The sequence below is a fragment of the Choristoneura fumiferana genome, chromosome Z (genome assembly GCF_025370935.1).
Source record: "Choristoneura fumiferana chromosome Z, NRCan_CFum_1, whole genome shotgun sequence".
Taxonomy (NCBI): Eukaryota; Metazoa; Arthropoda; class Insecta; order Lepidoptera; family Tortricidae; genus Choristoneura; species Choristoneura fumiferana.
The window spans coordinates 32928542-33072720 of NC_133472.1; the positions used below are offsets into that span (position 1 = coordinate 32928542).

The 144179-nt window shown below is 36.7% G+C and overlaps 10 protein-coding genes and 1 long non-coding RNA gene across 17 annotated transcripts in view; 6 read left to right on the forward strand and 5 right to left on the reverse strand.

The window, feature by feature from the left end:
• LOC141434870 (uncharacterized) overlaps positions 1-1801 on the forward strand; it is a 22656-nt gene extending 20855 nt beyond the window's left edge. For all 4 annotated transcript variants that reach the window (XM_074097366.1, XM_074097358.1, XM_074097352.1 and 1 more), the window contains exon 4: positions 268-1801. In XM_074097366.1, coding sequence (XP_073953467.1) covers positions 268-565 — 298 coding nt within the window. In that variant the 3' untranslated portion in view covers positions 566-1801. The remainder of the gene's footprint in view (positions 1-267) is intronic.
• A 7784-nt stretch (positions 1802-9585) lies between these two features.
• Positions 9586-19992, forward strand: LOC141427031 (uncharacterized). The gene is made up of 4 exons (XM_074086291.1): positions 9586-9629; positions 11550-11668; positions 17623-17827; positions 18608-19992. Exons 1-4 carry the CDS (start codon positions 9586-9588, stop codon positions 18903-18905), a joined length of 666 nt encoding a protein of 221 aa, XP_073942392.1. The 3' UTR covers positions 18906-19992.
• A 1244-nt stretch (positions 19993-21236) lies between these two features.
• Plod (procollagen lysyl hydroxylase) lies at positions 21237-42149 on the reverse strand. Of its 2 annotated transcripts, none has more exons than XM_074097385.1 (13): positions 41964-42149; positions 38228-38459; positions 37976-38151; positions 37051-37218; positions 36575-36771; positions 35379-35632; positions 34945-35169; positions 29439-29580; positions 28937-29119; positions 26135-26239; positions 24549-24695; positions 24225-24339; positions 21237-22997 (listed from the first exon to the last, which is right to left on the reverse strand). In XM_074097385.1, exons 1-13 carry the CDS (start codon positions 42115-42117, stop codon positions 22828-22830), a joined length of 2268 nt encoding a protein of 755 aa, XP_073953486.1. In that variant the 5' UTR covers positions 42118-42149; the 3' UTR covers positions 21237-22827. The 2 variants fall into 2 exon arrangements, with proteins under 2 accessions (XP_073953486.1, XP_073953493.1); XM_074097392.1 differs by lacking the exon at positions 41964-42149 and adding an exon at positions 39230-39800.
• Positions 31039-34050, forward strand: LOC141434910 (immunoglobulin domain-containing protein oig-4-like). The gene is made up of 4 exons (XM_074097401.1): positions 31039-31287; positions 31389-31460; positions 31588-31737; positions 33052-34050. The coding sequence occupies exons 1-4, from the start codon at positions 31177-31179 to the stop codon at positions 33208-33210; spliced, it is 492 nt and encodes a 163-aa protein (XP_073953502.1). The 5' UTR covers positions 31039-31176; the 3' UTR covers positions 33211-34050.
• Positions 42150-46918: 4769 nt separating the features above from the next.
• On the forward strand, positions 46919-57260 carry Gbeta76C (guanine nucleotide-binding protein subunit beta-2). The gene is made up of 9 exons (XM_074097411.1): positions 46919-47055; positions 47252-47397; positions 48706-48839; positions 49476-49641; positions 50910-50995; positions 51999-52114; positions 53420-53546; positions 54541-54627; positions 55376-57260. The coding sequence occupies exons 1-9, from the start codon at positions 46987-46989 to the stop codon at positions 55480-55482; spliced, it is 1038 nt and encodes a 345-aa protein (XP_073953512.1). The 5' UTR covers positions 46919-46986; the 3' UTR covers positions 55483-57260.
• Positions 57261-59235: 1975 nt separating this feature from the next.
• On the reverse strand, positions 59236-77533 carry LOC141434931 (juvenile hormone esterase-like). The gene is made up of 10 exons (XM_074097420.1): positions 77103-77533; positions 67098-67250; positions 66291-66438; positions 65028-65222; positions 63089-63285; positions 61626-61782; positions 60916-61088; positions 60645-60795; positions 60138-60264; positions 59236-59666 (listed from the first exon to the last, which is right to left on the reverse strand). The coding sequence occupies exons 1-10, from the start codon at positions 77340-77342 to the stop codon at positions 59480-59482; spliced, it is 1728 nt and encodes a 575-aa protein (XP_073953521.1). The 5' UTR covers positions 77343-77533; the 3' UTR covers positions 59236-59479.
• Positions 77534-80517: 2984 nt separating this feature from the next.
• On the reverse strand, positions 80518-98695 carry LOC141434948 (uncharacterized). 3 transcript variants are annotated; one of them, XM_074097451.1, is made up of 3 exons: positions 81775-81963; positions 81400-81646; positions 80518-81205 (listed from the first exon to the last, which is right to left on the reverse strand). In XM_074097451.1, exon 3 carries the CDS (start codon positions 81202-81204, stop codon positions 80542-80544), a length of 663 nt encoding a protein of 220 aa, XP_073953552.1. In that variant the 5' UTR covers position 81205; positions 81400-81646; positions 81775-81963; the 3' UTR covers positions 80518-80541. The 3 variants fall into 3 exon arrangements, with proteins under 3 accessions (XP_073953552.1, XP_073953560.1, XP_073953544.1); XM_074097459.1 differs by lacking the exons at positions 81400-81646; positions 81775-81963 and adding an exon at positions 98572-98695; XM_074097443.1 differs by lacking the exon at positions 81400-81646.
• Positions 85055-87942, reverse strand: Cat (Catalase). The gene is made up of 2 exons (XM_074097431.1): positions 87544-87942; positions 85055-86848 (listed from the first exon to the last, which is right to left on the reverse strand). The coding sequence occupies exons 1-2, from the start codon at positions 87598-87600 to the stop codon at positions 85382-85384; spliced, it is 1524 nt and encodes a 507-aa protein (XP_073953532.1). The 5' UTR covers positions 87601-87942; the 3' UTR covers positions 85055-85381.
• Positions 98696-120493: 21798 nt separating the features above from the next.
• LOC141434970 (uncharacterized) lies at positions 120494-129850 on the forward strand. Its single transcript, XM_074097470.1, has 2 exons — positions 120494-120757; positions 124327-129850. Exons 1-2 carry the CDS (start codon positions 120675-120677, stop codon positions 127097-127099), a joined length of 2856 nt encoding a protein of 951 aa, XP_073953571.1. The 5' UTR covers positions 120494-120674; the 3' UTR covers positions 127100-129850.
• Positions 129851-130250: 400 nt separating this feature from the next.
• LOC141434978 (uncharacterized) lies at positions 130251-131723 on the reverse strand. The gene is made up of 3 exons (XR_012452105.1): positions 131515-131723; positions 131315-131409; positions 130251-130763 (listed from the first exon to the last, which is right to left on the reverse strand). It is a non-coding gene; the product is annotated as an uncharacterized lncRNA (long non-coding RNA).
• A 3035-nt stretch (positions 131724-134758) lies between these two features.
• Positions 134759-137375, forward strand: LOC141434984 (uncharacterized). The gene is made up of 5 exons (XM_074097482.1): positions 134759-134962; positions 135596-135659; positions 135917-136132; positions 136258-136401; positions 136480-137375. The coding sequence occupies exons 1-5, from the start codon at positions 134854-134856 to the stop codon at positions 136763-136765; spliced, it is 819 nt and encodes a 272-aa protein (XP_073953583.1). The 5' UTR covers positions 134759-134853; the 3' UTR covers positions 136766-137375.
• Positions 137376-144179: the final 6804 nt, after the last annotated feature.

The window sequence follows — 144179 nt, forward strand, 5'->3', positions numbered from 1 at the left end:
CTGAAATAAATCCTGAAATATTTACAGTTTTAGAGTTGCGAAATGAAAAGTTGCAAATAGGCAGTACCGGGGACTCAAAAGGTTCGACTAAATATCGAAATCTACGCAGACAAACTCGCGGGCAAAAGCTAGTTCATAATAAACCAGAATAGCATTACACGGTCAAATTACGTACGTAGCACGTGGCTCAACAATCCCAGTTCGCGACTGTACTTTTACGTGTATCCTGGTGAAAAAGTTATAGAAGTAAAAAATATTTTTTTACAGAATTCCTACCTGGTCGGCAGGCACCCATGGCCACTTTTGCGAGACACTCAAAGTTTGGCGTCGGCGGTGGCAGTACATGGACGAGAGGGTACCCGACTGGTTTAGGGCCCTTACGCCCGTTTCAAAAGAGGCTTGGGCGGCCGAAGATTTAGAAAGGAAACGATTTAAAGCATATGCTGAGTCTGCTTTTATGAAACATTACAGATATCCGTCCAAAACCTTTAATAACTTCGATTCTTTCTGGTCCGAAGAGACTTCAGCTTTTAAACCTCCGTCTTCGTCATTATCGCAGCCTTAAATGACATGACACAATTTTTTAAACATGGAAAAGGAAAGGCCGTGCCAGCCGTCTACTATTGGGGAAAATTTCATTCCATTTTTTAGCTGGGTTCCTTGAGTAAATTTTAGGTGTCAAAGTCGTCTGCATTTCGATATGGTTTATTTTGACATTGGAAATATGTCTTTTCGTTCGCTCCAATGTAGGCTCCGATTTCACGAAAACGTGCGATCCCCTTATATCTCGGAGAGTTGTGAAGATATGATATTCTAAAAAGGCTCAAAAGACGCGTATTCACGAGAGCTGTAAGGTGCAAAAAGAATTATTCGAGAATTTAACAAAAAAGTAATGGCCGAAATAGTGAAAACAAAAACACTTTTTTCCGAAGAATGATATCAAAAATTTGAGAAAAGCTCTTCAAGACAATTGAGTCAGCTACAATTTGAGCTTAATTTAAAAAAATGAAATATATATGTATACTTATGCGCCACGGCGACAAATATTCAAACTTCGATATACGCGTGTGGAAATTTTGCAATTTGTTAGTTCACAGGCGTTATGTCTAGGATACTTATGTTAAACTTAGAACAATAGTAGATTGTACATCAAGAGCATAAAACGAGCCATTTTACCCAAGACGTTCACCCACCACTATATAGCCACCCGAGTCGGTACGGCGAAGGTGGATAGACAAGTCGAGGGTAAAATGGGTTTAATGCTCGAGTTTTACACTCTTGTTTTCACTTCGATGGCGACGACATGAAATGGCATCAGTGGAAACAATTGTTCACTTACTACATTTATTGTTCACGCATAAATATTATCATTTTAAGTTTTTTTTATTTTATTGGTCTATTTTGATTGATTTGATTGATTTTTAGTTTTATATAAATTAAAAATTAATAAAAAATATGTAGAAACTTTGTTTGTGGCTGTTTACAACCTGATTGCCTTGGTGATAGACGAAGATTTTACTTTATACACTACAGCATAAAAAGTCATTTTATGTCGCATAGATCCAGCATAAACACGAACTTTACGAGCATGAGAAGTGAAAAAGTAATTTTATGTCGAGAACTTTTTGAGCTGTCATGTGGGGCGATGGGAGACGAGTAATACTACCGAATGATGAGTAAATACTGCCTTTATTCTACAAGTTCACTCGTTCGTGAGTATTTACTCGAAACTCCTAGTGTTTACTCGTCTCCATCGCCCCACATTACAGAGCATGAGAAGTGAAAAATAATTATCATTCAACGTTGTAGTTTTATTTTGTAACCTTTTCCTTATCCCGACTTTCTCGTCGCTCAGGGACAATATTTTTTTGAATGCCGTAGATTAATTTCCAACGTGCTCCATAGTCGTGTGAGGCACGAAATCTATGATTTTTTTTTACCCGACGGTAGTTGCTACTGGGTAATAAATATCATAGGAACGAGAACCTATAGAAGCCCGAAGAACAGGGTTTTAATGAGTTGATATTCGTAATCCCATGTACCGCTTATTTTCTATCACATGGATCGATTGGAGGATAATACAAAAATGTTTTGTTTAAAAACGTACAACACAAAGCTTCAATACAGCCAGCGCCTACCGCCAATAGCTTAAAAAAATAATATGTAGGTTAAAAATCATCAAAATCTATAGTTTAATGTAAATATTTTTTTGGAGTTTTCAATAATTACATTTTATAACAGAATCCGGAATACGGAAATACGCGGAATAACTAAAGTCACCGACACCTCGAAGAATTCTGCAAGTTAAAGTGGCAATGGGCCGGCCACATTGGTGTGAGAACAGATAACAGTTTGGAGAAAAAGTTAACTTATTTACCTACAAACAAAGTTACACCTTGTTTTACTTCATTATACCGTGTGTGGCCTTATAACAGGGGTAAATAACTAAAACGTAGGTCGTACTCGTCAAGCTCAACAACATTACTTCAGTGACTTTTAAAAATAATTCGTTTTTTAATTTTTATTACGCTTGAAAGTTTATTCGAAGAAGCAATGTAAAGCAAAATGTTTGATATTTGTAGCGTGACAGGCGACGTCAGTTGGGTTCTAGGATGACGTACATTGAATTTACGATTAAGTTTGTTAGGAAAAAATAAAAGTTATGTTTTGATTTTAATTAAGTGGGACCATGATGATCCAATTACCAGTGATCTATAGAGCCTCTGTTTTTAATATTATCCCCGGTTCTGGGCCACACATTGTAGTTGTATCTACACATTCTAAAAAACGGAGAGTGGAAAGAATTAAAGATCTTAGTACTATGTCCTCTCGAATCCATTCTCTGTCTGATTACCGTAAATAACGTATTTCAGTGTATGCTCGTTTATTTCAACAGCGATGTTATGAAGCACTGTTTACACTACAATGATTGTTTTGGCAGTGCTTAGCTAGAGTACATTCCACTCAAAAGGCACCCGTAGGATTTTTAAACGATGAAGTACAGGAATACAGTACTCTAAGAGTCTATCATGGGATTCCGCTTTCACATTCGAAGGATTATGAAGAGATAAATATGGCGTACACGCACAGCCACTTTGTCTTCCAGAAGTTGACCATGGAGCCGTGTTCACTTCAAAACTTTCCTTTAGCAAACGTTCGCTGAAAATTCTCGAGTGGCGAACAGTTCGTCTCTCATGTACCTTTACGAATCCGGTTTTAAGGGGTTCCGTAGTCAACTAGGAACTCTTATAGTTTCGCCATGTCTGTCCGGCTGTCTGTATGTCTGCGGCTAAGCTCAGAGACCGATAGTACGAGAAAGCTGTAATTTGGCATGAATATACATATCATTCACGCCGCCAGTGGTAAAATTAAAAAAAATATATGGTACCTCCTACCTCTCATAGACGTAAAGTGGTGATGTTTTTTTTTCTCGCCTAACCTTATAGTGTGGGGTATCGTTAGACGGGTCTTATAAACCATTGGGGGGTTGGCAGGACGATTTTTCAATTCAATTATCTGTTTGCAAAATATTCAACTTTAAACTGCAAATTTTCATTAAAATCGAGCGTCCCCCCTCTAAAATCTAAACTTTTGGGTGAAAAAATTTACAAGGAAAATTATAACGGCAAAGATTGCTTGGGAATTATTAGTAGTTTAAGAGTAAATAGCAGCCTTAGGTATAAAATATACCTAAACTTGGAAGATTCCGTGCACAATACGAAATCCTTAGAAAAATATTACTTGAATTTTTCGTAATGGCTACGGAATCCTATCTTGGGCGTGTCCGACCGCTCTTGCCCGGTTTTTTAACTTTTAGGCACAGACAAAGAAGACAACTCAATTCAACAAAGTAAATAAGTAGATACAACGAATAAAACGAAACGAGCATTAGGCATTGGAATGAATGCAAGACAAGCTTAAAATAAATTCTAAGTCTCGATCGCGAGTTTTTAAAAGCTGTTCTGTATCTGGCTGGAAAGAAACAGAGTCGATTCGTTAGGTACAAAAATAACAAGCTACTTTCAACGCTGACTGTATCTATACGTCTGTTGAATCGATCTCGCTGAAGTTTGGCTGGTTTCGTAAGAGATAATGACAACATCCGATTGTCTACCAAAACAGTAGTTTTTCCTAATACCGACATACATTTACTTACCACTCTGTCTGAGCTCGTTGGCGACAGATTCATTTTTCAAAACGAATCTTAAATTTTTTTAATAATGGCTAGAAACGAACGTTTTTTAGGAGTTATTCTGTTGTCCATTTTACCTAAAGCAATGGTGAGTGTTGAAATTCATGTATCTATTTTATTTATTTATTGCCAAGGTACAGTCAAGTGCACATATATCGACATGGCCAGAGTTACAAAAGAAACAAAAATAAGTGTACCCGACCTTAATGTTAATTGCATAGTCGTGTATACATATTTTTGTAAGTTTGGCCGTGTCGTTATCTTTGCACTTGACTGTGCCTACTACGTCTGAACTGACTATCCACGGAATGGAGATGGTGTTCTCGTGACCACGGTCACTGTAATGTAATCGAAACGTCTAGATAAATATTACCTACTCGTGATTGATAAGTCCTGTTTGTGGTATTTTGACTATGAGTGAAAATCACGAAAGTTTAAAGCATTTGAAATAAAATTGTTAAAATTTTAAGAATTTAAGGTCTGACTATAATTAGCAGTAAATGTTTATAATTGTTCACTTTTTGAATTTGCGAAAAAACATTGACTTCGCGTTCCGTTTAGCAACGATCTGCACAGCGTTCATGTTATCCTTTGTCACCGCCATCGTGGGACGTCTGATATGATATGACCACAATTTCATTTAAATTTCTTAAAACATTTAGGTACGCAGCGACAGTAATTGTCATTCGCGTATTTTTGATTTATGTAACAACGAAAAACGCATAACTTGGCGTTGAGCTATTTTTTGTGCAAACATAGTATTTTTCAATGTCAATGGTCATTTAAAACAAATAATATAATCGCTGAACTTCAAAAGAAGATATTTGATTTATTTATAACTATATACGTATAAATTTAACAAATTTTAATCGAAATGGCTGGAGCTGTTTCCGAAATCGTCAAAATAAATAAATATAAAATCACTGCTTATTTACCTATTTGATTAACTAGGACAAACTTTCTAAAAATATATATTAAGGATAGATCCCATAAATCGTTGCATTCATTATTTACAATTTTTTTAACTTTATACAGTTTAATAGTTGAATTGGTAATTGTCAATTGTTTGTCGCTTCATAACTATTGGCATAAAACATGAACAGCAAGTAAGTTATAATGTGGATGGATGTTTTACGCAGCTCTGAAATCGTTAAACGACATCGAATTCGGAGGTACTTCAACACCCGTGAAAAAGGGCGGGAAACTTCGTGTGAAGCGGACGCGGTTTTTTTTGTGAAATTTGAAATTATAATTATAATCAGCTAAGGATTGTTGTTAAGTAGATTAAAGTGTATATATTTATCTCAATTAATTTGTATAACATGTATAGTTGTAAATAGTTACGGTGATACTTTGGTAAGTATTTTTTTATTAATTTGTAAATATGGGCGATCCGCCCGACCCTGGAGGAGGGACAGAATTTCCTCTTCAATCATCTATTGATGTCTTAATTGAATTGAAGCATTGGAGACAATTGGAGTCGTCTATGGACGCAGACTGCTCCACATCTGAACAAAATGCACTTAAACGGAAACGATTTACAGTGAAATGCAGTCTGTATCATAAAAGAAAAAGGAAAGGGGGTATTAAAGATGCGCGAAATGACTGTCAATGTTTAATAACTGAAAAAGATGTGAAAGTAAATTATCAAACACCCCAACATAGTACCTACACAAAATGAGAACAACCATGATCAAAACACCAGTAATAATACTAATGATACTACTGCTCGTATGCCGGTTGGTCGTTCTCTATACGTAAAGACTGATTTATCACCCTACATAATCCATGTACAAAAAGAAACATCAAATGCAAATGATGCCACTATTCTCCACCCAGTTGCATTTGGTCGTTTTATGAAACGATACAATATAAATGGTATTGTTAATGGTACCTTGAAACGCATAGGTAGAAACAGAATTAGTATGGAATTTGCAAATTTCAACGATGCTTATATGTTCTTGTCCAACAAAATTTTAACAAATGAAGAGTAAAAAGCCTTTATACCATTATACCCACATTTAACGTTACACGTTTAGGCGTTATAAGGGGTGCCCCATCTGATTGATCAGATGAGGAGATCATTGCAAATATTAATGTACCAATTGGGTTTGGCCCAATAATAAAGCTGAGAAGATTGAAAAGGAAGGTTACAACTGGAATTGATGGTACTATTCAATATGTTAACACAGGTATTATTGCTGCAACTTTTGATGGTCGGACCCTCCCCACCCGGGTTTAGGCAGTTGTCTCACCGCCAGCGAGGAAACGATTGGCTATCGACTATTTTTTCGCTTAAGAAACGAACAAAATATATAAGATCCTGTGTGAGTAAAAGATACACATATATTAATAGTTGATCGCTGGCTGTTCACACTGTCGGCGACAACTCGCTTTTACATCTTTTGTCGCAGCGACAAGAGCTATAAAACTCGCTGAGCTATAGATACTCGCTCAGCGATGTCAGCTTGGCGGCCGCCCCGCACGAGCGAGTCAAGTGGAGCGAGTAATCGCCAGTCGCACTCGAACACTCGCTTACAGCCAGCGACAAAACTACACTCGCTTCTCGCTGCTCACCCACTCGTTTCTAGTTACTCGCTCTACTCGCTTCTCGCTCATCGTCGGCGGTGGGACAAGTGCCTTACATGTGTTACACCGTGTATGTAGGTAGGTAGGAATGTCAAAAAGTTGGGTATGTAATAAACCAATGTCGGTTTACTCCAAGATGCTACAAGTGCGGCCAAGGCCATTCCGGTAGCAACTGCAATGTGGAAGAGGAAAGGAATTGGTGTATTCTATGCAAGAGATGCCACCAAGCCATTGACAAAAAATGTCTGGAATATGCCAGATAAAAGGCAATTAAAGAATCAATGAGTAAAAGTTGCATCTCTTACATAGAAGCACTTAAAATACACCCACTCGTTTCAAGGGTATCATATGCAGACGCCCTACTCACCTCTCCACCACCGTCAAATACATCTAGAGATACACAAAACTCCTCAAGCACACAAAACATACCAAATTCACAAAATGTGTCATATAAGAAAACAGTTTTTCTGAAACCGAAGCCGCCACCAAAGCTCTCAAAGGGGTATGACTATCATGCCCATGCTTATATTGTTAGAAATCCATCATATCAGAACATAAACCCATTCACAATGCAAACAATAATAAATTTTAAATCCATCTCTGTGCATTATTAGTTCTATGTTCGTCCTCATTCACACAAAATAATGATTCAGTCACTTTCCTCATCCAAAAGTTAACAAAGTAGTTGTGAAACTTATTAATACGCTCAGAGTCCATTGCAAGTTCTAATATTTCCATATAAGCTGGCGGTAGGTACATCTTCTTTCGGTAGCAGTGGTAATTTCGTACACATTTTGGTGTAAATTCTTCCTTCTTCCGTTTGTATTGCACCAAAATCTTTCGCCTTTTTCCAAAGTGATTTTTTGAAATGAAAATAACATCCAATTATTGTGGCTTCTGAAAACTCCGCTTTTAATGCCTGAATGGCGGCGATTTTAAAATCCCTTTTTAACTTGTTTACTTTGAGACCAAAATCATTCTTTAGTATTGAAAACAGTCGCTGACTGCATTTGTATGTTATGCAATATTTATTCGATGAAGTATTTGTGATATTTACCAATGGAAAATATTATTTTGTGTATCTTTCTTGCATTCTATTTATTGTATAACTACTGTAAATATGTGTATGCCTTGGAAATAAAAAATAACGATCCCTAGGATTTATTTCATTTGTTATATTTTATATAATGATTAATGCCGAAAACGGAATGTGTCCAAACAGGAATGTGCTGAAACAAGAATATGTCCACCAATAAGGAATTCGACGAAAAAGAAATCAATCGAATTGCCGCAGCTTAATACCTAAAAAACAAGACTTACTTCATATTATTAACAAACTTGATCCCTTTGTTATCTGTCTTCAAGAGACATGGCTGAAACGGGATTCTGTTCTCAAAATCCCAGGTTTCTCCTGTGTTCGTGAGGATAGACCTGATGGGTATAGTGGAGTTGCCATACTTACTTATCAACAATTTATTTTCTTTTACTCATGTAAGTACACAGTAATGCCCTTTCAGTTTGTTCTGTGACTGTAAATAATATCTGTTATATATCTATATATTATACCAAAAGCGATTCCTGACTAAGAAACCTAATAAATTTACCTGAGCAATTATTCACACGGAAAATCTATTGGATATATTATTAAAGCTATTTATTTAAGTAAATAAAAGCATATTAAAAAATAAAAATCAGCAGAGAAATTTTTCAGTAGAAGTTATAGTGCAAAATGTTAAAAGTTAAATTTGCGGTATCTCTGAGGTCGAAAAACAATTGGATTCTTTTACATACATATTCTATCTAGTACATAGGTACGTATACAGAAAGAATTTTAGACTGAGGAATTTTTCACAGAGAGCTATAAACGATTTTCATATTTAGGTAAAAATACCTAACTTCTCGTAAGAAAAGTTGTTGGATTATTGTGAAAAGCTATGTATTTGAACGTATAAAAGTATATAAAAAAATAAAAATCAGCAGAGCAATTTTTCAGTAAAAGTAATAGTGCAAAATGTTAAAACTTAAATTTGCGGTATCTCTGAAATCGAAAAAAAAATGGATTCTTTTACATACATACTCTAAGTAGTAGATAAGTACGTATACAGAAAGAATTTCAGACTGAGAAATTTTTCACAGAGCTATAAACGATTTTCATATTTAGGTAAAAATACCTAACTTCTCGTAAAAAAAGTTGTTGGATAATTATAATGTGTATTACCTATTTTCATCATGTGCCAAGTTTCATAGGCAGGAGAATTAATCGGGTTACAAAACCTTCGTTGGTCGGAGTAAAACATAAAACGTATTTAAAAACGAACCTTCAGAATGCAAGTCTCTTTTGATACTTGAATACTTTCGTCAGCTTTTGTTTTCAGTATGTTACACAAAATATAATCAATTGATTTTTCGTATGCCAGTAGCTAATACTATGCAATTTATATGATTAATTCGTAAATGCACTTTCAAAAAAACTTGTTGAAAAGAGCTGTCAAAAAATAAATTGTCATTTATTTCTTTTATTTTACACGCATAAAATATTAATAAAATCATAGGGTATGCTCCCACTCAAACTACGTAGCTGTGATTTCGTTTCGATGCTTTAGCTGCTATGGATTATAGGAGACACTTACACGAATTTGAAAAAATGTTAATACATTTTTACTTAGTTTTGAGGCGACAAACAACTGACATCCAATTCAACTATTCCTCATATAAAAGGATCAAATAAAGCCGAATATGGGCAATCAGGAGAAAAAACTCGTGTATTTTTGAAAATTGGTACAGTTAAACCTTGCAGTATCCAGATGAATATACTAAAAGTCCTCATGGTGGGGGGTGTGCTGACGGTGTAAGGTGGGGTTGAAGGTACATTTATTTAGGTTTTTGCTCATATCTCGAATATTTGTACAAATAACATTATGATTATTTCGGACAGAAGTTTCTACATAAAATTTCCTACAAAATTGGTCATATTTATTTTTTCGCTACGATTTACTCGTATATTTTAGGAGCTACGGGTTGTGTAAGTTTTAACAGATTTAAAAAGTAGACGATTACAACGAAGTGAGTTTTAAATTTTTGTTAATTTTCTCACCCTAATAAGGCCACGTCCTTCCTTAGTCTGCTAAACCCTTTACTAACATTACCCAGGCCAGCACACAAGTCATATAACTGGCCAACAATTTAACCTTATGCAGGGTTAAGCTTATTATATATGTATAGAAGCTGTGTGTATTGCCAAGTTCTTATTAAAGTTGTTTTTTGTTATGATAATGCTATTAGCTGAGTTAGTTCTGTAATTTGCCGATTTATTTCTTAAAGCTGAATAGTCATCATAAATAGACCTGTTACTCAAGAGTTTGTGTAACCTTTTGTATAACACTGGTATAAGATTCTATTATCCAGCAGAGTACTGAATAATTAAAATCTGTTCTGTTTTTTTACATTACACACCACATCTTGACAGTTACACAGCTGCTGTATAAAGTAGGGTGTGGTCTGTTATGAAGCATATAGTTAGTTAACAGAATTTAGGTAACGATTATAACGGTACTTTTATACTTTAATGGCGAAAGCTAAATGTCAAAACTCAGGGGTGCAGCAATGTAAACACGAACAGCATTTTTTAGCTATTCAGAACTAATTTCGACATTTTATCTAGTCTATTTTGCAATATTTGTCAGCATTTTTATTGCGGGCGTAGTTTGACTTAATTTCGAAGCGCGTTTTTGACTTAAATGCCGTTCTAAATCCAAAAAAAATGCTAAAAATATACTGTGGGTTTTCATTTATTTTATGACTGAATCCTAATTTTTGATTTATATTACGAGTGTGTATGATTATAGAACAGTTATCGAAAATATTTGTGGGCAGACCACTTTTAACCTGAGAACATCTGAATAAGTGGACACATAAGGTCTGTTATGCAGACATTAGACGAGGAGCCGCTGTGCAAGCAGACTTTATTCAGAATGAGCGTCGCCATAATGAATAACATAACCTATTAAATGATGAGAAATTTTATACTCGAAAACTCAATTATGATAACGAAATCGGTATAATATTCTTGTAAAAAGTATTACAAGGTTACTTTTGAACCCTCAAATGGTATAAGAATATAAAAAATATTCGTAAACATAAAACGTAAAAACGAACCGAAATGTTGTTTTTTTCTCAAAAACCTGGCTTATCAGGTAGCGCAAAAATTAAAACGATTTTGTATATAGTTGAATACTACAATTTAATGTTAAATTGCGCACCTAAAACTTTTAAAAAAACTGCACAAATAAGCGTATTTCTTTTATTTACCGCATAGGACATTTAAAATTATGGCCACTCAAAACTACGTATTTTCGTTTATGCTTTACTGCTTGGATTACAACACTTGCACGAATTTAAAAAATGTTAATACATTTTACTTGTTTTGAGGCGACAAACTTGACATCCAATTCAATATTCTCATATAAAAGGATCAAATAAGCGAATATGTGCATCAGAAAATCTGATTTTTGAAGGACTAAGCTTGCAGTTCATGAATATACAAAATTCATTTATGCAGACTGTGTAGGTGGTGAAGGTACATTTATTTAATGCTTATTCATGTTAGAAATACAGCTATTTCGGACAATTCACATAAAATTATTGGTATATTTATTTTTTCGCCGATTTACTCGTATATTTTGAGTACGTTGAGTAAGTAACAGTAATTAAAGTAGGATTACAACAAGTAGTTTTTAAATTTGTTATTATAATAAAACTTACTCCTTAGTCTGTGCTGGCTGGGTTATGTATTCGTATTTAAAATAAAGGAAATATTTCAGGGCACAATTCCAGGAACATACTTTTGGAGGCCTCGACTGGCCATTGATCTTGGTTCTCCTACCACAGGTGTGCAACTTTTAAAGTATATCAAACTCACTGCGAAAGAAAATATATTTAAATACATTTATATTGCCATACAACGAGGAAACGCAGCCAGTCTTATGGGCACGCTATGGCCAATAGCAGCGACTTGGGTATTATTTGTAAATATAGATTTTTAGGATTAGAGTAAGTTAGTTTTAGTTCTATCTTTCTTTTTTTTGTTATTATACTATAGTCTACACATATTGCCTGTTATTTATTAAATAAAACATTCAGGTACAGTCAATCTACCATATTGAACAAAATATTGGACGACGAATATACTAAAAAAGTGGGGCATTTTGGCTCGACCGCCTTTTGCCTACTTGGTTTGCTGTCAGCTGTTGCATACACGTATATAATTTTGTGGACATATTTATTTGTTTTACCATGTCACCTTGCAAGTGGAAGATATTTTTTAGCTCGTCAAATATAAGTAGATAAAAACAACGAACATCTCAAAAAATAATATATTCCGGAAAAAAGTTCTAACAGGTGAGCAATAATTTGATACTAGGTACTCGATTTAATTTTCTGCTGCATTTTTTGCTGCAGTATTTGTTATAGGTATGTGATGAACCATTGGTTGCTGAGGACGCATTAAGTAAGTATATCATAGAACACTGTTTGTTGACTTGGAACTTGGCTATGCACCTCACCTAGCGCCTTCTGCGTAATTAGTTTTTCAATTTTCATTCAGCGAATTACGAACAAATAAATAATGAATTATTAAAGATAAATTGGCATACTTATTTTAGTGATCTTGACTTCAGTTAACAAACTCTATAAATTATTAAATTATATTATTGACAAGTATGTTCCCCGACGTACCTAAGCTCCGCACATCGTTTAAACTTCCAGCTTGGTATAATACATCTCTGAATGAAAACGTAAATATCACAAACTTTGGAAGTTTTACGGAAACCCTTATGATAGCTTTCGATCATTCCGGGACTGAGTCGTCAACGTGACAAAATGTCCAATGGACGTATTGTTTAATGGTCATAAAGTGCGTGTGTCGAAATGAATAGCGGTCAAAATGTACAGACGTTTAAATACGTAAGTGTAAATATAACCAAGTGCCAAAATGCAAAAGCGACGGCACGTGTAAGTGTTACAACGTACAAGTTTCAATAAACATAGGTGTCAAAATGTACATACGTTTAAATAGGTACGTAAGTGTAAAAATAACCCAAGTGCCAAAATGAAAAACAGGCAGCATGTGTGAATGTTAAAACACACCTGTTTCAAAATAAATAGTTAGTTAGGTGTCAAAATTTAATAAATTAATCTGATAAAAAATAATTATAGGGCCTTGTTACTCTAAACTATTAGCCCATGAATGAATATTTTTTACAAGTTTACTAGTGTAAGTACGTTTTTTCGAAGCTATTGTAAAAAAAAAATAGTTACTAGCTGTTGCCCGCGACTCAGTATTCGTTTAGCGGTTGCATTGAGATTCGGGGATTTAAAAAAAAATCCCGTGGAAATTCCCGAAAATTACATAGTGGTTTTCATTGACTTTGCATTAAAAACAAGCATCCCAAATTTAATTACTCGAAGCTCAGCGGTTATTTCGAGATTTTATCCCTATGACTGAAGTGCGAATGCGAGTCCGCAATTGCGATCCGCTGGGATAAATACGTACCAGCTCTTGTGTCCCCAGAGGTGTCGATCAACCGGGAAGAAAGGGCCTTTATGAAACAATTTATATCGGCTGACCAGGGCCCTAAAGTCTCAACAGCAAGCGCCGCAAACTCGTAATCTTTTAATAAAGAGGAGTACTTGCGGCGCTTGAGGAGTTGGGCCTGATCAGCCGCAGCGCCAGCTTGTGCGCTAGTTGCCTGGATGTGGGACAGAGCGAAAGTATCAACGCATGTAGCGTCCCACACCAGGGCCCTACCGAGCTTTCACGGCACCAGGGTGATGCCGTCTGGACGCTTTCCATCGTCCCTTGCCATGCCAGCCGGCTCTAAAGCGTAATTGTCCGGACAGTTTTCGAGGAGGGAAGCGTGAGTCGCATTAAGGCGAGGGATGTCCCAGGCCCGATGGACTATTATACAGAATATCATATACATTATACAGAATATTATACATATACATGGACATATTTTGTTCTGAAAACGTCATTACGTCTGTAAGTGGCCAGTACATACGTAATTAAAAAGGTTTTATTCTAACTTACTCTAAAGTATCCGACGGTACCACGTTTTCTTCAAGAACTTTCCTTATGCATCGATCAGCAGTCAGACTCCCTGTATCGAACACCACCAAGTCCGAGCGAGCTCCCAAATATATCCCCCCCCCAAACCATTATGGACCCTCCGCCGTATGCCAGCGTAGTTTCAAAATTTAACTGACTGTATCGTTCCACTTCACGTCTTCATAATCTTTGACGTCCATCAATTTGATTTAAAAGAATTCTACACTAGTTTATCACTGAACAAAACTTTACTCCATTGGTCCGTGTTCCAAAGACAACTCCCGAGCAAAATTGAGTCTGTTTCTGCGATGCTGTACCTCGAGTTTTGGAGCTTTGGCGGGCACGCGTGCACGCAAATGCACTTTTTCGTACCGTCTTCGTGTCATGCGTTCACTTACTGCTACTCCTCGAACTTCTTGAAGAAAAATTCTGGCTTGCACAGTTTCAAACGCGGATTCCTTCGAACGCGCAACTGAATAAAACGGTCATCTCTCCTCGATGTACGCCTATTCCTACCGTGCCCGCGTCGTCTAACTATAAGGCTTCCGTTTTTGCCATTTTGGTTCCGGAACCCTAAAAAGGAATACATACTTTTGTTTCTGAGTGTTGGAGTCTGTAATTTCTTCGACAATTCATCAATATAGCTTTAAAACACACTCTCCGTAAACGTGTTTACGTTTTTCTGGGTCTTCCAAACCATAAACTTTCGTATTTAGGGGAGATAGGGGAGCATTGGGCACTTTTTTACTTAAGTCGTAATAAAAATGCTATTGTTTAACAAAATCAACTTTTTACTTCTTATATTAGTAGTACATATATTTGGCTTCAATTATCACGAAGAACGTATACAATTATGTAATCAGTTTCAAAATTGCAAGAGTTTTTCTAAACACTGTCCAAAGTGCCCAAACCTCCCAATGGTCGGGTGGTTTGGGCACCTCAATGGGAGGTTTGGGCACTGTATTAAATACGCCACTTAATGGTAAATTACTTGAATATTAAACAATGTAACTATAAAAACTTGCAATAAAATCGACAAACAATCAACTGTTTTAAACTATAAGTACTCAAATACTAAAGATTTAGTACTCAATACTCAGTATATCTTACTTCAGTAATAAAATTTATCTAATATTCGGTATAACCCAGATGGGCTTATCAAAAGTATACTTAGAGCTGCCACGCTTGACCCATATTGTTGGGTTTGGAAATTTGGTTTTGATGTCTTTCAATGGGACACTTACACTTGATATATATTCGATCTCTGGATACATAAATGTATTACGTATCTTACTCATACGCATTTTTTTTTCTTTATTGCACATGAATAGTCATAAGCCAACTGACGCGTTTGCACTTTTGACAGTCCATAATTCAATTTAGAAGATGTTGTGATTGTGAGATATTTACTCTGACAGTTTTACTTCTTCATCTTTGGTGGATATTTGGCTAGATATGATTTTAGAAGAAACATCTTTAACAGTGCCTTGTTTTAAATATCTTTGGAGATTTGATCTAGGTATGTCGTATTTATTTAAAGTCGCTTTAATTTTTGCTCCCTTTGAAATTTCTTCTATGGCACGTAAGATTATATCTTTACGTATTTTGCGTCGCTTATTCTTTTTTTTTTAATTCAAATGGCACTTTTTAGAAAAAATAATATAATAAAAAGTAGCAAACAAACATCAAAAGTAGGTATTTAGTATTCAAATTAAATATTTATACGCAATTAAAACCCGTCCAAATAATTTTATTTTAAAAGAACCTACATTTTATACCGATTGCCGAAACAAACAATAGTGGCGGAGCATTGGGCATGCTCAAACCTCCTCTAAAATTAGTGCTCAATGCTCCCCACCCCACCATTTCACAAATAAATTCAAATATGTTTTTTGTAGTTTAATGTTTTACCTTAATTTATACGTTAATATTAGCTTTCGCAAACACATAACTAGATGGCAATACAGAAACTTACGTCTTTTCGCAGATCACATTGTTATTTCTTTCGAAATCACGTCAAAATATTTACTTTTTCACGCACGAAACGGTCGACGACATGTGACACTGACAACTAATCAAAATGGCAGATGACATTAGCCTGAGCGGTGTTGCCAGTTACTAAGCTAGCCTACAACAGTATACGAAATTAAGTAGCTTCCATACGACCCGACTTACAAGGTGGTGCCCGAACCTCCCGACTGCCCAATGCTCCCCTACCTCCCTACTGAGATATTTTTTCTTCGATTTAGGCGGTAATTATTTATTGCACATAAAAATAAAAATATAAATACACAGAGAGGAGAACAAAGGCGAGCTTAAGAGAAGACAATTTATTATATAGAGGATAAGCAGACAGGTAAAATTGAGTGCGGTAAAGAGAAAAACAGAAATACTCAAAAAGAAAGAAAATAAATACAAAATTATTTACATTAAAACAGACATAAAACATTTAAAACATATTACAAAACCTCAGGTGTCAGTGTCAAGCCATAATTTCTTTAACCTCTCCCTGAACGAGGCCACAGACGGAGATACTCTTAGGGACAAGGTAAATCGTTCCACAGCTTGACGGAATGGATAGTGAAAGATTAAGCATAAGAGCGCGCACTGTTAGGCGGGAAGGCAATTATATGTCTCGCACATTTCTTTTCATGAAAGTTTCAGGTGAAGTCATTCTTTGGTCGTCACTACTCGTAGACATTTCGATTAATTTGCCAAATTTCAACCGCACCACAACAAAGTCAATTAGTTTGACAAATAATTTAGTTTCCCGTTGGTTTCCCGCCACATGTATTTTTTTTTAATTTTCAAGACTAACTTTAACTTTTCGACTATGGTCAGAGATCCTTACTTAAGGCCAAGTTTTAATTATTTACTTTTTAAGTAAATTTACGCCTAAATTAATATTAAATTTGTATTTACTCGCAGATAATCAAATTTAATGTTGTAATTAAATTAGGATATAACTTACCTAATCTCATAAAAACGCGTCTTTTACATAAAGGTGAATTGTGTATGTGACTGTAAATACCAATGGCCACAGCCTTAAAAGAAGTAATTATTTTATGCACAAGAGCATAAAAACCATTTTATGCAGCATTCTCTCGACATAAAGAACCACTTTACGAGCATGACAAGTGAAAAAAGATATTTGTAACCTTGTCTTTGTATGTTTTTTATTTATGTATTGTGAAACAAACAATAAATAAATAAAAAACAAAAAAAACATGAGGCAACTCTGGTATAAAAACACTTCATTTAAGCTCTGCAAACCAGATTACCTAAATTGTAATTAACCAGAAAACTTGCTTTTCAGTTGTTTTTAATAAATGGTTAGTCGATTGAGTTTGCAAATAAGTGGTGTATAGCAAACCTATTATCGTCTCAAAAGCTCATAAAAAGCACGTCAACTACCCCATTCACCTAGAGTTGTGGATAACGCTCATTTCGAGGCTTAAAGACTTTAACTCTTAAGACTCCAGAGTCTTAAAGACTCAACTATATTTGAGAATTAAATTTGCTTATTTTGTGCGTATGGATGCAAAAAACCGTCTTTGCGGCCTTTGAGTCGTTAAGCCTCGAGAGTCTTTAGGGTTCGAGTCTTTAAGCCTCAAAATGAGCGTTTTTCACAATACTTTCACCGCATACAATCAGATCATAGACTCTCCTCACTGGCAGCATTCGCTTTGCAAAATTTTTTTTCGACGTGCTTACTTAGTAACATACTATTTTGCAGAGGAACCGATGTTAAAGGAATTCCATCCCGCGAAGCATGACGTTTTAGACGGCGTAGTGGTGCTAATAGACCCCTATACCGTGGGCATGTCGATGATAGCGTTGGCATCTGGCATAGCCAGAGCGCCGATAGATGAAGACATCAATCCATTTGAAGCCGACTTGTACATTAACATATACCAATGGACCTTAAGATTTTTAAGCTTGTAAGTTAACAACACAAATTTGGGCGTAGAAACACATACTGTGCTTATATCAGATCAGGCAGCAGACAGAATTTCACGCTTGACTCGGAGCTTGACTCAGAATAAGTACGAGTATACATGTATGGAGATGTAAGTACGCAACGGTTTTGCAGATACAATTTAAAGAATTTGGCCCTCTTTTGTCTTATAGTATAACACGTGCAACCTGAACAATATACTATGTAGTAGATAAGTATGCATATAATAAGTAGATAAAATTTAAAATTCTGTCCAAAAGTAAACTTATCAGCAATTTACAACTTTTAATGTAACCGATGTTTGTATGCAGTAGTGGCGAAGCGTCCCTACAACCCTATTCCCATCGGCTTGCCCAATATTTACAAAATAGGACTACAGGACATATATACATGATTTATGAAAGATATATGCGATCTTAGCTTCAGCTTTACCACGAAAATTTTGACGCTACGCCACTGGTATGCAGGTCTTTCAGTTCGAAATTTTCAGTCCAATTTTCAAAACACTTCTGACTCGCTGTTTTACTTCCCACATAAATAGTGCACTGTCATACATATGTATTGTCGAACAGTGATACGTCGTTCACTAAGTATAATTAATTACACAAAAGTTGCACTATCTTTCAATAGGCGTATCGAACAACCGTACGAGTAAGTACATAGCACACTTGGGGTCGCACTTGTGTAATACCGTCTAACTCTGGGATGAACACAATAGGAAAATACTTCATGACAATCAAAATTCACGTATATTTTTCTGCAGAATCCCTAACTGGTCGGCGGGCACTGACGGCCACTTTTGCCGAACACTCAAAACATGGCGCCGACGGTGGCAATACATGGACTCAAGGGTACCCGACTGGATGAGGTCTATTACACCAATCTCAAAACAGGGTTGGGCTGCCGAAGACTTAGAAAGGAAACGATTTAAAGCATATGCAGAGTCTGCTTTTATCAAACATTACAGATATCCATCGAAAGTTTTTAATAATTTCGACTCCTTCGTGTCTGCACAAACATCAGCATTTAAACCTCCGTCGTCGTCATTATCACAACCCTAATAAAAGTACCTATATTACTTGTGGTCCAGTCGAGTTCAAAGATATAAATTACAATTGAGAGTTTCAAAAATATCATTAGGTACATTTAAATAAGTTTTCAGCAAGTATTTGTCACTTGCTTACAAATCATGTGATAGTTTGATATTTTTACTTAATGTACCAAAGTTATCTATTATGTTTGAATTAATCTTTCATCCATAAAAAAATATCACAGATTGTGACAAATACCTACCTAGCCTACCTATTTTGTATACTTAGGTACACATATTCCACTAATACTATAAATGCGAAAGTTTTCAAGTCAGTTTGTTACCTCTTACCACTGAACCGATATGAAATTCGGTATACAGACATGAGTCCCGGGCAAAGACAGGATCGTTTTTATCCCGGAAAATTGCATAATCATATTCATATTGATAAACGAATTCTACGCAGACGGAATCGCGGGCAACAGGCTAGTTGCTGCATAATTTAGTTACAGGTTTATTTGTCATGTCATTATGATATGGTTCTTTCTTCAATTTCATCTTGAGATTTTTTTAAGTGTGTGCGTGTGTGTGTGTGTGTGTGTGTGTGCGCGTAGGTACCTACCAACCAATGTCTGTAGCATAATAGCTCTCAAGTGAATTGACCGTATTGATATTTTTCTTCAACCGACTTAAAAAAAGTAGGATTTTCTCAATAATAGGTAAGTAATTCGTCTAATGAAATAAAAATAAATTTTATTTAATTTTAATTCGCCTGTATGTTTATTTTTATGTTACGCGATAACTCCGCCAATTGTGAACCGATTTTTAATTAAACTGCTTTGTAAGCCCAGTACCTATTCGCCATACTGTGTGCAAACTTATATGAATATTATTATATTTTTGGAACCCCTCATTGTATATATATCTTTCACCTCGACTGTACAATCCCATTCAAACTAGATTTACTACATTTTGTTGAAGTTCCTAGTACAATTGAAATTATGTTTGAAACTGAGTAGTATACATTTTTATTTACAGAACACAGCTAAAATATAAGGCTAGTTCTAAAAAAGACAAAGGAATAGAATTGAAGCATTTTGAGTCCACTGTTTTTGTCTATGTAGATAATTTTAAAGTTAACTGCTATAATCTGAGGTTATAATATACTATATAAATTATATACTTAATATTATATTAAACGGAATGTTATGGCAACATAAATATTTTGAAGATAAAGAATAATCAATTTTTCCCTTAGCTTTATGATATTAAACTTATTAGTTTTCCTAAAATCTACAGAAGTTTTTTTTGCAGCACATTTTTTATTTACTTTTTATGGCATTTACTGGATCTCTCTTTTCTCAACTCGATATTTCAGTGATAGTCTTTCTTATACCCGTAACTCTCTGTTTTAAATATGTTTCTTTGTTCTCTTTTTGTAAGCAGCCAATTTATCCGGGTTTTACTTTTAGCATAATATAGCGGCACAAAATTTGGCCCACTACATACAAATTTACCTATTACTGCATAAATTTGAGGGCCAGATTTTTACCGCTGAGTATATATTCTCTCATTTTCTAACATTCGCTGTAAAGAACTTAAGATATTATTTATTTCGACTCTTAAATTATTGTTAAAACTGGTAGATGTTTGCCTACAAGAGATGTACGGCTATTGATATTTGACACTCACGCACTAAAACTATCAAGCCTTGCGGACCCTCCGCATGGAAGAGACTCGGAATTAGGTGTGTTTTTAATGAAATTATGTTAACCATAAAACGGGGTAACTAGGGACAAAACTGAAGTTCAAACCTCGATAAAAATATATTCATATGTGGCAAGTAGATTTTTATTTAAAAAAAATGTACCGGTGGTATGAATTTTAGTTTAATAATGAATTACTATCTGTCGATTAGTTTCATATTTTAAACATTAAAATATAGGCAAATCCCAGCTCACCCCGTAGTGGGTCAGAGCAAAAGGGAGAGGAACGATAAAAAAGGACGATAACAAATTATCAGCAAAGCAATTTTTTAACATAAAAGTAAAACCAACTCCAAAAAAATAAGTAACAAAAAATTGAACCGACTACGAAAACATTGAAAATATTTTTCTAGATACCTAGTAGCTCGAAGTCGGTGACTCAGCACGGCCCGTATAGTATGCAGTATATAGTATGTAGATGAGGTAGACGACTATTGTTCCACTCGTGGTTCCACTCCTGCTGGCTCGCGCTGAGGCACCGACTTCGAACTAGTAGGTACCTAGAAAAATACTTTCACGGGTTTTGTAGTCGGTTTTCTGCATACATTTGAGGGCCAGATTTTTTGCCGCGCAGTATATTTAAATAAAACTAAAGCTTGACTTCAAGTTATTTTATTCATCATATAATTACTTCGTTGAAACATAATTAAGCCTGATCGAAAAGATACTCTAAATATATGTAAAAAGATAAATAGGTTCTAAAAAAACCTTATTTAGTTTTCAATATAACACTTGAAGTAGATCTGCTTTTAAGTTACAATCGAAGACCACGTGGAAAACATCGCATCATTCATATATATAATATATATTTTATATTATTATTATATATATATTATATGTATATGTATATACTATATATATATAAATAATATCTTTTGTATTTAAGTTATATTTGTCGTTTGTGCCCAAATAAACATATCATAATATTAAATCATCACAATATCATCATAATAACAATACTTCTTTGGATAAGTTCATAACCAACAATAGGTGCTATCTGACACTACCAAACAATTGACACACATTTTATGAGCTGACAAAACATAGATTCCCGTAGAATTGATAAGGTAATGCTGAACTGTGTAACTTATTAGCTAACTCACGTAGGTATTCCCAAGTTACTAAAAATCAAATTTTACAGGTAATTGAGATTCGATATGATTTTCTGGGTTAATTTTTTTTTTTGGAGCTGTCTCGGTATTATTGGTCTAATTTGTTTGTATTAAATACCCTCTTGGAATTGTTTAGCTATTGTAACAAATTATGTGGGACAAAGTCGATACAGAGTAATTAATTTCTAATTACAGCTTAGTTCCGTGAAAGTTCCATAACCTTGAACCACGCCAAAGGGCGTATGCTTTCCACATTAATTTGTTCAGTTACTACTTAGTTAAGTGATAAATTATAGCTTAAGGAACGTCTAACACTCAATTGTTTGAAGAAAAGAAACCTTTGTTGCGTACCTAGCCAATTCAACTTTGCAAATCTTCACAATCAAATTAAACGTTACTCCTAATCCTAATGATTACTCACCTGCCGTCATGGTTTAAGGACAAGATCATAAATGAACAGCTACATACATCTACGAACATAAGGTGTACGTACACACAATAACACTTTTTCATTTTACTTTTTTTTGTATGAAAGTAAAAAAATGTATATGTACTTATTACCATAGATTTAGAATATTAAACTAACTAAACTATAAAATCCTAAATCTATGCTTATTTCTTATCTTGACTGAATGTGATTTTTTAAATAACGTTTGTTCGATTCCTATTTAAAAAACAACTTGTATTTTATGAGTAAAACATTAAAGTTTCCCTCCATGTGGCCTTCAAATCGTTCTTTTTGTGTATTATCCATATAAATAAGAGGAATCATTATAAACAATGCAACAACACTAGCGTACTTATATTACAATACATATTTCACTGTACCAACGTTTAAAATTAGTAGTAGTAATTGAATGTTTAGCTTATGCGATTAAGCGTGTTGTGACTTAAGTTAATGATTTAGGAACGACTATACCCTCAGTATCTCTGATGAGAATAAACTGGTTATTACAACATTATGTCGGGCATAAACTTATTTTCGTGTCCTTGAGCGACGAGGGCAAATTTATTTGGGCAGACGAGGTGGCAGCTATCGTCATGTGAATGTTGATTGTGTGGCGACCGGCGGCGTCTACGGGTCGACGAAGGAGATCATGATGTAGCGAGTGCCCCGCGTGACTAGAAGGCCCTCGTGGTAGTGCGTGAGTCGGCCTGGGTGCATGAGCAGCCAGCCTGGCTTGGTGTCCTTCACGGAGCAGTTGTATCGGATGAAGCGGCAGCCTCCACCCTCGTAGTCCAAATCTGACAACGTTAAATAGCAAGTCAAAGCAAATTTCGTTAACATTGGAACAAGATAATAATTTTAACAAAAGAAAAACACAGTTCGAAGAACTTCCTTGAGGATGATATAGGTAACAGACATTGAAAAACACAACGGAGTAGGGAACCCTCTCCTTTTTAAAATCGATTAAAAATAGAAGAACAGCCAACAAGGGTATAAAGTGCCTCATTTTACTCTAGGCGTTTATATTTAAATAGAACCGCAGGCGAGAGTTAGTAGTAACAATGCTTTCATTCTAAAATTTCGATGTCATTTTTTGTTGTATGGTGGGTCGCAGGAGGATAAGAGTGAGGAATGTAAGGTACGAGGCACTGTTGCTGTGAAAGGTGTTGAAGAAGGAGGAATTTATATCATTAAAACTGCTTCTCAGGGTGCTGCACTGGCAACAGCAGAAGATGACCAGTTGATGCTGTGGCAATGGCGCAGAGGTCACTTCAAGTACAACCTTAATCTCCTGAGAGATAAATATATCGGTAAAACTAACCAAACAACCATAATATTATGAAAAGGGTAAAATAACAAAATTGGGCAAAGCAAAGGTTGGTTTAAAACATTCCGTCTTATGCGGGCCTATGAATGTAGCTTTAGTAGGCGTTAAGATTTATTTTTTGACGTTTATTGTCAATTTTTTGCAGCACATACAACTTTTATTTCCATTTAGATTTTAAAATGACGTTAACGAAAAAAATCGAGTTTAAGCTTTAGCTGAAAATCTAACTGGCAAGAAAGTTAAGATTTTTCGTACTAACAATGGCGCGGAGTTCGTTATAAACAAAGTGATGGTTGCCTGAAGCAACAAGAATATTACATCAACTTACGGTTGAGTCGAGCGAGCGAGCGTACAATTTGCGAGAATGCAAGGACTACGTTTTACGAAGCTGGCCTTAGTAAAAAGATTCTGGGTTGAATCTATAAATTGTATGGCATTTTTGAAGAGCAGATCTCATACAACCGCTGTCAAGGACATGAATCCTGAAGAGACATGGCCAGGAAAACAAAACTTGAGCGCGGTAAAGACTTTTGGGTGCAATCTTTATTGTTAGCCCCGCTACTGGAGCCAAGTAGTACTGGAGTTCAAGACAAGAGATGTGATATTCTTCGAAAACCAGATTTACCGAAAAGGCGATAAACACTCTGCACAAAAAGTGCACCTTGTCAAATATTAAATCTAAGATGGTAGTACTGACTAGCAGTGTTGAGAGCGAGGTTGATAGTGTAAGTAGAGGAGTCGTGGTGTGGCCGCAACGATGGCTGCTCGTCCGGCCGGTACCGCACCACGAAGTTCATCACCGACACCGGCGGCTGCAATAACACAAAAAAAACTAAATAAGTAAACTATATATTGTACAACAAGTGCATAAAACACACAGTTTTATCCGAGAATTTATATCCACCGCAGTCATAGGCGAGTGTTGATAGTTAAGTCGAGGGTAAATGAATAAAATAAAAATACTATTAAGTAGTGTATAATTTAATTTATTGTTTGGAAGAATGTATGTCTGTGTGCTTACATTGTGATAATATCCAGTGAAGGTCATCTCCTGTAGAGGGCGCACGTACTCCTTCAGGATGTAGAGCCAATGCTTGTCGAGGCCGACCTGTGTCATGTGGATGTCACGCGTCGGCACGGCCTCGTAACCGCTCTCCAGACGCTTGTCCTGCAAACCACAAACATCGTCACTACTAGCCAATGCCTGCATTTCGCTGAGGCTTTCTATAACAGGCTATACTTCGTTTTTTTAGCATTAGAAAGAAGATAAGCGATCTTGACGTGTCTTTTTATTGAAAAACACTTTCGAAAAATAACTCACAGCAAATATTTAACAATTAGCAAAGATTTATGATAAGAATAGTTTTTGTTTTTATTAAAACGTTCTTCAATAAAAATACTCGTCAAGATTGTTTACCCTTTTTCTAATTCTAAAAAAACGAAGTATAGTTGGCGCTAGTATCGTGAGCTCCATGTAGGTATCACGTTTTTGATTGGTTAAATAACTAAATGAGCCAATCGCAAGCAAGACTGTAACGTCAAACGGACCTCTGAATACTGACGCTATCTAGCGATATTTCGCCTTCCAAAAATCGTCCCTGGTGTTGATGCTGTTAGGTTGGACAACTTGGAAAATATGCAACGCTAGGAATGATTTACCATTACCACCAAGGGCAATAAGTACGTTTCAAACAAGTGAATTTAGTTTTAATTAAAAATATGTCCATTTTAGAGGATTTCGAACTTTTTGATTTTTCTTAAAAATACGGTATTTGACAACTCCTGAATTTGCCATATTTTAACATTATTAGGTTGAAAATTGAATTTATAGTGATTTTTTTAAAAATCTATACACCTGTCTCTTTCTCAAACGCTTTTCTCTATGCAGCAAGTATTTATCTGTCTAATCTTGAATTTCAAAGCTTTATAACTTTGTTATTCGTAAAGGTAGTTTAAAATTGTATCTCTATTCGACAACAGGCATTGTTTAATTTTAATTTACAAAACACTAGCTTTTACCCGCGGCTTCGCACGCGTAAACTATTCGGTCTGGTAGTTGCAATTGAAATTTTCGGGATTTTACGAAATTCCCCTGGAAACTTCCAAAATTTATATCGTGGTCTTCATTGCGGTTGTGTTGTGAATAACTGTACAAAATTGAAGACTCTAAACCCAGTGCTGAAATTTCAAAATTGTTCCCTATCCAAATTCAAATTCAAATCATTTATTCAGTAAATAGGCCGCAATGAGCACCTTTACACGTCATTTTTTAAACTACCAGCGCTTTAGGAAAGACCATCATTGCCAAGAAGAATGCGCTGCAAAAAACATGGCAAAAAGTCATTTTTTCAAACTAAAATAATTACAAATATGTGTGGGGTCCCTTAGTTACAAAACTATCCCGTGGGAATATTGGGATAAAAAGTCGCTTATGTGTTATTTCAGACGTCCAGCTACCTACATACCAAATTTCATGACTAAGCACAGAGGTTATTATTTCAAGATTTTATCCCTATCCCGTGGGAAATTGGAATTTTCGATCACAGATAATGACGTTTGACCACAGCAGTCAAAACGTTCATCAAATAGTTAAAAATGGTAGCTTACATTGTTACTTCCATCACTCCATTGGCCGAAAGCTTCCATGACTGCAATCCACTCAGTGCAGAATCTCATTGACATCAGAGGGAACCAGTAAACATCGGGACACGGCTGTAACAAGAAAATAAAAAGAAGACTTATTTTACTTTAAGATAACAACGCGCGATTCGAACACCAAATAAAATTGTAACATTATCATATATATTCATCGTCCTTAAAAAAAAAAACAATCAGTGTTTACACCTTGACAATCAAACCGTCACTAAATGTAATAGGTCAGCTCGCAAAATTAAACTATGCGTTAAAATGTTACAGTATAATTTTTGAGAGGTGACAAATTTGTTGCGACTGGTGTTTAAGCCTACATTGTTTCTCGTAAAATTTATACGTTACCACTTTGATAAGTCAATTGGGGTTTCCTGGGTAGGCAAAGAAAGAGACCCATTAATGTTTAGACCACAAATATGATTATGGTGCCTGGCTTATGGAAATTTAGCACCTATTTACGGTAGTAAAAAAAAAACATTATTTCATGACAACTAATAAAATGACATAAATGTTAGCTGATAATGTTATGCCTCAAATGCGTCCTGCACGTCTCAAGAACCCGGTTGGTTGTGAAAATGGTCCAAACCTGCTCTTCCTCTCTCACGTGAAGTCGCGAGGCCCTTCTCGGTTAATCGTCACCGGCGGGTTGTTTTTCGTAGACGGATAATCGCATTGACAATCACACGGGCGTTTTTGAGTTGCCTTCGTGCGGGAAACCTCTCCGCGTACAGACGAAGAGCGGCATTCCCGTTACTCCTACACTCTACGTAAACAAGGACCACATCCACAAGTTCCTCCGCAGAAAAGTTTAAAGGCATTATCAGTATTTTTAATAAACTTCTGTAGATTTTATCTGACACACGAACGTCAAACCTCGACTTGAAGTTTCAATTTAAAGTTTCTCTATGGTACTATAGTACTTTTCGGATAGGATGGGTACGGTGGCACTTGCATTTTTTTGCATTCCACGCCATGAACGTTTCAGGCAAATAACATATAAAAAAATATACTTGAATACCGAAAGAACAAAAAAAAAATCTCTATAGCTTAAAAGATTTCGTAATAATAAACAAAACTCACTTAAAACTATATGATTGTTTTAAAACTAGAAAGATAAATTTTAATCTCGTTAACTTTTATCGCGTAAAACGGAACTCTATTTCAATAGAGCTAGACTTTGCTTATGGACCGAATCGATTCCACAATCTTGTCAATCGTTTGACTCGCAACATCTATCAATTAGTACGAGAGCAAAGGTCCTTAAATGCGTCTTTGTATCGAATGTTTCGTATTGTTTGATATTTTGAACTGTTTCTTATTCAATTTTGTAATTACGATTTTTGTTAATTTTTTTAACGTTATTTAGTTTCGAAAATACAAACTGGGACATGGATGCACAGAAAAACCAGAAAAAGAGACCAGCTCTGGGAATCGAACCCAGGTCCTCAGCAATCCCAGTAAAAGGCCAGCGATACCCGTAAAAGTAACAAATTTGGAGTGGAAATAAAAAATACAAAAAAGACTCCAAAAACCAATCATAGTTATTTAGTTTTGATATAGTGCCAAAGAAGACCGCATGGTTTGTGAGATCCCAATAGACAAGCAAAAACACTTGCTACGCGGGTGAAGCCGCAGGCAAAAACTAGTTAAAAATATAAACTATCACTAATAAACTCGATTACACACCCTTAGCATATTTAATCGAGAATCGCAATAAATCGATTCGAATTTACATTGTCACAACCCTTTAATTGCTTAATGACATGTGTCACCGTACCCATCCTATCCGAAAAGTACTATAACAATGCTTTAACAAGGTGACAAATGTAAAATGTCAGAGTTAGGTACTTAATGAATAATAATGTAATAAACAGATACCTAACGATTATTACGGAAAGTGGTTAGTGTTTCGTACTGTAGGCAGTAGTGTTAGTGTGGTAGTGTGGTCATAGTTGAAATTGCAGTAATCTGATATGTGGATTGGTTTTGATTAGTTTGTTTACGTTAATAAATAGCGCCATACTGTTTCTACAGGATGTTACATGAATCTTTAACCGACTGCAAATAACAGGACCTAAAGTCATGTTGAAACTGAGCAAATTAAAAAAGCAACTAAAAGTTAGTAAAAAGTATGTTATTACAACATACTCCTCTTTACCATCAACCAGGTATCAGCTTTGCCTTTAGTTCTGTTACAGTATCCTCCTAACGCCCAATTTTTTATTTTATTTTATGAACATGAAACTTTATGTCACTTCTGAGAGAGTTCAATGTCAAACTACAGATATGTTCTTTATAAAGGACTTTGGGCGTTAGGAGGGTATAGTCCGTCAGTTAGATTATCAGAAAATATTGGAAACGTTTTTTTACAAGTCAATCAAACAAACAAAGATGAAGTCTTATAATAAAGACAACATCTCAAGGTTTTGGTGTAGATGGCGACACGGGCACGTACAAATGAAAACGTATTGGCTGTTAAAAGAGTAACCTTGGCTAAGGGGCTGTTTCACCACCCATTGATTAATTTTATTTGACGGATAAATGTGATGCCGTCTCCGTGTATTCGAACAAAACAAACAGAGACGGCATCACATGTAAACGTCAGATAAAATTAATCAATGGATGGTGAAACAGGGGTATCTTCATAACTTTTTGATTAATTCACAAAAGAAAAAAAAATACCAATATTTTCTGGTAATCTAACTGATTTCTATTTTGTCATGAAACTAGCGCATTACCTGTAGTTATTTATTTACTGACCATCAAAGGTTTCTTTCCCTCTTCGAAGCTGGACGCGTAGTCGGGGTGAAGGTAGCGCTTCTCCCAATCAAGCTTGTTGTCAAACACCTGGTACACGTCTGGATGAGTGCGACTGATGTCATAGCTCTCGGGATTCACCAGGTGACCGAAGTCCAACTCGTTACTGACATGCATGAAGATGCCCTGTGAACAGACACTCGAAAGCTATAGGTCGCGAGTTTGATAACCGTTAAGGACAAAACATTGCATAATAGATGGTTTACAGGAATGAAGAGGAGAATTTCTGAATTTTAGATGCCATATTTTTAGTTTTTGTTTTTCCATTTCTATCCAATATCTAGTAGGTACTAATAAATAGGCTTTGAAAAGTCAGATATTTTTTTAACATTTATTTCATAGCCCGCTTAGCCAGTATCAAAGACGGTCCTAATAAACTAGGAGGAGGGGATTATTTAGATACTGTATTAGATCTTTTGTAAAAAAACTGGATCGAAGTACCTACATGATCTCGCATGCTAGCACAAAAGGCCATGTCAGGGTCGATGTCTTCTTTGAAGAAGCTGATATCCTTGGCCGACTCGGTCCGGAATGGAGCGATGTTCAGAAGGTAGCAGTTGGTGATGAAGGGCACGTTCCAAACACCTCTGCGGACAAACAAGAAATTTGGTAACAAAACGAATTGATGAAAAATACTATGAGTCTTGGCCTAAAAAGGCAGTAAAAATTACCATGTTAATAATTCGCAGCTTTGGTCTGAGTCGCAAAAGCAGTAAACAACAGTGGGTATACAGCAGTGGCGTGGTACTGTAACAATTCGGTTCCCACCGGGTTGCCTAAATTTTTTACGTGATGTCAGGAATTACAAGTATCTAAAGCAAAAAGCTAAAGTCATACCAAACTCACTATTCCCTCAATCTCTGGGTTACCTAAAGGAAAAGCTCATTCCACGATATATAGACACAAATAGGATACAGAGTTTAATTGTAGGAGATGACAAGCTGACAAGATGTTGCTATATATGTATGTAAGATAGATACGATAAATCTATAACATATACATCTTATGTGTGCAAGTCTATTTTCTTTTTTTACGTGTAGGGGGTAATCTCAGGAACTACGGAACTGTTTATGTCATTTGTTCATGATAGGAACACATTATCCGTGCTGATTAACATAACATAATTATGCCACTTTTTACCCCAGGAAAGTGTACTAGTTCTCGCAGCCGCAGACTAAGTTACGGAAATAGCCAGTACTTTGTAAAATAAGCAAAATAACTAGATACCTACCAGGACATTATGACTGTTGCCCACTTTACGTTAACGATATTTATGAACAGCTATCAATACTGGCAAAACTAAAGTAATAATTTGATAATAAATAACCTTAATTTTTTACGAATCTTGACATAGTTATGTTATGTATGTCTCGAGATACCTACAACCTCATCTTTACCCACAACAGAACGGAGAAGGTATACGCGTTTAGGGTGAGAGGTTTAGGTTGTTTGTTTTTGCTCAAACGAATGTTTTAAAGAATTCCTTTTCATTAAGACGCAAAAAATCAATCCACCCGTTCATGTCATCATAATTATGTTACAGATGAGCAGTGTATTTTAGTTAATGATGTCAAGGAGTATAATACCTACATATATTGACTTCTTTGTTTATCAAATAGCTGGCAAACGAGCATGCGGATCACCTGATGGTAAGCGATCAGATCACCGCCACCCATGGACACTTACAGCATTAGCATTATTAGGACTGCGGGTGCATTGCCAGCGGGTTCTTGGGATTGGCAAAGAGTAAGAATATATAATGCAGATGCCTCTTTATTAATAGTTCAGTATCTTTGATTATTTACTAAACCGTTAATACACTGTCCACAGTATGCCATGTAATAAGGCAGTATTTCTATCTATACCAAAACTTTTAAACCTTGGCCTGCACCTTCATCGTTGCAAGCAGACCTTAATCCTTAGAGGTGTCCCATAAATATTCAATTTATTTAGAGTATCAATGTACGAAATGCAAAAGGATATGACGATTGCCATATATCAAATAGGGGAGAGACAAGGGCCCTCCTGCGGGCACCTCAGTCATTAGTCAATTGAGAGATTGGCGCGGCGGGATCGCGGTCTAGAGCCGCACCAGTTGCGCAGAAACCTCGCCACACCATACTGGACCCCGGCCCAATTCTCTCCTGGCTCCTCTTGAAAGAAGTGACCGGTTAAAAGTAAAAATGTTCCTACTCAGAGCCAAAATTCTCCTTGGACTGTTCTTAATATATTGGTTTTTAATCGATCCGACGAACGCCCGCCGTGGACGCTCCAGAGGCAGAACAAAATCCAAGGTAAAAATTTATTTACGTTTTCAATTTTGAGCTTTTGATATTATAGATGATTCTGCCCGATTCTGATCGGATGCTTAAATGCTTTTACGTATTAATTGCAGGTGCAAATTGGTTTGCCTATCACTGGAAAATACAGGGACCCGGAATCGGATCAGTACTACAACAACAACGATGTAAGTCAGCGTAAAATTAAATAAAGATAAAAGTCTTAGGGCAGATACAGCCGAACTCTAACAAAATAATAATAATAACCAATGCGACTAGTGATAAATATTTGCATGAATATATTATATCTTTCAGGGCGCGAAGATATTGCTAGCCTCGCACTTCGATCTTGAGTACGTGCTAGGACACAAGATCGCTTTTCTCTGCATCGCGAAGGGCTCTCCAAGACCCCACATCACTTGGTTCAAAGATGGTGTAGAAATATTCGCTCACCACTATCTACACGTGAGTTACATTTCCATTTAAATATTTATATCTTAATCCTACAACCCATTCGTCGACAATAGTGTAATTGACACCATTACCAAATAATTTCCAGACAAAGTTCTAATAAAAAACATTTCATTTCAATCGGGAAAACTAGTTTAATTTTTGGAATTTATTGCTACATTTTATTTTAGTAGCTTTAAAACAAATATCTAGTCAGTCTATTGAGTTGGCTAACAAGTACCATAAAAAATCTAAGGGACTCGCATTTTGATAGCACACAAAATGATGTCAATTAATCGGCGGTGTCAAATAGCCTATTGTTAGCGCATTCTTCATCATCATCTCAGCCTATATACCTACGTCCCACTGCTGAGCATAGGCTTCCTCTCAGAATGAGAGGGCTAAGGCCGTAGTTTCATGTTAGCGCATTGCAATTGTTTTATTGTACTTAATTACTAAAAAAAGTTCAGGTCAACCAGTTGGTCTAGGTTAAAAAGCTATAGGCATTGTTGAAAATTGATGTCGAGCTGTACCTCTAGCCGCAAGCTAGTTGACCCGGCTAGTTGATTTGAAATATAAAATGCTGAACTCTCAACGGCCGCTCGGCACGAAATATGTTGTGACGATTACCGTAACTATTGTAATGCCAGGAAACTAGTCAGAAAAAATTGCTTTTTTCGTAAACTTTCATGGCAACACCCAAACTAAATTTAACCCTTAGCTGCATGATTTAATATTTTCCGTCGAAAATATGAAAAATTGTTAGAAAATATCTGGGCAATAGTTTAATTTTCATTTTATTTTTTAACGCTATGTTATCATTTTTGGTACTCCATGCAAATTGTAGTTAAAATTTTATTTTGCTTACAAACAGAATAAGGTAGATACAGTCTTTAATTAAAATCAATTAAAGCAATTAGATTTTTCTTTTGAGAAAATGAAAAAAACTTATGGTAAGTATCATTTTTAATACCATATTTTATGCATCTAAGGGTTAAACAAGCGCATTTTAAAATGTAAATAATAAATATCACGGGACAATTCACACCAATTGATCTAGTTCCAAAGTAAGCTTAGGAAAGCTTGTGTTATAAAGCATCAAGCATATTTTGAGAAACTTATCTATAAACTGATATCATAGTAACCAACGCAAGTAATGAAATCGCTTCGCGGCTAAAGTAGTTCACATTCGCGTTGCTATAAGTAAACAAGCGGTACCAAAATACTGTTTGTGAATAATAAAAAAGACAGATTGGTGTTTTATCGTCGGTGCCGGCGGCTGAGGTTAATAAACTGGGCGTCCGTTACATTAAAATAATTGTTGGACAGATTCACGAGTGGCCGATCGGCGACGACCGCGTCAAGTCCAAGATCGAGATCGATCCCGCCACGCAGATGGATGCCGGCGTCTACGAGTGCACCGCCGACAACATGTACTCCATCGACCGACGCTCCTTCAAAACAGATTTCTCGATAGCATTCGACTAAATCGATCAAGCTGCGATTTCTTCAACACCATACCTGTACCACCTTTTTATTGAAATAAGACTAGTACCGGACTCTAAACATTTACATTCTTTACAAAACCGTTGCAGTCTGTGCTGGAAGTGGAAACTTTACCAAGAAAAAGCGACGCTAGTATTTCAATAGTATCACCCGACTCGGGAGAGCTTATCAATTTGTTGCTGACCTATTTCGTTCGCGCTTGCTCTGTGAGAATCATTGCATACTGTTTCATCATTCTACGAACTGTAACACGCGCACAAGTTTTAATGAGAATGCCGGCTGCTGATACTAAGTACTAGCATGTGTGCGCGCATTTCATTTATTTACAAAGAAACACCAGTAATTTTTTATAGATTTTGTACGCCAATTTGTGTATAGTTTGTAACTTAAAGTATATACCATAAAGATTTATATGCCATGACATGTTACACGGGAACCGTACCGTAGGTAATTGTATCTTATGATCAACAAAGACTCCTAGGCTAGGGAAACGTTTATACGTGATATAAGCGTATTGTGATTTTTTTACAGTTTTTTTTTGTTAGATGTAGCCATAACTGATCAGTGATCATTCAACCCAACAAACAAAATTCGTTCTCGATCGAAACCGCCGTCATTGTACCCTACCAAGTTAGCTGGGAAGTGAAGTATACTATACGAAATATACTGTTAGGACTATTAAAATAATTATTAAATATAAGTTTTATAAGAAATAAACGATCTATCCTAAAATTATAATTAAGTTATGTTTGATTCGTCATATCATAAATATTATCATGTGAAAAATATATTTATTTATACATATGCCTACTTACTTCTGTACCTACCGTTTATTTTATTAGTTATACCTTCGTCCAGTTATATCTTTCAATATCGCCATTAATTCGAGAAAATAATTTGAACGAATCTTTATAGAACGGACACGGCCGGTCGTGGTTTATTTGTGCTGTCACAATTTTTAGGGTACATATTTACAAGGCAAGGTAGCCGTCATGTCGAATAAGGAGGTTAAGGAGGCAACTTTGAGTAGAGAAGTGGAGAGTACACCGACGAGGGTGTAACTATTAAATAAGAAAGAAGACAAGACAATGTAGATGCATTATAGTCATCACATACTTACATACGTTTCATTACAGGTTGACCCGTCCGTGTCCGGACATTTCAATAACCCATTTTTATATTATTAAAAAATAAAAAAAATACTGACCATTGATAAAAAAATGTCGTCTTCATACTAGTGTACCTATCGATGACATACAAAATAGAAATATGTACGTGAGTAACCTTTAGCTATCTCCTAAGATAGTAGTGTAGGTACATATTATTATGTATGAGTAAGTAGGTATAGTTGTTTGTCTACTGTTATTAAGCGTTTTATTGCCCGAGACTTCCTTTACGTCCTGAACGAATTTTGTATCTTTATGGGGTAAAAAGTAACCTATGTTAATCAAGGAAAAAGTAGCTTTCTACTAGCGAAACTGCTTTAAAATCAGCTGAGTAATTCCTGAGATTTATTACATACCAACACAATATCGCATAGTTTATCATTTTAATATTGCTTATTATAAACATTGTGGGGGGTTGTGGTGTTCAATCTCAGTACCTACCTATTTGACAATTATTCGATGATAATTGAATATTAAATTACGTACCTTACCTATATCACGATAGCGCCTGCTAAAAAATAAGGAAATTATCGCACAGCTGGAAGCTTACCTTATGATGTGATAAACAATATCCATATAGTCTGCCGATCTTGCATAGAATCCTGAGGTATTGATAGCACCCCAGAAGTTGGACCAGGCCTGTCCAGAGCGCACAAGCATTGGGGCGATGACGTCATATCCTGAAGACAGTAAGTACCGCAGCGTGTCGGGATCCACGCGAGCCACGCTGTCCATCGAGAACAGATAGTCGCACACGCTGCCAATGCAACGGTCTCTGCAAAAAAAACGTGTAGGTACTCAATTTTAATGCGTCTAGTTCGTCGCCCAATAAAACGACGGCGGGTCTGTCTATCAATAAATCAATTGAGAGTAGTTTGAGAGGCCAACTATGATTTTTAAAATGACCCTAACAACGCTCAACATAGACATAATAAATAAGTATGACAAAGTATTTGATAAGACACATGTAATGAACGAACATACTTAGCAATGTTCCTCGCTTCTGATTCTGTTATAAAATCATTTGGCTTGATGCGTTTGGCGGTGGCATATTTTTTGCTATGCTGTTGGAAAAACTCGTCCACCTCTGTCTCATGGTATTCCACGTTGTTTCTTAGAAGAAGATGCACCTTTCCCTTGGGGTAATTTATTTCGAGCAATTGTTGTAGAAATTCCTCCAAAAATGGAGTGGGTTGTTCGATAAACACAGCCATCATAACAGTAGGCAACGCCTCCTCCTAAAACAAGAGATTTAAAATCTTTAGGGATAATATATTGTGCATTTGCATCACTTAAAAGTTGTCACAGCATGTTGGAGCAATTAATGATATCGGCACTTCTTTGAAAAAATCTCGTTTTTCAAATCAATACGTCAACAAAATCGACCCTTAAATAATGCACATAAAGTTCACTTACAAAAATTATCAATTTTAAGTTACGAGCTTTTTAGGGTTCCGGAGCCAAAATGGCAAAAACAGAACCCTTATAGTTTCGCCATGTCTGTCTCTCTTTGTTTGTCCGTCCGCGGCTTTGCTCAGGGACTATCAATGCTAGAAAGCTGTAATTTTGCACGGATATATATGTAAACTATGCCGACAAAATGGTACAATAAAAAATTCAAAAAAAAAATTATTTACGGTACCTCCCATAGACGCAGTGGGGGTGTTTTTTTTTTCTCATCCAACACTATAGTGTGGGGTATCGTTAGATAGGTCTTTTAAAACCAGTCTTTTTAGGGGTTTGCTAAGACGATTTTTCGATTCAGTGATTTGTTTGCGAAATATTCAACATTAAAGTGCAAATTTTCATTAAATTCGAGCGTACCCCCTCCCCCTCTAAAATCTAAACTGGTGGGTGGAAAAATTTGAAAAAAATCAGGATGGTAGTAAGTATATCAAACTTTCAAGGAAAACTATAACGGCTATGTTTGCTTGAGAATTATTAGTAGTTTATGAGTAAATAGCAGCCTAAGGTATAAAATATACCTAAACTTGAAAGATTCCATATAAAATATGAAATCCTTAAACAAATATTACTTAATTTTTTCATAATGGGTACGGAACCCTATTTTGGGCGTGTCCAACACGCTTTTGGCCGGTTTATTAAAAAGTAGTGACGATATGTTGGTAAAACGCTAAAAATCGAAGATTACATGGAAATTCAGAATATCGTCACATTACCTTGAGTGTAATCCTTTTTTGATCACACAAAGCGCATCCTTCTGCCATGGACCAAGATTTCGCTAAATAGTTCCCTAAATGGTTAAGAGTTAATTTGGAAAGTCCATTTCCGTGCACAATCAGAGGCCGTTGCTTTGTGACAACATTCATTATGAAAGGCCAGTCCTCTGTTGAATTGGCTGTCAGCTGAACATCCGCTGTAAGAAAGAAAACCCAATGAATTTTCTCGTAAGATTCCGGCAAAAGATTTAATTTAGGTATACTTAACTGCTTTCAAGAAATTCTTTACTTTAATTTTAAGTGAATGAGCATGCAAGTCCACTTCAATATTAATTATATGCAAACATATCAATGGCCAATGACATACCGCAAGAAAGATGTAAACATAAAACAAATGCAAATGCAAATTAGCCTGGCATTTAGTAAAAGTTTATTTAAAAAAAAACATGTTTCAAGTAGAAATTATTATAACTTACATAAAGCTCCATTCAGGTTCTGGAATATGGCAGATTCATGGTCTAGAGAGATTTTAAGAGATTCTCTGGTATTTTTATCTAAGAATACTTTTGTGTAATATAACTGGTCATCATCCTTATCATTGACAGGATTATAATTTACTATTTCTGCAATTTCTGGGAGATATCCTGAAATAAAAATACAACATTTAATCTCTTTCTCATAATTGTCTTACTGTTATTGTTATTGGACACACTAGACTAATGTAGCTATGAAGTATTTATAAAACAATTTGCTTTCAGAAAACTGTGTATCAACATGCAATAATACATAACATAAGCACATGATACTCCAATTTCGTCCCAACTCCCAGAGTATTTTATACTATAGGCTAATACAAAGTGCTCATGCCATTTAAATTAACATAATGATATCACAGCTTTGTTGTGACTACAAGATCTACTTTGATGACTAGATATGGTTACAACAAATAAACAGTATTAACAGGACAATAGATTGTTATAAAAATAGCCACATTCATAGTTTATCTACTAGATGTAAACATTGTTATAGAGCCCTAAAATGTTGCATAAGACTCATCTAGTTTAGGATTAATTATTTAAATTATTTAAGAAACCAATTGGCTGATTTGGCAGTACTTGTTGCTAGCTAATTACTCCCCACCCTTTTACCCCTTTCCTATTAGAAATTACAACCTATTCATGACAGATTTTTCATGCTAAAGTTCATGTTAAATTGCAATTTCTCACATAAATCCAAAATGCTCAAAAGTTGCAAGCCTGGGTTTATTAACAATACCAAGAATATATTTTTGGTACAATTAATCACAAAATGTCTGCACCTTGTGATTATCAAACCTTTACTTTTTAGTCAAAATAACACAAATCCTACCTACCACAAGTCAATGTATTTTTTCTGACTTACCTATGAACCCTCCAGAATTAAGGTAAGGGTTAGCCACTTCTGTTTTGGGGTACTGGGATGCGAGCTTGGAGTCGGGCCAGCAAAATTGTTCAGCAGCAAACAACACTCGGGTGTCAGGGAATGACTTAAATTTCTCAATGATTTCCTCTACAGTGGCCAGGAACATTACATCATAGCTGGAGGAAAAAGTGTGTTATTAGATCAGAGTTTAAGTGGTGACTAGACAAAAAAAAACATTTTAAAATTGCTGACCTGTCTGTAAATAAAATGATTTGTTCTTTATTGCCAGATTTCATTAGTTCATTGATCTTCTCTTTCAACAAGTTTATTTTCTGCCCTCCACCAGCATAGTTCATGTTGCCTCCCACCCACTCCACTCCCTGGCCGAGTACCTCCACATCAATGTTATATACTTTAGCCGACCGCAAGAACCGCTGCAGACCATGGTTGTCATCTGTTGCTACTGTAAGGACCTTTATATTTGCTGTAACAAAAAGTACAAATTTATGACAGTGTTATTGGCCCAAGTAGTGAAATGGTTAAAGGTGTTTTCAAATTAGGAAACTCAATGATTTCAAATTAGGAAACCTAAATACAACACACACACTTAATGGAAATAAATTGAAATCATTAAAAAATCATTGCATGTGTAACAATGATGAGAACAGAGCTTGCGTAGTGATGTATCACATCATTAAGCTATACACTGAAAACCAAAATCATGATAGATAGTAAATACCTCCCTAATTTATTACAAAATTGTTTAAATTCAATAAACACATCACTTGAGTTAATGTATGAACATTATACAGTATTTTTATTAGTAATATTTCATCCGATAAGCTTCTTTAGAGGTTGGGGGTCATGATCCCAATCTAGTCATACCGAAACAAGTGTTCTTTTCTTTCTCTCTTTCTACAAATTATATTAATGAAGAAATAAAGAAACAAGTGATAGACAAAAAACTCACTATTTTAAGTGTTTCTTAAGCTATGCTAAACTTAATTTTTATGTTTTTATTTCCATCTTCTATTTCACTGATCCCTAGAACATTCAACTCAAAATACTAAATTCAGATCTTACTTAAATGAAAGTAAAAATCAATGAATAGGTCCAATTAGTTGGTCTTAATAAACATGATTCTGCTATTTTAAGATAGTTAAAATCATGTATTTGATTGAATCAATAAGTAAAATTATTATTAATACAGTAGGAACATGTATTCTATTGATCATATTGTAATACAGTACATACCCTTGCATTCAGCCTCACATATAACCAGGAGTACCAAAACAGATATGTGTACAAGAGCTCTCATGTTTCCAAAATGCCGTCGTGTGCCGGGTTCAACAGACTTCCGCTGCCGAGGGCGGTGCGGACATAAACTGAGCTGAAGCTCGTAAAACAACGCGCGCTAAAGAAATACTCAAATGCCCGTGCTATGGATGGAGAACTAAATGCTCGCGCTCCAGATACGCACTTCCGCTTCTCTCAGTAGGTACGCGATAAGCTCACAATGATTTTCAGCAATAACTATAGTATTATTTATAGCAACCGGGACAAAGATAACCGACAACGTACGAGAGGCGTCGTTCCTGAATCCTGACTGCTGTGCGATTAGTTAATCAGAGGAGATGAGATCACTGACTCGTACTGTTCATGTGTCTGAAACTTATGTTACATTACAGCGCTTATTGGTGATGATGTAACATCATAAAAAACAACAAAGCTTTTCGCGTTTCAGATCCCATTAATTGCATTGTTTATTTTATTATAATAGGTATAAGTATCGCGACTGCTGCGCTGAGTTGAGTTTTGATAGTAGGATTTAATTTTTTTGTATATCTGTCACTTTGACAGTGTTGCCAACTCCTAGAAACGAGTCGCTAAGCTCAAAATTAAAAGTCGCTAGATAGTCGCTAAAATTAATTTGCCAGAGTGAGTTGAGTGGACTCAGGACTTTGTCTGGGAGAGACACAAGAGGCCACTGGTGGTCTGAAAAGTTGGAATACGTAAAAAAAAACAAGTTAAATTAGAAGATTTTGCAGGTCCGCCCGGATTGCTACCACCATCTTGCTCGCTAATCCTGCCGTGAAACAGCAGTGCTTGCACTGTTGTGTTTCGGCGTGGAGAGTAAGACAGCCGGTGAAATTACTGGCACTTGAGGTATCCCATCTTAGGCCTCTAGGTTGGCAACGCATCTGCAATACCCCTGGTGTTGCAGATGTTTATGGGCGGTGGTGATCTCTTACCATCAGGAGACCCACTTGCTCGTTTGCCATCCAGTCAAATAAAAAAAAAAAAAGATTTCCGAATTCACTAACTTGATTTGATTTTTTTTAATAGGTAAAGCTAGAGCATAAACGAATGGAGCTTTAATTAAATAAAGTCAGAATTTGGTGCGCAAGCGCGTTTGTCGCTTTTCATATAGATCTCTTGGCACTGTACCTATAATTCTCGTCTCGTCGTCGTCGTCGAGTTGACAAAAAATGTATCCATTATTGGTCCTAGAACTGTTTAACTTTGTATTCCAAAAGTCACCAGATAAGTCGCTAAACCATTATTGTCGTCAAAACTTTTTTTTGGTCGCTAAGACATAGGCAAAAGTCGTTGGATCTAGCGACAAAGTCGCTAAATTGGCAACACTGCACTTTGACATTTTAAAATATAATCTGTCAATTCTTGGTCCATTCCATTCCATTCCAAATAGTAAGTACTTATCCGATTCGCGCTGTCATCGTTCATCCACTATTACCTCTCATATTTCGTTTTCTAGAATTTTTTTACCGTACAACGGCAAAAACTACTAGACACTGGCAAAATTGTCCTCCGATGGACAGAGCCATATTTTTTTAAAGAAACAACAACAACAAGTACTTATCCGTTAGGCGTAAGTATGGTCTAACCCGAAATATGCGGCAGATTCCTGCATTCGACCTGGCTCCACACGTATCGGCTTGCCTTTCCTGTGGAAACAGTCAGTGAGGCCGAGAGGGTAATTCAGGTCCTGGGCAACCCTGTATTTCCTTAACTCCGTCCCAGGGGGCGTATGTCTGTGGAGAGGTAACTCCATCCACGTCAGCTAAAAGATGTTGTGCACAGGCAACACGCCAAAATTCGTCTGGAACAGACGCGTAGGCCTGATGATGATGAATGTCAGAATTTGATAAAATCACGCGTCTTCGTGGATGGCACTAGGACTAGCAGGGCTACTACGAAAGTCGAAACTCGAAGTTCGTATCGTACCGCCCCTTTCGCCCTCGTATTAAGTGTCAGAGGGACCGCACGACACGAACTTCGAGTTTCGAGTTTCGTAGTAGCCCTGCATTGCAGGTCTACTGTTGTTGAATAATTGCAACATAGAGCTTTTGTTGCTGTCTTTAATCATGGCCGCAAATTAAAAAAAAACTTTACGGAACGAAGACCGTCATCATGCTAGTCTAGTTACAAATAGTGGAGCTCAATAAATATTTAAGTAAGTACCTAAGTATTTCATTTTTCCCAAAATTACATTTTTTCGGAGTTTAATAGGAACTCTTTTTAATAAATAATTAGTTGGAAATAATTCATAGGTAGGAAGATTTTATTTTCTACGGTTCTAGGTACGGCTTACAATAAATAACAGAGCCTAAATTGGCTCATGAATGACAAAGTGTAGGTAACGGTAGTTAGTACTATTGGTTATCCTGTGGTGTAGGTAAATGCTCCGTTCATGAGTCATTCCAGGAATAGCGTAGCGTAAATTTTACCACTTGTTCGTTAAGTACGTGGCGTATGGTTCGCGAAATTGCGAATGCAATGTGAAAACAAGAAACTTAGAAAATCGTACCTACCTATCTAGGCTATCTACAGTGTAATCATTTTTATTTTTTTGTTAAAAACAGACTTCAGCTCGTTATTTTAATAAATAATTGTTCATGGACATTGTTAAGTAGGTACATTCTATGTACTCCCTTCCCCATGTTTTATTTATGTTTAAAATATTTACCTTTTTGGTACAGATTGTGGGACTTGCAGGCGTCATCCTCAGTATTTTGGCTGCAAAATTCTTGCGTAGAAATGCCAGGCCGCATAGCTATCAGCATTGCCAAGACCCAGCAGCAACATTTCAGTGGGAAACACCGGTGTCCACGCAAAACCATCTTGTCGGGAAAGCTTTCGATTGGCGACTGCTACATTTACTTCAATCAAACCCAAGAAATTGACTGCATTACTTCGTTTCGAAAAAAGTTAATACACCGTGAAATGAAAGCGTCGGTCGCTGTCAAAAGAACACTTCCTTCGGGTGACAATGATTCCATCTCGTTTTGCGGAATTCTTTACTCGTTTTAATTATTTGCAATGAATACCGCTACTGTTGATTAAACTAACGGATGTCATGCCCGTTATTTTTGGCCCGCACGATGTTTTAAAATTTGATCAATTTGGTATAGATGGATTTGTCAATTAAATATGTAGCCGCACTGCATCGAATTCAATAATCAGTTAAACAACAAAAGGCTTAAGCAAACTTATAATGTAGGTATTGCTTAGCAAGAGTAGGTACTGTAGGGACTAGGCTGTATACCGCTGGCAGGTGGTGAAACTGACCACCTGGCAGGCTAGATTGGCTTTATTATGTATAATGGTAGTTTTTTTTATATTGTATGATTCTAGAATTTGACTTTAAAAGACGATTGACAGCGGTATACATGCCGGGACACAGATTGCTCCCGACAGCCTGAGCGGCTGGAATTATCTTTGTAAACTATTAATAAGCTTTATAATAATTCTAATATCCATTTTATTTGAACTGAGTTTAAAGTCACGCGCGTAGTATTACCTAAGCTCTTACCAAGTTACAGTCTCCACAAGGTAGGGACTAGGCTGTATACCGCTGGCAGGTGGTAAAACTGACCACCTGGCAGGCTAGATTGACTTTATTATGTATAATGGTAGTATTTTCATATTGTATGTTTGAAAGCAATAAAAGCAGAATACTGAAAAAATATCCATTTTATTTGAACTGAGTTTAAAGCCACGCGAGTAGATCCCCATTACCTAAGCTCTTACCAAGTTACAGTCCCCACGGTACCTACATCTATTTGGATCTGAGTAGGTACGTAATTCGTAAGTCAGGTAGGTAGGTACTTACCTAGTACTGCCCATATTAAAATAAATAAACATAGCTAGCTGATTACTTAATAGTAATCAGCTGCAGTAATCTGCAACCGCTTACCTACTTCTTGTTTTATGATCATGATTTATGATGATTAAAGCCGGTTGTTAGATATTTAAAGTTTTAATTGAATCGTGTAGGTTTCATGCAGGGCAACATGACATGTTGGCACACACCTGCTATAGAAATGCACACGATTAAGTTTCCTCAAATATACGTACCTGAGTAATATATAAATTCAAAATCTGATAAATCTTTTGTTTTGCCAGATAGAAGTGGTGATTTTTTACTATACTTAGGTCAAACTTAGGTAATTTTATAGGGTATCACGTGACATATACAGTATTCTTTAAGAATAAGAAGTTGGTCATTAAAAAAATAAAAAGTAAAACTGGGAAATTTTTCCCTGTGTCTATAGTGGTGTACAGAATGAAACAACACGTATTTAACAATGAAACTTGAAAACTAATACATTCTGTTTCATAATTTTGTTAATAAAAAAATGCATGAATATAATCAAACAGTTTTAATTACTTTAACTTTGATCAGTCTTATTAGGTGTGTCCCATGCGTAAATGTTTCATTGTTGATTACCTAAGGTATTTTAATCAACCTCGAATTTTAGCCTATCAAATTGTGCCACTTTAACACGTGATCTAGTCCACGATAATCTACGAAATATAATATAAAAAGTATCAAATATATTGAATTTACAACCATATTTAATGAAAAATCTACAAAAAATGCTTAAAATCCTTACTTTTGTGCCAATAATACTGAAAAAGCTCCGTAGACACGTGTTCCTCCACGTGACGCCAATGCAAACTAACTGGGCTACAGTGGGGGGTTCTCAAGGGTGTCCTTACGCGATATAGTGCACGATCTGGCAAGGGGGCACTTAGAAAGATCGCAATGTTTCACTGTGTACCTAAGTTTCATTGCTAAACACATGACTCTACATGGAAATACTTTCCGAATATTATTTAAAGAACGACACCCTTCTTAAAACGTAAGCAACTGGTCACTTCGGACTGTTGAAGTGAAAGTATTTGGGGCGCCCGTGATGCTCCAGTAACGATTCTGGCGACTTCTAACCGTAATCAGTTAAACCATGGCCGTTACCCGTTACGTTACGTCGACCAAGTTTCGCATTTCAAGAATCTTGTGAATACCGTCAACGATGCTCCGATTATTATAATAAAGAGATTACTAAATTGACACCATCATTTTTATGCTTCGGTGCATACTTAATTTCAAGGCTAAAATGAGGCATTTCTATCGGAAACCGGAGGCCGTGTTGTAACGTTTCTGACACTCGCGATCACAAGCAAATGACAGTTTTGTATGCGAAAACAGTCATTTGATTGTGATCTGATCGCAAGTGTCAGAAACGTTACGTAATTTATACCCTCGGATAGTTACTGCAGATTAGGGGGTAATCTGTGGCGCGTATGTAGTTACAAACGTGTAATGTAGGTAACAACAGAATCCCACATTCAAGCTTTACTTAATGTTACATTAGGTACAGCTGTGTCATCAGTGAGACCATCGATCAAACAATACAAAACCACCGGTCAAGTGCGAGTCAGATTAGCACACGTAGGAGTAGGTACATTCCGTACCAACAAACCGAAAAACACGACGTTTTTATGAAGACCATTTTTTATTTTATTTTGTAGTCTATTACCCGTGACTCCGTCTGCGTAGAACTTGTTTATTGCTCTCCCACGGGAATTATGCAATTTTCTGGGATAAAAGCTATCCCGTGACTCAAACTATCTGTGTACTTACTAAATTTCATCTAAATCGGTTCAGCGGTTTGGACGTGATGTGATGAGACTTACAAACTTTCGCATTTATAATACGGGATTTAGTGGGATATTACGTGGGGCATGCAGAAAGTTTTTGGATTGTAAGTAATAAAACCATTAATACCTAATATTTAACGTATCAATGATACATTTGTGGTGTTTCGAAGTATAGGTAATTTTTCCATATGCCTAAGTATTTACACGTTTTTGCATTCGCTGTAACCACTTTTAAAATCAGCGAGTCCAGTTATCAGTTATACTAATATGTTGAAAAAAAAATGCATGGTGAAAGGTCTGGTCTGTATGACGGAAGGTAATCAGTTCCACCTTTTTGACCACTTATCACCATTTTTTCTAAAACACTGGGCCAACTGATGATTGTAAGAATCATACCAATGGAAACATACCAATCTGCAGACAAAGTCGTTTGATTTTCAAGTATTTTCACGACAAACATGTAATAACATAAGTAGCGACGTAGGTACAATTTCCAAAACGATGTTACGAAGAAAAACAAATGACAGCGTCACAAATAGTTAATTTTGAAAATTTCGTAATTGCTTTTTACTTTTTCTTACCTACCTAAATGCCAAATTCTAGAAACTTTCAGTATGCCCTAACCATCGCGGCCACCAAAAGCACCTAAGCTAAGGTCCAAAAGTTAGACTGAGGCAAACGGATTTATACTTAGATAGCGAGGTAAACGGAATCTCAGGAACAGGGTCCCGTGGCATTCTTAGCTAAAAGAACCCTAAAAAGGAAGATTAGTAATCAGTACGACATCAGATTGATTGCTTGCATATAATTTATTATACCTACTTGTCTGAATCTAAGTTTAGTCCTTCGAACCGGATTTAAATCATCATATTTGACTAAGCATTTCCGCTTCAATGGTACTAATAATAATGGCTGTTCCAAGGAAAAGTTGTATTATTATGTCTTTGAAAATGATGTAAGTATAAGTAAGTAAGTAAACGGATCAACCAGCGCTGCAGCTCTGGTTTCAGGGCTACGGCATATGCTGAGCTGAGTCCTTTTGGTATCACACTACAGCACAATATCTCTTATTTTCCTCTCTTCTCCTATTTATGTTTTTACTGTGTTTTTGATGTGATGTAGTGTGTTTTTCTTGTCAATAAATGTTGTGAGTTTGAGTTTGAGTTTGGATCAAATTATTATTTTTTTCTTAAAAAGCGATTGTTTGCTCAGTGTAGTTTTGTGAATACAACACTCACTTGCTTCGAATTTTGACTTGAACTCTATTTATATAACAAAATTAGAGCATTGACAGGTAGCTCTAGTGACTAAAAGCAATGAGGGCTATCGCGTATGAATTTGCCACTAGAGGCGCTATTGTAGCGTGAGGTCTCCGAAATGCAAATCCCATAGTTTTTGGGTGAGCTACGCGGGTTTATTTATAATTAGAATAGTTTTGTGAATATTTTGCAATATCTGAAATTAATTATGGCAAATATGCGTTCCGGGACAATGAATGTCTGTGTTTTGAGACAGTTTTGTCTTTCTGAAACTTTTGTCCTCCCTTTTTTCCGAACAAAACGGGGACTATGCAATACTGTGGCATGCTCATTATTTTTATGGTACGGTTTTAAGGTGTATTAAATATGATTTTAATCTAAATTTTGTTTTCACGCCCGTAATAACAGACTTTGAAAGCCATACTTAAAAACCTCACGCAACAGTGCGCCATCTAGTGAGACAAAAAACGATAGCCCTCATTGAGTTGCTACGGATATCAATAAAAAAAAAAGATTTATGCTCTGCTTTATTATATAATATTGATGAGTGGAGGTACATTAAACTACATGGAGCGCAATACAACCGAGGAGTACCTACCTACCTACCTACTTAAATGAAGTAGGTCGGCACATGTGAAGCCTCCACAGAGACAGAGCAAAATCCTATTAACCTAACTGGATTAAAGGAAGGTGACTAGAGACAACCATTGCAGCTCATAACCAGTACCTCCGTGGAATTTGTCGGTCGTGACGTGAATTGGTTAAAAGGAAAAATCAGAAACAAAAATGCCGAAGGATGATCCTGAAACCACTGCCCTCAAGAAGGAATTGAATGATCTGATTGCTTCCCTCAAGGTAGGTCAATAGTGATGGGACATCTGTAAATTATTACTTCACTCATATTATGATCATCCTTTTTAATACTAAAATATCAAATGGTTTTGTAGTTTGAGACAAATTGCCAAACACATTCCCCTTAAATGTGTGACGACGTATGGACGGCCTCTTATTTAGACCTACTTATAAGACTATGAAGTTATTTTTTTTTCAGGAAGCTCAACAAAAAGTAGCGGACGCTAAACTAGCTGAAAAATGTGGTGACATGGGTGATCTGCCTAAGATAAGACTTCAAACGAAGAAAACCTTAAAAGGCCATATTAATAAAGTTAATTCTGTTCACTACAGTGGAGATTCCAGGTAAGTCTGTCTGTATATAAATAGTTTTTTGCTGAAGGAGCACATCTCTCAAGAATAGATGACGTGTCATCAATGTAAATCTATAAATTTCGTACTAGAATAATCTAATAATTTAGCTAATTAGCTGCTGCGCAGACCCCAATTGCTTAGCAAGTGTTTTAAAAGGCAATCGAATCGCAACCAGTGAAATACTTGTTACACCTTCATCAGTTCCACTTCACCAAATAGTAAGTCCCTAGAACATGCACAAGTTACTATAAAATGTAACTACCCAAAAGTATGTTTACAATAACTGAAGAATTCTCTCGATGTCCACGGGATCCACTAATCAGATCCTGACTTGGTGACAAGTTGACAACGGAACCACCTCAGGAAGAAGTATCTTGTAGATTTTTTTGGAAATCCATTCACAAACAGAAAAATCGGTAAGTACGAATAAAACGTAGAATCTCCTCCTTCTTTTGAAGTCTGTTAAATGTGAGTAAGGTATGTATTATGTTACTTGTTGGGGTTTCGGTTACTCCAGTCCTGTGTCCCCATTTTGCGATAGTCTGGCATCAATAATTTAGTATATCTAATAAACGAACGGACTTTCTTATCTGCAAGCTATCTGCAAGCGACTTGATAAAATAAGTAAGATAGGATATTTTTCGAGTAAATACCTATCCACAGTCGCACTTTCCTTTGTTTAATGTTCCTTGACCATACATCTCATTTAAAAACTCACGTGTGTAAACGTACGTATGTAAACAAACCGATCTGTAAATATAATAAGTAAATATGTAAAAGATAATTTTGCCAATTATATGCATTGTCTTAGTCGGCTTTCACTGCGTGGTTACCTCCACTAAATCGAACCCTAAGACAGAGAAACAATAGTCCTGTTCGCGACATCTGTCAGTAGCACTTATCTGATCTGTTATGTTAGGTATGTTCTCTTACTTCTAAGGCTGAGGTCTTCATTAATATTAGGCGCCTCATCTATAAAATACATTGAACTACTCTAATAGCTACGAATAATAGTATAATAGTTACCTGTAGGTACTTACCTAATTATGTAGTATAGATACCTAAATCTAAAAATATTTTTTGATACTGACAATGTATATTACTGACAATCGACGACTAAACTGTTTTACATAGTATACTCGTACGTCTATAATGTTGATGAACACATCTTATTAAGTATCTTCAGGGCCGGGCAAACACAACTTCCAAATTTTTTCGATTGGATGAAAATTAGAATGGTGGCAACAATAAGTAAAATAGTACGGCCTGGTCTTCCATAATGCAAAGTTAATTTGGCAGGCACTGCGTGACGGGGTCACTGGACGGCAAGCTGATTATATGGGACACCTGGAGTGGAAACAAGGTGCAGGTGATCCCACTCCGCTCCGCTTGGGTTATGAGCGTCGCTTTCGCACCATCAGGAAACTTTGTCGGTATGATTGTTCGGTCTTCATTACAAAGAGTGCTTCTAAATAATTTGCTATTAAATGTAGTGTTACATTTCTATCCCTTTCAGTGTGTGTTCCTTAAGATTCACTTCTTCTCAAAAATATCTGATATTACAAATATGATATGATATATGTATGTAATATAATATCATCATCATTGACCACTTCTGAAAGGGCTATCGCGTTGTTAGCATGTAGCTCTGTCTGATAAACGACGGAATCGAGATTGAAGGTACCAAATAGCTGGCGCAGTGTACTGTTAGCGGGGCTTGATTGAAGGGTCTACGCGTCAAACCAACAATTGTGATGCAAACTGTCACAGTGTTGACTCTTTTTAAATTATACGAGTAATAAAACACGTAGGTAAGTATCATGTCCACAAAAGCCACGTACTTAAGGCGTTTGTATTAAAAAGCGCACTCTGTATTAAAACTATCTATGTATTAAAACTATTACGAGCACATACAAGCTCCAAACGGGTGCAGTGTCGTCTTGGTAGAAAGGTTGATTTTAAGTTGACGGTCGTATTGGTATATCTTTATATTGAAGATAAGGCGTTCAACCAATCAGTGGCATTACCCAATCATATACATGCCATCTTTAAGCGTGTGATGTTCATAGCTTGCGGAGGTATGGACAACATGTGCACGGTTTACGACGTAAACAACCGCGACTCGACGGGCGCAGCGAAGATGGTGCGCGAGCTGGCCGGCTACGAGGGCTTCCTCAGCAGCTGCCGGTTCTTGGATGACTCACACATCCTCACCGGCTCAGGGGACATGAAAATGTAAGACGTGGAACACGATCACGGTCTTATAAAACACGACGAAACTTTAGTAATAACTCTTTATTATACATAAAACATTTATAAATAACCATTAAAAATAACAGATTACATTCAGAAACAGACGTAAAAAGGAATGGTTTTTTAATACAATTACTCTATAGCATTAAGTATTTCTTCGGGAAAAAAATAGAACCGACTACAAAAAACTTAAAAATATTTTTCTACTAGCTTGAAGCACGAGCTAGCAGGAGTGACTGAAGCCCAATATACTGGGTATGGCCTGTACCTAATACGAGCAAAAAATTAAAACATAGATCCTCCTCGTCAAACTGAACAACATTAGTTCAACGACTTTTAAATATACAAATTAAATACTACTTACCTTTTTTTCATACAAATTAAATACTGCTATCAATGTACGCCATCCTAGAACACAACTGACGTCGCCGGTCACGCTACAAACATCAAGCATTTTGCTTTACATTGCTTCTTCGAATAAACTTAAAAGTGTAATAAAGATTAAAAAATGAACTATTTTTTAAAATCGCTGAACAAATGTTGTTCAGTTTGACGAGTAGGTATGATCTACGTTTTATTATTTGCTCATATTATGGGCCACACCCGGTATGTATACTTATATAGTACGAAGGTGTGGTAGACGACTATAGTTCCACTCCTGCTGGCACCGACTTCAAGTTAGTAGAAAATTATTTTCAAGTTTTGTGTACTCGGTTCTTATTGTGTTAAAAAAAAATTTTTGGAGTCGGTTTTACTTTTTTATTAATTTTCTTTATTTCTTACTTTTTAGTGATTTTTGTCAAATTACATCTCACAACGATTACATTTATGCCCAAACACTGACGGTCAAACTGAGAACCACCTTTTTTTGAAGTCGGTTAAAATACAAAAACTTTCTCCTAAACATTGACATCTAGTACCTTACGGCATAGATGTTACATAGATGTCGATGCTCCTAAATGTAACAATTACTTTTATGAAAACCACATCACAATCGGTTCAGCCAAACATACTTACATACAATCAAACTGATTAAACTAAGAACCTCCTCCTGAGAAGTCGGTAAAAAAGGGAATCTATAGATGGTAGATGAAAATACAAATTGCTACCTGCCTCGTTTATTTAACGGATCCATTTAGAGTGGAGTGCCTGTTATATATTGAAAGCAAATTTACATTTATGCAAAGCAACAAGGGAGTAAATCATAAATTGGAAATCGATAAAAAAGCGTTTTTTTTTATTTCGTGCAGATGCATTTGGGATTTGGTTTCTGGTAAGCGGGAAACCGAGTTCGACGCTCACGCTGGTGATGTGGTCTCTATTTCGCTAGCTCCAGGTAAGCCCATATTGGATTTGGTCCATTGCCTTAGAATCGTATCGTTCGTTATATTGAGACCCTAGCGTGACCATGTCACCGAATAGAGGAACTGCTAGAACGCATATAAATTAAGTACAGTCAAGGGCAAAGATATCGACACGGCCAAAGATGCAAAAATATGTATACACGGCCTTAATGTTAAGTGCATAAATATTTTTGCAACTTTGGCCGTGTCGATATCTTTGCCCTTGACTGTACTAAAGTAACGCAGGAGACCCCATTCATATTCTATGTCGCGCTTTCGAAGCTTCGCAATTGGGATGTAGTACCTAAACATAACTTCCCACACTTTGGTCTCCAGGCACCTAACAGCTGCTTGGACGTGATCTAAGGCTCAAAAATGAAAGCAGTAGTTTCCACCAGAGATATGCTATGCGAGGCTAGGTAAATAAAGCGTTTCTATTGGTTCATGAAAAAAAAACATTCCTCGCAACACATCCTCGCACATCTTTGGTGGAAACGCTGCCTCATACCTTCACAAGTTCGTATGTAATTCTCGGTAGAACCCGCAGGAAGCACCAGTCGCACCGAGCTTCTGTTTCCCTTATGAAGACTTTTTTTATAAGTGCGGCAACTGCATCAGGGTTCTACCGCGTGCCACGCACAAACTTGTCAAGGTACATCTCCTCACATGTTTTTTTTTATTCGACTGGATGGCAAACGAGCAAGTGTGTCTCCTGATAGTAAGAAATCACCACCGCCCATGAACATATGCAACACCAGGGGTATTGCAGATGCGTTGCCAACCTAGAGGCCTAAGATGGGATACCTCAAGTGCCAGAATTTCACCGGCAGGCTTGCTCTCCAGGCCGAAACACAACAGTGCAAGCACTGCTGCTTCACGGCAGGATTCGCGAGCAAGATGGTGGTAGTAATCCGGGCGGACCTTACAAAAAATCACATGTACATTTTATTTACTTTCTCCTTATATTGTCATGGAGTATTCCTTATTACTTTTCAGACACGAAAACGTACGTGACTGGTTCAGTGGACAAAACGTGTAAGCTATGGGACGTCAGAGAGGATAAAGCTAAGCAAACTTTCTTCGGACACGAAGCTGACGTTAATAGCGTTTGTGTGAGCATAATTAATTACTTATTAAGATCTTAATTATCCTACCCAGTAGTACCAGACGCATCAGTAAACGAAAGCGCTTGGATGCTCTTCTATGCATCTACATTATTCTACATTCCTTGCTCGTCAGGTAAGTAAAGTAGATAAAAAGGAATATAATATCAATCGAGTAGTTGCTATTTGACTCCCGCTCTTTGATACAATTACCAATGCCAAATAATAAAGTATTTTTATAAAACCCTGCCTTAAAATCGATTAAGAGTAGGCACCATGTGGGAAGCAACACATGCAGTCTCACTTAAAGTTCAAGGTTTCACGTGCAACTTCACATGCCTGGAGCACACTTAGCTTTCTTTAGACTTTTTGAAAACAATCTGTCGAAACGTGTGTTTGTACTTGTAGTATCTCTAGGAAGATTTGAGCCATGATGCGGAATTGTGGGAAGCTACTTATCTTTTATCGTGGACTGAAGTCCCTTTAATTTTCTCTGGGCTAGCAGACGAGCAAAAAGGTCATCTAATGAGGGCTATCGCGTATGAATTCGCCACTAGAGGCGCTAGTGTAGCATGAGGTCTCCGAAATGTCAAATCTCATAGTTTTTGGGTAAGCTACGCGGGTTAATTTATAATTAGAATATTTTTGTGAATATTATGCAATATCTGAAATTAATTATGGCAAATATGCGTTCCGGGGCAATGAATGTCTGTGTTTTGAGACAGTTTTGTCTATCGGAAACCTTTGTCCTCCCTTTTTTCCGAACAAAACGGGGACTATGCAACACTGTGGCATGCTCGATATTTTTATGGTACGGTTTTAAGGTGTATTAAATATGATTTTAATCTAAAGTTTGTTTTCACACCCGTAAAAACAGACTTTGAAAGCCATACTTAAAAACCTCACGCAACAGTGCGCCATCTAGTGAGACAAAAAACGATAGCCCTCATTATTTAATTTAGTACCACCCACTCATGGACAACTGCAATACTAGAGAAATACACACGCGTTGCCAACCTTGAGAGCTAAATTACCTTCTGTGCTATTTATTTTAGCGGGTGTTTTGCTCTTTATGCTGGAACATAGAGCGCAATTAAAACTACTTGACGCCAGTTTTAGCGAGTTAAAAAATACTTGGTTGGCGATCCGGACGGGCCTTACGCAAAGTTTTGCTAGAGACATGCCTTTCTATACCGTTAAATGAACAAATGTACACGGGATAGATGGGTTCAGCTACGATAAAAGCTAGCGTGCCAGGGACACAAGTCTCACCGTTTTATGATAAATTGTACTTTATGCTTCTTCAATCTACAGTTCCACAACAGTGGGCAGGCATTCGCCACAGCGTCAGAGGACAAGACGGCTCGACTGTTCGACATCCGAAGCGACCAGCAGCTGGGGCACTACACTCCGCCCGGAGCCGGAGGGTTCACTAGCTGTGGTCAGTACTGCCAGGCTTTAATATTAAGGGTTATATCCCTTACGATACAACAGGTCCAAGCTGCTTTTAGGAGTCTGTACCTCAAAAAGAAAACGGAACCCTTAAATCGTATAAAGTTGACGTTTACCCCCTAAAAATAGGCCCCGTTTTTACCCTTTGGGTACGGAACGCTAAAAAGATAGGTGTAATTAGATACAACATAGAAGCAAATGTGCTGACAATAACACAAACTATATTAGCGCATTTAGTTGGTATAGGTGTTAGTCTAGTGTAAAAATATGAACCAGATTCACCAGCACTAATACCAACCCATTACCAACCTGACACAATAAAGCGTGCATAATTATCTGTTTTCTAGGGCCGGTAAAACTTGTCTGATATGTTTGCACTCTCCGTTAAAGACACTAACACTTAAAATAAGGATTGCTAGAGTAATTTTGACCACAGAGCGGTAAAATTTTGTGAATTTTCTGTCATCGGAGCTCTAAAAACATGTAACAAATTTCAAATTAATTAGACTCGTATATTTGGATTAAAATCCAAGGCTGATTGCATTAATTTAACTTCGTTAGTACCTAGTTTCAGGTGCAGCTAATATAACGACGCAAAAAATAGTGTTTTTTTTTACATAAAACAGACCGTGATTGACCCCTATCTCACCTTTTTTTATTTTTTTTTATTTATAAAGCGCTTATAATGTGCTTTATTACATTACAATCTATCCTATCTAGGCTAATAAGCAATTTATCTTTAACTTAAACTATCTAATCAGAATTTAATCTAAGAAAATGTCCATTGGCAGTTCTTTGTTCCTTAAGGGGAAGACACTATGTTCATGTGTTCTTTATGATGATCTTCTATCTCACCTGATGTGAAGTGCAGATGAGGCCTAAGGTGTATGTATCTCACTGGTTAAGTAATAACACTTAACTAAAAGTTATTGAAGTACCTACATACGACTAAGTATTTTCAGTTAAATATTGGTTATCTGCAGGTCTTTCACTTAGCGGGAGATACTTACTGGCTGGCTCTGATGATAATGCAGTTCATTCCTGGGATACGTTGAAAGTAGCGCACACCGGTAAGCCAGTTGTTGATTTTTAAATCAGTTATTTGCATGTATTATATATATCCCAAAGACATTCATCTACGTAGTACACTCGAAGAAATTGAATCGCGTTCAATGGCGGGACTTTTTCGCTACAAATGTCATGTTGACATTTCATACACTGTCATAGAAATCATCGTGAAATCGATTGTGAATAAATTTCCCTCTGGAATGCAGTTCAGTTTCCTTGATTGTACATAACTCATATTTTACCTACACAAACGGTACCATTACTTCATGTACTTAGATATAATTATACATACTTTACTTATAATCATATACATTATACTTACTTCAGAGTTTAGACTTATTTCCAAGTCTAAAGCTAAGCTATTGAGCAATGCAAATGGCGTTTACGCTTTCTCTTGGGTAAATAATAATATCGGTTCTCACGATTATTGTTTTATGCTTTTTACCCATCGAAAAAAGTGTTTCATAAATTATAGCATCACTCTTACAAGAAAGAAAATGTTGACTAAATCAAAACTATTTATTTGTCACTCACACTTAAAAATATATAGTTCATCCACTTAAATAAGCATGGTGAACCAGCCTATAGTTACTGTAGGTAATAGACGGTTTTATTTTTTGGTACTTCAATCTTTACTCGAAGAAACTGCATCCATATATTGCTACTGTTGTTTCTACTATCTCAGCTACACTGCAGAGAACGAATGTTAGGAAAACGTGACGTGTTTTGTAACCTGTTTCACTATTTCAGGAACACTAAACGGGCACGAAAACCGGGTGACATCAATCTCGATAGCGCCGAATGGTGTCGCTATGGCCAGCTGCTCCTGGGACCAAAGCGTCAGGGTTTGGGGTTAAGATTTTATGGTTTTTGTTGGATTGTTTAGCACACTAGCTTTTACCGGAAAATAAAGCATATTATATATCCTATCATCACCAGAATGCGTGTTTACTCTTACAAGAGACGGATGTGTTATGTTCGCGACAAACTTTAGCTTGCTAGGGCCTCAGTTCTGAATTATATATTTAAAATATTTGGTGTATTGGTAAAGTCAAAGCTTTGTTGTCTACTTTAAAGGCAATGGAATAGCCTTCGTAAATAATTTTCTCTTATCCTTTAATAGTGATTACACTTAAGTACATGTATCTATGACTTTACATTATTGTCTTCATTTCTTGCAATCTACACAAAATCACTCGTCTATTGCAAGGGCACGGTTTATACTTTAGTAAACTATTCCGACCAACTTAATTTATTCCAGGAACTTTAGTAATATATTTATAGTTTTTTTTCTTTGATTGTTTTCTATGGCTATCTCCATGTTCAATAAAATTAAACAAATATAGAGTAGGTACATAAAGTGTAACAGGTTTATTTAAAAATAAATATAATGTGTTTGGTATTAATTAAATATTTATATAAATACTTATTTACATGATATCCACGCCACGATTACTAAAATGTTAGGTAATACGTACGTATAGGTCAATTCACAAGAGCTGATACGAATGGACTGAATTAGTGAATGAAAGTATCTGTGTGTTACCTATCTACTTGAAAACACTTCACACAAATATGAAAATGTCATGCGCATGTAATTTTTCAACAAAAATGTATACTTTCGTTAAATCCATTCGTTCCAGCTCTTGTGAATCGATCTGTAGGTAGGTACATAAATGTAATTACGTAAATGATGATGGATTTCAGTAGGCTATTTGACTACACCAATCAACTGACATATTTTTTATCAGATATCAAAACGCCATCAATAATAATAGTCAGAGCCCGGAATTTTCGCGGCATTTTTGATCTGTCATAGTGACTTCTCACTTATCGACTCTACCTAAGTGATATCGATAATGACATTTTCTCCAACTTGCTCGGAAATGTTTTCATTAATGTTGGAAAAATCAAGCGGGAAGTCCATCGTTATATGTATGCGATGATGCGATAATAAATAAATAAAAGTGGCAGTACTTTCCGGACATGTCCGGGAAGTGTTTATTATTGTGCAGGTTTTTTACTTTTAATTTCATCCAAGACCGAAAATTCACCAAACAGCCAGCCAATTATCCAATAGTCACGTACAAAAATCGAGATAAAAAAAACTTTGTTTTCTGCGTTTAGCTAATGCCAATAATGATTGTGTCCAAATCATAATAAGGTGTACGTATTTAAACTTAATTATCTTCTCGGACTGCTAAATATTTTGTGACAAAGATATGTTTTTTTTAATTTTGTGCGTTTAGGAATTGCCGCTTTAACTAATAGTAAACATGTATAATATTTATATTTACTAATCTTGTAAGTTTTATTTTAATTTATTTCTATTACTATATTTTATGTCGAACCAAATATACGATTCGGACCCAAATCTTTAATATCGAAATTGAGGCGGGAACGTGAATTTCATTTCGTCAACGATTTTCTGCCATGTTATTTTTACGAAAATAAAATTAGTTCTACAAGTGACAAAAATATCCTAATGGGCACGCTACAAACTCCTAACTCGTAGCGCAGCATCTTTTATCAATAAGGTTTATTTTTATTACTATTAAAGTGTTAATTTTGTTTAAATTGTAGTAGATTGTTATATAAACATATTGTGTCGAATAAATATAGTGTTTTCGTTTTATTTCCTCGCATATTTGGAGAAAAACAGTATACAGGCCTCGGCAGGAATGTCATTTCATGGATTCGTATCTATTGAAGGACTCGGGTACCCCTCCTGCTTCAAAACCATACTCATCCACGAAATTACTTTTCCCGCTCTCTGCAGTAATATACCTAAATATCGTAAAATAATAATCTGTTCAAAAGTTAATTGGAAGAGATCGCTCTTTAACGATAATTAAACCGTCTATTGTTGACCAATACTTTTAATCTTTTTTAACATGTTGTGTATCGATATTGAATATCGGAAGTCGATTAGTGAGAAGTATTCCTAGTGCCATCCACGAAGACGCGTGATTTTGTCAAAATTAGACATTAATGACATTGTAAAAAGAACTACGGCACGCGTCATTATAAGTGTTAAATTTACTATTTTTACCTACCTACTATTTTTCTCGCTGTCGTGAGGTGAAAAATTGTGTGTTCCGCTCTGCTGTAAAGTTGTTTAGCATCTCGTGCCTTTGAAACCCTCGACTACGCTCAGGATTCTTCTTTTGAACCACAAGCGAAGCGAAGCCAAGTCAGTATGTGTCTTTAAAAAAATTGGCTTACTCTTTATTTGAGAACTATAAAATGTTTTTTCCACGGTTTTAAAAGAAACAAGCTGGTGAAAATCGAGTTCTATGGACATCCCCCGGTACTGACAAAACCATATATATTCTACTAACATATTCACCTAACACACACACACACACACACGCACACACACGCACACGCACACGCACACGCACACGCACACGCACACACACACACACACACACACACACACACACACACACACACACACACACACACACACACACCAAGCCAACAAAATTGACTTACTGTGTATTTATTTCAAAACTATGTGTTTTGAAATTCTTGGATAATGTCAAATATTCTATAGCAGAGTCTACAAAAACTCTTTTAAGTACAGCCACCTGCATTAACGTCTGACACGTCCTACCTGCCCTAAAAATAGAGTCGTATCCGATATTCATGTACGCTTTGTTGAGTAAGATATTGGGGCTAATGATTGTACAGCGTAGTTTCGTATCAGGGTCGTCACTCTTACAGCCAACCGTCAAATTACACATTGCAACATGCTTATCATTAGGACACGTTTCCACCAACTAGCACCATGCGTTTTTGATTTCATTCTAATTCGCTTCTGATCAATGGCTCCTTCTCTCTCGCTTTATGAGGCATTCTGATATCTGGATCAGGACAGGAAGCTTTTTGGGCTTTGATTATAGGAGAGTATAAAAAAACCGATATATTTAAAATCTCAGCTTTATGAAAATGACAACAATACACTAACTCAAAATCGATCGATAGCGGGTGAGCCGATACTAGACAATGTTGATGTTGTTGGTTGTCCTCTCTGTGTATTTGTATTTTTATTTTTATGTGCCATAAAGAGTTTACATAGATAGATGTTGGTTATTACCAAGATCACTGAATCGAATTTTGAACACCACATGCATTGTAACTAAAAATCCATTAGTCATTATCAATTACTTACTCGTATGCATGTGAAAGTCAATTTATTAAACGGTCTGTCTGTCTAATACCCACCTCTTCACGTTTAAAGGGCTGAACCGATTTAGATGAAATTTGGTGTGAAATACTTTGTGACCCTAGGTAGGACATCGGTTTGATTTCATTCCGGAAAAATGCATAGTTTCCGCGGAATACTGACAAACAAATTATTCGTGGAATTTCGACGGAATCGCGTGGGCAACAGCAAATAATATAACAATTGAAATAATTAGAATTTCCTAGCGCTTTGTTCATGTCAACGTCTCCTGTTTTACCACATACCTTATATCTTTACAATGACTCTGTACTGACAAAATTTCAAATAACCTAATACGAAAACATGACGCACTTTGTTCAACATTAAGGGTGCCGTACATTTTGGAGGGGGAGGGGTGATTAGTGATAAACAAACGAAGTACTCGTACCTAAATCATTTATAGTTTTTATAGTACTTAACTAACAAATTGATGCCACCCCCTGGAGAGTAATAACTTAGATTTAGCAAATGAATGATGAATGAATGAATGAATGGCCTTCATTTCGTTTTCCAACTAACTTTTTTTGTAGCGGCGTATCAAAAAGGAGGCAGTTATGTAGCAAATACGACAGTACAACTAAAGTTACAATTCAAAGTAATTGTAATTAGATGTATATGTAGGGTCACAGCTCGTCGGTGAAGCGGCGCGTACGCAGATTGTGCCATAACGGCAGGGTGCCCCAGAAGCGCGCCCGCTCCGCTAGGTGTTTCTTCATAATAGGCTTGTCATTTATCTCTAGATACTCCAGAGTCTTCGGGTTCGATGCCGGAAGCCACTTAAAGGGCACTTCAATCGGCTTATTGGGATTCCTGTAATGTTTACGAATTTGTTGCCAGTTAAAAGAGATTCCATAAAAAAGACAGAAATCCATAGGTACTTACTAAATTTATCTTTTCTAGAAACAGAGGGAGTGCAAACTTCATTCGCTCGTATCTTTCTTATTTTTCAACAGGTATTGAGGATTTTACGTCATTCGTTTTATTTTCTGGTTTTATAAAGCTATGTCTATGTCTATATTATACTTATTACGAAAATTGTACTTAATAGAAAATTTTGCTCGAGATACTTAATGTATTGAATTAATGAAGCAAGTAATGTGAATATAGATACTTTTACATGGCTCGCTTCTCTTGTTAGAAAAACATAGTTTTTACTGTTTATTTGGGCTAAGCGTGCTAATTGCCTCGGAGAAGACTGCTTTGTTTTTTGTAGATAATTAACCGCGGGTTGAGAAAAATCATAATCAAAAATGCAGCCACATGGCTTGTTTTTGTACTTACCCAGTGGTGGCAAAATTTGTCCACAAAGTTACTATAAGACGGCTTATTTTCAAATCTTCCTCCGAAGCATCATTCAGAAGGAAATCTACCGGGAACAAATGCATTATTTCATCGGCGTGGCATACACCTGTTGAAAAACACAATTTTTATAAAATAGTAACAAATAGATAACATTTCGCAAGGCAGATGGTAAAGAATATAAACTTAATGGGCATTATATTACAATATGTTCATTCGATAACACAGGTATAACTTATGTAATAATTTTTAAGTAGCATTTTTCGCAAGAAAGTACAATTTTAATAGTACACATTTAAAGCAGGCAGGCATGGCAGGCATGGTACATTACATACGTGTATAGTGCGAAATTATAAAGTTCACAAGCAAAACAATCGATCAGCAAACAGCTCGGCAATGATATAATCATGCAACTTCTCTCCACAGACATCATTACATAACCAACGTATTATGTGGGCGTTCACAAAAAATATACAAACAGCAACGTACCGTAATTACCAGTAGCATCGCCAAATATCTGAGAAAAACTGTTATTAGCCAAATACGTCAACTCATACAGGTACACTGGGCTGTCGGAGTAACTCATCGTGTGTTCAAGGGACTCTATGGCGGGATACGCAAAATAGGAGTCACTATATATCTGAAAATTCAAGTAAGACGCTACTTAGGTTACGTACATACATAATTTAACTTTAAATCAAACCAAGCAAAATTAATTATATTGTTGCATTTCTAAATTTCCATTCCATACTATACTCACATCGAGAAGATTTTGTTTGTATCCGTCTTCATCTTTCCCGTCTAGATAACGTGCTTTGACTTTTTTCGTTATTTCATCAACAAACGGCGAATTTTCGTAATAGAACGTGATGGGTGCGATTGTGTCAAATGCAGACTTAAATTCTTGGTATCTCGTCGCATTAGCTGTGATCCCTAAAAAGCAAAATGTTAACATATTATAGGTACAGGTTATTAAAAATCATAGGGTGCCTATTTTAGTAAAGTTCATGTGTGGTAATTCTCCTATTGGTACAAAATTATTCATAGGTATTGTAGGTATGAAAGAAAACATTATGATGATAATCAAAAAGCAGTTTGACTGCTGCCCTTTCCTTTGGTTTAACGATTATGCAAGCGACAGCTCCAACCTGTTGTGCTATATTTTTCGAGATACCTACTGCCCTTCAAATAACTCGTAACCATAACCACAACTAGTGTGAAGAAATACTTAAATTTTACGGTCGGTCCTCGAGCGCAATCCACAAATACTTAAGTATCAGACAAAAATACGAAACGTATTTGTTTACAAATGCGGTCTCATGACCATGTCCTATCATGACCACTTCTGACGAGGAAGCATGCTGGTACTTTACTAAATCATTATGGAGACTAGTAGTACAACGGGAAAACCCTTGACTACGTCATATTCATGCCCACACGTGATTAATTATGGAAACGAGACATACTAACACACAGATTTTAGGCATCCCTCTGCTTTGTTGAGACCAGTCATCATTGGCACTTTAGCGAAGTCCTGGATCTGCCTTGGCGGGACAGTCAAAAAGGATCCGGGTAGTTCTGGCTCTACGACTGCCTTAAACGGAGTCATTGGCTCATAGTCCCAATCCTAATGATACAAACATAAGTTAAAATACGTAATCATAAAACATGGTAACCAAGCAATATTTAGTAATTCACGTTCCATGAACGATTAGAGTGACTGTGCCTTTCACTGTCTAGCTTTCTTTTGATATGCAGCGAAGCGGAATGGCCTGAGTAGAGTCGATGGAGCTATAAAGTGTACAAAAGGATTTGTCATACGAATGTGTTCTAAGGTGCAGTGAAAGAAGATGCAGTTCGCGTCATCCTACTTTCTTTATATATGTACTCTGTGTTCCTACTAATATTGTAAATCCAAAAGTTTCTGAATATGCGCGTGCGCATGTGTGTTTGTTACTCCTTCACGCTAAAACGGCTAGAAGAATTTTGCCGAAATTTGGGTTGTAGTTATCTCACGGAATCGGGATAAAGTTGCAAAATTTCAAGCGCAAGGATTAGAAAGATAATATTTGGTGCGCATTCTTTTATGCAACATTAATGAAAGCCACGATGTAATTTTTGGGAATACCCACAGCAATTGTAGCGAAATTCCGGAATTTCGGAACCTAGTGGTTTACGCAAGCGAAGCTGCAGGTAAAGGTTAGTGTAAAATATAATATAGTGCGGGCATTACTAGACGGGCTGTGTCCGGCCATTTAATGCGATCTTTAAGTTTCCACATATATCGTTTGTTATACACTACCAAACAATAAGAAAATGAAAGAGTTGTTTAAGAATCATAAATGTTGCTGCATTTAGATTAGATTTAGGTAATGAAATGATGCTACGCATTTAGTGAACTCCGCGGCGAGTTTTATAATGTGATTTGTTTAGATTAATAAAAAATCCTACTAATATTATAAATGTGAAAGTTTGTGAGTGAGTGAGTATGTTTAAATTTGTTACTTCTTCACTTCAATTTGGATTAAATTTGGCAAAAAGTTTGTTTATAACCTGGATTAAAACAAAGGATACTTTTTATCCCGATATTCCCACGGGATAGGGATAAAATCTCGAAATAACAACCGCTGGGAGAGTCATGAAATTTGGCATGGGTGGTTTAATTTAACGTCAATGAAAACCACGATGTAATTTTAGGAAATTCCCACGAGAATTTAATTAAATCCCGGAATTTCAATTCAACTGCTGTATCTAATGATTTGCGCGTGCGAAGCCGCGGGTAAACGCTAGTAAAATATATATATGAATAATAAAAAAATATAGCTGATTCACGATCATCAAATGACTCCCCAGTATACACAAATGTTACGGCAGTGCTGCGTACCTACTTAGCGATCTACAAATAGTTACGAGGGTAAGGATATTGTACTAACGTAAAACCGAAATTCAGTGTTGATAATATCGTAGCTGTCCTTAGATCGGAGGCACGCGAGCAGTTGATCGGAAGGCGCCTGCGGGCAGTCTAAGAACTTGGCCAGGCGGAAAGCTTGCTTAAGCGCCTCGCCAGGTGGCGCCTCAGCCCAAGGCACCACTGCCACTCCAGACTCTGCTATCACTTTGTGAAATAACCCTGAAACGAGTGGAATAAAGTTAAGGAACATCTGAAACAACCATGAAGTACCTAACCACTTCATTGACGTAAAGGTACGTAACTATCACAAACTAGAAGAAAAACATCGACCAGTCTAATCGTTCCACTTTTCATTCCGCTGAATTTATGAAATAGAAGCATACTTAGCTAATTTTGATTGTAATCCATGGTAGATAGTTATAGTATGACTCTTAATGTGAGAACGTTCTACGGTGAGTAAGGAATCAAAGGGTTAGACTTGACCCTTTAGGGATATTTACACACTAATAGTGTTTTAGACGGTAGTTTCACAGCGGAGCCACAGTCACATAGTAAGACTTTACTCTGTGGCTCTTAGTAATAGTACCTACAAGAAGAGCGTGGCGTAACAACGGCAGGGCTACTACGAAAGTCGAAACTCGAAGTTCGTATCGTACCGTCCCTCTCGCTCTCGTATTAAATACCTAGCATATCTAAGTGTCAGAGGGACCGCACGACACGAACTTCGAGTTTCGTAGTAGCCCTGCTGGGTTACTACGAAATTCTAAAATCGAAGTTCGTATCGTATATACCGTCCCCCTCACTCCCGTCAGCGGAACGGCAAGATACGAAGTTCGAATTTTTCACTTCGTAGTATAGGGCCTGTGCCCTTAGTGTAAGTTTTCGGTTACAAAATACGTCTCGATCGCGTTCGCGTTAAAATCTCAATTTGTATGGAAACACGAACATCGCAAACGATCCGCTAGAGGCGCTGTGTTTCCATATAAATTAAGATTTTAACGCGAACGCGATCGAAACGTATTTTGTAACCGAAAACTTAGACTAAGGGTACAGAACGTGATCGCAGGTTACAAGTACACGCGGTGTTCGCACCGCCCTATCTCAGCGTTTATTCTCCTACTCGGATCGACCATACGTGGTACATACGAGTACACGCATGCATCGATTGTTTGGCTTGACGCGTTGTCATCGCGGCGGCACCGAGGCTGGGAATAATGCTCACTGCTAGGCTTACTGCATATAAAATACTAAAAGGAATTAGATCCTTAAACTGTACTAGATAAACTATTCTCATCTCCTTTCTACTCTTAGTACATGTAATTAGTACTTACAATATCTGAGATACTGAGTTTGAGAAACTGAATCGCTCTGAATTGACTTGATTTCATATTTCTAAGACTATAATTTGATTCGTTCTCTGTATTCTGGTTGGAAAGAGAAAGACGCTGATATTTTTAAAATTTCGCTACGATTATTAATTAATTTATTACAATTTTTTTAAGATGTGCTTATTCTAAAAGGGCATAACTCCAAAACTACCACACAATAGATCCATTACTTTTGTCTAGTCTCTATTAAAAGAAAAGATCACGTAAATCTGACGTAGAAGTTGTCAAAATTATGAGAGCTCCTTTTTCTGGTGAAAAAGGCAAAGGAATCATATCTATTCTGTAGTAGTGTTGGCAAATTCAGATTTTTTTTGTATTTTTTTAAATATGGAGAAATAAATTGTAATAAATATTTTCCCATGTTCAGGAGGCAAAACTCTATCGATTCCTGTAGTAATTTACAGGTGTTCAAAAAATGAAATCTTGTCAGCCCCGATTTACCGAATCGCCGAGTGCTTGAGCGATTCTTAGCAAAAAGACTGCTGCCGAAAATATGTGTAAAGGTTAAAGCCTTGGCTTTGAGTAATGAGCACTTCTTCAGTACCTACAAAGTTTCTTGACACTTTTACTCACCTCTGCTGGATTTGGACAGCATGTGGAAACTAGCACTCGCGCCACCAGCGCTTTCCCCGAAAATAGTTACAGAATCTTTGTCTCCTCCGAAACTAGAGATGACTTTTTGGATAAATCTAAAAGCTTCTTGTTGGTCTTTGAGGCCGTTGTTGCCTGGGCAGTGGGCGTCTTGCGTCGACAGGAAACCGAGGGGCCCTGCAAGCAAAACAATAGAATTTTATACCAAATGAAAAACTTACTAAGTATGCACAATGGTAAGCGAATCAAACAAAATATGTCAGGCTGACCATAGTCTGTTTTATATTCAAATTGGTACTGAATTAATTATTTGCCAAATAAATACTGGCTTACAATAGCCTGGTAATGAGCTATTCTTATACAAAAAAAAGAATGGGACGGAAAAGAAATGGACATATATGTATACTCATACATACGACATACATACAGACAACCGCGCGAAAAACATAACCCTCCTTCCGGCAGTCGGGTAAAAAGGTAGACACGTAGAATTTTGCGAGGAGTTGTCTACGGGTGGGCACAGTATGCGTGGTTTACTTCCTAAAGGTACGGAAGAGAAGATGAAGAAAATATTAATTTAGTCAAAAATGGTATGAAATGTTGCCATTACGTCATCAAAAACGTCGAAGAAAGTAACGCATCCTGGAGACTAGCTGCTAGTGTCCAAGAAGTAAGTAAGTATGAACCCGTCACAAACAGCGCGCTCGCCGAGCGGCAGTCTTGGGTGTAGTTAATTAGTATTTTGAAATGGGTCCATGTCATCATTATCATCATCATCATCACCATCACCATCAATACCAACCATCATCATCATCATCACTAGCGACGACCATCATCATCACCATGACTAACAATCATCATCATCATCACCGTCAACCATCATCAATCGTGATCATCATCATCACCGTCAACCATCATTAATCATCATCATCATCACCATGACTAACAATCATCATCGTCTTCATCATTTTTGAGAAAAGCACTATACAAGTTTCGACCAGTAATCGCCATCCTGGCCTCGTCAGTCGCCATCAAACTTCTACTCGTCCAGGATGGCTTACTTACTGGACTCTGCAGTAATGTACTATTATTGCTAAAAAGATCAGAGGAATGCAATGATATATTATAGTAGTGGTACCTAGTATATCAGTCAGTAGTTAGGCCACTTAGGCCTCATCTGCACTTTACGTCAGGTGCAATCACGGTCAATTTTATGTAAAAAAAATATAGCTCTTAGAAGATTACCTAATCGGTAATTGATCCCCACCAGGAGCACGTCCCTGTCTAAAAGGTATTTTGGCCCGTACATGTTCGTGGACGAGTCTCCGCACATCCAGCCTCCTCCATGGATCCACACCATCACGGGCAGCGGCTTATGGCTTCCGGCAAGCTCCTAGAATTACAAACCATTGCTTAAGTAGAATGCTGATAAGTTTGATTATAAAATGGATATAATTATTTTACCTACCTCGTTAGTTATATTAGGTATAAAGCAAATTTCCCGGTTGCATCGGGTGTTGAAGTCGGGAGTTGAATTTTTAGTTATTTTTTTTTATTAATATCCTACAATTTTATTTTTTGTTCGAACTACTCTTAATGGGGCACATTTTGCATGGTCACTAGGATAAAATGAAGTCACATTTATCAAAAAAATATTTTATCGATTTTATAAACCTTTATTTCTCACAAGGCCACCGGCTCTATAATTGTATGAAGACAGCTGTCCTGTACCCATAATCATTTATTCTGTTTCTAAGCCTTACTGCCAATTACATAACTAGGGAATGTGGATGTGTTAGCCCATGAGGCAAAAAGGAATTGTCTTGATATGGTCTTCGTAATTTATTGTGACAAATTTCCCACATACGAATAAATTTCCGAAGACACGAGCCGCAACATTTTGTTTCCTCAATTATACCTCTATACCTACCAGTACCGGCTCGCGTACGTTAATTTTAATACAAATATGACACAGGCGCGCATGAAAATATGCGAGCTACTCGTACACCCGTGCTTGTATTCCGGGCCTAATGTGAAGGCTACCTTACTCACTTCGTTGGTGTATGGAGTATAGATGTTGACGTATAAGCAGTCTTCCTGTCCCACGATTTCTTGTTGGCGGGTGTAGGGATTCCTCTGTACACAGGGGGGACTCGGTTGAGTCGCATCTTTTGTGTTGTCCCATTTTTCAACTGGTACAGCAGCCTGTAAGTGTACATATTGTATTTAGTTCCACTTAGATGCACGTGAAAATTAGAAGGTTTTTTCCAAATTAAAAGGTAGGCTAAAAATAAGTTTATTCTAGCTAATATTAGACTATCTCCTACCCGCAACTCCGTTTATTATATTGCCGGCGTGAACTAGGTACTAGTTGTACAATTTTTTGGTATAAAAAATATCCTAAGTAAGTATGTCCTTCTCACGGTCTCAAACCATCTCCATGCCTAATTTCATAACGAAGTTTGTAGGCGTAAAAGCGTAACAAACAAGTAGACTTCAATTTTTTAATGGCTCTAAGGAATAGCGAACAGACAGACGGACAAAAAAAGTGATCTTATATTATTTGAGATACGGAATCCTAACACCGCATAGCGGTCTTATCTTAACGGTCAAATCAACGATTTACGACCAAGGTCAAAGTTCTCGTATATCTACCTCGCGCCACGTAGGTAGGTACCATCAGCCAAATAAGTGGTCTATCAATTTAAAAAAAAGTTCTTATCAAATGAGAATATGTTGCTAAAGTCGAACTTTCAAGTTGACAGACACGTCTATTGGCATTATTATTTTATGACATGCAAATGATTATCAACTTTAGGGTGGTAGACATATATTTGGCTGATGGCAGGTACATCTGAAAACTACTCGTATTTTCTAAATATTCCAATGCTTTAGGTACACAAATTTTAGAACGATAAATCATGCACTCCTTTTCGATCGGGGTTTGTTGTTGGAAGTTGTAAGAAAATTAAGCCTAAGTCTAAGCAAATTAGAACCGAGGATATATATGAGTATAGAATATGAATATGAGGAACAAGAAACAAGGAAGTATTTATCATGTTAGAAAATCTCATTATTTTGATCGATTGTCACATATGCTCGTTAAGCCTCACTGCAGTAGGTAGTACTACCTACTACTACCTAGAGTAATTAGCGAAAATAATAGAAACGGATATTCAGTCGATTATATTATTTTGACATTTAAATTCTACATTCATTATTTTTACTTATTTTGTTAATTTTATAAAATTGTATTTTACGTGTTGTCCTAGCAATAGAGCATGTGAAACCTTATAATATTTATTATAGTGCTAGCGGTACACCATGAAATTCAGCAAAAAGCTGCAAATGGTAAGATTGGTTTTTGGAGTCATTTTGTATTTTTTTTATTTCAACTCCAAATTACAAATTTCCAAATGGTCTTGATAGCATGAAAATCGGAACAATTGATCTTTAGGGCATACGAAGTAATTTGACCCGTAGCACGAAAAAAAAAGGAGAGGAGTTACGACATCATCTTTTTTTGTGTGGGAAAAATAAAATTTTTGTTCTGAAACCTATCTTGTGTGGTATCTAATGAAAGGGCTTACTAAGCCGATTCTAAAAATATATCACATCATTATATTTCAGTCAACCAAGTCAACTTTCAGTCACTCACGCGCTAAATGTAAATATTTTCAAAATTGATTTCTTGGGGTAGGATATGAGGCTATTACATATCATTTTAGGTTTCTTTTACAAATAATAATTCAACCGTATCATATCTGGAGGAGCCCATACATTTTTTTTTAAAAGTGTCTAAATATTATGATGTGATCAAAGTCAAAGTCAAAGTATTCTTTATTCAATTTAGGCTATAACAAGTGAAGCCCGGTTCGGAAAAACCTCTGCTGAGAAGAATCGGCAAGAAACTCAACACAGATTTACATGATATGTATTCAGTATTTAACACAAATTTTTAACACAGTAGGTTCGCTATTTGAAAGGATCGCTAATGCGGATCGGAATTATTTCAAATACATGATATAATCATTAACTTTATAATACGTGATATTAATGTCTTCCAATAGATCTGAATTTTGTATCCCTTTATAATATTTTTTTTTTTATAAAAACGTATGCAATTTACGTTTTAGCCAGTCTGTAAGATGGAACTTTAATTAGTATATCGACGTTAGTGGGAAAGGCCTAACAACATGATTATTTCAAAAACATAAAGCGACGGCAGGGTTAGGATATCTGTTTCCTTAAAAAAGATCTTAAAGATTCTTCAGCCCTTTCATTAGATACCACACACGATAGGTTTCAGAACGAAATGTATTTTTTTTTCCATACAAAAAAAGATGACGTCATAACTCCTCTCCTTTTAATTTTTTTTCGTGCTACGGGTCAAATTGATTCGTATGGCCTAAAGATCAATCGTTCCGATTTTCATGCTTTTAACACCATTTGCAGCTTTTTTGGCGTACCGCTAGCACTATTTAAGACCTATTTTGTACACCATATTTTTATGTAAAATAAAGTATTTAAGTGATTTATGTTTTTAAAGTCAAACTTAACGCCAAAGCCTTCTAGTGGGCTCATTCATAAAACTTTGAACCCACTAAGTAAATATTAACATTCGTCCTTGAGACTCAAATATTGGGCAAGACAAAGATCGATTAACTTGCGGAGTATGGCGTCGTTTGAAATAATGAGGACGATGAGTATGCGCGGTCTGCGCTTGACGCATTTAAGGGGATCCCATGCCCCAATGACCTTCGATCTGAATTCCTTAGTTTTTAATGATTTTTGTAGCTTATTATATTAACAACAACGGCTTTAAGCAATATAGTATCCCAAATTTACTTCAAGGTTCATTGTTTTCGAGATATTTGGCATCAAAGTTGAGCAATTTTAGGCCAAAAAACTTTTATGGCCATAACCTTTGTGTTAATTAGTTTCAAATGAAAACCCTGTACCAGTTTTTAGAGACGTCAAAGACGAACCCAAATATGTAGATTTCGTATATGTTAGATCTTTCACGTCAATAGAGATACGAAATAAGTGTACTTTCAGACAATGTTTAAGAAAATCATACAAAATTAAGTATTAATTTTTTTTTAGACAAGAATGGGGTAAAAGATTGGAGAACTGATAGCCGTTTGGCTTATAATTCTATCTGTATTGCAAAAGTAGAAGATACGATTCAAAACTTGTCAAAAATCGATGAAAACCTCTGGTAGCCCCTTAAGGAAAATGTCATATTATGAGTGGGAGTCACTAATGCATATGTAATTTGAACTATTCGTTGATTGCAGCTCGTACATTGCAGCGCACAGAAAAACACACACACCACCAAACACATTCGATTTTGAAGCAATTGACTATTTTTGTTCCTTTGTTTTAACCCCGACGCAAAAAAAGGGGTCTGCTATATAAGTTTGACCGCTGTTTGTGTGTGTGTCTGTGGCACAATAGTTCCCAGACGCATGAACGATTTTGATGCGGCTTCTCCAATCAAAAGTTAATTTAATCTGGACAGATTTTAGCTAAGTTTAATTAAAATCGGTTCAGCCGTTATTGAGATAATGAAATTTGTCATTTCAAATTTCATTGTTCCTTGACTTTTCAAATAAAATATATATTTTGTGAATGAAAAAAAACACATATGGTGGCAACCCACTTAAAAAAAAATTTTTTGTCGATTTGACAAACGACACCGACCGTTTGACAAAAATGACGGATGGACCCTCAGCTCAGTGATATGTATTTTAATACAAGTACCGACCATGCGGGATGTTTAACATCCTGTTTTGTCTTTTCCGTTACATAATAATATGTAAAATAACCCACCCAAAAGGCCTCTGGTTTTTGTACTAGTATTTTTTTCTCGAATAATAATTTAAATTAGCAGGTTGCTATGTTGCGCGTGGTGTGGTGATTTGTGTAAATTATAATATGAGTAAATCAACAGCATTTTGCAGTCACGTCTTAAAGGTGTAATTTTATTTGGACTCTAGATAGGCCTACCAAGCAGGCTCCTGACTGAACATAAACTCTATGCGAGCTGTATTCAAGACTTCGCTTTTAACCATTCGAAACGGTTAGGTTGAAACTTTTTATTCTCAGGTCACGGTTTGCAAGAACCTGCCGGTTTACTTCAGAATAAAAAAAAAACCTCTTGACTTGTGCTCCAGGAGTGCTAGTGAGGGACTAAATTTATCGACTAAAATACTTCTCTGTTACATAAAGCAGCTCTACTCAGCTCTACAGTTCTACGTGTTATATTATTCTACACCGGAGAGGTTTCCCTATATACTCTTGTATGAGTCTATCAATCTGTTTCGTTTATCAAAGCCTATAGCCGCTACTATACCTTAAGCATTTATCGGTTTCAAATCACAGTAATAATTATAGTTTAGGTATAATAATTATAGTTTAAAAACTAAAAACACGCTTTAATAGCAATTACAAATAATAAGATGTGGGTGAAAGTAAGTTGAAAAATTTCGTTAGGTACCTATACTCTTAGATACATATATAGATCTTACAGAGTGAGGCGTGAGGCTAATAGTTCATAAGCGTGTTAAATAAAATAACGTGTCCATGGTCGTCCAAAGTATAACAACTAAAAGCTTATGAAGCATTAAGAGCGTTTATACCTGCTGAGCTGGCAACGTTGCATTTTTGTTAGTTTTTACAAAAAAAAACGAACGAAACGAACAAAAGCTTATTAACGGTTTTTAAAGAATATAAAAGTCTATCACGAATAATTATTGGAGTAGACACATTAACTTATATATTAAGAACAGTTCTAGCAGACCACATTTTTAAATTTAATTCAAGTTTTATGGAATAATCGAGAAAACTAACAAAAATGCAACGTTGCCAGCTCAGCAGGTATAAACGCTCTTAAGGTACCAACTTATTAACTTTACTTTATTATAATTATTCTCTTTCACGTTTGGTGATTGATACCTTTGGGTTAATTAGTTTTAGAGGATCCCCGCCGGTGCCATCCCACCTCACAAAGCATGTATACTCACTAAAGCTTAACTAGACCGGTTTACCGGTAGACAACATGCCAACAAGGAGCACCATTAGGCACGAGTATAAAGTGTAAAAAAAAAACAGAAAAAACTACAACACACGTCAGTGGAGATATTGCATACTAAGAAGAAATAGAAGATAGGCAATAAAAAAATTACAGTTGTTACCAAGTAATTGTGGAAAAAAACCGGGCAAAAACCGGTTACTGACATAACGGAGACATTTTTTTTATTTTTACCAAATCTCCGAATTTCAAGCTTATAGGACAACTGGAAGCACTCTATATAATAGGTTTTTCATCACACTTGCTCGTAAACAGTGTCGTAACATGAAGGCTACCTTGGTTGCAACCCCCCAAATAAAACCCTCGACCTTAATGTGCTTGTCATGAAACCCGTGGTCGGTAAATGAGTCAATGCCCGTACTAATTTTCTTGTCATGAAGCCCAAGGTCGGTAAATGAGTGTCATAACTACTGCATGGCGTGCTGCTGCTCCGTGCGCGCGGTCCTGCAGAAGCATACGCTGCACATGCACATGCTGTGGAGGAGGAACGCGGCGGGGAGCTGGCACTGCCAAGAGCGCAGTCAGCGGTATCAGCAATTTTTGAAAAAATAATAGTTTTTCTTTTAAAAATGCAATTTTACTCGCAAATGTGATGAAAAACATTGTATGTCGCACGGACGGTACTATAATTACGAACATCGACTCATTAACGCCCTCAGTCTTCGACTTAGGGCTTCTAATGGACTCTCGTTCGTAATTCATTATTTACCGCCCTTAAGATAATGTACTATTAATTCCCCGTCAATTTGTATGGAAACATCTCTTATCTTTTGATTGTGTTGTCTAAGAAGTTTATTTTTTTCTATGCATCAAGGAGTTCAAGAAAATAAACATTAATTTCAGCTTGGTCTTGATAGACAAATGGACAACAAAGTGATCCTATAAGTCTTTGCTAACTGAGTTACGAAACCCTAAGAACAAAACAAAAAATTCGTTTCCGAGATTCAATTTTAAAAACCGGCCAAGTGTGTCAGACTCGCCTAAGATAGGTCTCCGTAGCCATTACGAAAAAATGAAGTAATAGTTTTCTATGAATTTTGAATTTTATTCGGAATCTTCTAGGTTTAGGTATATTTTATACCTTAAGCTACTATTTACTAATGATTCTCAAGCGAACTTAGCCGTTATAGTTTCTTTCTTGCAAACATTTGCAGACCAACGGTTTGGCTTTTAGAGGGGTGCACGCTCGATTTTAATGAAAATTTGCTCTTTAAATTATTGCTGAATCAAAAATCGTCTTCACAACCCCACCCCGCAATGATTTTAAAAGACCTATCCAACGATATCCCATACTATAGGATCAGACGAGAAAAGATAAATCACCCCCACTTATTACGTCTATAAGACCATGAAAAATATTTTTTTATTAAAATTTTTTGTAACTTTTGTAGGCATAGTTGTTACATATATCCGTGCAAAATTACAGCTTTCTAGCACTGATAATCTCTGAGCAAAGCCGCGGACGCACATACAGACACACACATGGCGAAAGTATAAGGGTTCCATTTTAGAAATTTTGGCTACGGAACCCTAAAAAGGGCCTCCCAGGGGGGAGCTTACTCATTTACTAATTCATTCTTATCCGATTCTTACTGTAATGTGGTGAACCTTTGTCATTTTTGAAGTCAGACACGTGTTTAGTTATTATTTAAATGTTGAAAATAGCCTGAATGGCTTCGAGAAAAGTATGGTACGGCCGTGCCTTTGTTTTTGTTTTGCTCGACTTGGCGGGTGCACTGCCGTGCCCCCAGATTAGGAAATCCCTGAAGGGGAGAAATACGAGTAGGTGCGAAGAAAAAACTAATAAATCGTGTGCAAAAAAATAATCAAATTGAAATGAATGAAATTCCGCTATTTCAAAACAAGGAATATGGAACTTGATAGATTCGTATAAATCTATAGATACAGCGTATATTGTTGATATAGCGTCAAACTGTAACCAGACGTAGATTTAATTGCTGTGAACCGATATTAAAACAAATGGTTTTTTTTTCGAACAGCAATGTAATGCGTACAGTCACATGCACCAATATCTGACACAACAAGCGTGCATAAATATCTGGTACGACTCTATTTCTAGGGCCGGAAGGACATGTCAGATATTTTTGCACTGTCCGATCTGGCAGATATTAATACTGGTGACTGTACAATAATTAACTACGAAAGAGAAGCGTTCTGTGACAGCTGTCACGTAAACAAGTGCGACGTTTTGAATAAAAATAAAGTAGTATCGTATCACGTAGTGATACATTGCGCGCTAATTTATTTTATAAGGAAAATTATAAGTCTACATTTTTTACTATTTAAAACATAATAAAGTGTGATTATTAGGGCCTTTACTAACTACCTGCTTTTATAGTTTGAGGTTGTATCAAAAATACACGCTGTATACGAGTTGTCATATAAAAAGATAAGTCTTGTCCTGACTGTTTGACAAACTTAGGTACTGATTTGACCTGGTTTTAGAAGGCTGAAATTTGGAATAGCCTTTTTTCTTTGAAGTTTCCTTTATGATGTAGACAAGTACATTCATGTACATACTTAGTAAGGAAGGACGGTAGGTACTATTGAAGTTCCCACGAAAATAAGAAAATTATTATTGACTACCTGTTGCCCGCGACTCTGTCGGCGTAGAATACTTTTATAGATATCCCGCGGGAACTGTGCAATTTTTACAATTAAAACTATGTCCTGCCCCGGGACTCAAACTATCTGCATACCTATCGAATTTTATTTAAATCAGTTAAGCCGATATTGCGTGATTGAGTAACAAACATCCAAACTTCACAAACTTTCACATTTATATTAGTAGGATTTGCAATTGATTTTATTTCCGGGCCGTATAAATATTAGCTAGAGTAATAGATAATATTGAGTATAGATAATAAACATGCTATAACATATGAAATTTGGAGAAATTTCATATGTTATAGCATGTTTATTATTTTCTTAATTGTAACAGTTTAAAACTCCGTTACCGGCTGTCGCCCTAGCATCATTAAAAAAAAAGATATAAAAAAAGCTTTGAATTCTGGAAAAGCTACAGGTATTATAAATGCGATATGTCTGTCTGTTACCTGTTTACGCTTACACCTACCTACCGCTGAACCCGGAAAATTGCATATTTCCTCGGGATATAGATAAACGCATTTTTCATTGGAACTATCTAATAAGCAGGGAGCGTAACTTTGGTGCGGGTGATGCAAGGGTGACGTCATTATGAATGACGTGAAGTCACATATAGGATGTTTTTAAAACAAAATTACAACACTGCAATGATTCTTAATAATTTTGTGGTGATGTAAATTTTAAGTACAATGTGAATAAAATATTTTACTGGGTAATCCAATTCGAACAAAAAATATTTTTACTAGAGTAAATGAAACAACACAACTTATTAAATTATTCGTTGGATGACAAAGTATGCAGAACGCTTAAGATTGGGACATAATATCGCATCTTCGTTTTTTATTTACATGAATAAATTTCACATGTACTGTCAAGTGCAAAAATAAGTATCTATTCGAACCACTCAAAAATATGTTACTACGGCCTGATTTCATCGGAATAAGAGTGTGTATACATATTTTTGAAACTTTGAATACGTACATATTTTTACACTTGACTGTACCTACACTCAGGGGAATATAACTACCGAATCTCCCCCAGTTACAAATGGCGTTGTACCTACTGGTCATAATCCCTATAACCGAACATGGAGCAAAATATTGTTTTTTTTTATGGCAATGACTTTAAAAGTAGTTCTTTGCGTATAACTTTTGGCAATTCCAAATCCGAAAACCATCCGCGAAAATTTACTAGGTTCTATCTGACATTGATTATATTATATTATATCAGTAAACTAAAGTGGTCTGAATAAAACACTCTGTATTTAGCTTGACGTCTACGTCTGTCATCGGCACCAAAGTTACGCTCCCTGCTCATAGGTAACGAATCCGATCGTGCGGTAACCAATTATTATTATTTGAGTATCCATACTTTTAAAATACTTCTTCGTAACTATTATTCAAACAGCTCATAACTTTAATTGATGACACGATTTGATAGCTTTTTTTCCAGACTGTAAGAGTTCGAACACCTCAATTCTTAATGCCTATTGCTAAACAGATAACTAATGTGTTCCACGTGCGATCAGGTCTCTAACATGTATACTTAGTATACAAATTTTCTAAGTAACTGTCTAGAAAAATAGATACTTTGTGTTAGGAAACGTCGAGATTTGTTCTCACATAGTTCTTATTTTAACATTATTCCGAACTAAATGAGATCTGTATCTCTTCACGGGTTATATGAATACCTATCTTATCGAAATTTGTTTGCTTAATTTAGCCATGAACGCTTAATACAGAGAGGACATGTGCATATGTCATAATACCTCTATTTGTTAATGTTAGCTGATATTTTTAAAGCGAAGTCAACAAGACTTCGCTTTTGTTTAATCATACATGACGTCAATTTATTATCAAGATAATCGAATAAAATTCATACACGATTAAGCAATACAAAAAAATTTCGTTACCTAATAAGGATTCAAATTATCTATCATTTAGCACACCAATCCACATAACAAGCGTAAAGTGGCGTGAATTGTTACTAGTTTTGTAATAGCAATAAGTTATTAGTTATATAACAACTAAATTAAGAATAGAAGCTTGAAATATTGTGAACATTAGGGATGCTTAGTTAGTAAATAAGTACGAGAACCAATTGGTGTAAAAAACCTTAACTTAACATAAATAAGGACAAAATAAGATAAAAATAAAAGTATTACCCGTCAAATGTTACTAAGGGATTTATAAGATAATTTATAATTTCTGATGTGGTTTCTTCGTTTGATTTTTAATTTCAATCAAAGTAAAGACCTCCAAAATGGACTAATATTTTCTATAGTAGGTAAGTTGCAGATTTCAATTGTTAGTTAGGTAACATAATAGACTTACTTTAAATCTCAATTCTCCGACAGGTGGGACCGCGTACGGGATAGACGTGAAAGCAGAAATAGTTCTTCCCTCTCGCGTCTGCAGATAGTGTCCTCGCACTGATCCAAGAGGAGTCTCTACCACAGGACTATCAGCACACACACTGGTCAATGCAGTCGCAATCATGCAAATAATCAACGGCGATAGTGTTTTATTACGACCGACATTAAAATAACTAAATAATGCAAACAGGTTTAGCATGATTGCGAGATGATCGTGCTGCCTCGAAAGCAAAAAACCAAGTGGAAACAAACGCTCGGTTCGCGGACTTTTAGAACGTTGGTGCGACTCTAGGAAAATGAACACCGATCATGTCGATGGCGCACTACTCGTAGCAAAGCACCTCCCTTGTGCTCTTCGCAGGGTAATCTGTGGCTCAGCGGCCAATGAAAGTAACCGGACTAAGACTAGAGAATGTACTCATGTAATATAAATATTGCGTGACAAATAATAATAAATTGTCTCAAAACATTTTTTTTTATTTATCTCGCTTCCTACGTTTTTGACGACATTTGCAATGACTAAATTTTTTTTTTTTAAACCTATATTACGCTCTACTGTTTTGAGGTAGGTAGAGCGCGGAGAGCGCGAAGCGCTCGGCTTCCTCGCATCCTCTTTCTTTCTTATCCCAGGGAAAAGTTTGGGGAAATATTAAAATATATAGTTTATTGCTATTATACTTAACTTAACTACCTACTTGCATGTCAAATTTGAAGGTTCTAATAATAATAGTAACAGAGATTGATATACAATCATGGACGTACTAGGTATTACGTCCATGTATACAATATGGAATGAATCCCTTTTATTTTGCACCCCGCGGGAATTTCAGTACTTAAATATATATTTTTTACATTATGCAAGAGACCAACAATCCCTTAACACTTATTTAGTATTCATTACAACTCTGTACTGTCTCATCTCTGACTAAAATACTAAAATGATGGTGACAAGGAGACAGACGGACAACGAAGTGAGAAACCCCAGTGCTGTTTTCTCTTTTTGAGTTACGAAAGCTTGAAAACACAAAAAAATAACCTCATTATTCATGATCACTGCAAACACCCGCATAGTTCAACGAGTTAGTACCTATTCATATTGTTGATTTGGTAACCTCTTGGATGGTGTGTACCCGGTGTACGCACTAGTATTGAGGTACTATGTGAAACAAATGCAAAGTCGAAATAGCACATTGCAAAAGGCTCAGCTTTTCTTTGATATTTATTTATTTATTAAAGGAGAACCAACAGCTTATACAACTATATGATTATGAAAATAGTGGGATACCTATAATTGCATTCCTTGCCAGCAGCTGAGTATTTTTAAATCACCGATTTTTCATTTCTGGAGATATTATTTAAGAGATAGTTTATTTGGCAGATATTCATTTCATATTTTATTATTTCATACTTTTTTAATGTAGTAAATGTTACTTACATCTTAGAATATTATTTTAATATTTATCATTTCACAACTTCAATGTTTTTTTTTAAGTTGCAGTTGTAATGTACTTTTTCAGTAGCGATTTATTTTTGTTGGGGTCACAGTTCTAACCTAACCTAACCTAATGTCCTGGTAGCGATTTATTTTTGTTGGGGTCGCAGTTTTAACCTAACCAAAACTATTTTTATAATAATAGTAACTGTATTCATTTTATTTTAAAAAATACAAGCCTTCAAATTTGCTAAAAATTAAGCAAAAAATGCAGAATTCAATTTTGAATCACTATAACTAGTAGAATATATTATTATAAAATGTAATCAACAATGAAATAAAAGTGTTTTATAATAATACGTCGATGAAATAAACAGCGATATTTAGTTGTTCTGTCTCATGAATAGGTAGTTGATGTAATGTATTTTAAAGCAAATAATAATCCTTGTACTGTTGTTCTGATAATTGTTTTAATATGTAATGACTATTCGAAGAAGTGAAATTGCTCCAAGAGATAATAATAGTATTGAATATTCGATATATCGTTTTCGAAGATATGAAATTCGATAATTACTTTGTCGAAATTTCAACGGGCACCCATTATTCGGATTGTTGCCTGCAGCTAGGTTTCACTACCGTACACCTACTTCGCGCAGGCGTCAGTCATTTCATCCTAACCACCTTGATGATGGCAATCTAGCACCGTCCGCTTTAAGCGAAACTTTTTTCCACCCACGACTAAAGTATGGAACCAGCTACCTGGGACAATGTTTCCGGAGCAGTACAACTTAGGGATCTTTAAAAACGAGCCTATCAATCTCTCAAAGGGCCGCGCCGGCAACGCACCTGTGATACCCCTCGTGTTGACAGGTGCCCATGGGCGTTGGTGATTGCTTCCCATCAGGTGACCCTCATGTTCGTTTTCCCCCTCTTATATATATAAATAAATAGATTTTACGAAGCCTGTCATATCTGCCTTAGCTAAACTGTAATAATGGTTAGTTCTATAAATTTTGCAGGCGCTTAGCACTTGATAAGCCCGTAAGAACATAATATTGTCCAACAATGCTTTATATGCTTTCTACTAATTAAGCCTCGACTTACAGTGAAATAGTTCCATCACGAGTCTAGTGCGAAGTATCAACTTCTTATTCATTTCATTACCTACATCTAAAGTTCTAAACATTCCATAAGAAGAAGTATCTTGCAATATAATTTAAAACAATTTATTTATAACTAGCTGACCTTATCTCACTAATATTATAAACGAAAGTGTGTATACTTTGTTTTTTACCTCTTCACGTTTAAACCGCTGAACCAATTTAGATGAAACTCGGTATACAGATAGTTTGAGCCCCGGTGAAAGACAAAGGATAGTTTTTATCTGGGAAAATAGTGTATAGTGTCCGCGGTATGGCGATAAATGAATTCTACGCGACTGAGTCGCGGGCAACAGCATATTTAGAGATCAATGGCTATAGGTATACCAACTATTATGTACTTTAAAAATAGATTCACCCTCAACATGTTGTGAGCAGCCGCAGTAGGTAACTTAGTAGGTACCTAAGTGTACTTACTCAACTAGAATCTGATATGTACAATACAATAGGGCAGACAGAAGTACCGTTTGTTGCCACTGTATCGTTTATGGCCACTTATTGTTTAAATATACGTTTGAAATAAATTTATAGTAATAAATCATTACAAAGTTTATCCGTTTCAGTATAAACTTTTGAAACATTATTTTAATACTATAACTTTTTATATATGATTATATGACTGCAAATGTCAACTGGCCAAAAACGGGCTTCAGGTGGCCAAAACCGGTACCTACTTCTGCCCTAGTAACTACTATCATGAACAACTTATGTAGCCTAAAAAACAAAAAAGTAATTGATCGTTTGTTATCAACGTAAGGATTTAAAGGAAGGAAAAATAAAGGTAAAGAAATACTTTATTTCAACATTTATTTACTTGGTTTATTGGATACCGGTACCGGAACTGGATCACAGCGTTGACTGATTATACCTCCTTGTTTAGATCTGCTAACTTTTTTATTGAGAATAATTAACATTTTGTGTAACATGTCCGATCTTCGCCTGGGTCTGTAAGAGGTTATTTTATCCGTGACGGGATTTACAGGCAAAGTCGGTGTGGGACTCCCAGCAGCCAATTCTTTTTTTTTATTAACAGACTTAAGTTTCAAGTGCCTCTTCCTAAAAGTATGGACTCGTTTTTTTTCGTTTTCTAATGTCCTATTATTAATTTCAGCAATTTGTTTGAGTATTTCTTCATTTTGTTTAACTAGTCGCTCCGCTGCGGTTTTGATTTCGATTAAATCGTTATTAAGTTTTGGCAACTGTATTTTATTCACAACTTCGAATTTGTCGGTGATCATGTTTATGGCGTTCAGCATGGAAGTTTCTTTGCCGCTACTTTTCTTCCCGGGACCAGAATGGCCGGGGCTGTGTTGGCAAACAGCACATTTCCATTGATAGCCTCTGTCTCCACCATCGCGACACTCTTTCGTGGCTTCATCGGCACATTTGATGTGATACCTGGTTTCGCATTTACTGCATTTCAAGCCGTCTGTGATACGAAGAATTTGTTGACACTGACTGCATATCATGCTATAAAAAAAAAGTAACAGGTAAATCGTTCTGAGAGGAGGCCTGTTGCCCAGCAGTGGGACGTAGGTAAACAGGGACCACGATGGGTATAAAATTTCATTTTAACAAGTCTTTTTGGTGATGGCACTTGATTATTAAATGGTCATTGCAGCTTATGTACCATACTCGTATAATGTATCATTATAATTACATACCAAATATTAAGTCAATCCAAGCCATAAAAGTGGGTTAAAAATCACTAGCATGAAGTTTAAGTGTTTTAGAATATTTCAGAAGGTTGTAGGGTTAATTTAACTGAACATCCCTGAAATGGTTTATTTCCATTGCATTTTATCACGATTTTATCAAAATATGGTCACGCTTTTGACACTATATTTTGATCATGGACCATTCTAAGAAAATGCCAACCAATTCCGAGGGTATATCTACTTGGTCAAAGTGCTGAAATTTTCAGTAAGTATTAATTAAGCACCATGTATATGTACATTATCCGATACTTATTATGAAATGTATGAAGCTAAATATGTGCTTGTGATAATAGAAGCGGAACAGCAAAACTAAGTACGTACTCTATTTGCGTTAATGATGCTCATGTAGGAACAAGCGCGGCGCCTGAGTAAAATAAAGTGAGTAACTAGTAGTAAATTTGACAAAGTTATCTTTAAACACTATTAACATAGCAAAAAAATGTTAATTACTACACTGCAAAAGAAAATTTCAAAACTACTGCAGAAATTTCTGACGCTGTCATAAAGTAACAACCCAGAACGTCAGCGAAATCGTTGCAAATATTAAACGCCAAATTTAATAAAAAGTATGCATTGGTTTTAAAAAAATGTCCAAGTGTGTTGTCATGATGTCAGACTCGCATTTCTAAGTTCCTCGCTCTCGCTACTGCAGGGTTACTACGAGACTCGAAACTCGAAGTTCGTGTCGTGCGGTCCCTCTGACACTTATACTACCTATTTAATACGAGAGCGAGAGGGACGGTACGATATGAACTTCGAGTTTCGAGCTTAGTAGTAGCCCTGCTGTACCAGAAATCCTGTGTTTTAAGCCGACCCTCTTTTATTTTTTTACTTTAATTATTTGTTGTTACTTAAGTACGGGCGGTTCCCTAACTTATGTATCCACTCTTTCATACTAATTTCATAGAAAAGTGGATACTTATGTTAGAGCACCGACTGTACATAAGGACTTTTCAATGAAACCAATATTTTATCAGTAAAGTAAAACGAATCATCAACCTTAGAGAACTAGAAAGCTCCAAACTTATAGACAAGAACGCGATAATAGAACTCCCTAGAAAAGCAAAGTAAGTAATGTATAGTTACCTGCCTCTTTAATGATATTATGAGAACGGGTCATTATAGGTACTGCACTTAAAGTGTCGCAAATAACTATGGTGCTTAAGCCAAGTAAACCAGCACACGACGTATCTTCATATAGATAGACCATGAGTCAACTATCGGTGACATCGAAAGTTTTCGAGAAAATCTTCCTAAAGCGACTCATGCTCATGAAACCATTTTTGTCACATTCAATAATATCTGATCAAGTGATTATTAGGAAGGACCACGCCACTTACATATACCTTGACTATTAATATATAAGTGGCCTGTGTATATACTTGAATAATTTTATCGGGGGCTGAAGCTAGTTTTAGTTAGGGCCGACCGAATATATGAAAAAAAAAAATTCGTGGGAGGCAGTATACCTATATCAGACTTAACGGATAATAAGTAATTGTATTTGTGCAAGGCGAGCGACGGCTGTTACCGTTAATTACCTACGGATCGATAAGACAAGGAAATGGAAAATGAGAATTATAAAGATAAGTATTGATTCAGGTACATTGTTATCGAAAGACGAGTTATGCCGTTACTTTATAGCTTCGATAACAAGCTGATTTCGGTCAAAATATCTATCCTACGTCAACAGAGTGCTCATTATCGGGTTAGGTACCTAATGGTAACATTTAGGTTTTAAAGGTCAAGTACATGTGTTACATAAATAAGTATACATACAGGGTTTACGAGAGAATGAAAATTAGAGGAAAAATAAATTATCATTAATTGGTTAATTGATATACATATATGAATATCCTAAATCCTACTATACAGCGAAAGTTTTAGAGTATGTGTGTGCATGTTACTCATTAATGGAGGCCGGATTTGGGTGAAATTTGGTGTAATAGATAATAATAAGCTATTTTTTATCCCAATATTCTCACGATATCCACTTAAAGTCTAAAGGCATGTGCACGGTTATTCTTCGCACATAGTAAGGTAAATGTCCCACTATTTGACAGTTTTAGACAGCAGATCATGTTTTTTAATAGCTTCGCAATTATCAATCCTAATTATCACACTTGAGGGGGGATCCTCAAGGGGAGCCTCGAGGCCCCAATAGAGAGATCTCTTTCCAGGCAGGTGTTATGCCTGGGGACCGAAGTCCGAAGGAAGAGCGTCGTAACGGAACTTGTATATACATATATGGTCAAACTATTGAATTTGTAAAATCAACAGTATTTTTAGGAATAACGCTCGATTCTAAACTACAATGGGGACCTCACGTCACAGCAATCTCGGATAAATTGAGCTCTGCTGCTTTTGCAGTTTGGAAAATACGGCAGCTAACCGATGTGGCGACGGCACGGTTGGCATTATTTCGTACGGCCTGCAGACATTGAGTCAATTTTTATCTTACAAAAGAGAGCAATTAGAGCAATTTATAATTTGAAGACGCGTGAATCTTTAAGATTTTTTTTAAGGAAACGTAACCTAACCCTGCCGTCGCTTTATGTTTTTGAAATAATCATGTATGTAAGGAAGAACATATGTGAATTTCCTACTAACGTCGATAAGCCAAAGGCTACTAAAACACAGGGAAGCTTAATAAAGTTCCATCTTACAGACTGGCTAAAACCAAAAAGTCGTTTATGGGACACGCATATATTATATATGAAACAGATACAAAATTCAGATCTATTAAGAAGACATTAATATAAGGCGTATTATAAAGTTAATGATAAATATCATGGACAGGTATATTTGGAAATTATTCCGATCCGCATTAGCGATCCCTTCAAATAGCGAACCTACTGTGTTAAAAATAAAGTTGTGTTAAATAGTTGTGATGTATAGATATGATTTAATAGTATTGTAAATCTGTTTAAATAATATTATACCTCGTTGATTTTCTTACCGGATTCTTCTCAACAGAGGTTTTTCCGAACCGGTGGTAAAAAAAATTGACATTCATAAGTGCTTGTTATAGCCTAAATTGAATAAAGATATTTTGACTTTGACTTTGACTTTGTAATTTACTTGTTATTATGAACCTAATTGTATTAAATTCTCAATAATTTAGATATATTTTTTCATATATTTTGCCTGAAACACAGGGAATCATAGTTCAGGCACACATTATATGTCTAGTATATCCTATTGTATATATTAAAAAATAATTACCGTGTTGAAATGAAAAAAATTAAATGAAATGGTGGTGGAATGGTGGTGGTGGTGGTGGTGGTGGATGGTGGTGGTGTTCAATGTTATATGAATAAAATATTTGAATTTGAATTTGATACCTACTTGACTACACCTAATTTGTTTCTGCTCACACGAAACGTAACGAACTACCTAGTCACTAATTACCAAATACCTACTTACAGCAAAGCTCGTATCTCAGTATGAAATTACTAACTAGATAAGACTTTTTGAAGAGCAGTGACAGAAATTTTAGTGAGTTTTGCTTGTCAACCGGCGATGTACCTACTATACTATATATTTAGCCAAAACGTGATTCGTACCTGATATATAAACGTATAGATACATAAAAGACTGATTTATAATTTATTTTTTTATTAAAAAAATAGATATTCTTACCACAATCTTCAACCATGAACAAATAACAAATAAACAAAATATGTATAAATCAGTGTCAGTATAATAATTAAGACATAGTAAAATTGTACCCAATTACCTCACATTCGCTTAAGCACTAATATTGCAAAGATTATAATTAAGTATCTATGTATGTGATATCTAATTACGATTATGTACAAACTTAGTCATTAACGAATGCTGACAAAACAACGAAAATAAAGGTCGGTTTTATTTGGTCGTATACAGGCACGCGTATTGTAACACCCAAAAGTTCAGTAGCGATTATTTACAAATTGGCGTGATATTTCTTGTGAGGGGCTAAACCAGCTTCAACCTTGCTGCCTAAGTCTGGATGAATTTGAGTGAAGATCTTGATAGCCCTCTCCTGAATGAAAGCCGCGGCGTCCTTGATGTTGCCAACAATGTTGTTGATGACACGCTGCTTCTCCGCATCGTCAAACACTTGTTTGTAGAGCAAGGTGGCCTGCGAGAAGTTGTCTTCGGTCTGGCCGCTGTCGTACCTGTCAATGTCGCCGCTGACGTTGTATCTCGGTTGCATGCGCTGTGCGCGAGGGCATTCTTGCGGACCGGAGAACGAATTAGGGAAGTAGTTCGGGCAGCCCTCTTGGTTGGACAAGTTTTGAGGTCCATCGCGTTGATAGTTTGAGACAGTCACGCGGTAGGGGCAATTGACTGGAATTTGCAAGAAGTTCGCGCCGAGACGGTGACGGTGGGTGTCGCTGTATGAGAACAGACGACCTTGCAACATCTTGTCGGGGGATGGCTCAATTCCAGGAACCAGATTAGCGGGGCTGAAGGCAATCTGCTCAACCTCAGCAAAGTAGTTCTTCGGGTTTCTATCTAGGACTAGTTTACCCACTGGGATCAATGGGAATTCGGAATGTGGCCAAACTTTGGTCAAATCAAACGGATTGAATTTGACGGTCTCTGCCTGTGCCATGGTCATAACTTGGATAGAGAAAGTCCAAGATGGGAAATCGCCTTTAGCGATCGAGTTGTATAGATCTCTAATAGAATAGTCAGGGTCCGACGATGCCAGTTCGCCAGCTTTGTCAACTGGCAGGTTCTTGATCCCTTGGTTGGTTTTGTAGTGGAATTTGACCCAGTGAGCTACTCCCTGAGCATTCACAAGTTTGAACGTGTGTGACCCATAGCCATTCATATGTCTGTAACCGTCAGGAATTCCACGATCACCAAATAAGTATAAAACTTGGTGCATTGTTTCAGGTCTCAGGGTTATGAAATCCCAAAACATATCAGCATCTTTCAAATGTGTGGCAGGATTTCTCTTCTGGGTATGAATGAAGCTTGGGAACAGAGTGGGATCTCTGATAAAAAAGACAGGGGTGTTGTTTCCGACCAGATCCCAGTTACCATCATCGGTGTAAAACTTGACGGCAAATCCTCTGGGGTCACGGACAGTGTCAGCAGAGCCACTTTCACCACCCACGGTGGAGAACCTAACGGCGATCGGGGTCCTCTTGCCAATAGTTTCGAAAACTTTGGCAGCAGAATATTTGGTGATATCATGGGTCACTTCGAAATAACCGAAAGCGCCAGCACCCTTAGCGTGTACTACACGCTCGGGAATGCGCTCCCTATCGAAGGCAGACATCTCGTCCAAGAAGTTGACATCCTGGAGTAAGGCAGGACCATTCTTTCCAATGGTTTGGATGGCAGTCTTTACTCCAACCGGCGCTCCAGTCTTTGTGGTAATGAAACCAGGAGAGTCCTGAAATTATCCAGAGGAACACATGAGTAAACATAGGTACGAGTAGTGTAACAATAAAAATACAATCATGAAGTAAAACGGTATAGGACGTACATTTTGCTTGCAAAGTGCACTAACATTAAAAACTGCATTGGTACGTTTTTATGGTCCTGACTGTACTTAAGTATGCGTGGGAATACAATCGCACAGCTCACACAAAATATGTAGATACACAGAAGATTATAATTCAGTACAAAGTCCGGGTTAACTAATTACTTAACCTATTTGCAAGTCACTGTTCTCGGACTCCACAGAATGCGTGTTTTAGAGTAATTTATTTATTGTTGTTATGTCAGTTTCTTCTGAACTTGGAATATAAAGAGAAAATAAATGCCCACTGCAGTGGACAACTCTGATTCAAATAAATGTATTCTTAATCGCCACAATATTGAGTAATTATTAAATTTATCGACGTTTATAGATAAGCAGTATGTATTCAAAGGTCAAAATGTGGTCGTACAAGTATACTAAAAGGTAAATCAAATAGGTACCTAGTGCGGGCAAATCTCATTCGATTAAACACTTGGGGTAAAGTTCACTGTTTTGCGCAATATTAAAGTGTGTAAATAGGCACTACTAATAGTCACACCATATTTGAACTACGAGTATTCCAGTATTACTAGTGATAACTAATTTATATTACACTAAACACTAACCTTCAGAGTCTTCTTGTAGTTGACCAGTTGGTCAGCAGACGGGTCCCTTGATGCCATTATTGATTGGATTAACTTGTAATGTAGTTATTTCAACGGAGCGACACACTGGACGCGTCCTGTTAGCACAAATACCGCGCTGCGGGCTCGCGAGCCTCTTATATAGAGTTCCTACCGATAAACAACTATCACGCCGAGCGAGTGCAACCAGTGACCGACTCAATGCACACTACTATACCTATTCAGGCGTTCGTACAAATAATACGCGATAAGAGCGGAGGATCAGCTTTGTTAACTTGATAAAAATAAAAATCACCAAGGTCTCTAGGTAATATGTTATGTATGAATAATAAAAACAAGTCCCTCATAAACAAGTAAGACGCTGTTGTGACGTCACACAACACACTACGGTACAGACTGGCAGTGACAGAACCGAACACACAAAACGAAGGCCTGATTAAAAAACAAACGGGAGGGGGCTCCGCGACGCCACAGTACAAAAAGGAGCAGTACACCGTCTTCATACAAACGGCCGGAACGCGAGTTATACCTACACATACGCGCCACGAATTCTCAGCATACCTCGGCAAATTCATCTAATATACTTATAATAAAAACGTATAGATCTATTGGTTATTTATGAGAATGCGAATTTTTTATACTCTTAAATTCAACAATAAAGCTTTTCGCACATTCCAGAAGAGCAGCAAATATTTCTCCGTAACTAATTTGTAGGTAGCAAATATACATGAATATACTGATGAAGCCAAATAAAACCCTTTCAAACATAACACATTTTGTGGTTTATTAAAATAACTTAAAATGCATTTTTGTTAAACACTGTTTAGTCCATCTTGAAATCTCTCCTAATCCTTTCCCTACTTAAAATGTCATGTGACATTATTAAATCAAATTCATAACTGAACAGTGACAGTTAGTAGAGTAGGCATCCCTATCGCGCGTTTGTGCACCGAGCTGGCGTAGGTAATTAAATAATAAATAAAACCACAATAATATATAAAACAAAAAATAAATAAAACAAACAATTCACACCAATTGACCTAGTCCCAAAGTAAGCTTAGCAAAGCTTGTGTTATGGGTACTAAGCAACGGATAAATATAATTATATAGATAGATACATCTTAAAATACATATTAAACACCCAAGACCCGAGTGCAAATATTCATATTTTTCATACAAATATCTGCCCCGACGCGAGAATCGAACGGGCGTCGGGCCCTCAAGCTTCATAGTCAGGTTCTCTAACCACTAGGCCATCTGGTCGTCTACTTATACTACTCAAAATAATATAAGGGCCACTTGAAATTCACCAGTAAAAATATATATATATATATATATATATATGTATGTTTGCATTTTTAATTGAATACATTTAATTGGATGTAAAGTATTTGTACTGTGTTATCTTGTATTTAATAAAGCCATTTTTAGACAAGGAATGTTATAAAGAATTATATTGATTTTCATTACACTTGCTCGTCAATGATGTTATTCCATGCCTGTATACTAAAGGGCAATTGCCTCAATTGTTCCCACGGGAACTATCGATTTACGTATAGTTTTTCTCCCCAAGGGAGTTATGACTTAAGTTTTAAAAATTTAGTAGGTACCTACGTCATTTCAGACTAAAGAGGTTTCAAGTCAGCCAACGTATTTACATCTATAAACTTAGCTATAACCCAATTTTACCCCATAAAAATTTGCCACGCTTCATGAAACTTCGTTATTTTTATATTTTAAATTTATATCAAATTGTTTTGCAATAATTTTAGTAAATATTTTTTTTGCATGTTGGAACAATTTGGCCGTAAGACCATTCGAATTCTAAACTAAACACAGTTCTTAGCATTATCTATGGTAGACGACTCGAAAAAAGTGACAATCAGGGGGGCTAAAACGAAATTCGAAAATCGAAGTTCATATCGTTTTCCTGACGCTAATATTATTTAATACGAGAGTGAGACGGACGCTACGATGCGAACTTCGATTTTCGAATTTTGTAGGAGCCCCCTGTCTTGGCGGGTAGCCATTATTTTATTCCGAGCTGTGAAGTAGGTATTTGGACACAAAAAAAATCTGCATTTCCCCGTAATGTGATAAAAATCATTGCGTGTATCACGGGCCGTAAGAGGATTACAAACTCGAGTAATAGACCCACGTTAGTAATCCCCTTCTTTCGCCCCTTAATGCACAATGCACTATAGTATTTTCGTTGCACCCATAAAATTCACGTGACCCTTATTTTCTTTTGAGCAGTATATATCAAGGACGCTGCCGGGACGGAATACTGCTCCTTTTTTATACTGTGGCGACGCGCTGCCCCGCCTCGACCCGGTCCCACCGGCTTGCCGCCGCGCGCCGAAAGTATTGCCAATGTAAAGTTATAAACCCGACTCGGCTATAAATAAAAATCTCCCACGGTGCCACGTTAAATGTTTGTCTACTTGTACATATTTAAAAAGCGAGGTTTAATCATTTTTATCTATCAATCGATCTAGTACCTACCTTTAAAAGAGCCATTTTTTTTTAATTTTTTTTCGGAGATCTCGGAAACGGCTCTAACGATTTCGATTAAATTTACCTACTATGCGAGGGTTTTCGGGGGCGAACAATCGATCTAGCTTAATTTTAATATCTGTGAATAATGAGTGTTTTCGATTGTTAGCCCTAGCTTGGTCGCCCAGGTTTGTAATGGTAAATAATGTTGTCAGCATTTGGTTGAATTTGTGTTTTAATGGTAATTTATTTGGAATTTTCAATTCTAATATCGCGGTACACTTTGAACATCAACCAAATGTATGGACACACGACACTGAAGAACAATACAAATGTTCAGTCAAAGTAAGCCAATCATTTGGTAAAACATTCCGAATTAATTTAAGACACATGTGAATGTTTTGATTTAAAAGTATTTTATCATTTTATCAAGAACTACCGCCATTGCTACTAAACTAAGGACTGACTACATAGGTAAATGAAAAAAAAAACTCGACCCCAGGTATATTTTTTTGCATATTGTATTGTAACACACATATCATTTACATTTATGATTTATATTTATTTTGATTTATGATGAATATCATTTTATTTTCGTATCTTATCACCATAAACTAATTTTATCTGAAACATCATAATAGATGTATCATAAACGTAACACTCTTGAAATGGTCGATTTCACGTACACGTAGGTACCTACACCCCAAGTAGTTTTTACATCGAACCTGAATAGATACCCTATATCATTGTCAAAATGTACGGGAATCAATAACTACCTAAGTAGGTACACTGACAGTAATTATATCACTTTCTGTTTTTAGTAATACGAGTAGGTGAGAATCCGACGACGCCGAGCCGAGATAAAGTACATTCAATTTCGGGCTCCTATTTATTTATATTGTAAACAAACCAGCAAATAGTTCATACGTCATAAAACGAAAACTATCTGATTGTATTTAAGTACCCATTTCTTTATTACCTAGCCTCTTTGGCTTCTTTTTTGGACTAGCACAACATTCTGTTATTTACTGTATCTGGTCAATCCCGGATTATATTGGAAACCCGGGTCGCTTTGTCACGTTGGACTTGTCTCAGATCTAGTTAGCCTAGCAGGCTAGCACACATTCTGGTAGATACAATAGATATGTTATCTATCTAATGTTATAAAGAGGAAAGATTTGATTGTTTGTTTGCATTTGAATAGGCTCCGAAACTACTGGCATGACATACATATGACATAGGCTATTTTATATTTTAAAAAAAATTAGGGATCCGTACTAAATTTCAATAATGTAACCCAACGTGTAAAAAAATAGTCATAAAATGTCTTTCATCGCATGCGCTGCACTATTGTAGTTATGTCATTATAACAAATATGTCAAATTAAATAGAATAACAAATTAATCAAACCACAAATAATCAAAAGAAACCAAACAATGTCAAAGAAAATTTTAATATTATTATTTATAATCTATATAATACAATAATAATTTATTAAAAACAGATAACTACTACATAGATTATAACTACTTTTTTACATTTTAAAAGTTGATAGAAATGCCGACTAAAATCAGAGCACTTTATTCATACCTTTGTATTAATCCTTATCCAATTAAATCGTTTCATATTCAAGACTGTTTCAATAACTGTAGATTACTTTCTGAATTATTCAAATCGGACGTTCCATTCAAAAGATATTACGAAATAAAAAATATCAATCTAACCAAAAAATGCATTTACGTCTACGCGCCCCGGCTTCGCGCGGGTCTGGTGTAGTTTTTAGGAAATGGAGCTGAAAAATGTGAATGAAGTGCCCTTGATTAGAGAGCTTTTTAGGGTTCCGTACCCAAAGGGTAAAAACGGGACCCTATTACTAAGACTCCACTGTCCATCTGTCACCAGGCTGGATCTCATGAACCGTGATTATCGTATCGCTATAACAATAAATACTAAAAATAGACCCTACAACAAACGTGTTTTTTCCTCCTTGTCGCAAGGATATGTATAAGAGAAATATATTATTAATGAGTATAATAATTTTTAATTATTTACCACAATAACTATTTAAAACTCTGTCGGGAAACATGTTTAAATGTAAATTAACAAAATGGCTAAAAATATAAAATTTGAAATTTTTCAAATAGTAATTAAATGACATAATATCATAATAATCTAGTGAATAATTAAATGTCTTATGAATTAATAAAATGTACTTGTATAAGTAGATAATAAAATGTAGAAGAATTAATAAAATGTAGATAGATTAAATAATATTGTCGAAAATTACAACCTAGATTTTTAGTGACCTAAAACTAAATATTTGCACGCTTGCTTGCATGCTGAATACATGTGCTAAACTTATTTTAAGATCTTTTTTCTGTATTCTTACAAATAAATGTTTTTGAATTTGAATTTTGAATTTGCTTGATATTAATGACCGCGACAGGTAGACGCTTGAAATATTCATAGAATATTTAGTTGTAGGTATATTCATTTTAAAAATAAATATTTAAATTAAAATAAAATAAATATTTAAGGGGACCTCCCATACAACAAGCGTGATTTTTTTTGCTGTTTTTTGCTAATGTCTAAAGTTTTACAGGTACAGTGCCCTTAGTGTAAGTTTTCGGTTACAAAATATGTCTCGATCGCGTTCGCGTTAAAATCTCAATTTGTATGGAAACACGAACAGCGCCTCTAGCGGAACGTTTGCGATGTTCCTGTTGGCATACAAATTGTGATTTTAACGCGAACGCGATCGAGACGTATTTTGTAATCGAAAACTAACACTAAGGAAGGGTACTTCCCCTTAGTGTAAGTTTTCGGTTACAAAATACTTCTCGATCGCGTTCGCGTTAAAATCACAATTTATATGCCAACACGAACAACGCCTCTAGCGGAACGTTTGCGATGTTCGTGTTTCCATACAAATTGAGATTTTAACGCGAACGCGCTCGAGACGTATTTTGTAACCGAAAACTTACATTAAGGGTACTGTACGGTAGTAGTAGTACTATTAGTTATTCTGTGATATTGTACCCACCCGTGCAGAGGCGGGGCGGGAAGCTAGTATTATGTAAATGTGCAACTGACGTTGCTAATACAAAATAACAAACAAGTAAACTTTCTGTATGTGTTTCGTAGGTGGTAGAATTTCTGGATTTAAACGGCTGTTTATGTTCATGTTAATAGAAAACTGTTCCTACCACTTGGCTGGCTAACTAACACTAGTTACTTTGTATTATAATTTTTTTATTATCATTGAGGGAGTTCAAAGTTTTTGCATGACGCAGGCGAAGTTACAGGCTTATGTACCTAAAATTATTTACTACATTTACACCGTGTTTATCATGTTTTATCATTACATCGATACCGGAGGTGCACAAACCATGTCTATAAATAAAAAAAAAACATTTTAGAAAAAAATATGCAAGATAATCATTGATGTTCTCTGTTCTGCTCCATAATCCAAGTATATACGAGTAGTTATCAGACGTAGCGTTGCGGTTAGCACAACAAACCCAACGTAGCTCGGTCTCGGTTGAGGCCAGAGGGAGACATGACACTAATACGATCAAAAAACTTACGTCACTACGACAATACACATTTCTGTTTTATACCAACACTAGCTTTTGCCCGCGACTTCGTCCGCGTGGAATAGTAACTTTGGGAAGTATTTAATTTCTTTAGGATACCTATTCTGCCAATAATAGCACATAGAAACTTCTACGGTTTACTGAAAATAATCTATTTTAATACATTGCTATAAATATAAACTTTTTTTTTGTTTTTCCATCCATCCATGCTATGGTAAAACATAAATATTTTGCGGGAAGCCACATTTTAGCAATACGACGTGTATTCTACCCTGCCAACACAAAAGGAGTACTTAATTCTTCATATTGAACTCTTGACACCTTACGTCCTTTATTCTAAGTGAGGAGGGTAGTATTATAATTAAGACGGCATTTTTACTAAGCATAGCTACATATATTTCCGATAAATATACTTATAAGTTATAGTAAATTTCTTTGGATTTCCTTAAGAACTTTCATCCCCATATTTTCAATAGGTCGAAATTTGAAAAGCAGCGGAGCAAATGTTTTTTAGGGTTGTGTACTTCAAAAGGAAAAATGGAACCCTTATAGGATCACTTTGCTGTCCGTCCGTCTGTCTGTCTGTCAAGACCCATTATCTCGTAAACGGGTGGAGTATCGGTATCGAGTTGAAATTGAAAACCCAAACTCAGGTCAATAGTCCCGAAAGCTGTGAAAAAATCAAACTTCTAAGTCAAGGCAATCAAAACCTATAGTCATTAAAAAGGAGTTTCCATACAAATCGCCTTAACAGAAAAAGTAATAGGGTACTTCCGGCTATCCTGGAAACTTGGAATTTTGCATAAAGATCGCTCTTATAGCACAATAAATAAGAAAAAATTGAAAATTATAATTTTTCATGTCTGACTGTCTATGTCAATAAGCCATCTAAAATTACCCCCCATTGCGTACCTACATTTTACTTGAGCTTAGAAGGCTCTGCTAACACTGCGTCACCCCCTCTGCTAACATCACCTCGCAGTGAAAATTTTCAAAAACGCTTGAACAAATATCTATTTATTTCTTATACGTGCCCAAATGCTAAGTTTCATACATAAAGAACCATCAATTTATCTTCGACATTGACGATCTTCCATATAAACTTTCATCCTCTATTTCACCCTTCATACGAAGAATTTAAAAAAATGCGTGCACAAATATCTATTTATCTCTTATCACGTGTCCAAATGCCAAGTTTCATAAAGAACCATCGATTTATCTTCGACAACGACGATCTTCCATATAAACTTTCATCCCCTATTTCACCCCCTCACAGGAAGAATTTTAAATAACGCGCGAATAAATATCCATTTACTTGTTATCACGTGCCGCAATGGCAACTTTAATATGATTCATCGATTTTTCCCAAGGTCTATTCAATCTCTGTACCAAATTTCATCAAAATCGGTTCAGCGGTTTAGGCGTGAAAGCGTAGCAGACAGACAGACAGTTACTTACGCATTTATAATATTAGTATAGATTAAGTGCCTAAATGCCAAGTTTCATGGTTTTATCTTCGGCGGCGACGAACTTCCACCTTATAAACTTTCATCCCCTATATCAACCCCTTATAGCAAGTGCCTTATAGCCTCTTTTTCGCAATAAAAGATAGCCTATGTTCTTTCCCAAGGTCTATTATATCTCTGTACCAAATTTCATCAAAATCGGTTCTGCGGTTTAGGCGTGAAAGCGTAACAGACAGACGGACAGACAGACAGAGTTACTTTCGCATTTATAATATTAGTATGGTTAGTATGGATTTACCTTCAGTACCACAATTATTTCATGTTTTATACACATATATTAACGTGACTAACAGAACGCACAGTCATTATTGACATATTCGTTGAGGATACAAAAGGAGCATTAAATAGGTTTTTACAAGCTTTTATTTAGGTTCACCTGTCTCTGTCCCGTTGTCTGTCTGTCTGTAATCAAATCTTGCAAGTTAAATTCAACCAACTTCCAGTAGTCGGATTGTCTAGAAATTGGGTATACATACCTACATATGTAAAATGCGTGACAATGCAATAATCTGGTAGTGACATCCTGGTAATCCGGCCAGGATCGTCTCCACAAGACGGAACTCTTCTTGAAATTTGGTAAGTGTGCAAATGTAGTTTGGGTTACAATACAAGTACAGTCAACATAAAGTACAGTCAGCAAAAAAGCTTATATTAAAAATGTCATTTTTACCAAAAACTTATTTAACTCCAATGATATAGGGAGGAGCCAACCTTCTTTTAGTAAGTATAGGTAGGGCAAAGCGTCGGGCAACTGGCACATACTAGTTTCAAATAAATAACCCAACCATAAAAAAAACATTTTTAATACAAGCTTTTTTTGGTGACTATACTTTTTGTTGACTGTACTTGTATTGTCACCCAAACTACATTTGCATACCAAATTTCAAGTCGATGCTTGAGCCGTCCATGTTCAAGAGTTCCGTCCTGCGGAGACGATCCTGGTTGGACTACCAGGATGTCACTACTAGGTTATTGTATTGTCACGCGATTTACATAAGTATTCCAAACTTTAAGTCAATCTGACTAATCTGACTATTGAAAGTTGCTCAAATTTAACTTGCAAGATTTGATTACAGACAAACAACGGGACAGGTGAAACTAAATAAAAGCTTGTAAAATGGCACCAGCAGAATAAGTACGATTCTTCAATCTTTTTCTATCAGTGCATATCAGCATCATTATTTCAAATACTCACAAAAAAAACATTCATTTGTCATTTCGGAAAATGACGTTCTGACTTATACTAAATTGGGATGTCCCAATTTTGACAACGTATAATAAATCGAAAACCATTTGGAGAAATAGGCTTTGTGAAGCGTTTTCAGAAATCAAATTCCAAAAATATGATAAACTGAATTAAATAAACAAAATTTAAGTAATGACTTTCATTTGACCCCTGCAGTGTCCCGTCACAAGGGCGGTTATAAAGCAGGTCTACACTCTGAAGCAAATTGACAGTTTGAAATGTTGCTGTCGTGCTTATAATAGCAAAGAGTGACAAAGATAAAACTTTTTCGGGTGCGCACCCGGCTTTAAACAGTTGTCAGTGACAAGACAAATCAGTAATGCCACAGATTATGTTATGTACGACCTGAATTTTTCTTGGCAATGGAACGTGGCTGTCTCACTGTGACGTCATACAGCGTATTTCGTAAAAAAATATATAAAAAAAAAATACTCATCCAAATTAAAAATCGATGAAAATGGTATCTTAAAATATCCTATTCTTTCTAAAAATAAAATAAATACTATAGGTCATTTTTTTTGGTGCATCCCAATTGTGTTGACAATGGCACCAACTGCACGAAATGTGTAAGCAGTGCAGTAAGCTCAACGCTGTTATTTGACCACAAATATTAGATACTTAACTAGTATCCGGAACTTTGCAATTTTTGATTTCCGTTAACTAAGGGAAAATTTATCAGGTCAAATTATTTATTATTTTATTATTATTTTAGGTACCTGGTAGTTTCTCTCATTGCACTGAGCCGTCTGGCAAAGTTAACCAAAATCGAGAAAAACACTGCGTATAAAGAAGAATATAATGTAGACTAAGTCATACAATAATTAACCTGAATAGGTAGCAATCGTTTCGAAGTTTTTATAGTTTTTGCAAATTACCCGTGTGGTGTCGGGTTAGAATTACACATCTCCATTTCTTCCGTGGATGTCGTAAGAGGCGACTGAGGATATAGGTTAAGGAATATCGTAGGCGACAGGCTAGCAACCTGTCACTATTGTACCGTTTTTGTCAAACTTAAAACCTAAAATTGCTTAGGCTTCGAAGCGGTAACATTTCGTGTGCTCTGCCTACCCTATTTGGGAATACACAGGCGTGATGTTTGTGTGTTGCAAATTAAAAACTACTTAAAAACATAAAATTATATTTCTTGAAAAACCCATCTGCGGTGACGGTGAGAGGTATGATTACGAATTATGTGGTTAATTATTTATTAATCAAGGCAAATGACACGACTAGAACATTATAATATAAGTATAACGTACCAATCATTATTTATAAGCACACCGAGGCATTTTTAAAACTACGACCAATAATCGTCAAGATTTCAAAGTGTGTAGTGTGTAGGTGCTGTTATGAATTATGTGAGCATTTCCGGCGCGACTGGTTTCGGTACAAACTGACGTTTCCTCTTGTTTTTGCTGGCAGCGTTAGGGCTTAGTATAGGTACTTACAGTCAACCAATTTGGTTTCTAGGCCACTATAGAACCTTGCCATAGTAAATAATTTTGGTTTGTCTATACCTAGCATTGGATGGCGTAAAATGTCACAATGACATGGTTTTGTGGTGGCCTAGGATTCAAATTGGTTGGTTGGTATATGGGCACAATTCTGCAATCATACCGACCCCCCTATGCAGGGTAGTCCAGCACACATTATTCACAGACGTAACAGCTGTCGCAGCTCGCATGATAGGCACTTTGTGATTTTCACCTTGAATATCTATCTTTGAAATAATTGCGTTTTCACGCTATCAAATACTAATTCTACCCAGCGAGTATTTACAAGACAGAACAGGTTATTAGTTGCTCGTTTTTTTTACGATCCGAAGGTTTAATTAGGTAGGTACCTACGGTTCGTATTTAAAGATTCCACAGTAAACAAATTGAATGACCCGGGGTGGAAATTTTTTATAATCAATTCCACTATGATTTCCTTGTCAAAAGTATGAGATGTCAACATGACAGTACCACAAAGGTTCCACCCTGGGTCATGGTTCAATTTGTTCGACTGTACTAATTGAAAGTACGAGTTTTTTTACCTCTACCGAATGATTAATAATATTCTTTCACGTAAGAATGCAGCCAAAACTTTATCAGCATTAGCCATATTCACTAAAAATAAATAAAAACATATACTTATACCGACTTACCTAATTTCATTTACCTTCTTATCGTAGTATACTTGTAGTATAAATGATAACTGCAGGAACAAAAAAGCCTTTCAAGATATGTATCTTGTACGACTTCATTTCTTTGCAGTTTGCAGTTTACGCAATATCAGCGTTAAAGCAGAGTGTAGGTAAGTAATTAATTTTCATTCAAGTTACTACCTACTTACTTTTTTAATGTCCTTTGTTGCCATCAGGTTTTAGCTTAATTAGGCATTTCTTAAATAAGTACCTAATTTTCAGATAAGTAACCCAAAAAAAAATAAAGTTTTATTTTACAATTGTACATTAAAAGTATATACCAATAGCATATTTTTTATTTATATGGACAAGCCTTTAATACCCTCACATAAACACGGTTGTGTGTGACAGATGGTGCCTTGGGTCGTGACATTACTGAATGTGGCTGTGACACTTTAATTTTAAATAACATTGGTTAGTTTCCTTCGTTGTTTGTGTTCTTTTAACGCTTGGCACTTATCTACTCATTACGCAGTCTCGAGAACTGGTGGATGAAGGAGTTCCACCTCGTTGCGGTGTTAAATCACGCTCTCTCATTGGTGAAGAAAAACTCGAATCTGGTGCCAGGGCTTCATTAGTTTCCAAATCAGACGGAGGAGTAACGTGTTCTCCCTGATTAGTTGCATGCCACTTCTCTGCATTTTTTAATGCTCGACTTTTTCTGGTACGTTTACGCCATATCACTCGTTGTGCCTTGTGATCACGACGTGATAAATCTTCTATTGACAAGATTTTATTTTGCTCCTTCCTTTGCTGGCGCCGAGCTCGTTCTTTTTCTTTTGCTTCCTCGTATTTGACGGGATCTGCTATTATTTTTGAGCGTCTCCTTTTTTTCATATTCACGCCTTGCTTTCTTTTTTCTTTCGTAGTTTTTTTCTTTCGTGACATCTACAACATCAGATCAGCGGAAAATCAGTATACCTTAAAAGGCAATTTTAAAAAGTATATGCATATATAACTTAGCATAAATAGTTAACAAAATCTTAGCATAATTATAATGAAATTTAATGTCACGACCACGCATTATCCGAGTATATGTCACGACCATGTACCTACTCGTCCACGGCGGTGACATTTTTTTTATTCCATGGTCGTGACAATTTGAAACGTGTTCGGTATAACCTAAAAGACAACCATGGGTTTACAAATCTTCAGTAATTATCTTTTCTCAAAAATGTCCGTAAAAGTTGACATTATTCTTTACATATCAGAAGGTGAAGTGCATAGTTTATGGTCAGCGAAAAATTAAAAAGTTAAAAGGATTGCAGGCGCGCTAGCTCGACAATAATGAATTAGCGCGCCTGCAATCAGTCACATTTTTTTTTAAAGTTAAAAAGGCCATGGAATTGTTGGCACAAGTCGTATACAGCCAAGTCTAATGGCCGGTATCAGATATTTTGTTGGAACTCCGGACTTTTCTATTGGGTCTGAAATAGCTTGTGGTGTTTTCGGTGGAAAAATACTCCTGCAGTTTATTTTTAATGAAAAAAGGCGGGAAAGCATAAGAAAAATATTGAAATAAAATTAAATTTTACAATATATTTTGAGAAAAAGTTTATTCTATTTCAGAATTATTCACCATTTTTGAGAAAAGCTTTATATTAGTCTCGGCTGGAATAGCAATTGCTGGCTTCGTATTAGTAAAACGGACTCGCAAGCTCGTCCGTTTAATACTCATACTCAGCCAGCAATTGCCTACTTCCAGGCCACGACAATAATCTACTATAAACTACACCACATTACATACATAATTATGTTTTAAATAATAATGTGACACTGGTACTTAGTTTACGTTCAAAACTCGTACACGGCGTTGACGCGTTAAGGTTGTCCTTTTTTCAAATAAATGAGTTTTTTTTTGCAAGATACACACTAAGGTACATTCAGCCACTTGCAAATCTGACAAGACAGTGTTGCTGTTCTAAATAATTTTAAAAAGGATTGCCTACATCAATGTTACTTTTGTACCGAGTACCGTAATTTTGTAGTATCGCACATGGTCGTGACACAAAAACTACTCACAAACTTTGTTGCTCAAAGTCACAAGTAGTCATTATTATTTAATTTTTTTTTAATTATTTTATAGAACAAAGGTTACTCTTTCATAATTGCTGTAATGTTTTGCAAAATAACAACATTTCGTCGGAAAAAAATATTTTATTTTAAATTCCGCCAATCTCACATTAGGTACACGGTCCGTGACATTTTGGAGTTGAACGTTTTTTGAAAATCTTTTTAATTTTTGTACCTCAAAAACTATATTCGAAAATAATACTAGATGTAATTTGCTAAGTAAATTAATATACAGTTTACTGATTTTCCTAAAAAATATACTCAATTCTTTACAACTCACACAAAAAAACGTAAGAATATGAAATGTAAAAGGGCATTAAGGGCATTAGCCTGTACCCTGAGTTTATCTCTCCGATTTCAACAAAAATAGACTCAGTCCATGATTCCGAGCTGTAAAAATAATAATTAAAAAAATCAAAACAAAGCCTAGTAGTCTAGAACTTCGTTAAGTAGTTAACTTAAAGTTCAACAGTCAGGACCCATTAGATACTTACTAATACTTTTTGGGCTGGGTCCCGACTGTTTAACTTAAAGTTAGCTACGTAACAGGGTTCTTAGACCACTAGACTTGTTTTCTTCTTTTAATATTTTTTAAGGGTCGGGTTTTTTGTTTTTTTAATTATTATTTTTATTTCATACGTTTTTTAATTTCTGTGCAAATAGTAGATAAAAAGTATTATAACCGGTATATATTTAGAATGAGCTAATTATTAGCTTTCATTTGATACCCATATTGTTACAATACAAAATATTATTTTAATTTCCCCGCCATATTTTTTTTCGCGGACGCCATGTTTAAATATTATTACATACCCTATGTCACTCGCGCGTCACCAAGACGAATCCAATGAATGACGTATCATTAATCAAAATCGGTTCAGCCGTTGAGTAGTTACGACAGGATATAGGTATAGACATACATACATACATACATATGGGTCGAACACATAATTAACCCTCCTTCTTCGCAGTCGGGTAAAAACAGACGTGTCCCCAAAATATTGTAAGTAAGAATTATTAAGAAAAATTCGGAACAAAACGGACAACAACATTTTGGGGACACATCCCAAATTTTGTTGAAATCAACGAATGAAAGGGTACAAAGATGGATAGAAATGCCCAAATACGAATAATATTATTATAAGTTTAGATGTTTAATAGTTTCTAGTAACTAAAATGTAAAAAAAAACAAATCTTTTTTGAATTTTGATTTTTTTGATGATTTCTGTTATGACTTTTACTTAACAGGACTAAAAATTATGCCATGTAGTTCTGATTTTGAAATTAGCAAAGACCAAAACGTGACAAACGTGAATTTAACACATTAACACTCTCCGTTGTGATAATAGTGTTAAACCGTATTAGGCTAGCAAGGCTATTTCTTTGTGTTAAAAGTTAAACGTTGTAGTTAGGCCCTTTAGGTTTAAATTTGCATTCCATTCTGTATCGCATATAGCTTAGTCACACAGGAAGACTAATAAACGAGTAAAAATAGTTTTACTTTTTTTTTGAAATCGTTGTGCAATTGTTGACCTTACGTGTGCACAAATCTAGACTAATTGAAACTCTTAATACACCTATTAGTGGCAGCGTTATTGTTTTGACCCATACTTACCTACTGTAGAATAAATCCATAGAACGTTATACAACCTTGTGCATTAGATTTATAATTATTTTGAATTTAATCGACGATTAAATCCTGGATCGAAAGGACTGGACGTTTTTTATGTACTTTTAATACAACAATGACTGCGTGCCCAAGGGGCAGCTTCCCCCCCCCCCCCTGGAAATTGTATGTTCTGCAATATATTACGCCCCGTATACATTTTTGATTGGTGATTAGGGCGAGTTCATGTATCCTACATAAAATATACAAGTGGTTGTGTATTTTTTAGCTAAATTATTCCATTGGGTACCTATGTAACCTGTAATGTTAACTGTAAGTTTGGAAAATTAAAGTAAATGAATTAATTTTTTTTTACTCGCACTCGCAGAAAATGTATGAACTTGCTCCGTATGACAAAACAAGCGCGGGTGATCTGACCTAAAAATCTGAGTTGCACAATCATCATCATCATCATATCAGCCGTAGGACGTCCACTGTTGGACATAGGCCTCCTCCATAGACCTCCAGCTGGCTCAGTTGGAAGCGGCTTGCATCCACTGTGAACCCGCGATTTTAACCAGGTTACCCGTCCCGTCCATCTCTTTGGTGGACGTCCTACGCTGCGCTCGCCGATCCGCGGTCTCCGCTCGAGAACCTTTCGGCCCCAAGTCCCCAACGACCATCTTTTCTCCGTGCTATATTCGCTTGGCTACGTCGGACTGTCGGTGACTGTAGAGAAACCCCAAGCATAGCTTTCTGTATAGCTCGCTGAGCAACTCTGAGCCTATTTATAAGACCTATAGTGAAGCACCACGTCTCGGATCCATATGTCATCTCATCAGTTCATCACTGGCAACACAAATTAAAGACTTTTATCTTAGGCACTTGGGAATTTTGGACGAAAAGACATTGCGGAGTTTCCCAAACGATTAACCTCCTTCTCGAAGTTGGACCTAATGAGGGCTATCGCGTATGAATTCGCCACTAGAGGCGCTAGTGTAGCGTGAGGTCTCCGAAATGTCAAATCTCATAGTTTTTGGGTGAGCTACGCGGGTTTATTTATAATTAGAATAATTTTGTGAATATTTTGCAATATCTGAAATTAATTATGGCAAATATGCGTTCCGGGGCATTGAATGTCTGTGTTTTGAGACAGTTTTCTCTTTCGGAAACCTTTGTCCTTCCTTTTTCCGAACAAAACGGGGACTGTGCAACACTGTGGCATGCTCGATATTTATATGGTACGGTTTTAAGGTGTATTAAATATGATTTTAATCTAAACTTTGTTTTCACGCCCGTAATAACAGACTTTCAAAACCATACTTAAAAACCTCACGCAACAGTGCGCCATCTAGTGAGACAAAAAACGATAGCCCTCATTGGATGGTTTGTCCTAGGTAAACATACGCGTCAACAACTTCAAGAACCGAATTCTAAACCAAAACAGAAGGCCTACTCCGAAACACGAAACTGGAAGTTCGTATCGTACCGTCCCTCTCGCTCGCGTATTAAATAGTATAAGTGTCAGAGGGACCGCATGACACGAACTTCGAGTTTCGGGTTTCGTAGTAGCCCTGCTGGGGTAGTCTACATAGTTATGTAGGTTAGGTATACAAAATTTCAAGTTGGTCCGACGACCTTTGGAAGTAGGTCAAAAATCAAAAATTAACTTGCAAGATTTGAAACAAACAAAAAATATACGAGGTGAACTTAATAAAAAGCCTGTCAAAATGTGCCAATTGCGTACAATGTTGCGCCCTCATTCAATTTCTGCCGTTTTATGTGAGAATCTAACCTACCACCTGCAAACTAACTGAATGAAAGGTAACTGAATCATGTAGGTGCTAGGGTGGAAACTTTTCATTATCAATTTTGCTATGATTTTTTTGGCAGATGTATCGGATGTCAAAGGGTGAAGACATTTTCCAACGGCGAGGCGAGACGAGAATTGAAATTTGTATGGCGGCACCCGCGGTAGCCCGCGGCTGGTGCGCGAGAATGCATAATGTCGGCAGCCGATCGTAAAATCCGCCAGATCACGAAATTCCTAGGCATATCGTGAAATAGCGCCATTTCACGACACATACAAATTTCAATTCTCGTCTCGCCCCGCCTCGTCTCGCCTAATCGGTGGAAAATCACATTTACGGAATTAATATTATTTATTTCCATTGTGACACGAAAATTATCCACAGGTACAAATGTATGATTAATTTTCTTGTCACAATCGAAAAAAATAATAGTAATCTTAATAAATTAATAGTAATACCTATAGAAGATTGTAAAAAAATATCTGTCTTTTTTTATTATTATTAACTACCTGCGTTAAGCTATGCAACTTTTTGGTCTTCACCCAAATATGACATTAATAGCACAAAGGTTTCACCCTGGTACGCGATTCGGTTTCTTTGACCGTACGGTACCTACGTCAGGTATTTTAATCAGTCAGACATAAAACAGAAAGTAAATCATGTTTGCGTAGCATGTGAAGTGATTCGTTGTTTACCTACTTCACCGCTGCTGTTAGTGGACGCGATAAACCGGATCTAAACTCCGTCCTCTTAAAATTAATACAACTGCGTGAGCAGTAGCAAAACAGTAGGTAGGTATGTATGTAAGTGCACTAATACTATTTCTTAGTCACACACACTATGATGATGAGCAATCGATTGACATGTTATACGCACCTACTTATTACCTAAAGCCTTGCGTGGTGGTAGGTACACTCGAACCAACTAAATCGTGACCCACTGTGGAACCTTTTCGTAGAAAAAGCCATAGTGACATCGCATTGCTTGACAAGGGATTTTATTATGACACTTAGGGGCTGTTTCACCATCCATTGATTAAACTCGGATTTTTAATCTCAAGGAAAAAATGTAAACAAAGTTTCGTCATTGTCAAAGTGACATTTCAGGGGATTTCAAGGTATGGGCCCGCTAGAAATCTTTTATAAAATGTGTTGCTAAGCACAAAACTCGGGAACGACTAGTCCGATTCCGCTAATTTTTTTTTGTTGTGTTCTTTACTGTCAGGAGAAGGTTTTTATGGAAGAAAATACAGAAAAAACACAACGGCGGCGAAGCCGCGGGCAACAGCTAGTATTATATAAAATTTCTATTTTCGATAAAAGACCCGTTTTTACGGGAGACAACTTACAAGTCGTCTTTTGACCGAGAAGTACTGAGACCGGAGTCCATCCTTTCATACAAAACGTAACAATGAACAACTTAACTACAATAAAAATATAACAACAATGTCGACAGTAAAAAAAAAACAGAACAAGAGTCACTGGAAAACGATTACGAATTCAGTCTCGAATGTTAGTCCATTGAGTGACGTCTTGCATCAAGCGGCCCACAGCTTAAAAACCCGGGTGTAATACCAAGACAATAAATAAATTATGCATACGAAAACAGTACTCTCTTTGTAAATTAATATATCAAAGCGTAGTAAATGCCAAAGTAAAGATTTTCATCAGTAAATTAAAATATTTTATCTTGATTAAGAATACAGTTTTTTAATGGGAAGTCGATTTCTGGCAAATGTGGAAAGAATAAAATATCTTGAATTCTGCAAATGTTTTTTGATAACAGCAACACCTTTGTTTACTTTTTTTCCGTGGGATTATAATCCGAGTTTAGTGTTAACTGACTGTTAAATGTGATGCCGTCTCCGTCTACTCGAACAAAACAAATAGAGACGGCATCACATTTAACCGTCAGTTAACACTAATCAATGGATGGTGAAACAGCCCCTTAATGTGAGAACGTTCTATGGTCGGTTAGGAATCAAATGGTTCGACTGTACTTGGTAGGTTTTATGGAATGTCATGGGGACAAATGGGGACATGGAGAAAAAAAAGCAAGGCTTTAAAGTAGATAAAACTAACATGAAACTACCGTGAGACTCACTCATGTTAAATGATATTGTAACGGATAACTCACGTTAAATAATATAATAATAGTATAATTACTTTACTTTATTCATCATCATCATCATCAGCCCGAAGACGTCCACTGCTGGACAAAGGCCTCCCCCTTAGAACGCCACAATGAACGACAACTTGCCACTTGCATCCACCGGTTTCCCGCCACTCTCACGATGTCGTCAGTCCACCTGGTGGGAGGCCTGCCAACGCTTCGTCTTCCGGTTCGTGGTCGCCACTCGAGGACTTTTCTCCCCCAACGGTTATCTGTTCTTCGAGCGATGTGGCCTGCCCATTGCCACTTCAATTTGCATATTTTTCCAGCTATGTCAGTGACTTTAGTTCTTCGACGAATTTCCGTATTCCGGATTCTATCGCGCAAAGAAACTCCAAGCATAGCTCTCTCCATAGCTCGTTGCGTGACTTTGAGCCTCTCTAAGAGGCCAACAGTTAAGGACCACGTCTCAGCGCCATAAGTCATCACTGGCAACACACACTGGTCGAAGACTCTAGTCTTCAGGCACTGCGGAATATTGGACGAGAAGACATCACGAAGTTTCCCGAACGCTGCCCATCCGAGTTGGATTCTTCGGGCGACCTCTTTGTCGAAGTTGGACCTACCCAACTGGACAACTTGTCCAAGGTAAACATAGTGGTCAACAACTTCGAGTACATCGTTCCCAACGATAACCGGCACGGGTGTGACATGGACATTTGACATGATTTTAGTCTTGTCCATGTTCATCTTAAGACCCACCTGTTGGGAGACGATACTGAGGTCACTGAGCATAGTATTGAGCTCCTCCAGCGACTCCGCCATTATGACTATATCATCGGCAAAACGAAGATGGGTTATGTACTCGCCGTTGATATTGATGCCGAACCTGTTCCAGTCCAAGAGCTTGAAAACGTCCTCCAACGCATTTGTGAACAGTTTCGGAGAAATAACGTCTCCCTGTCTCACACCTCGCTGCAGTTGGATTGGTTGTGTACTCTCGTCCTGCAACCGGATCAACATAGTGGCGCTGCTGTACAAACTCTTTAACACCTCGATGTATCTATAGTCAATATGGCATCGCTGAAGGGACTGCAGTACAGCCCAGGTCTCGATTGAATCGAAGGCTTTTTCATAGTCCACAAACGCTAAACATAGTGGCCGATTATACTCCTCGGTCTTCTGTATAATCTGGCGGAGCGTGTGAATGTGGTCTATGGTGCTAAAGCCTTTACGGAATCCAGCTTGTTCGGGAGGCTGGAAATCATCAAATCTTCGCTCGAGACGATTCGTAATGACCCTCGAAAACAACTTGTATACATGACTCAGGAGTGAGATGGGTCTATAGTTCTCCAATAAGGTATTGTCGCCTTTTTTGAAGAAGAGCACCACCACACTCCTGTGCCATGCTTCCGGCATGGTACCCTCGAGTATGACGGAATTAAATAACCTCTGGAGGACTACAAGTACCGGTTTACCACCCGCTCTCAGAAGTTCTGTCGTGATTCCGTCATCCCCGGAGCCTTGTTGTTTTTAAGTTGTTTGAGAGCCACTCTAATCTCGTACAGGCTGATATCTGGGATGTCTTCAGTGTAATGACGGGTTAGTTTAGCTCTGGTATCTTGAGCTGCACCTACAACGGGCTTCTGTGTCGAGGCATATAACTGTTCGTAAAACCTTTCAAGCTCTCTCAACAATTCCGGTTTCGATGAGATGATACTGCCATCGTCGATCTTCAACTTAGTCATTTGGCTTTTCCCAATAGACGAATTCTTTGCAAACACTTTAGAGCCCTGGTTCCGCTCAATTGCTTCCTTAATACGTACAGTATTAAAGGCACGCACATCGTGTCGCATGGATTTTGAGATTCGCCTATTAAGTCTGCCATATTCCGACATGTCAGTTGAAGATTGCAGCCTCATCTCGTTCCGAAGTTCCATTAATTTAATAGTTTCATTGGAGAGCTTCTGAGGTCTTTTCCGGCGCGGAGTCTTGAAGAACTGGGACCCCACGGCCTGAACAGTTTCTACCAGCCCGTTGTCCGTCGTCCGCTGTTTTGCATTCGGCTAGGCACTGGAAGCGATTATGCAATAAGAGTTGAAAGCTTTCGGGGTTCTGGATTTGGGCAGGACAAGGACGGAGCGTGGACTTCACAAGACGTGACCGTTCTAGCTTCACATTAATATTCAGTGTGCCTCTGACAATACGATGATCACTTCCGGTTTTCACCCTGTTGATCACAGAGACATCACTGAATATTCGCTTCTTGGTCGTCATAATGAAGTCAATCTCATTTCTGACTGAACCATCGGGGCCGATCCACGTCCACTTCCTGGATGGTCGCTTCTGGAAAAAGGAGTTCATTACGTAGAGCTCCTCCTTCTCCAAGAAGTCGACCAGCCGCTGGCCCCTTTGGTTCCGCTGCCCATAACCGTACGGCCCCACTCTCAACTCATCGCCATTCTGAGTGCCCACCTTAGCATTGAAGTCCCCATAACAACGGTGAAGTATGTCTCGGAGGAATGTATGGCTTGAGAGATTTCTTCATACATAGCCTCTACTTCATCGTCAGGGTGTGTCGAGGTTGGCGCATACACCTGGATAACCTTCAACGAATACCTATCGGTGATTCTGAGTATCAGGTATGCTACCCTGCTCGACACACTATCGACTTTTACCACGTTATTAATGAGGGACTTGCGGACGAGAAACCCGACACCACCCTGAGACTTTCGGTCTCCTTCCCGGAAGAAGAGCATGTTGCCAGACTTCAGGATTATCGTATCCTGCCCCTTTCGTCGGACTTCCGATAATCCCATGATGTCCCAACGCAAACTACTCAATTCTTCCTCCAGCTCAATGATTTTTTGGCAATTACTACTTACTTACTAATTACTAATTACTTTATTAATATAATAATAATATAATAATAGTATTACTATTAATTAGTAGTATAGTATATATTTTTTGCTTTGTTTACTATCTGCACAATTTAAGTTATTACAAACAGCAGACGTTACAAGTGTATCATAAGTTTATTACTTAGGTACAGATTGAATTGATGGTACTTACTATAAGAAATGAGAAATGGCGTGTTCTTTTTTAAATTATTTTTTATGTTAGTTGTGTTGTACTACCTATTGCATCGGACAGGAAAGTTTCGTATAGTATAACGTCCGCGCGTCCATTACTACACGTAAGTAATAATAATAGAATTGCCAAAAAAATAATAAAATAGTACCTACCTAACAAGGAAAATCAGGGGAGAAACTCGTGTATAAGCGAATTTTGGCATAGTTGTAGGGAATGAATGATGTTTTAAACCACATACTAAAAGTACTGATTGTGTAAAGGTCCCATTTTTTACACATACATAAGTAATAACCATAAAATTCTGTTTGTCATTGACTATTGACGATTTTGCGTTTTATAAAAGACAAATGTCGGAAAATTTACGACAAGTTGTCAAATTTTCTATGTCACTCGTAAACTTTTATGAAACGCAAAAATGTCAAATGTCGTGACAATGTGACAAACTCGTCTGCTTTTCCGGTTACAAATATGTCAGGCCCAAAAGTTTTATGAAACATAAAATTATAGATTTTTTGATTTGTCACCTATCACCTATAACTGACAATTGTAACAACCGTAATATTTACCTAGATGTTTTTTTCTTATCTTGGGTACCAAGTGTTTTAAAAATATGATAAATAGATTTTTTAACAAAAAAAAATCGTTAAAAGGTTCCTTTAGAAAAAGTTTAGGTAAGCTTCGAAGTTCTAATTTTTGTTACAGTAAAATATCGTTCTAATAACAATTTGATGTAACTATTTTCTGATCTGACAATTTCAACTTAATTTCTTACTCATCCCTTTAGGAGTAGAATTTCCAAAAATCTGCCCTTAGTGCTAATAAAGACAGCCCAGTTTAACATTTAACTCTTACTGGCCTAATAATTTTACCTTTAGGTACGTTGATTTACCATGCCTTCTTCATTATGTATGCATTGTGTGCAGATAGATAGAGATACGAGTCGACTACACATGACTTTGCAAAGTATCTAAACGACCGACAACCAGAAGCAGAACCTTTTGAGATCAAGTTTTTATTTTGTTAAGCTTTTAACACAAAGTTATTTGATGTTCAAATTATCTTCTTCTATTAGGAAGGATTTCATCTTGATTTCGATCAATATTATGGCGAAACAAGATGGGAGATTTTCCATGCGTCGTTCTAATTGTAAAGTTTACTTGTTTATGTAATCGGAATTTATAGAACTACGCACTAATCAGCCATTAACATGGATTCTTTGTAAGTAAATAACAGATAACTATCATAATACAAACGACACCACGAGTCCATGACGGAACCTCATTAAGATACTGATTATCGTTAATTCGAATCACCTTTTAAGTGAATAAGTAGTTAGTTACGTAACTACTTTATATTCGACCATCGTTAATTCATGAACTGGTAAATAGGTATGGCACAATGTTATGTATTTTCAATCAAACTAACGGAAGTTTAAGGCCAACAACGACTACTGAATAATGCCGTAAATACTTGGTCTTCTTCTGGCTTTACACTATTTGATAAGTACCTATAGGATTAATTGTAATTGTGATATTGCTAAAATTCCTCGGTTCTTCGTAGATAACAAAATTCGATATCTGGTTACCTGTAGGTAAAATATTTCTTAGCAGCTTAGCAGATTTTTTCCTTAGTGACAAAAGCCACCATTTAGATTTTTGTTAAATACCTACTTCGACGGCTGATTTCAGAACACCTAAGTATAACGTTCAACCTATGGTAATGCAAGGATTTTTGTTACAAAAGTTTGATAACAAAATTCTAATTTATACTTGTATACTTATCTACCTATGTTATATTAGGTACAAACTCCAAACAGTGCCTCTAGTGTGGCGTTTTCACAAAACATTCGTTTACGATTCGAAGACGTAAATCTGAGCATTCGATCGTCGATACGTAGCCGCCACATGTCCACGGTGCGGCGTCGTCACCCGTTTTCGTTACGATACGCGGACGAAATCGTTTACGTAGCAAACCTACACTCACAAAAGTTGTTGCGCAAACTTTCCGCTAGAGGCGCTGTCCGTGTTTCCATACAAATTGAGATTTTAACGCGAACGCAATCGAGACGTATTTTGTGAACGGGAAAATACACTAAGCGTACTGGTCCGAAATTATTTACAGCAACTAAATAACTCAAGCGAGTTTGATACAGATAACAACCTATAACAACATAATAATTTAGCATTGCTAAGATAAGCAGCATTGACACTATCTCTCGAATATATTCGAATTGGGATGCACCAAAAAAAATAACCTATAGTTTTTATTTTATTTTTGGAAAGAATAGGATATTTGAAGATACCTTTTTTTATTGATTTTGAATTTGGATGAGTATTTAATTTTTTATATTTTTTTTACGAAATACGCTGGATGTCGTAACAGTGAGACAGCCACGTTCCATTGCCTAGCAAAATTCAGGTCGCACATAACATAATCTGTGGCATTACATTTGACAATAATTCAAGCACGGCTTAAGAGTCTTAAATGAACCGTGACAAATAGTTTTATTTATCTCTCTTCTTTTAGCTTCGATTATTCCTGTTTATTTAATGGTGTGATAGTAAATAGATATTTTTTTATTAAAATCTGATATTTAAATTCTTTTGTATTTATTTGTAACGTAGTAATCTAATATTTTAATTTGTAAAAATACATTGGAAATGCTCGTATACATTTTGGACTTTACGATAAAAGACAACTGTTTAAGGCCGGGTGCGCATCATGTATCTTTGTCACTCTTTGCTATTATAAGCAGGACAGGAACATTTCAAATTGTCAATTTGCTTACGAGTGTAGACCTGCTATATAACTACGAAGCCTTTGTGACGAGACACTGCAGGGGTCAAATGAGGGTCATTACTTAAATTTTGTTTATTAATTTCAGTTTAACACATTTTTGGAATCTGATTTCTGAAAACGCTTCACAAAGCCTATATCTCCAAATGGTTTTCGATTTATTATATGTTGTCAAAAATTGGGACATGCCAATTGACGTTTTATCGTACCCTTAAACCTGATAGTGATATAAATCATAGCTTTTGTAAAATATGATCATTACAAGGGACAATTTATTTAGTTACGGTTCTAAGGGCTGCTTGCGAATGTAACGTAACCACTGTAGGTATGTACCTTGTCCCTTTAAGTATAGTCACAACGTACTTAACGCCCGTACTAAATTCACAAATAATGTATAATGCAAACGCATTAAGTTTTTGTCAAAAACATTTTTAATACAAGCGTTTTATGCTGACTGTACTTTTTGTTGACTATAGTTGCATTATCATACAATCTACATGTAGGTGTAGTGTAAGTACCAACCAAATTTCAAATCAATCCGGTCACAAGAAATAGATCAAAATTAACTTGCAAAATTTGAAGCAATACAACAATATATTCGAGTAGAAATTAAATAAAAGCATTATCTTACAAACAAACATTATCTTATTTAAAAAAATAAAAACACGCTTTAATGGTATTGTATGAATGCTACGTCATCTAACCCTTGATACCATTCTTGGATGGAACCCTAGCTACGAGTAGAACTATTCTAATGCCATCAAAAACATAAATGTAAAATGAGAGCCAAGTTCTTATAATAACTGTAACTAATATTATAAATGCGAAAGTGGTGTTTGTATGCTTGTGTGTTTCTATGTTTGTTCGACGTGATTTTTAGCATAGAGGTAGTTAATGGGCCAGAGAGTGACATAGGCTACTTTTTATCCCGGAAAATGCACTGTTCCCGAGTTAACAGCTCGCGATAACCGAATTCCACGCGGGCGTAACCGCGGGCAAAAGCTAGTATTCTGATAAATGCATAGGTAGTTAACTTCAACGACAAAAGAAGTGAGATCTTAATGGGTGCCTGTTCAATGGCCAGTCCTGCCTGAAATTTATTTATAACAACATTATTCTTTTATAACAGCTTGAAATATCATTTCTTCTTATAAATCAGGATAATATATTGAAGCCTAAGATCTGGCTTGGCTAATTGTCATATATACGAATTATTATTAAGTACCTACTAAAACGGTCATGGAACAGCCTGTTCCATGGTGCACTTTCTGAGAAAAAATGCACTTTTTGAGAAAATGTAGGTACCTATTGGGAAGTGCACTTTAAGAGACAGGTGTACGTTCCGAGAAAGTGACCTTCTAAAGAAGTGCACTTTTAGAGAAAGTGTAGTTTCGAGAAAGTGAGCTTTTCAAGACTGACTCGAGAAAATCTCATTTCATTAGGTACTATGGAGTATTTTGTAAATATCGAAATCTACGCAGACGAAGTCACGGGCAAAAGCCAGTTTGAAATAGTTTTTGAGTTTTGAGCGGGTTGAAAGTGGCTCCAAATGGTTCGTGTAATATAACAGACGGTGCTGCTCACCAGTTCTGTTAGCTTGAACTTGGCTTGACACGCTACCGCTACCGCGTGTCTAGACAAGCTCCAACACGGCTAAGTTCGCTGCATACAAAAGCGACACAAAGAAAAAAAACTGAAGTTTTAACTTAATATTTAAGTCTGTAAAAAACCAGTAAATTTTCGCTTCAGTGTGAAAAAAAATCAAACGCTCTGAAAACTGATAGCTAAGCCGGGTTTGCCGGATTTGATGGAATAATATGTTTTCTTAATTGAACTATGCTAGCAACTATTCGTACTTTGTTACCATTATGTTCGTAAAAATGAGTCTACCAAAATACCAACCGACAACACTCCATTTATTTGCTTTAAATACCACAGGAAAAGAGCGAGAGACTCAACAACAACACAATGATAGGTATGTAACTATCATTATGCTGCTTCATAATATGTATTATCTACTTTTTATCACTTGACATGCACCTGACTTTAAGTACCAATTTAACCTCTGCTAATCTAAAAACGAAAGCAGAAACACAAAATTTTATCAAAAATATCTAAAATAATGGTCATGAAACCTCAAACCATATTTTTTGAGTAAAGAGATATATTTGATATACCTACTAGCTGTTTCCCGCGACTCCGTCTGCAAATAATGCGTCTATATCTCTACTAGCCTTCACGCGAATTAGGAATAGCTTAATGCCGTCTTAACTCAACTGCTCCGCATTAGCGATCCCTTCAAATAGCGAACCTACTGTGTTAAAAATAAAGTTGTGTTAAATACTTGTGATGTATACATATCATTTAATAATATTGTAAATCTGTTTTAAAAAAAATATATATATATACCTCGTTGAGTTTCTTGCCGGATTCTTATCAGCAGAGGTTTTTCCGAACCGGTGGTAGATTTTTTTTTTGACATTCATAAGTGCTTGTTATAGCCTAAATTGAATAAAGATATTTTGACTTTGACTTTGACTTTGCTGTAAATTATGCCCGTGCTTTAAATGTACAACGACAACCGTTTATTACTTATCTTAGGTTTACTTACACGATTCTTGTTACCATGGCAACGCAATAAATAAATGTCTTAGGCCGTCTTGCAGGAAAAAATAAATCGAGATTTAGTAGTTAATCCAGGCTTAAGCTTGAAAGTTCTATACAATTTGACACTACTAAACTGAGCTTAACCCTAACTCGAGATTTATGTGTTTCCAGCAAGTAGCCAATAAAGTTTGGCTTCAAAAAAGGTTACGGTAACAATTAAGCAGCGTTTCCACCAGATAGCCTAATCATTTTACAGATTTTATATTTTATATTTTCGAATCCACCAAAATTTGGTTACGGAAGATGGTAAAAAAAATTGTACCTACCCTAGGTACCTAGTTGATCTTTTTTGAGCAAAAATGTTATTAGTAAATTTACTGTCAAAATATGTTTGAATAATTCAGTTTTAGACCCGCAAGCTGAATCCACCACTATATCTAACAGGAAATTAAAAAAAAAAACACTATTTGTAGGGGGAAAAAAAAATTAAGACGTCAAGAAATTGGATTTTAAATAATTATCATTTAAAATCCAATAATAGATATGATTGGAAATTACGTATTTTGTTAAGCGATATAATATGAGCAGCAAAGTACAACGAGTCTCAAGGCACGTTAAAAAGACACTATGGCACTTGTCTCACCGCCAGCGAGGAAACGATTGGCTATCGACTATTTTCTCGCTCAAGAAACGAACAAAAGATATAAGATCCTGTGTGAGTAAAAGAGACACATATATTAATCGTTGATCGCTGGCTGTTCACACTGTCGGCGAGAACTCGCTCTTACATCTTTTGTCGCAGCGACAAGAGCTATAAAACTCGCTGAGCTATAGATACTCGCTCAGCGATACTCGCTCAGCGCTGTTAGCTTGGCGGCCGCCCGGCTCGAGCGAGTGGAGCGAGTAATCGCTCGTCGTGCTCGAACACTCGCTTTTCACTGCTCGCCCACTCGTTTCTAGTTACTCGCTCCGTGCCCTTAGTGTAAGTTTTTCGGTTACAAAATACGTCTCGATCGCGTTTGCGTTAAAATCTCAATTTGTATGGAAACATGAACAGCGCCACTAGCGGAACGTGTGCAATGTTCGTGTTTCCATACAAATTGAGATTTTACGCGAACGCGATCGAGACGTATTTTGTAACCGAAAACTTACACTAGGGGTACTGCTCGCTTCTCGCTCATCGTCGGCGGTGGGACAAGTGCCTTAGAAAGGACAACGTTTGCTCGCACAACGCCATCTATTGTTTGCAAACGCGTACATCACACGTCATCTTGCGAGCCGAGGCACGTTACGTAACCGTTCATGGACAGAGCCCTCTATTCTTGTTTAAACTTGAAATATTATCCCACGGGAACGCCTTACTTTAGTAAGTAAGTATCTTGTGTCTCACTCAATGTAGATCTTTGTCTTTCTATACGCCAAACATCCAAACATTTTCACAAACTTTCACATTTATAATGTTAAGTAGAATAGGAAATAGGATAAGTAGGATAGGATAGGATTCCGCTGGTACGACGCAATTTTCCGGGATCTTGCCGTTGTGCATTATTATGATATTATGAACCCTCAATCGTCATCATTTAGACTACACTCCATTAAAGATTTATGCAGTGAACTAAACGTTCAGTGATGTAGGCGAAGCCGGAGGGAAAAGCTATATGTGTCTGTTTTCTAAAATAAGTTTTCCTTTGTTACTTCTTAAATATGTCCTCAACCTGCCGGTGAAAGTCCCGTCAAAATCGGTTCAGCCGTTGCGAGGATTACCCGAAACAAACAGACACGAGACAAAAAAAATAAAAAGTACCGTTTTGTTATCAGTAACGCCATAATACTCTTGTAGGTATATGTACAATTAGTAATATATATATCACGGGACAATTCACACCAATTTTACCTAGTCCCAAAGTAAGCTTAGCAAAGCTTGTGTTATGGGTACTAAGCAACGGATAAATATAATTATATAGATGGATACATACTTAAATACATAGTAAACACCCAAGACCCGAGAACAAACATTCGTATTTTTCATACAAATATGTGCCCCGACACGGGAATCGAACCCGGGACCTCAAGCTTCGTAGTCAGGTTCTCTAACCACTAGGCCATCTGGTCGTCTAAATGAATAGTAACCCAATATATATAATAAAATAGTAAATAAATAAAAAGAATGAAAAGTAATATAGATTGAATTAAATTAAATAATAAGAAGACAAAGAAAACTTACCTAAGAAACCTTAACTAAATATATCTATATGTTACTATAAAATAAAAATTATAAAAAGAAAATAAATAATAAATAAATAATTAGAAAATTTGTAATTATTTTCATGTTATAAACAGACGCTTCAATTCTATTTTATTTGAATAGATTAGGTACCTAAGTAGATCTTAATTGTGAGCAAGCACCTCGCCACAAAGTTAGTTTTATTTTTCATGTTTTTTATTAGAACGTTTGTATGTGATGTTTAATAAAATGTACCTAGTCATATTTGTTCGTTTTTAAGACAAAACCAGCCACACAGGCAAAGGCCGTGCTAGGATAAGCTAAGTAATTCTGCCCCCATCGAGTTTGGGCTCGTAATTTTTATGGAGGGTGTGGCTCTACATTAGTAGGTAATAAATGTGCAAAATTTCAGCCGCCCCCAAACTTAATAGTTTTTTGTATAAAAGGAAAAAAGAAAATATGATTTTTCTTCAATATCTTTTTTTTTCAACCTATCTTAGCGTGCATCACAAATATTGTACATTCACTACAGATGATTATTTGACATGAATAACATTTTCATTATGTCATAGAAAAAAATAAAAAAAATGCTGACTGAAGATTTCATATATTTTTTATTATTAACTTCTACTTTAGAGACCGCTCTAATTTTTTCACCAGTGATACACTCACAAATGAGCTATAACATGTATTTTTTTTTCAAAATTATAGCTGTGGGAGAACATGGAGATATCTTTACATAAAATGACAATGAGACTTGTCAATTTTCCCGCCGCCGCAAACTTTTTTTATTGTGTTTGCTGTTCGGCTTTTAGGGCCATTATACACGATGCAGCTCTTTTAATCAGCTACATTAATACTTATGTCAATTAAATTGTAATTTGACGTAAAACGCGTCGGTAATATTTATATATTTACATATAGAATATTCATAGTCCTGTGAATTTATTCAGTAAGTAATAAATGAACCATAGAAATTCCGATTATTAATTTCAAGTCGTGTATAAATGGCCTTTGTCGTGGATATTTGACGTTTTGCATTGAAACAAAACACTGTTGTCTTGCAGGCCTAGGCCTGCAACAGTACCTATATTTTGAAGCCTGTTTTATGGAACACAACATAAACATTACATAGCATGTTTGAGAAAAATATTTTTGCCTGACACGTTGCTATTACGGTCATGGTATGGTACGCCGTACGGTGTGATGTGTAGAGACCTTAAAAGCAAAAACACTTCTAAAATATATAAACGAGTTCGAAATACTTTCCGGATAAACAACAACTGCTGGAGCATGGTAAACAAGACAAAAAAGCGTAGAATTTTGAAATCGCTGATCACTTGGGTAAAAATAAGATAGCTATACCTAAGCAGAATTGCCTTCACCTTCAACTTGACCGGCCGCAAGGAGAAACATATTTGCATTCATTTCCATTAATTAAACATCGATAACATCGCAATACAAAAAGGTGGCTGGAATATTCTCTATCCTCGTTTATACATAAATACATGCAGTCAGGATAATTTTACCTTTAGCATGTTGACATAAAGCGTATATTTTTACCCGACTGCTCGAAGGAGGGTTATGTTTTTGATACTACTTACCTCAAACTGTATAACCAGACGAAGATTTAAGTGCTGTGAACCGATATCAAAACAAATTGTTAATTTAGAATTAACTACCAGACCAGAGAGTTATTAATTTGTGAAATAAGTATTTTCGAGCAGCAATGTAATGCGTGCAATAATAATACGAGAGAGAAGCGTTCTATCTGTGACAGCTGTCACGTCAGCAACTGCGACGTTTTGAATAAAACCCTTCACTAACTGTCCTTAAAGTCTGAGGTAGTATTAAAAATACACGCTGTATATGTGTATACACTTACGAGTATTTAGTAGCATAATGCCGCCTATTCCAAAGTCTCAAGTAGATAAACGAATAGTGAGCATTTCTGGTGCTATTTTATGCTCCGAATAACAGATATCGTATTCCGATAAATAGGTATGGAATAAATAGGTTGCTAATGACTGGCGTGCCGAATTTTCCAGAATTATCAAAATTTAATGGGAAACAGAATTGATATAGGGCCCTTGCAGCATTCAGTATACATGATGCAACCTAGTGTGAATTTTGGTAATGAAACATTGCTAATAAACGAGATCCTGGACATATAAGTATAATATAATTAACACATAAGTATAGCAGTGGGACGTATATACGCCTAGATAATGAAGAAAAGTGCTTTTTACCTTGCTTTGTATATAATATACGAGTAAGTAGGTATACTGGTTGTATGGCAACAAGTGCCTGTAGAACCCTATTGGCATTGAATCTCGATTCGTATTAAGATTTTTTCTCACAAAGGCGCCTTTAGCATGTATTTATCAGATGAGAAAACACAGGAATACGTATAAATAGCTACCGTTGATATTTAGAAGAAGGATTCTTAAACTTAGTCAGTTACAGTTAAGTAGTCAGGTAGGTATTTGCATAATGCCGAATTAAAATGTACCAGTAAGGAAATTGACAATCCATACTAATATTATAAATGCAAAAGTTATGGGCCAGAGAGTGACATAGGCTACTTTTTATCCCGGAAAAAAAACAGAGGATGCAACAGTGATATTATATGAAGGAGCAAAGTAAAAGGTTGTGGTTCGTTGTTATATTTTCATTATATAGATCAGGGTTTTATAATAGCCCTGAATCTAGAAAGCTGAACTTTTACTTGGACTTCGAAATTCCCTCCCTTTATGGAGACAAAAACGTTCAATTTATTTTCTTCCATCTACCTACTATTTTTCTCGCTGTCGTGAGGTGAAAATTGTGTGTTTCGCTCGGCTGTAAAGTTGTTTACCATCTCGTGCCTTTGAAACCCTCGACTACGCTCAGGATTCTTCTTTTAAATTTTTTTCTAGAATCCTTCGTTTGCTCGGGTTTCAATATAAGCACTCGTGCCGAACAGTTACTTTCCAGCCTTGCATAACAAATAACTATTTCTGATGGCATTGGCTTTTGTAATTAAAAAAGTGTTTTAAGGACTATAACGTCAATGCCGTGTGAAAGAAAACCTCGTAAGTAACCAAATTTTCAAAACACGTTATATACTTCTATTCATGGGAAAATCTTATAATGCACGTCCACATTTAAAAAACACTGAAAATTTTGTTACTTATGAGTAGGTTCGAGGTTTTCACACGGCAGTGACGAAAGATTCTCAGACGTCTGAAAATCTATAAGGGGTATGTGAGGTTACAAGTTAAATAAAACCTACCAAACCTAAGATACAATTAAGTTTTAGGCAAGTCTGAAGCATTGGTTTGATGAAACACGTATATAGGTAGCTTTACGTTGTAGCAGCGCAAGTACATATCTTCCTAACCACTATGTTATCTCATTAAGGTAAGTAAAAAGTAAACAGTACACTGCATTAAGCTGATTCGGATCAGGCATGTGAGAAGAGTTATCTCGGGACAATACATTATCGATTGCGACATGACTATCCGACGAACAATGTTCTGCGACCTTAATATTTAGGCACGTTTCGCCATGCCGCCGTGTATCAGCGAATAGCTGATGTATGTTTTTAAAAATTAATATTTATCGCTCTATAATTAGTCGTTTTGTTACCATTGTGACGGATCGCGTAGCCAGAACGGCCACGGTTAAGGCTTGAAATTTAGCAGTGCTAATTAGTAGTAACGTGCAACCCCCCCAGTCGGACCGTTCCGACAAGAGAACGATGTATTGCCTTGTCCTCTTAATATCCTTGGCGTTGGCGGCTCCTCGTGTTTCAAGAAATTGTTACACGTTTTGTGATTTGCAGTGAGTTTATTTCTTTCAATTATTGTTTTCGTGAACTGCGGAGTGTGAGTAGGTACCTACCTTTTGAAAATTCGACTTTTTGAACTCATCTACTGACATGGGAATTTTCGAAAAAAAATCTAAACGCCGTAATGTACTTACTTATTATGTATACGAGTATAATTTGATGATACCAAAAATTACCTACCAAGTCCAAAAAATACACTCATAAAAAGTGCCTAAGGATATTTTAAATCCCTAAGCAAAAGGGACTTAGGTCGTGCTAAGTCACCGACTTCGAGCTAGTAGGTACCTAGAAAAATATTTTCAAGGGTTTTTGTAGTCGGTTCCATTTTCCGTTATTTTGTATTTTTTGGAATCGGCTTTACTTTTTTATTAAAAAAAATCTTTATTTCTCACTTTTTAGTGATTCTTAGCCAAAGAACATCTCACAACGATTCCATTAAGCCCAACCACAGCTTAGGTACGTTGTTTTATAACAGAGTTCCGTGGCCTACCTTCCGGCTTCAGCATCAGATCAGTTCGAAAGAATCATTAACTTAAAGCTCCTTCTTAGTCGCTTATCTAGGTATATTCATCATGATCGTTTATAGACGAGCGAGCATTACTTAGCTTTGACGAGTTGCATTGGCCTTCTTCATCAGGTCCAGTTTACCAAATAATATTTTCTGAATGTAAATGCTTATTTCAATGCTAAAAATGCCAAAATCGCTATAGGTGTACGTATAAAATTTGAGGTTTGCCCTCGATTTCCCTAGGATCCCATCATCAGATCTTGACTTGGTGACAATGGGACCACCTCAAAAGAGTACTCTTTCGGATAAAAAAAGAATTTTGAAAATCGGTCCACAATTGACTGAGTAATCGGCGAACATACATAAAAAAAATACAAGCATTGGAACATAGAACCACCTCCTTTATTGAACTCGGTTAAAAATATCTGAACACGCTTCTACGCCGTTAACAATGAGTCGTGTTCAGATATTTTTGATAAAATTTTTGCTCACAAGTTTATGAACTCGACTGTACAGGTTACATGTGCAATAGAGTACGTACGCATTTAGATGAAAATCCTATCCTTCCTACTAATATTATAAATGTGAAAGTTTGTGAGTGAGTGAGTGAGTGAGTATGTTTGTTACTCCTTCACGCTGAAACGGCTGGACGGATATGGTTAAAACATAGGATACTTTTTATTCCGATATTCCCACGGGATAGGGATAAAATCTCTATATAACAACCGCTGGGCTTAGAGTCATGAAGTTTGGTATGTAGGTAGCTGGACGTCTGGAATAACACATAGGCTACTTTTTATCCCGATGTTCCCACGGGATAGGAATAAAATCTCTAAATAACAACCACTGGGCTTAGAGTCATGAAATTTGGTATGTAGATAGCTGGACATCTGGAATAACAACAAAGGCTACTTTTTATCCCGATATTCCTACGGGATAGGGATAAATTTCGAAATAACAACCACTGGGCTTAGAGTGTTGAAATTTGGTATATGTATGTAGCTGGACGTCTGGAATAACATAGGCTACTTTTTATCCCGATGTTCCCACGGGATAGGGATAAAATCACGAACTAATAACCACTGGGCTTAGAGTCATGAAATTTGGTATGTAGATAGCTGGACATCTGGAATAACAAATAGGTTTATTTTTATCCCGATATTCCCACGGGATAGGGATAAAATTTCGCAATAACAACCGCTGGGCTTAAGAGTCATGAAATTTGACATGGCTGTTTTAATTTAGGTAACGTAAATAAAAACCACAATGTTATTTTAGGGAATTTCCACGAGAATTTAATAAAATCCCGGAATTTCAATTCAACGGGTAATTTCAATTTTGCGGGTAAACGCTAGTATATAATAAAGAGTTGTTGAAACCCAGCAAAACTTTAAATTATGCGATGGCATCTTTAGGAAAAAGAGGGAACAATCCTTTTTGTAGTAGTTGCAACAGCTCTCTAATAGATATCCGAAGTTTAGTTAAATGTCATTAATAATTTAACGTATACTAATTAAGTCCCTATAGGTGCCGTATTTATACATATAAAACGTCACTTAATAAATACGATGCTTGATGGATGTTCGCCAGTGTTTGGAAATCGTCGTGAACAGCCAATTGTCTTTGTCCGAAGACCGATGTGCAATCTTTATCGCCGGGTACTGTACTTACATTATTGCCTAGACCTAAAAAAAGTATTACTGGCTGAAAATTGTTTTAAACGGATGATTTTGAGAGTGCCGTTAAACAGTTCGAAGCCAGCAATAGCTGTTCCAGCCGAGGCGCATGCAGTGCCAATCTTTTTCGTTTTGGGCCAATCGTTTTTTTTTATTCCTATAAAAACGTCTGTTGGACATTTTACTCATCTCATCCCAGCCTATATACGTCCCACTGCTGGGCACAGGCCTCCTCTCAGAACAAGAGGGCTTGGGCCATAGTTCCCACGCGGGCCCAGTGCGGATTGGGAACTTCACACGCACCATTGAATTGCTTCGCAGGTTTGTGCAGGTTTCCTCACGATGTTTTCCTTCACCGCATAGCTCGTGGTAAATTTCAAATGTAATTCCGCACATGAATTTCGAAAAACTCAGAGGTGCGAGCCGGGTTTGAACCCACGACCCTCTGTTTGAGAGGCGATATGTCAAACCACTAGGCCACCACTTTTACTAGGTACATATTTTTTTAGTTAGGTACATATTCGAACAATCTTCAAAAAATAATTATTTTCTAATTCAGAATGAATTATGCGTACCCGAATGATAACTTTTATCCAAATATTTGGTTGGGCTAAAATAATACGTTATGCATGTGTGCGTGAAAAGTTCAAAATAGTGTAAAGGAATACTCTATAACAAAGTTAGGATGGTTTTTGTACAATGTTTTGTTTTGGTAGTTCAGTATTTATATACAGAGTACGCGAAACAAATTTTAAGGTGTACAAATACAATAACAATGTCACAAATAAATAAAAACAAGAAATTTGCAAAAGTGGCACCATCTCGAGAGCTTTGGGATCTGGCGAACCTAATCGAACGACCTTAATGTGGATCTTTTTCATTCCAGACTCATTGTTAATTCGTAGCTTTCTTTAGAATGTTTAGATTTCTATTAAGGGTACATGGCATCTTTTGTTGGTATATTTCTCAATATCCATACTTTTATTTGATTTTTATGCAAAATTTACCTTCTAACCAAAAAATGGGTAGGTAGTTATAAGTTTTACTGCTGTGTATGTGTGTCTGTTTGCAGCATCATCATGCTCCCAAACGGATGGACTAATTTTTTTATCGAAATCTAGTTTAATTGGGATAATGATATGGTTCTTAGCTAAGTTGCATAAAAACAGTTCAGCCGTTTTTGAGATACCTATTGAATTTTAAAATTAGAACTTTGAACTCTTTTGTGTTGATTACTTGATTACACTAGGTTACTTATATGTTGGTATATATATTATAGAATATGCCAAGGTAGCCCGTTTAATCTAATAATAATAATACTCGGTTCTATTTGGCCGTCTCATTTTAAAGTTCTAATACTGGCTTATGTTTGTTACAGAAAAGCTGACCCTTTGAACATTGCGCCTAGCAGCTGTAATTGCACACTTTCGGCTGCAAGTGCCTCCAAAGAAATCACACTCCAAAAAGACACAGGTGTTTACTTTGTGCCAGCGGAGGCAGACTTGTTCCAAAGACAGTTTACTCCGCAACCGTTTCTAATTTCAAATCCAGTAAAGTTTAATCCAAAAACAAACAGAATTAAAAAGGAATCTGTGGACAAGGAAGATTATTCCCATGAATTAAGTGAACGCGTCGACACATACGAAAGTAGTAAAACTTTCATTCAAGCAAGTAACGACGATGGATCACAGCCTCCATCTTATTTAGACTTAGAGATTCAAGATGTATCCAATAGTGAGACAGCAGTAGTACAACAGGGTAATTCCATCCCAAGCTTGGAGTCCGCTGAAAAAGTTTTAGTTGAATGCCTTGATCTTCACATCTTAGAATTTACAAGGAAATATGGTTTGGTGGAAAACTTCAGCGAATTCTGGGAAGCAAGAAATTTGAAAATATATAAAGACTTGTCGGATTCCGATTTGAATGAGAAAATAAAAGAATACTGCAGTGAAACTGAGAATCTAATGAAACAAAGCCTTGAAGATATCAAGAGAGGAGTGCCAAAAAAAAAGGTAAATAACCTTAAATATATTCCTGATGATAAAGATGGTAATCGTAAAAAACATGAAACAAAAGAATCGGTGCGGTCTTTTGAATTTAGAAGTTTTAGTTCCATGACGGAACCTACTTCCATTGATGACAGTCGTATCGATCAGCCTTCCCTGCTTAGTAACAGTATCAAACATAATCTATTGGCGCAACATAATTTAGTCAATTTTGTCAGTAAATACGAAACTTCATTAGAGGATTCCACTTCACCCTATTTATCTCATACGAGTTTGAATGCTGATAAGATCAACGAATCAAAAAGTGTCGAAATCAATTCCCATATATCTGAAAATACATTGTCTGATATCACAATCGTTACAACGAAAAATACTGCCAAAGATTACGACACAGAATTTGATATGGATACAATGGCTTCTGATGTTATCTTTAAAACAATTAACGACATAAATCAGTTTGATTCCAAGCTGGCTACCAAACCTATTTCAGATGAGAAAACAATATTTTCTATTTCATCAACCCCGCTTAGTGATGTGTTATCTTTTAGAGACGCAAGTAGCGTCACTGAAAAATCTTGGTCTGAAAAACAAAGACATAGTCCGGTCTTTAATTTAAATACAATACCTTCAGAAGATACTTTAAAAATAAGTAATCAAACTAATAAGTCTAGTAATGAATTCATCAGAAAAGAACCGGTTATCGACGAAACTACAATTTTCTCTGCATCAAAAACTCCAATAGATGAAGAACCATTCTTCAGAGACATTAGTCAAAGTACTCCCAGATCTGCAGCTGAAAAAGAGGAAAGAACAACTGAAACTAAAGAATTTGGTTTGGATATCAAGCCTCCGGTTATTCTAAAATCAAACAACACAACCAATCAATCTAGAACGAATATAGCTAGTAATGAACTAATTTTGGATCATTTTTCACTCTTCCCTGCATCAACATTAAAATATGACAAACTGTCGCTTGAAGATTTAAACAAAAATTCATCTATGGACGAAAAAAAAAAACAAGGACAAGATGAAGAAGGCGAGAAACTTGATTTGGATACAAAGCCTTTAGAGGTTATTTTAAAACCAAACAACAAAACAGATAAGATTAGTAGTGAACTAATTTTGGATAATACAACACATTACTCTACATCAACAACCACGAAAAGTGCGGAAATATCACCTGGAGATACAAGCAGCAATTCGGACAAATCAAAGATAGAAAAAGAAGGTGAAAACGAAGACGAAGGCACGCGACTCGATTCTATTACAACGTCTTCTGACATAACTTTTAAACCAAGCGATGAACCTTTTACTGGTATTGAGCCAATTTCAGATGACAATACATTCTTTCCTACAGAATCTACATCGTCACAAAAATACAAAACATCATTAGACAGTGAAAGTGGCAATACGGAACGATTAATGTCTAAACTGCCAGAAAAACACAACGATGGGGATGTAGATCTTGATTTAAAAACTACGTCATACAACGTGATGAATATAACCGACAGTAGGTCAACTTTAGATGACACTTTTAATTTTCCAACTACTTCAAAAGCATTACTAAATAAGAAACCACGCATAAACATACATGAAGGAATTATTTCCAAAACAGGTCCTGAAGAAGATACTTCTGTTTCCTTCATTTCAACTACTCCAGGAATCGCTGTTCAGTCTCAGCATCGAAATAAGTTTAGTGAAAACGAGGTACAAATACCTTCAATCATTACCAAGGAATGTCAAAACAATGTTGTCCAGAGCTTCATAAGTGGTAAAGAAGCACTACCAAATAATGATTTTGAACACAAGAACGCAAAATCACAATCTCTCCAGGAAAAAAATAAGCAAGTTAACAGTGATGATTACAGTGACCTTAATACTAATTCGTCTGTAGAAGGCACAGTCGCATCAGTAATGTTTAATAATAGCTATATCTCTGGTAATCTATACTTTGGTTCTAGCCAAGAACTTGTGCCAGTGCGCCTTCTACAAACTGATACCGGAAAAATTAGTCTAGGCATTGACGGACATTCGCTTTGTGAAAAATTGTACACATCAAAGGAGAAATCGCTACTACTGTCCACTTTATGTGATTGTGTAAATAAGATGGCGAAAAACAACTCGACAGAATACCTTAATAAATAACTCCAAGCTGCCATTATGTCTATTATTCCATAATAAAATAACCAGGTTTGTCAGTTGAACTGAAATTGCGAAATTTTACTAAGTTATTTAAGTTGATTGTAAAACATTTTTGCAAAACTTCATGTTCATTCACGTAGGCTGTTACGGTCTGGTGCCTTAAGGGCTAAAACTGGGCCTTAAGGGTCTGCGAGCCTACTAAATGCAAAACACGTGTCAACTGGTACGTATCTTTAATAAGACTGCCAAATAGAACATACAAAATTATTCAAAATTGCTAAAAAAAGTATAAAAACATAAATTCACATAAAAAAGGTTGTGCCTTCGGCACATAGGCAATACCAAAATTGACTTAGTGTTATTTTTCATAATTATCAAGTTTGGGTAGAGAGGTGATTAAAGATGAAAAAGCCGAACAAATTTATGAATAAAACCACTCAACTAGGATCCCTAGTTGACAGGAACAAAAAACACAACAAAATACGAAAAAAAAAGACTTCGTTTGCGTTGACTTAAAATTTCAGCCAGTTATTGTTTTGACTGACTGCTTAGTAGTTTACAAAGAATACCTTCCATAAACATTGATACTTTGAAACATTGAAACATTTATAGCGCGATAAATGACCTCGCGATGTGCTGCTTCAATGAGTGTCCTGACATGGTGACACGAAAGTCATTTACGGTAACTGAATAAGGCACCTCCTGACCACAAAATCGGAGTGCTGATGCCAGCCTCTTCTATTTTATTAAAATATCTGTTTTGATAAATGGATAATTCGTAGAAAAATAATTTCTAACGTAAGATGAGCTGACAACAATATTATGGTAAATAGGGTTCATCTTATTTGGAAATTGCACGATGTACATTTCGTATACGTTTTAAATTATCATCATTTCACAGACAATTAGCCATAACTATAACAGATCCGCACTGGGCCCGCATAGGAACTACGGCCCAAATCCCTCTCATTCTGACAGGAGGTCTGTGTCTAGCAGTGGGACGTACGTACGTCATAGACTGGGATGATGATAATAGATAAACGAAATGTTTGCGAAATCAACGATTCTTTCAGTGTTCGATAACATTCTTTAAATTGACGTATCTTTTTTATTTGTGAACCAATTCAACTGAAATAAACACTAAGGGGCTGTTTCACCATCCATTAATTAGTGTTAACTGACGGTTAAATGTGATGCCGTCTCTATTTGTTTTGTTCGAATCGACAGAGTCGGCATGATATTAACACTAATCAATGGATGGTGAAACAGGGGCTTAGGGGCTGTTTCACCATCCATTAATTAAATTTATTTGATGGATAAATGCGATACCGTCTCTGTTTGTTTTGTTGAAATAGACGGAGACTGCGTCACATTTATCCGTCAAATTAAATGGGTAGTATTTAAACGCACATCTCATCATCAAATTCCGGGTATTTTACTAAAATTTCTACTTTCAATTAAAAAAAATATCAAATTTCGGCTACGACATATATGGCTGAAAATGGTCAAAAATACCTCATATCGAAAATACAAACTGAAACGTAGATGCACAGAAAAACCAGAAAAATAGACCAGCGCTGGGAATCGAACCCAGGTCCTCGGCATTCCGTGCCACGTGCTATACCGCTACACTACCACTGGACAGGGGTAGGTACAGACACGAATATCTCCTATGCACCACATATCTGAGCTTGTTTGTTTCTTATTCAGTCACTTAAGCAGCGACACTAGCGACATCTATGCTGTAGCCCTCATCGAGAAACTTTCAGCATTCCATTGGAATTGGAACTAACCGCTCACCCGGACAAGAGATGTAGTTATTAAGCAATCAAATTAAAATTGGTTTTTGGAGTCTTTTTGTATTTTTTATTTCAACTTCAAATTTTGTTACCTTTACGGTCATCCCGTAAAACCCATATAAAAATACAAACTGAAACAGAGGCACAGAAAAACCAGAAAAATAGACCATGATATGGGTTAAACGGGTCATCCCGTAACAAAATTTGGTTAAAAAAAAAGGTATATATGGGACACTTGACACCAATTGATCTTTAAAATCCGATTGCTAATTAAAATCCGATTGCATGCAACTCTCCCTTAGCGTCCAAAGTCCGAGGTCGGCTCAATAGGAGCACCCTTTGGCATGCTAAGTAAACAACCCACTTGCTGAGCAGCCCATCTGGTTGCTCGCCCTCTCTCCGGTAAGCTGTAAAAGCCGTCTGAGGCTAGCAGCAACAGTCCATCCGAAAAAAAAAAAACCAATTGATCTTGTCCCAACTAAGCAAAGCTTGTACTATGGATAAACATACTTATTAAACATCCAAGACCCGAGAACAAGCATTCATATTATTCATACAAATATCTGCCCTGGCCGGTATTCGATCCCGGGACCTTAAGCTTAAGCTTAAGTTGAAATAAAAAATACAAAAAGACTCCAAAGACCAATCACAAAAATACCTCGGCTATCACCCCCTTAAAGCTTTGCACCTAGCTACCAAACACCCTGTATTTTCGAATTATCTGCAGCAGGACTACTTCGAAGTTCGTATCGTACCGTCCCTCTCGCTCTCGTATGAAATAGTATAAGTGTCAGAGGGACCGCACGACACGAACTTTGAGTTTCGAGTTACGTAGTAGCCCTGCAGTACTAGTTTGCTAAACTTTTAGTTTATAAATATAAATAATATAATTGATGTACAAAACAAAGTATATAAATGATGAGAATAAATTGATAGGCAATTATTTATTTGATGAATAATTTTCCAAATAAAATTAATCAATGGGTGGTGAAACAGCCCCTAAATGTCAATGCAAGGAAACAACAACTCATTAGTGAAAACCGCATTCCTCTACTTAGGTAAAGCCGTTTCTGAGATTAGTGTGCAAACACACATACAAGCAGAAAACAATTCTAACAATAATTGTTTTGGGTTCTGTTGCGCTAATAAATACCTCTAATAACAGTTTTTCTCATATATTTTCAATGTACAGACACCGCCTTGTTACAGGATTACAAATTAGAAATCAAGGGTCAACAAGGAAACAAGTCTATTAGGTAAAGCCGTTTCTGAGATTAGTGTGCAAACACACATACAAGCAGAAAACAATTCTAACACATTGTTTTGGGTTCTGTTGCGCTAATAAATACCTCTAATAACAGTTTTTCTCATATATTTTCAATGTACAGACACCGCCTTGTTACAGATTTATTATATCTATAGATTACAAATTAGTTCTAATACAACCCTTCTACAAGGAATATGTCGATTTATCAATCACTGTATTTCAAATTACTCAAAAGTCACACGGGCTTAAAATGTTCAGCACTTCTGATATGAGGCCTTATTGTCTAACACGCTGAAGTTTGTGATTACATTCACCATCTCTTTCTACCCATGTCTTATGCCGTGTGGCAGAAAGAAGTGGTGAAAAGGATAGTGATTCTATGTGTGTAACACAATAAGCTCACTGATTCTCCAACAAACATGTAGCTTAGTGTTATTCCTTAACAAGTCTTTTTACCATTTCTTGTGGAAAATTTATTTCAACGTTCAACATGTTAAGTCAGAATTAACGTTATATATGAATATGAGATAAAGTTACTATTTACTTTAATTCAAGGTCATGGTGTAAATTTCGTCTTGGTTCATTCAGAGATACTGCATTCCTGAAATGTAAAACAAAAACAAAAATTATAATTTACAAAAACCCACAATGCCTTGTTGTGTCATGGCTCTTATAAGACTAGACAAGAAAAAAAAACAGCCAAGTGCAGGTCGGACTCACGCACTGAGGGCTCCATACAAATTAACACTTGTGACGTTTATGGCACGTCACTGCGATTCCGCACCGGTCTGCGTATTTTGAGCAGCGGTGTAGAGGGCATGCGATAAAAACGGTGTGCATACAATGCGTCACTGCAATTCCGTTACTGTCAGTTTTTTAAGCAATGGTGTGGTCGCTCCTTTACAGAATCAACCACAACCCTGCCATTGTAACTGACATTGGCCCAAGCCTTAAGGCAGCCAATAAGGGGAATAGTAATAATAATTGATATTATATCCATATTAAAATAACAAACTGCGAAGAGATTATTCTAAATATGACAAAAAACATTTTTGTTAAATAAACGAGAACAAATTGAAAGGTCGACAAAGGCTGAAAATCTGAACATGTTCATATAGATATTGTAAGACTGTTTCGTAATGTCGTACTTACGGTAATAATTAAGTAAGACCCAAAAGAAGTGATGTCCTAAATTATTGGTAGCACCGAAACAGTGATCACAATTGCCACCCAGAGGCCATGAAGAACTGTTGAATACACGAAAAGATAAAATGAGAGTACTTAACACAAATAACAAGAATAAACATTTTTATATTACATTTTCAGTTGTTAAGCGTATCATAGGTATTAACCTCATTTTAATGGATTTATTTCATCCGATATCTTGAAAATCCATATTCATCCAGAAGTCCGTGTCATCACAATTCGATTAATATGCATCTTATGGCAAGGATTTTAATTTTATGTAGAAGAAATAAATATTTTAAATAAAATACAAATACCCAGTAAACAAAAGTTTTTTGTTGCGTTGTGATTCATTCTCTGTCTATCTATCCATTAGTCCAACATCAAGTCATTCATTCATTCATTGGGCTCATGCCAGTGTGTGTGTGTGTGTGTGTGTGTGTGTGTGTGTCAGCAGGGCTACTACGAAACTCGAAACTCGAAGTTCGTGTTCGTATCGTACCGTCTCTCTCGCTCTCGTATTAAACAGTATAAGTGTCAGAGGGGCCGTACGACACAAACTTCGAGTTACCTGCAGGGCTACTACGAAACGCGAAACTCGAAGTTCGTGTCGTGCGGTCTCTCTGACACTTAAACTGTTTAATACGAGAGCGAGAGGGACGGTACGATACGAATTTCGAGTTTTGAGTTTCGTAGTAGCCCTACTGCAGGCAGTCGGTCGTCTCGTCAAGTCAAGTGTAGGGATAGGCGAAAGGAACAAAGCCAATGCAGCCGAAAGTCGAAGGTTTTTTTAGATTGAAAAGTTATTCGCTATCAATGCTCATCACAGTCGTATTTAGTCGACACTCGTAAAGCGATAGTGTTACTTATTTGTACGATAGTGTTTCGGTGTGGTATGGCCGGGAATTACTCATAAACAAGAAACGGAGAGAATGCACATGCACATTTTTAGCACTGTCACATGCTATACACTTAATCAATCGTGAATCAATCACAAAGTTCTTTATATAGTCGATGCCTGTCTGTTTTGTGCTATAATACACTATATATTATCCTCCGAGCAACAATAAGCACTTATTTTTTACAAAAGTTTACTGGATGCTTAGTTTACTCCTGTCGGTTTTACGCTAAGCATGGTGGTATCATTATAAATAGATCTCAATAAAAAAAAATCTAGAAATCAAATTTAATCGGTTAAGTGATCGATGGAAGGAAGAATTTCGAATGCGATAATCGGTATTCCATCCAAATATTCCAACTTCCAGTGGCAACACAACACTAAGGCAAAACCGTAAGAATCCGCGCTAACAAAATAGAAAAAAAATAGGTAGTGATGGACGTGCGACGCTCTAAGTTTATCGAATCGACAATTATTTATTGTCTCAACTCATACCACACGTTCATTTTAAAACCGAGTCGATGATTGGTTTGTATGTATGTATGTAAACTCTTTATTGTATAAAATAAGTAAACAAACATAATTGACAAACATGATTGGTTTAAGAAAAGCGCTATTTGATAACTCCTTAATTTGCCATATCTTATATTATATTTATTATTTTGAGAATATACAGCGTGTATTTTTGTAACTATCTCAAACTTTAAGAGTAATTAGTGAAGGCCTAATAATCACGTTTTATTATATTTAAGTAAAAAAATTAGACATTATTTTCCTTAAAAAAATAATTAGCACGCAATTTGTCACTACGTGATACCATTTTTTTTATTTAAAACGTCGCATTTGCTGACGTGACAGAGAAGCTACTACGAAACTCGCAAATCGAAGTCACCGTCCCCTTCACTCGCGTATACGAAGGTCGAGTTTTGCACTTCGTGGTATAGGGCCAGCTGTCACAGAACGCTTCTCTCTCGTATTAAATTATTGTACGTATTACATTGCTGCTCGAAAATATTTCAAAAATTAATTATGCTCTAGTAGTTAGGTAATTCTAAATTAACAATTTGTTTTGATATTTGTTCGCGGCACTTAAATCTTCGTCTAATTACAGTTCGAGGTAGTATCAAAAATACATGCTGTTTAATTACAGTCAAAGTTTAAATTGGAAACTGAATTAAGTGTTTTTTTTTGCAAAATCTATATACTTGTCTCTTTTTAAAACGCTTTTCTATATGCAGTAGATTAGAATTACTTGCATGTGTCGTCACACAGTTGTATTTCTTTCTCTGTCTAAACTTGAATGTCTCACCCTTATGACTCTGTTAAAAGTTACAATGTAAATGTAGCTTTAAAATATTTTTTCCATCCATTTGAGAACATGTTCTGATTAACAAAAAACAATAAAAACACTCGAATACCTAAACTACGATTGCTTGCATACCTCTCCCTTAACTTCCAAAGTCAGCTCAATAGGAGCAGCCTTTGGCATGCTTAGTTAAATTAAAGTAACCGCTTGCTGAGCGGCCCATCTGGCACCTCACCTCGCCCTCTCTTCGGTAAGCTGTTTAAGCCATCGGAGGCTAAAAGCAGCAGTCCGTTAAAAAAACTCAAATACCTATGTAGGCATGGTTATATTGTGTACTTAAAATATTTGTCTATAATATAATGTATATATATTTTTGAAACTTTGGCCTTGTCGATATCAGATCTTTGCCCTTGACGTACGTGTTCCCTGGAAGATTAGTACATAGACCTATTTTATTTTAATTTCAATGAATGTTATGATTTGCATGAGTTTTACATTTCTATACCTACTTGCAGGAAGCAGCCACCAAGGTAGGTATATTTTTATACTAACTGCTGCCCGCAACTCTGAAAATAATTATTTTATTTGTTATCACGCCAGAATTTTCCGGGATAAATACTTTCATCCACAAAATATTAGAAGAAGGTAGAAATGGTTTTCCTATAATAAAAAAAGCCGTGGGTGCCTAATGGTTAGACCTATGGCCTCTCAAGCAGAGGATCGTGGGCTCAAACTCCGCCTCGCAACTAAGTTTTTCGAAATGCATGTGAGAAATTACATTTGCAATTTACCACGAGCTTTACGGTGAAGGAAAACATCGTAAGGAAACGTGCACAAACCTGCGAAGCAATTCAATGGTATGTGTGAAGTTCCCAATCCGCAATAGTCGCGCCGCGTGCTCATTTTTAGAGGAGGCCTTTACCCAGCAGTGGGATGTTTATAGGCTGAGATGAATTTTAATATATCATTACAATTATCAAAAGTGAATTACAAAGGAACTATGTAGACCATTTTTGAAATTTTTTGAGTTAAAAATGGAAGAGTCTGACAAATGTTCAAATGGCCATAGCACAATTAAACACAAACGATTTTGTAAATAAAAATAATTCATAGCTTTTGACTAAAGAAAATTTACGGATTATCGATATTTTCTTAGAACAAATTTCGCGTCCCTAGTGCGCGCGTCCCTAAATATTCTCTATATTTGTCTTGTCACGATCGAAGAGCAGAACAGTTAACATCGAGGAGAGGTCGTGGAGGATTTTTACCATCTAGCCACCATCGCCGTTCGCCAATTACACCATGGCTGATACCGAAAAGGCGCCGCAGCCGCAGCCCCAACCACAACAGCAACAAGACCCAACATCCCAGCCGCAACAACCTAAAGCGGCCAAACAAAAGCAGGTCATTGGTAAGTTCCGCTACGCCATCTTAGTTTTTGGGCGCCCGGCATTATGTTATCGAAAGCACATGGCGGCTAAACAGTAAAAATTGTTTATTTCAGCTTATTTCTATGAAGATTTCTCATTGGAAGTGTGTATTTATCAGCATCTATTCGTTTTTGGCATTTGGTATACTTTTAATTTCCTAGGTTAGTCTTTGAAACCGTATTGATCGTGTTTTATCCCCGGCGCACTATCTAGCAAAGGTACTTAGTGCACCGCGACGCAGGCTAAATCAATACGGGAGATGCGTCCTGTTGCTGACGTTGTGATTCCACGCAGATTGATTGATTTTGTAGAAATGCACTCTGCTCTTATAGTAAAAACATAGAATTCTGTAGGTAATGCTTTGAGGGTTGGTTATCTTAGAATTAAATCAAAATCCAAAAATGAATCCTAAGATTCAAAATAAGATTCATCAACAAATAACGCCTGATTAGTTAGTTGTGATTGTGCTTCATGCATGGTTGACTTATTTCTAAATATAAATGTTTTTAGTACATTTTTTTTATTCTGTCTACCACTAATATTAAGTACTACTCTCCTTTTACTATGAAATAACTTCTACCTGTTGATTAAATAAACAATTTCCTCTTCCGTAGCTGAAAAAGTATCCGGCACTGTCAAATGGTTCAACGTCAAGAGTGGATATGGATTTATCAACAGGTAAATAATCCAGTCTCAACTAGTAAATATTAGTTATTATATCAATCTAACAATTTCCTTATTGTAATAGTCCCATGGATGTACCCTCTTTAGTAAATAAAAAGTTCATTATTTCCTAATAATTTAAATTACTTGGGTGCTACCCACCCACATGCAATATTAAACTTATTACTACTAGCTACCTATATGTTTTTTTTTTACATTTATTCCCTAGATCTATTAGGATTTCTTTATTTTATGATGTTCTTTTGTACTAGGAACGACACTAAGGAGGATGTATTTGTACATCAAACTGCGATCGCCCGGAACAACCCACGCAAGGCTGTGCGCTCAGTCGGTGACGGTGAGGCAGTGGAGTTTGCCGTGGTTGCCGGGGAAAAAGGCCATGAAGCATCTGGAGTCACCGGTCCCGGCGGCGAGCCAGTAAAAGGCTCGCCCTATGCAGCTGACAAGCGCCGCGGCTTCCATCGCCAGTCAGTTTTTTTTTTCGTTTTTGTTATACTTCACTTATTTACAGCCCAGTACAAAGTTTGATAACTAGGTATTTTATGACCTGTAAAAACTTAACAATATTTGACTTGTGTATACATGTGTGCAGGTATTACCCTCGTCAAAGCGGCGGACGTGGCGGTGAGGGCGCTCCACGCAGAGGCGGCCTGGGGCGCCGCGGACCCCCGCCCACCCAGGGGGGCGCCCAAGGGGACGAGGGACAGGAGGGAGGCAGTGCACCGCCTCAGCGTAGGTAAGACATTATACTTTGATGTCTCTCTTTTATTTGGTTTTGTATAGCAAGTTGCTGTTATAAATTCTGTCTGTGTAGTTACTTCCGTCGTAACTTCCGCGGCGGACGTCGTGGAGCAGGGCCAGGCCCAATGAACCGCGGAGGCGGAGGCTACCGCCGAATGCGCCCGCGCAACAACTATCAGGGGCAGCCTGGACAGGGGCCGCCGGGCGGCGCCGGACAGGGCCCGCGCCAGAACGGCCAGGAAGGCGAGGCTCCCGCCGCGCCTTCCTCCCCGCAGCCTCAGGTCTTGCCGGCCAAGCCCAAAACCAACAAGCCAGCAGGCACCACCATCGAGACTACCACCAATGAGAGCCAGGCCTAAACACCCGGCACTATGGTGTGGCACAACCCTATGTAGTGCATGTTAATTCTAGCTGTGCCACACTCCATCACAATTTACTGTTTGTCTGTTCAACCAGTGTTGTTTCAATGTTGTATCAGGCTCTGATAAATGGGATCTTCGTAATTATAACAGCAAATTTATCTTCATTGATGTATGGTGGGGAGGTACAATAAAAAAGAACTGCAAGTATAATGGTTTAAGATGTGATATTTTATTATAAAAATTAATTTATTATTTTCTTAACTTTTGAAATTTTGCATTTTTACACGACTGCCCAAAGAAAGGTGTGTATTGTTTTCAGGGTTCATTTATTTATGTAATTTACTTGCAGTATTTTTTCTTTGTCTACATTAGAATCTAAATCTTATTTTAAAATCAAATCTTACAAGGCGACAAATTTGTGCAATTAAAGTTTGATTAAGATAGGGATATGCAGGTCCAATGCCCCAATTACGATGTTTAATGTATTAAGAAAATTGTTTGATTAAGATTTTTTGTGCTGCATGTTAAGAAAATTGTTTTTCTAATATGAAATTAGTAGTACTGTACCCACTGGAAGATTAAAAACTTCTTTATACCTGTGTGAAAACTATTTTATTTCGTCCAAACCGTGCACCTAGCTTGATAGTTTGTGTCTTAAGGGCGGTAAATAAGGAATTGCGAATGAATGAGAGTATTAGAAGCCCGATGTCGAAGACGCTCCGCGCCGCCCTCATTCTATCTATCCGAAAAGTACCTACAGTACTTGTATATTAAGCAGATATTTTTACCCGCGATCAGTCAAATTTCGGGGTGTAGTTATTGTACGACCTGATAATTCAATCGCATGTCACTTGGAACATGGGTCGAGCTTTATCACCCTGGACGATAATGTTCAAGGTGCTATTGGACAACCTGATTTTGTACGACTTAATAATCGGAGCACACTTGACAGCAAGCAATCGATTCGCACGATTAATCATGCTTTTCGTGTACACTGAATATCTGCTCGCGCGTTGTGGTCACAATGAGGGCTATCGCGTATGAATTCTCTACTAGAGGCGCTAGTGTAGCGTGAGGTCTCCGAAATGTCAAATCTCATAGTTTTTGGGTGAGCTACGCGGGTTATAATTAGTCTGTGTTTTGAGACAGTTTTGTCTTTCGGAAACCTTTGACCTCCCTTTTTTCCCAACAAAACGGGGAATTTGCAACACTGTGGCATGCTCGATATTTTTATGGTACGGTTTTAAGGTGTGTTAAATATGATTTTAATCTAAACTTTGTTTTCACGCCCGTAATAACAGACTGAAAGCCATACTTAAAAACCTCACGCAACAGTGCGCCATCTAGTGAGACAAAAAACGAAAGCCCTCATTGGACCTAACACAAATCTATGGTCATTCGATTCGATTAGATTCCGATTATAACGACTTACAATAACAGGCCGAGCAAAAATTTGGACATAATGCACGACTTAATATTGTACGACTTGATAATTCTAATCCAAAATGAGTTCGTATTATCAGGTCGTACAGTGATGGCTGAGCAGTATAAGGTCGAGCATTACTGGTCCCCAAATTTCGGATGGGCGCCAGGTTGGCCAACCAAACACTTTTTTTTTTTACATACACGGCTATTTACTATTTTTGGTAGGATTGGTAGCAACAAAATTTTGTACGCCATCTGCCAAATTTCATAAGACCGTCAGGTTGACCAACCTAACTAGATTTTTTACACTATGCAGGCTAATTTTATAACAAACATACTAGTGTTACCTCTTTGGTTATGCAATTAAAAATAGTACATTGTGCATTAAGGGGCGTAAGTAGGGGACTACTAACGAGAGTCTATTAGAAGCTCGACGGCGGAGGGTTTTTAATGACCCGAGTTTGTAATCCCCTTATGGCCCGTGATACACACAATGATTTTCATCATATTGCGAGGAAAAAAAATGCAAAATATTAAATTATTTTGTGTCCAAACACACAGCGCAGCAAAAGCAAGACGCTAAGAAAACAACTGAATAAAATATGCCTTCCCGCCAATACAGGGGACTATTACAAAATTCGAAAATCGAAGTTCGTATCGTACCGTCCCTCTCACTCTTGTAATAAATAATATTAGCATCAGGAAAACGATATGAACTTCGATTTTCGAATTTCTTGGAAGCTCCTGATTAACACTTGTTCGAGCCGTCAACCATAGATAATACTATGTAAGAACCGTGTTTAGTTTAGAATTCGAATGGTCTTACGGCCAGATAATTCCAACATGCCAAAAAATATTCACTAAATTTATTGCAAAACAATTCATACTATACTAATATTATAAATGCGAAAGTGTTTGTGTGTATGTTTGTCCGTCTTTCACGCCGTAACGAAGCAACGGATCGACGTGATTTTTGGCATAGATATTAGTTTATGAGAGAGTGACATCTATAGGCTACTTTTTATCCCGGAAAAATGCACAGTTCCCGAGGGAACAGCGCGCGATCACCGAATACCACGCGGGACGAGCCGCGGGCAAAAGCTAGTTTGATATAAATTTAAAATATAAAAATAACGTAGTTTCATGAAGCGTGGCAAATTTTTATGGTCTAAAAAATAGGTTATAGCTAAGTTTTAAAAACCGGCCAAGGCGTGACAAGGCGTGTCAGATATTTTTGCACTCTCCGCTCTGGCAGACATTAATGAAGGTGACTGTACTACTGTAATAATATCCTACCTAGAATTAAAAAAGTAAATGTTGTAATTAATGTCCATACTGCTGCAACTGCCCGACTTGTTTCCTCGCTTAGCAGGGATACTATTTTTAGGGTTCCGTAGCTCAAAAGGAAAAAATGGAACCCTTAAGGGCAACACACGCAGAAAGCGTGCGCGGGTCGGGTCGTGTCCGCCGCGTGAGCCGCGCGTTCATTGTATTCACACAGAGAGCGGGCGCGGGCCCGCAGCGGCTATCAATGTTGCCAGTTTAGTGACTTAGTCCCTAGAAGTAACGACTTTTGTTTACCTGGCGACTTTTGGAGTACGAATTAAAACAGTTCTAGAACCAATAATGGATACGACATTTTTGTCAACTCGACACAGAATTATATATAGTCCTCCTCATCGGTTTCGATGACGGCGACCCCACAAAACTATCCTCTATGAATTAAGACGCCTATTGTGGGCTCTAATATGGCTGGCTAGACCGAATTTACTTTTAAATAGGTACTCTCCTACACGCGTGACAGTACAGTTGCCCAGCTGAGTTGTATGTATACGTGCAGGAGCACTTGGGTCTTTCTTTACGTAATTGGCGTTTTACGTCTAACGCCGTAAGACGCCCCTCCTCAAACAATTCGATGCCCTTCGAGATGACAGAATTATACAGTGCCACGAGATATATGTGGAAAACGACCAACGTGCTTGCGCACCAAGGTCAAACTTTATTTACTTACTTAATTAAATCCAGTTTATGAAATGATGGGCGATCGATGAAATTTTTAAAAGTGGCTGTTTTTTTTTATAGCCCGAAATAAGCTTATACTAAGTCAATGGCAAAAATATCAGATTTTTCTGTAGTATCAATTAATTAAAAAAATAAAATACTTAGATTTTATTCTCGCCAAAATGAACTAGCTACTGCGCATGAATACGGTTTTTAGGGTTCCGTAGCCAAAATGACGAAAACGGAATCCTTATTGTTTTGCCTGTCTTTCTGTCTGTCTGTCCGTCCGCGGCTTTTCTCAGGGACTATCAATGCTAGAAAGCTGTAATTTTGCACGGATATGAAAACTATCCCGACAAAATGGTACAATGAAAAATTTAAAAAAAAAATTTTTTTGGTTACCTCCCATAGACGTAAAGTAGGGGTTTTTTTTCCTCATCCAACCCTATAGTGTGGGGTCTTTTAAATTAAAACCATTAGGGGGTTACTAAGATGATTTTTCGATTCGGGGATTTGTTTGTGAAATATTTCACTTTAAAGTACAAATTTTCATTAAAATCGAGTTTTAGGGGTTTTTAACTTAAGCTTTACCTACCGCCCGAGCACGACCCGTCTCGCGCCCGACCCGCGCCCGCGTTCTGTGTGAAGGCGTCCATATACCGCCATGCAAATACGCCCGTCGCGGGCCCGCGCACGACCCGCGCCCGCTCTCTGTGTGTGTTGCCCTTTATAGGATCTCTTGTCTTTGCTGTCCGTCCGTCCGTCTGTCTGTCAAGACCCTTTATCTCGTAAACGCGCGGAGTATTGGTATCGAGTTGAAATTAAAACCCTAAACTCAGGTCAATAGTCCCGAAAGCTGTGAAAAAATCTCAAACTTCTAAGTCAAGGCAATCCAAAGCTACAGTAATTAAAAAGGTGTTTCCATGTAAATCGCCTTAACAGAAAAAGTAATAGGCTACTTACGGCTGTCTTGGAAACTTGGAATTTGAGTTTTTCATGTCTGACTGTCTATGTCAATAAGCCATCTAAAAAGACCCCACATTGCGAATATTTTGCTTGAGCTAGAAGGCTCTTCTAACGCTGCATCATCCCCTCTGCTAACATCACCTCTCGCAGGTAAAACTTTCAATAACGCTTGAAGAAATATCTATCTATCTCTTATCACGTGCCCAAATGCGAAGTTTATCATAAAAAGAACCATCGATTTATCTTCGACAGTGACGATCTTCCATATAATAGGATCACCAGGAGACCCACTTGCTTGTTTGCCATCCAGTCAAATAAAAAAATAAAAACTCATCCCCTATTTCACCCCTCACAGGAAGAATTTTTTAAAAAACGCGCGAATAAAATATTGATACGGGGATATTATTCCTATATAACCTCATTCCTATGGTGCATTGTGTAGGTAAATATAAAAATCTACGCAGACGAAGTCGCGGGCAAAAGCTAGTTACTTATATTACTGGATATAATAATTGTTAAGAGTTTTATATTAAACGAACGTTTTTCCTAAAACAAGATGCGAGTTCTATGTGGCAGGAAATAAAGGTCCAGGCGAGTCCCCAGAGACGTGAATAGACCGTCTAAAACCTACCTAGAATATGTGATCTATAAAACAAATCAGCGAGTTTTTTACTCTCAAATAAGGCAACGCTCACTATCTTAATGTCGTTGTGTGTAAAGGCCTTTATACCTACTTAAATATTAATGGCGGGTGCAACGCAGCCACCGCCGTTTGCAACAGAGTGATCCGCAAATGATATCAGTTCTGCCTCAACGAATGGCCGACGTGCGCGCGCGCATTTTGAAAACTTTTAAACAAATACGCAGTGTTTAAAAAAATTGTGATACCCAAAGTGAGTTGCTCTTATAAATATGCAAATGAAACAAATAATTTAAGTAGAATTTGATTATGTTAATTTAACAATCAAATTGTTAAACAAACAAGAACTTTCACTTTTACTCGACAGGAAACAACCGAACACAACGCACTTTTATTTGTTTATTTATTTGTACTGGAAGGGTAAGTTACAGTCAAAATTATTTCCTTATAAATATGTAAAGGGTTAAATAATTTTTCGGTAAGTTTATTTTGTGGGAAAATATTTTAGAACAGGTTGTTAAGGCCGATTATTAGTGTGAAATGATGTGACGGCGTTCTGTGACCTCCACCTCTTTGTGCGGCACTCAGCAAGCGATTGCTCACTTACGTCGTCGTACCTATGTAAGTGTGATAGCATTGGATTGCGTGATTATTATAAAGGCAAATGAAATCAGAGTCAAATAGCATTTTTCGGTAAGTTCCAGCTCAGGCCCAGACCACAAGGCTGTAGGAAGGAAATAATCTGCCGAGTGGCTTCACGGCTATCCTTCTTTTAATACTGGAACCTTCCTGGAGGCTGAAACTTTGCGAATTGCAGTTGGGCTGAGGCTGGGTGCTGCTTTGTGTTCTCCACACTGTTGCCCCTGTGTTGCCAATGTCGACCAAATAGGCCATCATGGGCTTTCCTGCCAAAAAAGTGCTGGCCGTTTTTCCCGGCACGCTGCGCTTAATGATATTATCCGCCGGTCTCTTGCCACCATAAACGTGCCGTCAATTTTAGAACCCAATGGCATTGCGCGTGATGATGGCGAAAAGCCGGACGGTACGTCTCTGATTCCGTGGAGGATGGGACGGGTTATAGTTTGGGACGCAACCTGCCTCCAAGGTACAACTAAAAAACCTGGTCGAGGGCAGGAAAATATTAAAATACCAGGGTCTCGGTTCAGCATATAATTTCGTTGCTGTCGGATTTGAGACACTGGGTCCTTGGGGTCCCAGCGCACAAAATTTAATTAAAGAAGTGCAAAAGCGCCTGGTCGACACTACTGGAGACCAAAGGGCTGGCAGCTATCTTAACGAATCGCCATCGCCATTCAACGAGGGAATGCTGCCAGCCTCTTGGGCACCATGCCACGGGGGCCTTTTTTAGATTTAATTTAGTAGGTATTCAGTTTTTAAGTTAGGTTGTTAGTTAAGTTTTATATGGTTATTTTTTCTTAAATTCTTGTATTTATGTGAATAAAATTTGTTATTTAATAAAATATTTATTGGAAAACGTTGACGTAGCACATAACGTTAGTATTGTACTTAATTAGGATCGGACGGACATGGGCGACTATATGGGCAGGGGTATTCGAAGTGCCTTGCGAATGGTTTTTCATATCGTATTATTTGAAGGAATATCCTGTACTAAACTTCCATAAATCCAAGTTACTTTTTAACAAAACATTTTTAATATTTACTAGCTTTTTTGCTGACTGTAGGTAAGTACGTACTTTGCACTGTGCTTGTGTAAGTGAATTAGAAAAAAGATTTGAAGCAAGCAAACAAACAAGCAAAATATAGATACATAAGATGAAGGTAACAAAAAAAGCTTTCAAAAATGCATTTCGGCTCAAGGGCGTCGCCAGGGGGGAGCAGGGAGGGGCAGCTGCCCCCCCTAGAGATTCTAAAAAGGTTGCCAAATGTAAAGCAACCAAACCAGCCTTATGTCTTTGACTTGACTTGCTTGATCGATCATTCCTGTATGTCGAAACCAAAACTCGAATGAATTCACCAATTATCAACTAGCCCCCCCCCCCTCCAACCCCTCCTGGTCATTGGCTGGCGACGCCCTTGTTTCGGCGCTTGAACAGCAAACAACAGGCAAAGGTTAAACATGAAATACTTTTTGGTATACGTTTTACTGACTGGTGGTCTCTTGGTTGAGACCCTGAATTTCTCTTGAATCTTCGCGGTCATTGAACGCATGGTGGTCGTCCTACGATGAGGTTCCTGCTGGTCCTGCTAAAGAGAACGACTAATTTATATATTTATAATTATAACAATTTACCAATAGTGAAAACAATACGGTGACTTGTAAAAAAAAACACGCTTTTCTAGGTACCTAGTACCTATGTATCCCAAAACGGGAATAGAATTTCGTTCTCCATACAGGAG

What these genes read in the sequence shown, in the direction of transcription:
- Plod (XM_074097385.1), bottom strand. Translation starts at nt 42,117, where the DNA reads ATGGTTTTGCGTGGACACCGGTGTTTCCCACTGAAATGTTGCTGCTGG. An exon ending in GTGCTAGCATGCGAGATCAT is followed by an intron (nt 29,120 to 29,438) that starts GTAGGTACTTCG and finishes GTCTGTTCACAG; the next exon opens with GGCATCTTCATGCATGTCAG. An exon ending in GGAGTGATGGAAGTAACAAT is followed by an intron (nt 24,696 to 26,134) that starts GTAAGCTACCAT and finishes TGTGGTTTGCAG; the next exon opens with GACAAGCGTCTGGAGAGCGG.
- LOC141434948 (XM_074097459.1), bottom strand. Translation starts at nt 81,204, where the DNA reads ATGATATGCAGTCAGTGTCAACAAATTCTTCGTATCACAGACGGCTTG.
- LOC141434910 (XM_074097401.1), top strand. Translation starts at nt 31,177, where the DNA reads ATGTTCCTACTCAGAGCCAAAATTCTCCTTGGACTGTTCTTAATATAT. An exon ending in AGTACTACAACAACAACGAT is followed by an intron (nt 31,461 to 31,587) that starts GTAAGTCAGCGT and finishes TATATCTTTCAG; the next exon opens with GGCGCGAAGATATTGCTAGC. An exon ending in TCGCTCACCACTATCTACAC is followed by an intron (nt 31,738 to 33,051) that starts GTGAGTTACATT and finishes ATTGTTGGACAG; the next exon opens with ATTCACGAGTGGCCGATCGG.
- Cat (XM_074097431.1), bottom strand. Translation starts at nt 87,600, where the DNA reads ATGGCATCAAGGGACCCGTCTGCTGACCAACTGGTCAACTACAAGAAG. An exon ending in ACTACAAGAAGACTCTGAAG is followed by an intron (nt 86,849 to 87,543) that starts GTTAGTGTTTAG and finishes GGATAATTTCAG; the next exon opens with GACTCTCCTGGTTTCATTAC.
- LOC141434931 (XM_074097420.1), bottom strand. Translation starts at nt 77,342, where the DNA reads ATGCTAAACCTGTTTGCATTATTTAGTTATTTTAATGTCGGTCGTAAT. An exon ending in GCTGTCCAAATCCAGCAGAG is followed by an intron (nt 63,286 to 65,027) that starts GTGAGTAAAAGT and finishes CACTCGTTTCAG; the next exon opens with GGTTATTTCACAAAGTGATA. An exon ending in CGATGCTACTGGTAATTACG is followed by an intron (nt 60,265 to 60,644) that starts GTACGTTGCTGT and finishes GTTTTTCAACAG; the next exon opens with GTGTATGCCACGCCGATGAA.
- LOC141427031 (XM_074086291.1), top strand. Translation starts at nt 9,586, where the DNA reads ATGAATATACTAAAAGTCCTCATGGTGGGGGGTGTGCTGACGGT. An exon ending in GTGGGGGGTGTGCTGACGGT is followed by an intron (nt 9,630 to 11,549) that starts GTAAGGTGGGGT and finishes CTTACTCCTTAG; the next exon opens with TCTGTGCTGGCTGGGTTATG. An exon ending in TCTTGGTTCTCCTACCACAG is followed by an intron (nt 11,669 to 17,622) that starts GTGTGCAACTTT and finishes ACTATTTTGCAG; the next exon opens with AGGAACCGATGTTAAAGGAA.
- Gbeta76C (XM_074097411.1), top strand. Translation starts at nt 46,987, where the DNA reads ATGCCGAAGGATGATCCTGAAACCACTGCCCTCAAGAAGGAATTGAAT. An exon ending in ATCTGATTGCTTCCCTCAAG is followed by an intron (nt 47,056 to 47,251) that starts GTAGGTCAATAG and finishes TTTTTTTTTCAG; the next exon opens with GAAGCTCAACAAAAAGTAGC. An exon ending in ACCATCAGGAAACTTTGTCG is followed by an intron (nt 48,840 to 49,475) that starts GTATGATTGTTC and finishes TGATGTTCATAG; the next exon opens with CTTGCGGAGGTATGGACAAC.
- LOC141434970 (XM_074097470.1), top strand. Translation starts at nt 120,675, where the DNA reads ATGTATTGCCTTGTCCTCTTAATATCCTTGGCGTTGGCGGCTCCTCGT. An exon ending in TACACGTTTTGTGATTTGCA is followed by an intron (nt 120,758 to 124,326) that starts GTGAGTTTATTT and finishes TGTTTGTTACAG; the next exon opens with AAAAGCTGACCCTTTGAACA.
- LOC141434984 (XM_074097482.1), top strand. Translation starts at nt 134,854, where the DNA reads ATGGCTGATACCGAAAAGGCGCCGCAGCCGCAGCCCCAACCACAACAG. An exon ending in CAAACAAAAGCAGGTCATTG is followed by an intron (nt 134,963 to 135,595) that starts GTAAGTTCCGCT and finishes CCTCTTCCGTAG; the next exon opens with CTGAAAAAGTATCCGGCACT. An exon ending in AGTGCACCGCCTCAGCGTAG is followed by an intron (nt 136,402 to 136,479) that starts GTAAGACATTAT and finishes CTGTCTGTGTAG; the next exon opens with TTACTTCCGTCGTAACTTCC.